This window comes from Mirounga leonina, unplaced genomic scaffold (genome assembly GCF_011800145.1).
Source record: "Mirounga leonina isolate KUSES-001 unplaced genomic scaffold, KU_Mleo_1.0 Mir_53, whole genome shotgun sequence".
NCBI lineage: Eukaryota > Metazoa > Chordata > Mammalia > Carnivora > Phocidae > Mirounga > Mirounga leonina.
Window position 1 is genome coordinate 13111165 of NW_023270807.1, and position 144179 is coordinate 13255343.

At 43.6% G+C, this 144179-nt stretch overlaps 2 protein-coding genes and 1 long non-coding RNA gene across 12 annotated transcripts; 2 read left to right on the forward strand and 1 right to left on the reverse strand.

Moving 5' to 3' along the window:
• The first annotated feature begins 458 nt into the window (after nucleotides 1-458).
• On the forward strand, nucleotides 459-35571 carry MEP1A (meprin A subunit alpha). The gene is made up of 14 exons (XM_034990737.1): nucleotides 459-527; nucleotides 614-638; nucleotides 730-780; nucleotides 5178-5218; nucleotides 5764-5839; nucleotides 13469-13586; nucleotides 17564-17739; nucleotides 22560-22781; nucleotides 23516-23665; nucleotides 26648-26863; nucleotides 29909-30382; nucleotides 31103-31276; nucleotides 31787-32087; nucleotides 35418-35571. The coding sequence occupies exons 1-14, from the start codon at nucleotides 459-461 to the stop codon at nucleotides 35569-35571; spliced, it is 2247 nt and encodes a 748-aa protein (XP_034846628.1).
• A 7534-nt stretch (nucleotides 35572-43105) lies between these two features.
• LOC118001101 lies at nucleotides 43106-45555 on the forward strand. Its single transcript, XR_004676624.1, has 3 exons — nucleotides 43106-43211; nucleotides 44566-44675; nucleotides 45049-45555. It is a non-coding gene; the product is annotated as an uncharacterized LOC118001101 (long non-coding RNA).
• A 4779-nt stretch (nucleotides 45556-50334) lies between these two features.
• Nucleotides 50335-121090, reverse strand: ADGRF5 (adhesion G protein-coupled receptor F5). Of its 10 annotated transcripts, XM_034991221.1 has the most exons (23): nucleotides 117510-118060; nucleotides 102012-102137; nucleotides 94968-95022; nucleotides 86231-86401; nucleotides 84151-84327; nucleotides 83910-84019; nucleotides 82570-82628; nucleotides 81359-81501; nucleotides 77877-78098; nucleotides 76465-76668; nucleotides 70786-70956; nucleotides 68822-68941; nucleotides 68459-68668; nucleotides 65857-66069; nucleotides 63742-63897; nucleotides 61665-61873; nucleotides 59341-59520; nucleotides 56162-57556; nucleotides 54867-54908; nucleotides 54717-54776; nucleotides 54032-54116; nucleotides 52535-52601; nucleotides 50335-51896 (listed from the first exon to the last, which is right to left on the reverse strand). In XM_034991221.1, exons 2-22 carry the CDS (start codon nucleotides 102111-102113, stop codon nucleotides 52537-52539), a joined length of 4149 nt encoding a protein of 1382 aa, XP_034847112.1. In that variant the 5' UTR covers nucleotides 102114-102137; nucleotides 117510-118060; the 3' UTR covers nucleotides 50335-51896; nucleotides 52535-52536. The 10 variants fall into 10 exon arrangements, with proteins under 10 accessions (XP_034847112.1, XP_034847109.1, XP_034847111.1 ...); XM_034991218.1 differs by lacking the exons at nucleotides 52535-52601; nucleotides 117510-118060 and adding an exon at nucleotides 120489-121090; XM_034991220.1 differs by lacking the exon at nucleotides 52535-52601 and having other exon boundaries at nucleotides 86231-86398.
• Nucleotides 121091-144179: the final 23089 nt, after the last annotated feature.

A 144179-nucleotide genomic window follows, 5' to 3' on the forward strand; every position in this document is an offset into this window, starting at 1 on the left:
TTTATGCCAATCTGAGCTTGAGGTGGCATTTCATTGTTATTTGAACTGATACATTTTTTTCTTTTTTATGTCCTTTGATAATTGCCTTAAAATATTTCCATAAAATGTTTATTCATTCATTGTTAGATTTAAGTACTTTATGGTTATTTTATAGATTATTTTTATTTCTATTGTGAAACAGATGAGGAATGCTATGGCTGGTGTATAGAAATGTTACTGATTTTTATATGCTCATGTCAGTATTAACCTTTTCAAACATTTCCCAGATCTGGGGAGCTTGAGATTTTATGTTAAACTTGGTATCTGCCCTTAAAAGTGTTAATGACATTTTCTTTGGTTACTTTTTTTTAATGCCATGGTACATATGTGAGGGTCAAAGTTTCTAAGATGACAGCCAGGGCAAGGTCCAAAAAGTATTTATCACAATGTGTCTTTGGTGAGTCTGTTCACTCGCAACAATGGTTTGGACGAAATCCACTTGTGTTCTCTCTTTCACCTTGTTTTTTGCCCACATAGCAGCTGTATCAGTAAGTAGAGTTCTGCTCTTCTGGATATTTAGAAATATTAATTCTAGTATGTGTTATGTATTTTCTGTATGTTTATTTTCTTTCAGATTAAGCATCTCTCTAAAGGAAATGGTAAGAATCAATTGAAATGCACAGAGTGTTTCTGAACTTTCTTTCTTTTGTTCAGCAAGATCAGTAACAATTTTTTTCCTACTTTTAACAGTACATGATGAAGAGTTTCATGAACAGAAGGATATTTCAGAAATCAACTTAGGTGGGTTCAATTTCTGCCTTATTAATGCTTTGAAATAATTTTAAATCTTATGCTCCAATTGCTGTAAAGCTCTTGCTTTCATGATAGGGTACTGGGTAACTTTAGGGGAGAAATATCTATTGGTGCTTCATTAGAATTTACAGAGTTTCTGAAAACTGGAAATATGGAAAGAGAATGATGGTTATACCAAATTTTCTAGAGGAACTAGTGAGTGCTCCATGGATCTAGAAGTACATCACATGATTTTTGTTTATAAAAATGTCAGTTTTCCTGTTTCTATTTTGAAATGAGTGAAAAAAAAGTGGATGATTATTCCACTTGCTACATATACACATGTATATGTATGTATGTATACATGTGTAGTATATGCCTAAGGTTACATTTAGTGGGGGGAAAACCCTAGCCCTTCTACTCGTGCATCATATAAATTAACACCTGTTTGCTCAGGACTTAGGGAAGAGTGTAAAGATGTTTCCATTTCAATGTCTTGTCTACGAACATTTTTCTTGAGGAACTCCATCAATCTGGTCCATTACTGAGAGGAGAGAGAAGCTGGGTTATCATCTCTTTTCTCTCTCTTATCCTGCTTCTAAGATGAGGGAGAAGCCTTTACATTCTGGGTATCTTTGGTTAGGATTGGCAAGCAGCAGAGATATTCATGATCTTAAACAGCTTACGGTCTACAAAAGCTTTACTATCAATTGCATGTTTATTTGTCAAATACTGCAGTAGAGTAAGGACTGTTATCATTTTGCAGGAAGGGACAGGAATTTCCTTGTTGTTCAGGTGACCTGCCCAGATCGCTGAGCTCAGTGCTATTTGAAGCCTACACAACTGAAAAGACCCATACCTAAGGGTTGAACTTCTGTGGCTTTTTCTCATTTACAGGGAAGGCAGGCTCATTGATACATAATTGGAAAATCTTGAAATGGTTTTATAGAAATAGTTTGGTAAGGTAAATGGGTGAATGGGTCCCAAGACTTCAGAGCCAGGCATAAAATTATCTCTGTTTAGTGTCAGGCAATCAAGGTATATGGACTTGAGAGAATCTGCTGTAGTTTAAAGCAGGGCTGGGACTAGAATGAGATTTACGATCTCATCCTAATTTGTCTAGACCAAAGAATTCTTTTACCTTAGAATCATTGTTTATGCTTCTTCTCCACCAATCCCTCTGAGCTGTGACTCTGATGAAGAAATTTTACCATGTGGGTTTTTTTCTCTTTTTTAGGTCATCCCAACCCAGCTACCAGGATTGTTAGGGTTGGCCACAGAGCCAGATCCTATATCACAAAAACTATTCAGGAAAAATCACAGAGAGGGAATTGTCACCTTTTCCCTGTCTTCTCTCCATGCCTCACAATTTAACCTTCTACCCCAAGATTTGTTGCTTTCAGTCTTTTCATTTCAGTAAAAGCAATTTCCCCCTTCTAGATCTGAAGGATCAGAACCTCTGAGTCTTATCTTTCTCTCAAGGTACACACCGTCTATCAGCAAATACTGTTAGATCTACCATCAAATTGTATCATGGGTTGCGACTTCTCAACACTTTCTCTTTTCCTATTCCTCTCTAAGCCATCTGGCCTGGTCAGGTTCTTTCAGCCTCGTAACTGCTCTTGCCTTTCTGCCCTCACCCCACACAGGCTATTCCTCGGAGGGGACGGAACTCTCCTTCTGATAGGATTCAGGCCATGTCACTTCTCTTATCCAGTCTTCGTCATTCAACACTGGCCAGTACTGATTGACATCTCGTCCAACACAGAACAAAAGCCCTAGAACCTTGATTCCCAAGGTGTGTTCCATAGGCCAGTATCACCTATACCACCTAAGAGTTTTCTAGAAATGCAGCATCTTCAGTCTCATCTCAGACCTACAGAATCAGCACCTCCATGTTGACTGACCCCTGCTGATTCCCTGCACATGAAAGTTTGAGATGAGCTGACCCTGGCCAGCCATCTAATCTCACTTCTTACTGCTCTTTCCCCTACTTTCTTGGGTTCTCCAGCCACCCTGACCTCCTAGCTATTCCTCTACAGAGGTGAGTCTCAACGTGTGGTCTCCCCACCAGCAACATCAGCATCAGCCGAGAACTTGTTAGAAGTGAAAATTCTCGAACCTTGCCCCAGACTTGCTGACTGAGAAATCCTGGGGGTGGGGCTCAGCTGTCTGGGTTTAACAAGCCATCAGGAGATTCTCTTGCTAAAGTTTGGAAAGCTGCTCTAAGACATCAAGGCTTTCCTGCCTCTTTTTTTTTTTTCTTTTTTCAGGATTTTATTTATTTATTTGTCAGAGAGGATGGGAGAGAGAAGAGAGAAGCAGGCTCCAGGCTTAGCGGGGACCATGGGATCATGATCTGAGCTGAAAGCAGATGCTTAACCTGCTGAGCCACACAGGCACCCCTTGCCTCATTTCTATTTGCTGTTGCCTTTGCCCTCCATACTCTTCCTTTATTCCCCACGCCATCAGATTTCTGCTTCAATGCCACCTCCTCAGGGAGGCCTTCCCTGACCGCCCTTTATAAAATATCAAACTCCCTACCCCTCACCACTTTTCTCCCCTACTGTTCTTTTATTATTATTATTGCTTGTTATACCATCTGCTACTCAACATTTATGTGTTTGTCTCTCCTCCCTCCCCAGTCAAGAATGTCACCTCCCTGAGGGCTTTGTTTTATTCTCTGCTATATCCCTTGCATGTAGAACGAAGTCTAGCACACATTAAGTGCTTAATAAGTATATGCTGCCTGAGCAAATTGGTTAGAGAATCTCCTGAGGCTTATTTTTTTTTAAATTTTTATTCTTTAGAGAGAGTGTGCGTATGTACTCTTCCACGTGAATGGGGGCGGGGGGGGCGGTGGGCAGAGGGAGAGAGAGAGAGGGAGAGAGAAGGAGAGAGAGAATCATAAGCGGGCTCCTTGGATAGGGGGATCGATCCCACAATCCTGAGATCATGACCTGAGCTGAAATCAAGAGTCAGATGCCCAACCAATTGGGCTACCCAGGCACCCTTCCTGAGGCTTATTTTTAATGGATATATGCTTCTTTGGGAAGTGTCCCCCCCCAACCCACTGCTGCACTCTCTTACCCTCCATGAGCCCATCTACACTGACCAACCTGGGGGCCAAGGTCTGAATGAGCTTGTTCATATCACTCTAGAAGAGCCCAGCTCTCACCTCTATCCCGAATCCAGGCCAGTGTCAGAAAATGCATGTGTTTGTTCATGATAAGCCTGAGCCAGAGTGTGGATAGACGGGCACATATTACCCCTACTGAAAAAGCAATTCAATACCTGGCTCCTACTGCCCGTGGGGCAGTCATATCAATGTTATTTGTCTTTGTTTAATTGTGCCACTATCATATTCATAGGTTAGGTTTATGGAAGTTAAGAAATATGGGCATGGGGAAAGGGATCGCGATGCCTTAGTTAGTCATTAGCAAGTGAAACCACGACTTCTCCCAATACCTAAACCCCCAGTGGGGTCATTTACCGTGAATGAGCCCTCAGCTTTGCCAAATGAGACCTCTGTTACCATGTGAGGCTGTGGTGATAACTCTCTAGCTTGATTTCCCAGCTGTAAATCAGGTGCTATTCTCAGAATGAAGTATGATCCACTGACCCTGTTTGAAGTATTTTGTGATTTACAGGGAAGGCTGTTTGTCAAACATGAAGATTGTCATAAGAAGAGACATTCTTTTAAATGTTCATAAATTTTTCCCACAAGGATCTTCCCTTTTAAGAACTCTATTTGCAAAAACACTATGTGGCCAGAATCAAGGAATACCATAAGGGAGGAAAGTTTATTATGCTAAGCTCCTGATAACAGATATTTGGAGATACAGTTTTTGAGTGGATCTATCCATATTTGCCTGGTCTTTATTGCAAGGGCGTTATCTTGAGCTTGGCTTCGGAGGGTACCAGTGTTTTTTCATGGGACAGAGCAAAACCAACCCATTTACCTAGAGTCACAAAGAAGGATGGAATAATAGCAGAAAGGGCCCTGGATAGGAAGTCAGGAGTTCTTAAGCCCACTCAACTGCTGACCACCTCGCGTGCATTACTTCCTGTCTCAAGACTCCCTTGTGCCCCCTTAAAGCATGAGAGGTTTGGAGTCAATGATCCAAAAGATCTCTTCCAACTCATTTCTTACTTTTAAGATTCTTGGACAAGGTTTCTTATTCCAAAATGAAGACAGAGGATGTGATAATACGTGATATTGATGGGCTATTTACATTTACTCAATTAGAGAGAATTTTGCATTGTTTCAAAAAGACTTCAACCAAAGATTAACAAGGCAAGATTTACAATGGAAAATATTAATTTTATTATGAGAAATGCCTTTTAGTAATGCTCATTCAAATATTTCTTTCTTCCTTTTTTTTTTTTTTTTAATCTATGTCTAGCTGCGGGCTTGGACCTCTTTCAAGGAGACATCCTCCTGCGAGTGAGTACCTGCCAAGGACACAGTAACATTCCTCAGAACTGGCTGTTTTTTATGACTGGGAGGCTCTGTTTGTCCAGCCCTGTGCTAGGCACTGTGGAGGACATGAAAGAATCTAATCTATCATCTGTACCCACAAGGGCTTCCACTGTGGTTGATGATGACAAAAACAGATGAAAAATTAGCACACAGGACAAAAGAATCTATAATTATCACATTACTTGTTCACCCAATTTTCCTAGTAAGTGAAGAATGAGAGAAGGAAATGCACCAGTATGTTTAAAGTGGCTATCTCAGTTTTTGGAAATTTCAGATCTTTTAAGTTTTGTTCTTAATAATTTCTCTGAAGTTTCCAAATTGTCTGTAATGAACTTGTTTTGCTTTTGTAATCAGAATACAAATGCTATTGTTTGAATTGTATGATAGGTTGTTTGTGGTGTTAAAGTTTAGTGAAGGAGGAGGTCAGGGGGCCTGGAGGACTCACCTTCCATTGTTTTTGATGTAGTGATCCACAATTCATTGTTTTCGTCTTTGCCTTGTTTTCACAGAACTCCAGAAATGGCCTGAGAGACCCTAACACCAGGTGGAAGTTCCCCATTCCTTACATTCTGGCTGACAATCTGGGTAATATTAATTGTTTTAATTAGGAGTTTTAGATTTTACTCTTCTACTGACCCCCACTCCTGTTCATTGGCTTCAGATTGGGAGTAACACCAATGCATATGGGGGTTTCCAAGCCCTGATAATTCTTTATCCCATGGAATGAAAGTCATAACATTATATTGACCCAATGCTGCTTAACGAGTCTGAGATACAGTGCATCGAATAGTAATTTTAAAAATTACAGAGTATCAAATAATAATTTTTAAAAGTACAGACCACATTAACATGTTAATAAAACCAAAAACACCATAAAGAACAAAAATAGAATGAAACATTATTTGGTTTCACAACCACGAAAAAATTATGCTTTAAATAATAGTTTTGTTTAAGTGAAACTAAATATATTTTCAGCATACTGATTGCTTCCCCTTTTGTTATGAGACAAACATTCCACACTTTTGAGAAATAGAAAAGTCTATATTTCACATGCTCAGGGTCCTTGTTCCTCAGTATTAATAATTTCAGTTCTTTTCTCTCTCAAGATAGAAGACTGGTTAAGTTATAGTTCAGTAATTGTTGGAAATAATACTTGGGGGAAATAAATAAATATTCAAAGCCACGTGTGGACACTGGCTGACCCCAAGCAGGTGACTGACAGCTGAGCAGCCGTGATGATGCAAAGCCTTCGAGGCCCATCCCACACGGATGGGGGAAGATCAGAGGAGAGGGGAAATGGGGACAAGCTTGCTCAATCTTAATGCGCTGTTAGGCTGCTCCCACTCGCAGGAGATAGAGTTTATGTTTCAATATTTTCCATCACTGTTATCAGTGCTGATCCCTTTTCTAGAGGAGAGCTAGTTATAAACAAATGCTGTTGTTCTCAGTGATTTTTTTTGAAATTTGAGGTTTTATTTATTTATTTTTTAATTTTATTATTATTATGTTATGTTAGTCACCATACAGTACATCATTAGTTTTTGATGTAGTGATCCACGATTCATTGTTTTCGTATAACATCCAGTGCTCCATAAAATACGTGCCCTCCTTAATACCCATCACTGAGCTAACCTATCCCCCCACCCCCTCCCCTCTAAAACCCTCAGTTTGTTTCTCAGAGTCCATAGTCTCTCATGGTTCGTCTCTCCCTCCGATTTCCGCCCCCCTTCATTTTTCCCTTCCTTCTCCTAATGTCCTCCATGCTATTCCTTATGTTCCACAAATAAGTGAAACCATATGATAATTGACTTTCTCTGCTTGACTTATTTCACTTAGCATAATCTCCTCCAGTCCCATTCATGTTGATGTAAAAGTTGGGTATTCATCCTTTCTGATGGCTGAGTAATATTCCATTGTATATATGGACCACATCTTCTTTATCCATTCGTCTGTTTAAGGGCATCTTGGCTCTTTCCACAGTTCGGCTATTGCGGACATTGCTGCTACGAACATTGGGGTGCATATGGCCCTTCTTTTCATTACATCTGTGTCTTTGGGGTAAATACCCAGTAGTGCAATTGCTGGGTCATAGGGTAGCTCTATTTTTAATTTTTTGAGGCACCGCCACACTGTTTTCCAAAGTGGCTGTTCCAACTTGCATTCCCATCAACAGTGTAAGAGGGTTCCCCTTTCTCCACAACCTCTCCAATATTTATTGTTTCTTGCCTTGTCAATTTCTGCCATTCTAACTGGTGTAAAGTGGTATCTCAGCGTGGTTTTGATTTGAATTTCCCTGATGGCTAATGATGATGAACATTTTTTCATGTGTCAGTTAGCCGTTTGTAGGTCTTCTTTGGAGAAGTGTCTGTTCATGTCTTCTGCCCATTTTTTGACTTGATTATTTGTTTTTTGGTTGTTGAGTTTGAGAAGAGATTTTATTCCCCCACCCCCACCCCGCCCCATTGTTGCCCGCACACTTGCAAATTTACAGAGCACCCATATTTATTGGAATGTGATTTAAGAAACAACAACTTTTGAGAGCATATTTTTCCCCATTAAAATTTTTCGTCTTGTCTGTGCACCTGCACTATTCCCCATTCCATCAAGACATAGGCACGCTTTACTGCATTACCAATTTATTCCAGACACTGTGCCTTCACCTAATATTTGGTTTAAGCTTCACCATGCCTCTGTGAGGCGTTAAATCAGTGCCTCTCAGACTTTTATGTGCATAAGGATCCCCTGAGGATCTTGTGAAATCCGGGGTGGGGTCTCAGATTCTGCACAATCCCCCAGGGGATGCTGACGTTTTTGGTCTGCTGGCCACAGCTTGAGTAGCAAGGTCTCTTTAGCTGTAAGTTGGTGACAGATCAAGAAAGCAAGATAGAAGACAGGTGGCCTGAAATAAGGTAGCAGCAGTGAGGACGCAGTGGTGGTTCTCAAGTAGCACCAAATGAGAATCACCGTTAGTGTTAAAAAAAGGTTCAGATGCCTGGGCCCATACCATTGCAAAAAGCAAACATCCTAGAGTTTCATATTTGTATACAGTTCTTTTTTTAAAGTTAAATCTACACAGAGTAAAATATACAAATCATTGTAAAAGTCAATGGCTTTGATATATACATAAACTTATGTAACCCAATATCCCGTAACTCCAGAAATTGCCCGTGTGCTTGTTTCCAGCCAATCCCTACACCCCTCTCCAAGACACTACCATTCTAATTTTTTTCCCCTATAGATTAGTTTTTTTTTTTTAAAGATTTTATTTATTTATTTGAGAGAGAGAGAGAGCACATGAGAGGGGGGAGGGTCAGAGGGAGAAGCAGACTCCCTGCTGAGCAGGGAGCCCGATGCGGGACTCGATCCCAGGACTCTAGGATCATGACCCGAGCCGAAGGCAGTCGCTTAACCAACTGAGCCACCCAGGCGCCCCCCTCTATAGATTAGTTTTACCTGATTTATAGATAAATGGAATCATTCAGTATGTACTCCTTTGTATCTGGCTTATTTTGCTTAACATGTTTTTGAAGTTTTTCCATATTGTGGCAGACCAGTAGTTAATTCTTTTTATTACTACTTAGTAATATTCCTCAGGAATATGGCAATTATTTATCCATTTTTCAGTTGATGGACATTGGTTTGTATCAAGTTTGGGTTTTTATAATGAATAAAGCTGCTATGATCATTCTTGTACAAGTCTGCATGAGATAGATACATATATATGTATATTTATATATATATTTTCTTGAGCAAATGTCTAGAAATAGAATTGCTTGATCATATGGCAGATATATATTTACCTTTAGTAAAAAAATGTCAAGCAGTTTTCCAAAGTGGCTATACCATTTTCCCTTCTCACTAGCAATGCAGCAATGTCCCATTTGCTCCACATTTTCAGTAACATTGGCGGTATTAATCTTTTTTAAATGTAGCCATTCTGGTGGTTTTAAATGGAATCTCACTGTGGTTTTAATTCGCATTTTCCTAATGACTAATGATATTTCCCACATTTTCATGTGCTATTGGCCATTTGAGTATATTCTTTTATGAAATGTCTGTTCAACTCTCATCATGCTTTTTTTTTATCGTGTTTGTCTTTTTGTTATTTGTAGAAGAACTTCATATATTATGGATGAAGTCTTTTGTCAGAGATAGATAGATAGATAGATAGATAGATAGATAGATAGATATCTTGAATATTTTCTCCCAGTCTGTGACTTTCCTTTTTTGTTTGTTTTGTTTCGTTTTTGTTTTTTAAGCAGTGTATTGATTTATTATTCTTTTCAAAGAAGTAAATTTTGACTTGTTAATTTTCTTTCTTCCCTGCCTTCTATTTTGTTGTTTTTTGCTTGTCTTTAGTATTTCCTTTCTTCTACTGAATTCCAGTTTAATATGCTCTTCTTTTTTTATATTAAAGGTGGAAATTTATATCATTGATTTTAAACCTTCATTTTTCTAATAAGATAATGTTATAATATGGCATTTAAAGCTATAAATTTTATTTGAAGCTCTGCTTTTACTGTTTTCCACAAATTTTGATATGGTTGTATCTTTATTAAAGTTTAGATATGTTCTAATTTCTGTTGCAATTTTTTAAAATCCATGGGTCAATTAGAAGTGTGTTTTTAAATTTACAAATGTCGATAGTGCTTCTAGATATTTTATCTGTTACTGAGAGAGAGGTGTTAAACTCTTTAACTATTCACATTTAATGTAATTATTGATATAGTTTGATTTAGAACTATCAGTTATTGTCTTCTATTTTTTCTTTTATTTATTCTTTTCCTGCCTTCTTTTGGTTAAATCCAATAATTTAATATTTCATTTGGTTCGTGTGGTGGCTTTTAGCTCAATCTCTTTGTATTATTTTGTGAGGCTTTGCTGTAGGGATTACCGTTTGTAGCCTTAACATGTGCAGTATACTTAGACTTAATATGGTGCCCTTTTGCATAAAATGTAAGCATTTTACAACACTATAATTCCATTTATACCCCTTTATTTTGTGCTATTATTGGCTTATACTTTTCAACTATATACTTTATAAACCTCATAATATAGTGTTATCATTTTTCTTTTTGCTCTAATCAGTTTTCTTTTAAAATTAATGAAGAAAAGTAGTCTTTATATTTACTTTTATACTTGCAGTTTCTGGTGCTGTTCATTCTTCCTGGAGATCTGAGTTCCTATGTGGTGTCATTTCTCTTCAGCCTAAAGAACTTCCTTTAGCAATTTTTTTTTTTTTTTTTTTAAGTAGGCTCCATAACCAGCATGGAGCCCAACATGGGGTTTGAACTCACAACACTGAGATCAAGACCTGAGCTAGATCAAGAGCTGGATGCTTAACTGACTGAGCCACCCAGGTGCCCCTTTTTTTAGCATTTCTTGTAGAACAAAACTGTTGGTAACAAATTCTCTTCTCTCTCCAAAGTAACTTCTTTATTGCCTTCATTTTGAAGGACATTTTTTACTGGGAATAGAATTTAACAGGTTTTTTTCTTCTTTAAAGCTGTAATTATGGGGGCGCCTGGGTGGCTCAGTTGGTTAAGCGACTGCCTTCGGCTCAGGTCATGATCCTGGAGTCCCTGGATCGAGTCCCACATCGGGCTCCTTGCTCAGCAAGGAGCCTGCTTCTCCCTCTGACCTTCCCCCCTCTCATGTGCTCTCTCTCTCTCATTCTCTCTGTCTCAAATAAAAAAAAAAAAAAAAAATCTAAAGCTGTAATTATGGTCTTTTTCTTTTCCACATTTTATTATGAAAAATTTTAAATATGTAAAAAGCTAAAAGAATTGTGCAGTGAACACTCGTATACTCATTACCTACATTATACAAACAGCATTCTGCTACTTTTGCTTTATCTTATCTATCCAACCTGCCCATCTTTCTATCCTTCTATCAATACATTCTATTTCTGATACATTTCAAAGTAAATTTCATGGACCAGTATGCTTTACCCCAATTACTGCAGCATGTGTACCTTTACCTAAAGTTTAATGTTTGTTTATGATTCTTTTTTATGTAAAATGTACATAGAGTAAAATGCATGGAGTCTTAAGTGTACAGTTCAATGAGTTTTAAAATATTTATATACCTTGTAATTTATACATTACACTTATACAATGTAAAAATATTCATACAACTCCTATTAAGATACGGAGCACTTTTATTATCCCAGAAAGTTCTCCCATGTTCTTTCATAGTACTCTCGCCCTTCCAGAAATAACTTTTTTGTTGTTTTAATCATAGATGAGTTTTGCCTGTCCTAGAGTTTCATACAAATGGAATCATATTTTATGCTTTTTTTGATTACTCAGTAAAATGTTTTTGAGATTCACCAATGTTGTTGTGTGTATCAGTAATTTGTTCCCTCTTATTATTGAGTGGCATTCCATTGCATGAATACAGTATATCACGGCTTGTTCAACCGATCTCCTGTTGATAGACACCTGGGTTGAGTCTATGCTTGAGTTATTATGAATAAAGCTAGTACGAACATTCTTGTACATGTCTGTTTTGAATATAAGTTTTTCTAATGTCTCTGATATAAACATCTAAAGTGAAATTGCTGGGTTATAATATAGACATAGGTTTAGTGTTGGATCTCATTCAAAGTGCTTCTATCATTTTACAAACTTGCATTAACAATGAATGAAAGTTCATTTACTCTACATCCTTGCCAATATTCGTTGTTGTTGTTCTTTTTAATTTTAGCCATACTGGTGGACATGTAGTGGCATTTAATTGTTGTTTTAGTTTACTTATTGTTGTTTCACTTTCTTTTTTGTTTACTTATTGGTCATTTGTATGTCTCCCTTTGTGAAATACCTGTTTAAATAGTTTGCTCACTTAAAAAATTAGTATTTATCTATTCTCCCTTGAGTTGTAGGAGTTCTTTATATGTTCTAGATACAAGTCTTTTGTCAGATATGTATTTTGCAAATATTTTGCCCCAGTTACATTATCTCTGGTCTTTTTTCTTAAACTTTTGTGACAACTAAGCTGTCTTGGGTACAAATATTCATATTATAGATGCCACTAAGAATAGGTAAAATTTCATGAAAGTCCTTCAGTGGGCCTAATGCATACTCTTGTTCTTGTTATCTGTGTTGTTTCCACAAGTAATTTACTGATGATTCCGTTGATTATTTATTTAATGATCTTAATATAATCTTATGACATCTGAAACTGTGGAATCTCCAACTTGGTGGTTTATTAAATGAAATAAGGGCCAGGAAAACATAAGGTAAGTACTTGGTAAACTGTCAAGAATTATGAACTCTTTGAGAGAATGCACAAAATCAAATATACAACCAATATAATTTAACTTTGTATAACCAGTTTAATTTTTAACTTAGAGCTCTACCTTCAGTCAGTTGATGGGAGGAAAAAAAAATGCATACGAAGTAAAACGTAATCTATGTTCCTCTAGAGTATCTTTCCTCCCCACCGCATGCTTGTCTCATGCAATGCCAGGCAATGTGCACGTTAGGCGAAAGTAAAGACATTTGATCTTTGGTCACTGGTCCTAACTTACAGGTTACTAAGCATCTACCATTCTGGCCTCTTCGGGTCCATTAGGCTTCTGCTGCTTTGGGTCCAAGTTTGAGTTATAACAATCTTTTCCAAGGTTGTTTCCAGTGCTCCCTGTGTAGTCTTGCCATCTCTCCAGGGGTCTTGCAGGGAAGCAGGGTAACATATCATATGTGTTCCTTATGCTTCCAGAACCCATAAACCTCTCTAAACTCTGCTCTCTTCCTCCAACAAGAGGGGGTATTTTTTTAGACTGGTGCAAACACCATTCTCACTGCTTCTTTCCAGGTGCTTTATTCACACAGAAGACAGAAATGGCTTGCAGTCACTTCTGTCTCCTGCTCTGCAGCGTGACTCTCCTGAGGTACTGCACTCAGGATCTCCACTTGAATAAGGAAGAGGAAGGGAGGAAATGAGGAAGTTAGTTTATAATTTTGTTCAGCTACACACACATGAGTGTATTCTTATTTTGTAGGTATATTTACATTATGTATTTAAAGTTTACACTTAATGTTTATATACATGACTACTTTTATAGTTTTAGTTTCCAAGGAATCTGCTTACTACCAAAAAATATATCATGGACCTCTGTGGATTTCATGTGGGGGCAAGATTTTCTCCAACTATGTTATGTATATTATCTAAGATCTAAGTAATGCTCATTGATATTTTTACTGATTTCTGCAGGACTGAATGCCAAAGGAGCCATTCTTTATGCCTTTGAAATGTTCCGCCTCAAGTCCTGTGTGGATTTCAAGCCCTATGAAGGAGAAAGCTCATATATCATATTTCAGAAGTTTGATGGGTAAGGATGAAATTTTACAGAGTGTGTAATCATGCACCCTTTTGTTTATAAAAGTGATACATGTCTTTCAAAAGAAGAAACTGGAAAGAAACTAAAAGCAAAATCAAATCTTTCTCTGTGAGTTTAAAGTCTGTAACATTTTTAATGATCTAGATGGAGAACGAGTTGTTTGGATACTTATGCGCCCCATGAGATTTATTTCAATTTTTTTTCCTGGGTTTAGGTCATGTTTTAAATAACAGTACTTTATTTTTTAAGTCAGGTGTATTAAAGTATAAATTATACACCCTTTTTTACAGTACTAGTTTAAATTATGGCGCTTTGCTGGCTGGACCTCTTTGAAAAGTTCTAGATGTAGTTTTTTGTTATTTATTTCCTAGGAGAAATAAAGGGTATATCAAGAAATAAGCTCTTTTTTTCAGTGGTATTTATGTCAACCAACCTGGGCTAGATGAGGTTGGGAAGCAAAGCAACCATCTGCTGTGACTGCCTGTGTGTGTCCTTAGGGCCCACCTGGACATATTTCCTCCTGCTGCAGTTCTCCACACTGCCTCTAGGTGTTGCCTGGATTTTGTTGTCTAGTTCTGTCCGTGTTTTTCCTCATCATGGATGGATAACAGAGATGAGGAAGGAAGTTAGCACATGATTTAGCTTCTTAAGAAAAAAAAATGCAAAAAACAGCAGTAAAAAAATAATTGTGATGACCACTTAGATACAAGTAAAGTACCTTTCTTACTTGAGTAGTTGCTTTCTTGGCTCAGACTTTTATTAAAAATGAAATTTATGTTCACCTACTATGTGCCAGGAAGTGTGCCAGTCTCTAGATACAAAGAAGCCTGAGACATGGTCTTAGATCTCACAAAGTTTACAGTTGGCAGTTGGGGGTAGTGGAGAAAAAACAAGTAAATAGTTATATATGGTAAGGGGAGTGCCATGGGCCATAAGAGGACACAGAGGCAGAGGAGAGGGAAGGACAAAATGGGGGATGGGAAGAGAGGGAGAGCAAGAGAGAAAGGGGAAGGAAGAAGAAGGAAGAGGAAGAGAGAGAGAGAGAGAGAAGTAAAAAGCAAACATAAACATGAATCTGGCTTACTTGGAGAATTCATTCAGTTCTGAGTGTCTGAAGCTTCGCATGTAAGGGGCAGAGTGGTGAGCCATGAAGCCAGGACGATAAACAGGAACCTGGTAACAGATAAACCATGTGTGAGGGAATCCACCGTTTAGGGCATGATTCATTATATGTTCAGTTTTCCATTTTAGAAAGATTACTCTAGCAACAGTGGATAAAGAATTGATGTGTGGGCAAGACTGGTGACAGGAGACCAATGAAAGAATTGTCCCAATTGTCCAGGACAGAAAGACTAAGGGAGGGGCACCTGGGTGGCTCAGTCGGTTAAGTGTATGCCTTCGGCTCAGGTCATGATCCCAGGGTCCTGGGATGGAGCCCCGCATCGGGCTCCCTGCTCGGCGGGAAGCCTGCTTCCCCCTCTCCCACTCCCCCTGCTTGTGTTCCCTCTCTCGCTGTCTCTCTCTCTCTGTCAAATAAATAAATAAAATCTTTTAAAAATAAATAAAGTATTTATTTTCAAAAAAAAAAAAAGGAAAGAAAGAATAAGGGACCCACAGTAAAGAAGAGGCAGTTGAAATGAAGAAGAGGGAATAGATTTTAGAACTATGAGAACACGGAGACTTCTCAAAAGCTGGTTGTCAGTTGATGTGAGGGGTTCAGAAGAAAGAGGAATAAAGGATGTCTCTATGCTTTTTGATTCATTGACTGGTGAGTGGTAACTTTATTCACTGAGCTTGGGAATATTGCCACTTTAGTAGTAAGATAGTGAATGTGTTTCTGGACATGTCCTGAGGTTCTTGTGGGTCACAGAAGTGGCGATAACCGGTAGCATTTGCACAGTTTCTTTTTACGTGAAGGAAAAACATGTAATGTATACCCTGGGCCTCGCCAAGAACACAGATTTTAGAGGTTCTCTGTTTTTGACCTTTTCATCTTGTCCCTTGGCAACATTTGTGCTTCAAGAAAGTACCAAAGCCTTTAATTATTTATTGAGGATTTCAGGGGAAAAAAAGAAGTTCATTTTCTTAACCCTTTTATTTCCATTTTTAGCTACCACTTTTTCTTTCCTTTTTTTTTTTCCTCTTAAAAATAGAACGAAGCTAATGTGATCACTTTCCCAAAGTTCTCTTTTTCCTAGTAAAATTCTCGGGGCTTCTTTTCAGTTTGTAACTCCATCCCCAAGTACTTGAGGAAGAGGTAGGTCAGCTTTGAGGGACGTTGGCTGTAAAACCTGAGTCTGGCAGATTCTTATTGCCTTTGGCCAGGAGGTGTCTCTCTTACATTTAAGTTAGGGGAGAGAAAGGGGAGGAAAGAAGATGGTCTGGGGAAATAAATTGCAGTAAAGTGCCCCAAACCCTTCAGGGTTCTGGTCCCGCTGAAGTGGGACATTAACTGGGCTCTTTTAGAAAGACAAGGGAAAAGATTCAGAGCTGCAGAGTTGTGGCATTTTTGCAACTTACACGTTTCCATTGGAGGAGGGATTTATTTTTATTTTTATTTTTTTGAATTTTTTAAAAGATTTTATTTATTTATTTGACAGAGAGAGACACAGTGAGAGAGAGGGAACACAAGCAGGGGGAGTGGGAGAGGGAGAAGCAGGCTTCCCGCTGAGCAGGGAGCCCGATGCGGGGCTCGATCCCAGGACCCTGGGATCATGACCTGAGCTGAAGGCAGACGCTTAACAACTGAGCCACCCAGGCGCCCCTGGAGGAGGGATTTAAAAAAAAAAAAAAAAGATAAATAGTAAGTGCTCCTCTGGATTTTGGATATTTCACAGTCAACCAATTTGGTAATGAAATGCCACTGTCAGAGGGGCAAATTGATCACGGTGATGTTTGCATAGCTCAGTGAAGTTACAAAAGATCATTGATTGTATTCTTAAAATTGGTGAATTTCATGGTATGTAAATTATACCTTAAAATATTATTAGAACATAATTAAGATCTGCCTTTGACTATAAATCAAGTCCATGAGCATTTGAAGGCATATGATATTAGCAGTCTCCGGGGGGAAAAACAATGGCAGGTAAGACAATGTGATTATCACCAAAGAACTTGGAATGCATCAGTCACATTTAAAAGTATGAGCAAATCTCTGATTCTGCTGAGCACTGGTTAGAGTATAGATTCTCTTCCCCACCTTCAAGCAGATAAGGAAACAATTCGTGGAAAGCTCCGGATTTGCTTACTAGACGTGGAAAGCTGGATTTATGAAGAAAGACAAAAAAGAGTTGGGAAATAAAGGGGGCAAGAGGCTGCACCATGAGGAATTTGGAGAATCGGCCAGCAGTTCCTGAGTCCACTGTTTTCTGTGGGAAGTTGTGGGTCCTTCTCGCCCGGAGCCCTTCAGAAACGGTAGGCAGCCAGCTCTGTGCTTTCGTAATGCTGCACGTCGGCTGACAGCCAAAGAAATGGACTTGCTTCTTTAATGAGGTTCTTTTTCACGATTATAAAACTGACACCTGCTCATTATAAGAATTGTGGAAATTCATTTCAGTATAAAGGAGAAAATTTAAATCAACCACAGCCACCACCCAGAGACAACTTAATATTGTGATACAAAAGCGATAGTGTTATTCTGTGGAATGCCCTTTGGGTTTGTGAAGGTGAGAAAGAGTGCTGATTTTTATGTCTTTCTACTTGGTGCATTCTTAGGATTGATTTGCCTCTGAGTCTATTATTACTTCAATAATGGACCACCAGTTCTAAAACCTACTTATTATTCCCTCCAGGAAATATTGCTCATTTAACCAGTCTCCTATTTTGAACTATTAGCTTATGAGAATGCTATTGATAATTTCTTTTTTTAATCAAACCTAACTTCCTTCAAGTTTGTGTTCTGGAACCCTATGAATTACAGCCACTTGAGAGTTCTTCAGGAGAAGATTTCCCTCTTCTCTTCTTTAAAGGTGCTGGTCTGAGGTTGGCGATCAACATGTGGGACAGAACCTTTCTGTTGGCCTGGGATGTGACTATAAGGCCATCATTGAACATGAGATCCTCCATGCTTTGGGACTTTACCATGAGCAGTCAAGAACTGACCGAGATGACTATGTGAACATCTGGTGGGATGAAATTCTTCCAGGTGTGTAGAAACCCAAGGTACTTGGGTAGGATTTGCTGTTATCTTTATCACTTGCTGGGACCAACCCTGGGATGTCCGGGCCACATCTGTGTGTGGACAGAAGCTTCAGCTGGGAACACAGAATAGGAAATGGGTATGATTTGTTGGCCTTTGCTGTGGGCTGTGCTCATCTGATCATAACTGACCCCAGAAAAGGGCCTTAGGGAATGGAATATGTTGGCTAACTCAATGTTAACTGAAAGTTAATCAGAAACTTTTGCTTTGTTTCAGTATTTTTGTTGAAAATCTATCTAAAATGCTATCTAATTTTCCTGCCACAGTCAACTGACATCCTCTGAGGATGTCATAGTCATTTTTCTGGATGTGAGATCACATGTAGGTCTAGGAGTCTGCATGAAGTTTAGTTGAATGTACGATGACCCTAATATATACTCAAGAACCTTTTTGGTGCTTTACCAAATCAATGATAGGTGTTTAAAAACAAAACAAAACAACAACAAAAATGAATTATTTTATCTGAAATTGTCGCCCCAATTGTGTTAATTCTGGCTGATAGTCTGAGTTCTAGTTAATAAAAATTTACTGACTGGCCTTTCTTCCCACTGTCTTCCTCCTTCCTCCTTTCTAAGTACCTCTCTCCTGCCTCGAGCAAATGTATGCAGAAGGATAATACAGTCTTATTTCACTTATTGTTATGCAGGTGTGTTATTCTAACAATTTCTATGTTTCTTTAGACTTCTTTGGACATCACCTTTCCTAGTTGCTTCAGACAACTAAGTAGAGTGCTTTTGAGTATACTAAAACACTTCTTTTTGAAAGATTTTATTTATTTATTTGAGAGAGAGAGAGCAAGAGCAGGGGGAGGGGCAGAGGGAGAAGCAGGCTCCCCACTTCTGAGCAGGGAGCCCAATGCCTTGGGGCTGATCCCAGGACCCTGAGATTATGACCTGAGCTGAAGGGAGACATTTAACCAACTGAGCCACCTAGGGGCTCCCATCCCCCCCTTTTTTAAGATTTTATTTAATTATTTGGGGGGGAGTAAAACACTTTTATTGAACAGTTAAAAAGTCAATACTATATTTCTGAAAATACCTAGTTTTTAACTAGGAATTAGTTCAGGAAGTAGAAAAACATTATTTTTGGCAGCAATAGATTAATAAAACCTTAATGTATTAAAATGCCTTGACTATTACCATACATGGCTTTCACGAAGCAAATAATTGCCTTGGAATTATCTGCTTTATTTAGATTCCAGTTTCATATATGGGTTCATATATAGAGTGCATCTCTAATAATTTTACCTTTAGGGAATTATAAGATCTTGTCATACGATAAAATTAAATACAAATCCCCAAAAGACTTCTGCCAGAACTAGCTCATTTTGAAGTACGGTGGATCAATGGTTCTCATATGAGGTAGAGTTAGGGATGGCTAATCATATCAAAATCATCTAAGGGGTTTCTCGATCTGGGTCCCTCCCACTACCTCATATTCTGATATGTCTATGAATGTGAAGTGGTGGGGAAAGGAGGAAAACTATGTGGTTTGTAAAAACCTAATACAACCAGGATTGAACCCCCCCCACACACACACCTCCACCTATCCTACCACCCAACCACTGAGCTAGATGCCAAGTAATATTCTTCTTTGCCTCCCAGTCCAATCTAGAAAAGTATTAGCAAGTGTTCACCCAGACATAAAATAGCAGATCAAATTTAATGTATTTGTCTCCTGGATGTAATTCTGTTATAACTGGGTCTGTGTAGGAGGGGAAGGAGAGTGGGGTCATTGGTCAAAGGACCTAATCTCCACTTATAAGACTCAGGGCACTATTAGACTTTGTCTGTATTTGCCTAGAGACTTGGATTTCTTACCTTCCTGTACATAAACTTGGTTCTGCTGAGCATTAAATAAGGATATAGAGAACATTCACATGTTTAAGTCTTGAAGAACACAATGATTAGTGCTTTTAAAATGATTTTCAGCCAAATGAGGTTCCTTTTCTCAGAGGGAGCCAACGCTTTTGCCCAGGTAATTTTCAGACTTGCTCAGTTCTTGGTTGAGCATGAGTTACTCAACATATGTTGCTTATCTCCTACCTATATTTTCATCAGGTATAATTCCATATATCTAAATTGCCCGCTGTCACTGGAGAACTGTTCTCAAATGAGATGTCAAATCAATAAGATGGTAAGCAAGGGCAGTATTACTGCTCAGGGTAACTTATAACGTTTATTGCGTCTTGTCTTCAATTGATGACAAGCTTACCCTGCAACCTAAGAAGATACAGCACTGAAAATATAGTTCTCTCCCCAAATACATCTCCATCTCTTAAGCCAGAATGCTGTTTTCTGGATCTGTTCTCTTTAACCAAGGAAAGACCTCAATTTCTGGGGTCTAGCATGAGTCTGCAAACTACAGCCTGTGGGCCATATTCACTTGCATTTGTAAATAAAGTTTCATGGGGGGGGCGCCTGGGTGGCTCAGTTGGTTAAGCAACTGCCTTCGGCTCAGGTCATGATCCTGGAGTCCTGGGATTGAGTCCCACATCGGGTTCCCTGCTCGGCAGGGAGTCTGCTTCTCCCTCTGACCCTCCTCCCTCTCATGCTCTCTGTCTCTCATTCTCTCCGTCTCAAATAAATAAATAAAATCTTAAAAAAAAAAAAGTTTCATGGGAACAGGGCCATGCCCATTTATTTGCATATTTTCTATGGCTGCTTTTGTGTTACAGTGACAGAGTTGAGTATTGTGGGAGACCACATGACTTGCAAAGCCAAAAGTATTTTCTATCTGATCCTTTACACAAAAGATTTGACCTCTGGTTTACAATATCACTTCCTTTTCAAGGCTCTCAGCTTCGAGTTCCCTGAATGCAGGACCTTGCCTGTCCTATTCTCTTCCAGGGGCCACCACCAATGGGCACAGCTCCCAGTATGTAGACAGTAGGCGCAGCAAAAATGCGTTGCATAAAATTTTTAAAAATTATTCAAAACATGTATTTGGTAAAGCCTTCTGATAAAAATCCCTGAATAATAAAGAATAAAATGATCTATTCTAACCTGATGATTTTAGTGAAAGTTAGGGAAAACCTATGCAGTGAATTTGGATGTGCTGTTCTTAAGATTGCACCAGGAGTCACCAGGAGAGCCCAGGCCAAGCCCTAGTCCTCACACTGGCCGGGTATGCTTTATTGTTCTACCCTTAGGGTAGGACAACCTAGGACCAAATGCTCTGGAAGGAGTTACTTTTCCCTTCCCTGTTTGGGTCATTTATTTATACAGTCCTGTGCCACCTTTGAATATGCTTTGATCCCTTTGAAGTTCAATCTCCATGAAATCCCGTGATTTGGGAAGATGAAGCATTGGTATTCTCATTTTACAGTTAAAACAAAGTTTTGATCAACAGGATTCTTTGGCTTTTCCAAAAGCATTTAGAGACTCCCTCCAGTACCTACTGGCGCACGTAGTGTGGCTCATCTTCAGTCCTAAATGCACCTGCGTTGATGTCTTCACAAGGTGGTTACATGTTCTTCTCTCTAATTGTTAAAAACAACTGGATGGGGGGGGGGCGCCTGGGTGGCTCAGTTGGTTAAGAGACTGCCTTCGACTCAGGTCACGATCCCGGAGTCCCAGGATCGAATCCCGCATCGGGCTCCCTGCTCAGCAGGGGGTCTGCTTCTCCCTCTGACCCTCCTCCCTCTCATGCTCTCTGTCTCTCATTCTCTCTCTCGCAAATAAATAAAATCTTAAAAAAAAAAAATTAAAAAAACCCCCAAAACCAAAAAACAACAACAACTGGATGGGAAGCTAGAAAAGAAGAACATGAAGATGGGAAGTCATGATTAGGGAGTCATGAGCATTCTCATCCAGTTTTCCTGTCACTCCCTAAGAAGGAAATTAAAAATCTGTGAACTTCTCATTATTGCAACTGAAACAGTAAATTCCTGATGGCTAGTGGATTAAAAAAACATCTGTTTAGTTTCTTATTTAAGCATTCCACATTGCAGCACATATAATCTTGTGCTAATCTCATCAAAATATTTTCCTTTTCTATTTTGAAAGGAAAGTCGATTTTCTTCTTCCTATTTTATTTTTCTCTCCATGAGGCTATTTCTGAAAAGAGGTGTGAGTCTTGATTGACAAGTTACCCCTTTCCGGGCAGCTGTTTACCTTTCCCTCTGCCCCTTGGATTTCCTTTTTCTAACCCATGGAAGACCTGGCCAGGTACAGCTTTTGGTGGATGAGGTACTTGCCTATTAGCAAGATGTATCAACCTGAATATTTTCCTGAATTCAAAAATTCTTTTTCCTGCCATTTGGAATACCTACCTCCACTTTGATATTTTATCTTGTTTTCCTTAAAAACTTATACATGTACATACACACACATTTATTTATTTATTCATTTATTTGTAAAACAAATTTTTGATTTAAACATATACATATATTTAATAATTTGTAGGTAAAATTTATATATTAATTATAGCATGTCTTTTTGTATTTATTTTTAAATGTATTTTTAATTTTTAGAAGTGTATATACTGTTATATAATTAATATCATAATATTATTTGTTACTATTAATTAATAATATGTGTTAATTTTATGTACATCATGCTAATTACAAAACATGTTTAATATGTATATATATTTAAATCAACTGTTCGTTCTTTTTCTTTTCTTTTCTTTTCTTTTCTTTTCTTTCTTTTCTTTTCTTTTCTTTTCTCTTGGTTTCTGGGTCTCTGCTTAAGTATCTAGTCAAAAAGGGCAGGACAGAGGAAATCATATAACTGAATGGGACCTGTGGATTCTCTTTCTGATAGGTTTCAAACACAACTTTGACACCTATGATGACACTGTCATCACAGACCTCAACATGCCCTATGACTATGAGTCTTTGATGCACTATGAGCCTTTCTCATTTAACAAGAATGACACTGCTCCTACCATCACGGCCAAGATCCCTGAGTTTAACACCATCATTGGGCAGCGTCTGGATTTCAGTGTCACTGATTTGGAGAAGCTGAACCGAATGTACAATTGCAGTGAGTACTGCTGGGTCTGAGAAGTAGGTAAACAAACCTCAACAGGGTTTTCCCCAGCCCTTCAGTTTCCCCTACATTTCCCTGCACTATTCCGTCCTGTTCTAGTTAAGGAAACCGGACAAACCACAGAACCTTAGTTTATCTCCAGAGTAACAAAAATTGTTACAGGATGGTTATGAAAATTAATTAGGTGGTTGTGTTTTACAAAGTAAAAGTATTGGACCGATGATGTAAGGAGCTGTAATTGTCCAACTTCTTCAGCTTCCTTTTGAAGTGTGCGTCCTTATGTAAAGCTCAGGAGAGGGAAAGTGTCTTTTATCCTGCAAAGTTCCTTACCCAGGTTAGTTGTTCCAGAGTCATCTAGTGTTCAGGGACAGGATGTTTTCTAAAATGACCCTATTAGTCTTCAGGGACACACTTTTAAATTCTGTTCAGTATGTATGTACAGAAGATCTACTAACTACAAAGATCTACTAGGCACCTCCTTCTCGACCTGAAGGGTTCCTTGGTGGACATTTATAGCACCTTTTTATCATTTGACTCTGTGAGGTGGGTAGGGCTGCATCTATGTTGGATGTTCTAAGATGTAACGGGTGGCAGCAGGATTTGCATTAGAGAAAAGTCAAGCAAATGTGCTCTAGCTAAACAATGAGGTCTTTTTTAGCTTAAGACATTAAGTATGTGAAATAAGATGACTTAAATTTTTAACCAGGGGACAAAAATATCATTTGCAGCCAAAACTCACACACTTTTGGACCACTGTGCTTTTGAGAAGGCAAACATCTGTGGGATGATTCAGGGTACCAGGGATGATGCTGACTGGGTCCATGAGGACAGCACTCAGTCTGGACAAGTGGATCACACGTTGGTGGGACGATGCACGGGTGAGTGAAGGCAGAAAGTAAGCACACTGAGGTGGTTCAGCAGGTTCAATTAGGGAATGGCAGCCTGCATGTTTTGCCTCAATTGTAATGTTGGTTATCAAACACTGGAAAGCCAAACAAACACAAAGAGCACTTCTCATATCTTAATTATTAACTCAGTAAAAAGTATGCAGGTTCTGGGAATGCAAAAGAAAGATGCATTTAAGTGATGACAAAACTAATACAGACATATAGTTGATAAGACGTGATTTTGTAAATAAAGGTAACATCTCTAGAGTGGTGCCCTCCAATAGAACCATAAGGCAAGCCACAGACGTAATGTGAAATTTTCTAGAAGCCACATAAAAAAGAAACAAGATGCTTTTTAGCAATACATTTTATTTAACCCAGTATATTCAAAATGTTAGCATTTTGACATGTAATTAATAGTAAAGTTATTAATCAGCTACTCCACACTTTTTATACTTGGTATTTGAAAGCTGGTGTATAGTTTGCCCTTATAGCCCATCTCAGTTTGGACTGGCCACCATGCAGGTGCTTAGTAGTCATGTATGTTGGGTAGAACCATATTGAATGGCACGGCTTCAGATAGTTCTTATGCGTGGTTTGCATAGTGAAAAAGCCATAAAATCAGACAGACCTGTATTTGAAATCTGGCTCCACCACTTGCTGATTCTAACCACAGATAGCTGTTTTTGTTGGTGTCTTTTTTTAAGTCTTTACTTTTGTAAGCCTCTCTGACTGGTCCAAGGTGTTGATACTTACCAGTGAGGATGGAAGGAGCTAAGCAGGGAGACCCTCTAGCTGCAGACCGGCAACCTCCCTCTCCATTTCTTTCCCATCTTCCCTTTCTGTCTAGAGGTTCCATTTTTTTTTTAAATTTCTATTTTAGCATCCTTTTATGTTGTGCTTGTCTCAGAAATAATCTCAACCCTATAGATTATCATCAGTTTTTAAAGACTAGACTGTTACAAAGTCCCTCAGTCCCTACCTGTGTGAATTGGTTGGATTCCCTTCATAGAAGGGACCCAGCTTGTCACCCAGATGTCAGGCCACTGCGGTCAGAGGTCACAAACGATTGCAGCTCTTCCTCCGGCCTTGGCAAAAGGTGAAAGTCTCTGTCACCCATCATATTATCAAACACATAATCTCATGTGTCCAAAGGGTGATCTAAGTCTGAAGTTCCCTCTAGACTTCCTTTACAGTATCTCATCAAATCTCTCCTGGGGGCTTGCTGCTAGGCTACTATACAATTTCCAGCTGAACAGAAGAGTGACCGTCTTAGGAGGGAAACATGTTAGAACAGCGTTCCAGCACCTTAATAGGAAAGGAAAAGGCCATACCCCAGAAGAAATATCTAGAAAATTTTTACCAGGTTAACTTGAGCAGCCATTATGCTTCTTCCACAGGAGACATTTAATGGTGGTGCTTTCCCTCTGCTAGAGAGCAGCAGTGGTGTTGAGGTAGATGTTTAGACTCAAAGAGCACAAAGGATCCCTCGGGATAGAAGCCACCTCCCATCTGAAACCAGGAGAGAATGAATGGACACCTTCGAATTAGTAGCAGCGCCTGGGCAAGAATTCAGGTCTCCCGACTCCCAAGCCTGGGTTACGAGACTTTCATTTTCTACCCGTGAGGACACCTGGGTGGAATTCCTCAGCAAGGATCATAGCCGTGTGAGCTCTTGTTTTATTTAACCCAAGCACTCAGTAATTCACAATGCCGAGAGCTCAAGCTAGTAAGTTCAAGTACTGAGAATAACATGCAAGAAAATATCATTTTCCTGATATAATATTAAAGCCATTAGATATTTTTAAAGCTTTGTAGAAAGCCTATTCAAACACTATGCTTGCTGCCATCGTGGAAGGTACAATGCCCCACATATGAGGCAGGATGAAGCAGAGAGCCATATTGCCAATGTACCTAGAACTGCACTAGATGCTCATTTCGTTTCTACTTTGTGAGATATTTTGAGTGGATACTTTGGTAAGAAGTTGAATTCTGGAGGACAGTTTAAAGGACTTCTTTATATGCGAGAATTGTTCTTTGTGCTTCACTGTGATGTGCTGATTTTCCAAATGACATATTCCTTTAGCTGCCTGCTAATTTGCGGGGAGAGAGTTCTGAGATACAGGAGTTGAGCAAACCTCAGCTTGGTTACAAACCTAGACATTTTTCACCCTCCTTTTCAGTGGTCTTTTTTTCTTTTTCTTTCTTTCTTTCTTTCTTTCTTTCTTTCTTTCTTTCTTTCTTTCTTTCTTTCTTTCTTTCTTTCTTTCTTTCTTCTTTCTTTCTTTTTAGATTTTATTTACTTATTTGATAGAGAGAGAGACAGCGAGAGAGGGAACACAAGCAGGGGGAGTGGGAGAGGGAGAAGCAGGCTTCCGGCTGAGCAGGGAGCCCGATGCGGGGCTCGATCCCAGGACCCTGGGATCATGACCTGAGCCAAAGGCAGACGCTTAACGACTGAGCCACCCAGGCTCCCCTTGAATGCCCCTTCTTATGACACAGTAAAGATGATTCTTCACCACCAATAATACATCCAATAACAGGCTAGGAACGGGTGAGACCGAACCCTTATCATTGTGAATATTTAAATTCTAGTCCCTAAACATTGGAATCCCATAGTCTGTTCTACAACCAGGAGATGAGCTCTTTTCCTTGGAATGGGTCTCGAAACAAGAAAGCCAATGAGGAAAATAGTATTCATCTCAAGGACACTAAATTTCATCAAACTTTGCTTGAAGCCCGTGTCTCCTTAAGTCAGAGGAAGACATTTCACTAACTTAGGGACAAAGGCAGTGGAGAGCTGGGGCTTTCGCCAGGGAGTCTGTCCATGGAAACTGAAAGAAGACACACCACCTTCTTTTCATTTTTCCCGGGAGAGTTCTGGCTTTTGTTGCCTGGGTAACTTTGCGGGAGCACGGGACACACCAGGGTATGGACCGGTGGAGATGGATCATTGGGCTGCTCTCCCCACAGGAGCCGGCTACTTCATGCACTTCAGCACCAGCTCGGGGATGGCAAAAGAGGCAGCCCTGCTGGAGTCTCGGATTCTCTACCCAAAGAGGAAGCAGCAGTGCCTGCAGTTTTTCTATAAAATGACAGGAAGCCCTTCAGATCAACTGGTCATCTGGGTCAAGAGGGATGACGGCACTGGCAATGTTCGCAAGCTGGTCAAGGTGCAGACCTTCCAAGGTACCTAGAGACACTCGTGCAGGGCCTGATTTTGGCTTAAGTCTGGGATCTTGCTCCGTCTTCTCCTTCCCTTTCCCCTTCCTTTGCTCGCTTCCTCCCCTCTCTTTGTTTCTTCTTCTCCTCTTCCTCCTCCTCTCCCTCTTCTTCCTTGCTTTTCCTCCACCCCCTTCCTCCTCTTCTAAGAGCCCAGCATAACATCTGGTACATTTTAACCCCTCCATGAATATTTTAAGCCCTCAGAAATCAGAAACTGCATCGAGAATTTAGGCTGAAATATACTTGTGTAAGAGGCAATCAGAACATAGAAATCCAAATTTCAATACAGCTCTGGAGACAGCCAGGGCAGAGAAAATGGGTGATTTGAGGGTAGAGCTGGAAATAAAAGGGAAGCGGGAGCTGGTGCTGCTAGAGAGAATGGTTCAGTAGTTGACAAGCGTTTCTTCACCTGTTTCAAAAAACCGAGTGAATACATTTATTTATTTATTTATTTATTATTATATTCAATTAGCCAAACTATAGTACCATTATTTAATACACTGAACTAACATGAAGCCTACTTGTAAAGTTGGAGGTAATTAGGACGTGTGTATGTATTAACTTCATTATCATCATTTACATATTCCTAAGGGTTATTTTATGTATTTCTATAAGAGGGTCAGCATGAAAACCTTAAAATACTAAGGGAGGTACTTGGATTTGAGGGTAATCTAGGTGTAGGTCGAGATCAGGGTTATAAAGCTAAGTTTTTACATTCTTTTGTGGTGGTGATGGTTCATTCATAACCAGAAAAGGAGAGACACACATTCCTCTTTTTCAATTCAACAAAGAATTTCTCAGTTAAGACGAGTCTTGATAGAAGAAGCATCATTTGAGTACTTTTAGGAGAACCTGCTGCTCTTGAAGTGTGGAGGCTTCCTTAGAGGTCACTCCTTAGAACAGGTGTCTGAATCACCTCTACCCAGGCCTCCATGGGCTGCCTGGGAATACTACAGATAATGGTTTTGAGGGGTTCACTTTTCTGGCTGAAATGTACGGAGCATCTTTATCAAATGGAGGGATTGATAAGGGAAATCTGTGTCCTAAGATGGCCGACTGAGCCAGTGAGAGAGTCCCAGTCCTTGCCCTGGGGATCATCCGCGTTCTTCTCCCTGACCTGCTTCGCGCATGCACCAAAAGTGCCAAGTATGTGGAAGTAAGAGTGTATAAATTACCCCCTTTGTTTGTGCTCAGGCCTCACACCTTTGGAGACCACTCTCCTCTGAGCCCGCCGGCATTAAATAAACCTCCTATCCTCCAAGATCTCCAAGCGCTGCTTGGTTCTTCCGTTGGGTGATCCAGCCCAGGCTCTGTAACAGGATGACAGCTAGGTGCCCTCTAAGAGTCTCTGCCTACATGGTAATGGACCTCGGGTCTTCCTTCCAGTACCATGTTCCCACATTTCAATCTCAAGGTGACAATCCATATGAAGATGGTTTAGCCCTGTTGAGTAAATTAGTAAAAATCTTGTGTGTCTGTCCCTATTCCAGACATCCTGACACCCGTTACATCTCAGATCCATGTGTCCTCCACATGACTGCAGTCCCGTCCCCAGGAGACAGTACTTACATCAGTTCATAGGTTATAGATGTGGTCGATGTGCTCTCCTCACCCTTCTCCCCTATGTGTAGGTAACCTAACCTCATGGCCTGAGCTCTGCTCTCCCAAGACTGAAGAGTGCCTTGATCTCTCTTTGTTCTCAGTCATTCTCTTTAAGGACAACTTTGAGGGACAGATCTAACAATGTTCTGTTTTCTGGAGTGGAACTCTGTATGTAGATTTCTGGTTATAACACACAGAAAGAGGAAAAATACTTCTGAAGCCCTCTGGCCAATTGCATTTCAGACTAAACTTCAGTAACACTCATCTGTTTGAATTCATTTTAGCCAACAGGATCCCCACTTGGAATGTAGCATTTTTCTTTTCCTTTCTGAGCCCAGTGCTAAGATACACCCTGTCAGAATATGAAAGTAGGGGCAGATCTCTAAGGAATTATGAGTTGCTCTGGCCTGGAGGCTTCCTGCTCTAGACCCTCAAGCTCCTTTCTGGTTTCTTATGCTGTGAAGCACTGGACCCCATGTTTGAGAACATCTTTCTCAACTTCTTATCTCAGCTCTTTAGCCAAAATTCTCACTTCCAGCTCAGTCTCGGGAAAAAAAAACAAGTAAACCTAATTTTCACTAGAATGTGAATATCTGGATAGTGGTAACTCTTTTTGTATTATTATTATTTTAAAGGATGGATTCCCTACTTGTTGGGACTTCAGATAATATGAAGAGAAAATATTGGATGTTAGTGGGTGAGTCAGTATTGCATAGGGGAGATCCAACTAGTCCTGTATGTGAACACTCACTCTAGAGCACACCATATATCTCTCTGGCATCAAGTCATGGCTTGGACCATATGAAATCACCATTATTTGACTTTGAGTTTACAAAATGACTATTTTTATGGTTCAGCCTATTACTTGGGTATTCAGTGCAAACATTAGGGAATGGGGTGCATTTATACCATGAAACCCGGGGGAAACACAGAACCTATGGAATTGAATAATAATGGAAAACAAATTCTGATTAAGATTTGAATATGAATATTAAAATAAATCATAGTATATCTTTCTATAGCTATTTTCCCTCTGTAGTATGTGACTGTGGAAAAGTTCCTTAACCAGTTTATAACAGTACCTATCTCATAGGGATATTGTGAGGGTTAAATTAGATAATTCATATAAAGCACTTGGCATGCAGGGCGCCTGGGTGGTTCAGTCGGTTAAGCGTCCAACTCTTGATTTCAGCCCAGGGCATGATCTCAGGGTCTTACTCAGTACAGAGGGTGCTTGTCCTTCTCCTTCTGCTTCTCCTCCCACTCTCTCTCTCTCTCTTTCTCTCTCAAATAAATAAATAAGTAAACAAATAAAATCTTTAAAGCACTTGGCATGCTACCAGGCTCATAGGTCATGCTTAATACATGTTGGCCGCAATTGTCACCAACCTTCTTCTCTGTCCTCAGGAGATTTGGACCAAAATTGGAAAATTGCCCATGTGATGCTCAGAGAAGAAAAGAAGTTTCGCTACATGTTCCAGGGCACAAAAGGTGACCCCCAGAACTCAAATGGGGGAATTTACCTGGATGATATCACTCTGACGGAAACCCCATGCCCTGCAGGCGTTTGGACCATACGGAATTTCTCCCAGGTCCTTCAGAACACGGTTCCAGGGAATAAGCTCCTGAGCCCTCGATTCTACAATTCAGAGGGATATGGTTTTGGGTTGACCTTATACCCAAATGGCAGATTCAGCTCCAGTAGCTCTGGCTACTTGGGACTTGCTTTTCACCTGTGCAGTGGGGAGAATGATGCTATCCTGGAGTGGCCAGTGGAAAACAGACAGGTGATAATGACCATCCTCGACCAGGAACCTGATGCCAGGAATAGAATGTCCTCAAGCATGGTGTTCACTACCTCCAAGTCTCAGACATCTTCAGGTAGGTGCTCTAAAATCTGCTGCTCACCCCGAAAGGGCCGGTGGATATGATTCCCATCTGTATACAAGACATTAATCTTCCTCTCACATTTCCTCCTTGGGTAAATCAGGAACATGGTCATGTTGGAATATTAAGTCACATTTTCAATGTCATCTTTTCTCCCTTCTCTTTTCCAAATTCACTTATCCAGCATTTATTAAGGGCTTTCACTGTGCCAAACTCAGTGACAGGTACCTAGAATATAAGCCAGCCAGGCAGTTCCTGCTTCACTGAACGCAGTCTAAATGAGAAGACAGATACTGACCATCATTTATCAAATACTCAGAATTTGCTAGCCTCTGTGCCGAACTAACGCGCTAACTCCTAAAATATCAGTGACTGTCAGTATGTTAATGAAATAAACTCGTATCAAAAAGAAATGGGCAGACTTTTTTATTTTTCACATGAAAAGCCTTAAGCCTTAAAAGGAAGAGGCTCTCACTGTCCCTTCATCTTCACTGAGGAAGTGACTCAGTAATGGACAATTTGATCATTTAGAGCTCTGGTTCCTGCCCCTCCCCCTTCCCAATTCTGAGTTTTAAATCTCCTAGAAAGCATAAATAATCTGATTTTTTCCAACATATTTTTTTTTCTAACAAAGCTCTATATACTCATTAAAGACTGGTTGGAGAGTGAAGTATAGAGAGGTAATGTGATGTTATGTTACCTATTACTTTGTAGCAATAAATGACTCCGTCATCTGGGACAGGCCATCCATCATGGGATCCTATGATAAGGACTGTGATTGTTTTAGAAGCATTGACTGGGGCTGGAGTAGTGTCATCTCCCACCAAATGCTAAGAAGGAAGAGCTTCCTTAAAAATGACGACCTTATACTTTTTGTGGACTTTGAAGGTATGTTTGCAGATCTTCCTGAATAACTAATCCTATGCTCTGGGGCTTCTGCTGATTTTGCACTGATTTTTGAGCATCTCATGGAGGATGGGATTTTTTTTTTTTTTTTTTGAGGACCAGGTTAAAAAAAAATAAAAAAAGATATGCTCTAGGAGAGCTATTGCTCAAGGACTCACATCTTTATTTTAACTGGTCTTGGGAGAAACTAAAACTTTGGTGTCATCTTTTTTGATAATTTATCAGATATGACCATTTGCTAACTTCAGTTTAGTTTTGATCAGTCTATCCATGCTAGCTTTTTGCTTCTTTTTTTAAGTTATAATAAATAAAAATGTGATTGGATTACTCTGAAAATAAAAATAGCTAACATGAGAATCAGCTGGATTCAAACCACCTTTCCATGTCACTAAACGTGGAGTCCACCAGGGAACTTTCTCCAGAAGTGGAAGTTAAGTGTAGTCAGATGTTAATTGCAGATCTTCCTCACTGCCCTTTGTCTATTTCCTCAAGATATCACCTACCTTAACCACACTGAAGTTCCAACTCAAAACACAAGGCTGATTCCCCAAGGCCTTGTTCTCCAGGACCAGGAGCAGCAGGCCTCAGAAGAAGGTTCGGGAAAGGTCTTGTTAGAGAAAGCGCTCCCCAGCAGCCTGGACCAGGGGCAGCCCAGCCGACAGAAGCGGTCAGTAGAGAACACAGGCCCTCTGGAAGACCACAACTGGCCACAGTACTTCAGAGATCCGTGTGACCCGAATCCTTGCCAAAATGAAGGCATCTGTGTGAACGTGAAGGGGATGGCGAGCTGCAGGTAGGCTCTGTGGCTGGGGGGAGGCAGGGGGCAGGTCAGCAGGGGTGAGCTAAACATTTGCTTAACCTGGTAAAAGACACCGCTCTCAGGTTAGGGTGATGACTACTTCAGAGGGCCACCTGGACACGGCTGTCCTTGATTCCACAAAGCTGTGCTCTGAATCAGCTGGCTTATGCTGTCAGGACATAGCTGGGGTCCTGCCGGGGCAGAGGGGCCCCAAATCTCCCAAATCTTGACTTTCATCCCTTGCCCACCTCTGGGACGTGGTCAACAACATCTTGAACGTTGTTGGGATTTTGAACTCCACTGCAGCGCTCACAAATATTCCAGAGCTGTTAGCCCAGGAAATGCATGACCTGCCTCAGTGGGACTGGGGACCAAGCTTAAATCTTTACTGACTGCCAGTGGTATTGTTAATTATCAATTATTATTACTATCATCTATTTGTTCTGTTGTACTATGATTATAGTTATGTTTTCAGTAATAGTAATAAGAATATCTGATAGTTTTTGAGTGCTTACTATGTATCATGTGCTCTCCTGAGCAGTATACATGCATGATCTAAATTATTCCTGACAGCCACCCTGTGACATAGGACCCTCCTTCTCCCCATTTGGTGCATAAGGAAGTTGAAGCTTAGAGAGGCTAAATAATTTGTCTAACATTTCTCCGACGGCAAATACCGGAGCTGAGACTTGCATCCAAGTCTGCCTGTCTTGCACAGTTTGCTAGATTTAATATTTCTTTTTATAATGTTTGTTGTTTGCATAAAATATTTCATAAAAGAATATACGTGATGACAGAAAACATCAGTTTCATTTGGCAGAATAATGGCAGAGGTAGGGACTAGCCTGCTTGGCTCAAAAGACCTACATTTCTTCTGAGTCCTTTTCAATCTCCACTTTGTTTCTTCTTTTTTAAGCTTTTATGTTGAAATGATTTTAGATTTACAGGTACATTTGCAAAAATACTGCAGAGCTTCTCATTCCTGAATGTTAACATCTTACACAACCATATCACAATTAGCAAAGCCAAGAAATGAACATTAATGCAACTGAATGCAATTAACAATAGCATTCGCTAAACTACAGATCTCATTCAGATCTCTCCATTTTTTTCACCAATGTCCTTTTTTTGTTCCGGGATCTAATTCAGGGCCCTTCATTATACTCAGTTTCACGTCTCCTTAGCCTCCTTCACGCTGGGACAACCCCTCAGTGTTCCCTCCTCTTTCACTACCTTGACACTTTTGAGGAGTCCTGCTCAGTTATTTTGTAAATTGTTCCTCCATTTGGGTGTGTCTCATGTTTTCTCATGGTTATGCTGAGATCGTACATTTTTGGCAAGAAGGGCAAAGATGAGGCACGCCCCTCTTGGAGGGTCATTCAAGGGGCACGTGATGTCCGAGGAGTTAAGACTGGTGATAGTAACCTTGATCACTGGGTCACGGGGTGTCCATTCCTCACTCTGCAGTTAATACATGTCTTGGGAGAGACATTCAGAGGCCATGCAGGCATCCTGCTTTTTCTCGAATCCTCACCCACTATGTCATCATCCTTTGGTGGACTTGTTGCCACAGTTGCCCTGAAATATTCCAGTGGTGATTTTCCATCTCCCCCACTCCCTCCGTGTTCAGTAAGTGAAATTCTCATGTAAAGAATAATGGTCCACTCCTCCCGATTCATGGATTCATGCATGTCTTTATATCATGAAGGGCACATAAACATTTACCTTCTTCTCTGGGCCATAGTTGCATAATGTCAGTCTTGCCTTTGTAGCTCATGGCATCCTGGCCTTGGCCTTTGAGAGCTCTCCCAGATTGGCTGCTGTACCCTTTCAGCACCCACTCACTGTTTCATGAACACGGTCTTACTCTCTGGCACCACAGGATACTCCCAGCTTATCTTTTACTTCCCCCATCCCAGCCCTGGAATAAAGCACTTTTCCAAGGAGCGCTGGTTCCTTCTATCTGAGAATGACCTCCTTGTTTCTTGAGGGCTCCACAGCCATTGGTCTGCACCTCTCAGCCGATGGGGCCTTGGATGCCAGATTTCCATATGTGCCCCAACAAGCCTCACCCTCAGAGTCAGGACGACCAGTGGTTCCCACTTGTGTATCACCCTCTGCTCGACCAAAGCATCCCTCTTCCACAAACCTGCAGTTTGTGGGATAAGCTCCTCTAAGGGAATCCTCGAGAATATCATTAAACTGTATTTGGAGGGGACTAGGCCAGGGAAAAATTGAACGAACTTGCTCTTATGCACTGATTTTTATAAAAATTTTATTTATTTATTTGACAGAAAAAGAGAGAGAGCACATGCACAAGCAGGGGGAGAACCAGAGGGAGAGGGAGAAGCAGACTCCCGGCTGAGCAGGGAGCCTGATGCGGGGCTCGATCCCAGGACCCTGGGATCATGACCTGAGCCGAAGGCAGGCGCTCAACTGACTGAGCCACCCAAGCGCCCCTATTACACACTGATTTTTAAGAAGCCAATGTCTAGGCTAGTGATGAGGAAGGTAAAATAGTTCCAGAATGAGTAAAAAGAGTCCGTGACTTCTGATTGTCACATTCGGCTCTGTGGTTAGACTTTGCGATGAGAATGTTGTTTGAAAGGAAGGCTGGAATTGCTACCCTAGAAGCGAGGAAACATCACTCCCCATGCCTTGGGTCTGAGATTAGTTGATCTCCCCACCAGATGACATTAAAACACAAACAAGCAAACCCGAGGTGTGGCGGCCCCTGTGTGACTGTGTCCCAAACAAGGCAGTAAGAAGTGTGCTCATGATCTCGCAGATTTCGGGGCGGCCTGGGACACAGCTGGTAGGATCCTCACCTTACAGCAACATTGTAATGGATACCGTCTGGAAGTTCTCGAGCCCCAGCTAATGGTTGGGGTCAGACTCTATCTGAAGAATTTCCCTCGTAACTTGCAGTCTGAACCCTCATGGGCCACACATTCTTTAAATGCCCCAAACCTTCCTTCCTGAGCCTCGCACGGGATGGGGCCAAGGGCACCTGGTCTGGAGACAGGCCTCCAGGGATTAGACTTCAAGTGTGAAACACTGACTAACCGTGTGACCTTGAGCCCATGATTTAACCTCTCTGGATATAAATAAAGGATTGCAAAATGAGGTTATGAGAATAGTAATAACCACCCCCTCCTGGGGCTGTTAGGAGATTGAATGGACTCATATAAAGCCCTTGGAACGGGGTCAGGCATGTGGGCCACTCAGTCAGGGTCCCCTGCCCCTGTGGCTGTCGGTGCTGGTAGTACAAAGCAATGGAGGCTCGGGTGCCTCCCACACCCCTCCTCTGTCCCGCCCCCCCAGGTGTGTCTCCAGTCATGCTTTCTTCTACACGGGGGAGCATTGTCAGGCCATGCAAGTGCACGGCAGCATCCTGGGCCTGCTGATCGGAGGCACGGCCGGCGTGATCTTCTTGACCTTCAGCATCATCTCCATCCTTTCTCAAAAGCCAAAGTAGTGACCTGACATCAGCCAGATCACAGAAGCACCTTCTCTACTCAGACCTTCCTTTCTGGACCTCCGCGCAATTTGGGGGTGGTTTTTATCAGCCTTGCTTTGAACAGGTCTCCAAGGACTGCAGCCTCCAGCCTCCTGTGTGACCATTCTGGTTTTTTCTGCCCCCCCCTTCCCTCCCCCCGTCCCCACATGGTCCTGTTACCCTGCTCTGAATGTAGCTCGTGTGTTCTGTGACAGTACCCATTACACTTCATTTCAATTCCTTGTTTAATCGACTGTCTTTCCCATCGACTGTAAGCTCCTGGTGGGCAGGCCTGCGTTTCCCATGTTCGCTTCGAGGCGTGCCTGGCTGGCCCATCGTGGGAACTCAATAAATGTGAATGAATGAACTGATAATGAATGAAGAACTAAGTTATAGAAACTCTCATTTCTACTGCAAATAAAATATGTGATGAAACCCACATGTCATTTATATTAAAATCAAAAACTTGTTTTTCATCAGACACAATAATACTCTTTAAGGGCTTGTGTGTTAGAGGAAAGATTCCTTCTTACAGCAGGACTTTGCGGCATTTGCTTTCCTTCTCCTCTGATTGTAAAAACAGATCTTTATAAATTCAATAAATATTTAGTCAGTACCTTCTGTGTGTCCAGCTTTGTGTTTGTGTGTGTGTGTGTGTGTAGAAGAGTTGTCCAAAGCTCTTCCTCAGATCTTTTTAAATCTAAAGCATATTTTATATACTATTCCAGTATAAAATTATGATGTTAACAAACTGACAGGAGCTAGTAGAAGAAAGTTTTAAAGCAGTTAGACACACTTTCTTTCCACGGTTCCTAAGGAGATGAAACTATCTGGGGCAAGGAAGTTCCAAGACAGATCAAGTCAAAGGAAATCTAGGATTCCCATCCCCAGTTGGTTCAGGCTCCACAAAGAGCTGGCTCTGGATGTTTAATAACAGAGTATGTTTCAAGGAGCCTGAGTGGTCCCCAGCTTTAAGGGTACCAGCTTCCTAAGTACACACTTTCTGGCCATTCTGGAAATAACAGGATGGGTTAAGAAGAATCCATTGCATGTGAAGGTGTGAGGAGAGTTTGTAGCAGGTGGAAACAACACCCCTTGGGGACTGACTCTCCAGCCTGAGGTCATCAGTACCTGCTGGAGGGCTGGTTTATGGGCACCACCTGCTCCGATGGAAAATGGGTCTGGAAGTCAGGTATGCCAGCCAGGTGCATCTAACCAGCTGAGCAATTTTAGTAAAATCACATAAGCTCTTGGTCTTAGTTCCCGAATCTGTCAAAGGGAAGTAGCAGTTAACCACCTCCTCACACCCCACTTTAACATGTCCAGGGTGGCAGGGTAATAAAATGGGATAATGGGTAAGAACATATTTTAGAGCCAAATGCACACAAATGTTACTGTTTAATTTTCAGATTAGATGAGACACTATCCAGCCCCCAGCCTACACTCCTGTCTCCCAAGACCAAATTGAAAATAGACAGCTTTTTCTCCATGGGTTTCACAGCCTGCAAACCCACACTGCCTTCCCAGCTAGGCCTGGAGAAGGTCATGCCCTCCACAGTTTCTCAGTGTTTCACTTTAGAAGGGAGCTCCAGGCTCCAGACTCCAAATACTATCGTTGTTTTCTTTCATTTTATTAGAAAGAAATGTGCTCTGGGCCATGCCTGGCTTAGACGTGGTCTAGTTCAGAGGGAGAGGCCCCATTCCTAACCAAGGACAACATTGTTTGTACATGTGAATTCCCTCTGGAAGTAGCAGAAGCTCAAGTATCAAGAGTAACCTAAGTTTTTGATCTGGTAAATTATAAATTAAATATAGTCAAACAATGGTCAGAAGGTCCCAGACTGAGGGTCAAATATTTTGCTATTTCTCTGTAGGTTCTCAGATCCAGCAGCACACCTACTACCTAGGAACATCTCTGTTGATGGCTGATTGTCATTTCTGTTGATTGATTGATTAAGAATCCGGCACATCGTGGATGGGACATCACATTTAGCTTTTCTTTGAGCCTGAAGTTCTCAATCATTTCAGGAGGAGTACTTTATTCTTTTGAGGTGTTGGGGTGGTGATGGAAAAGTAGGCATTCATGTTGGGAGAGAGACAGAGAAATACCCATTTCATCATCTCTAGGCATTGTGGGATTTGGGATTTAGATGAGCGACATGAAAAAGCAGGAAATTTTCTCTGTATCTGGGTGCTTGGTCAACAGAGTGGGAAGGAGTCAGAGTAGTTTGAAAGTCTGAAAATGTCTCACATTTCCCCCCTACACCCTATCCCTTATCCTTCTCCCTTTCCTCTTCTGGCTCGTTTCCTTCTGAACTGGCCTGAGCCAATCTGGCCATTCTCGAATGTCACATTCTTTAGTACTATCTGGAGCCTGTGATAGTAGAAGTGGGTGGGACTCATATCCCCCTACCTCAAAAGTCACAATGAACATTAACATATTTCTTATCTATCAAGCCCCACAAAAGTCACCTAACCTATTTTGTAAATGTAATAAAGTCTCTGCTCTGTGATTTTGCTTTCCAACAAACATCTTGGATTAAAGGTTCACCCAAGGCATGTGCAAACAAATAATCTGAAGGCCAGGAACACAACCTGGGCACTCTCTCAACCTGGGCACTACTGACATTTTGAACTAGATATTCCTTGTCGTGGGTGTTGTGCTGTGTCCTATAGGATGTTAGCAGCATCCTGGCCTCTGCCTCACTAGACACCAGCAGAGCCACCTCCCTGGTTACAAAAACTAAAAATGTCTCTAGATGTTGCCAAATGTCCCTCGGGGGCCAAAGTCATCCTGGTTGAGAACCACCGGCCCAACCGGATCAACCAATGGAATATTCTAGCAAGTGAGGGAGATCAGAACCAAACTGAATTGTAATCTAAGCTTTCTCCTCCAATGTTAGCTCACTGGGCCTGCCAGTGTTTTGTACCTATAGCTGTTTGATAATTCCAGTTTACTAATGCAAAGATGACTTCTAGCATCCTGTAAACTAATGAAAACCCTCTGGTGTGGTTTGGGATAGCAATATTGAAAAGTTTTTGCTTTGGATATTTCTGCAGCACAGACTTTTGCTTAGAGTCCCTCAGTGCTAATGACTGTGGGAATGTTGCAGAGTACTTTGACAAGCATCTAACCTCCTCTAGCTCTGGATTATAGTGGACCTGAATACTGTGTCCATTGTAATATGATATTGATGTATCTCTGCAAGTAAATTATAGCCAAACACCTTCTCTTCTCGAGCTCCTCCTTTCTGATGAATTATGTCTTCCATTTTTATGGCTTGAGGGAAATCTAGGGATCCTGAGGTTCTACTCAGATATTTGAGTAAAGTGAGATTCTAGAGAGAATGAATGCTGCAGCCAGGTCAAAGGTCCATTTAACCAACTGAGCCACCCAGGCGCCCCAAAGGTCCATTTAATAGGAGACTCTATTGTCCCCTTTTGGCTACCAGGGAAGCTTAATAAGACCAGTGAGTGGCCTGGGGGGTGGGAGGGATATGCAGTGTAAGCTAATCAACATCTAACATGATGTGAAGATCTTTTTTGCTTGGTTTTCTTTATTACAAATATCATTTGATGTCTAATTAGTCACCAACTCACATTTCCGTGTATTTACAACTATGGCTAAAAGAGCTTTCCTATGTTAGTTATATAAACATAATATATTTTTCCAAAATCTTCAAGCAAAATTAATTTTCAAAGATAGGTATTGTGTTTAGCTATGAGTACTGTTTAGTGAACTATCACAAACCCTAATGGGTAGGGGATGGGAGACAGTGGGGTGGGATGGTAGCAATCTCTAATGAATACTGATATGGAAGAAATGACAGAAGACAAGGAAATACAGATCAGAACCACAATGAGACACCACCTCACACCGGTTAGAATGGTGAAAATCAACAAGTCAGGAAACGACAGATGTTGGTGAGGATGTGGAGAAAGGGGAACCCTCCTACACTGTTGGTGGGAAGGCAAGCTGGTGCAGCCACTCTGGAAGACAGTATGGAGGTTTCTCAAAAAGTTAAAATTAGAACTACCCTACCATCCAGAAATTGTACTGTTAGGTATTTATCCAAAAGATACATAGTGATTCGAAGGGTCATGTGCACCCCAATGTTATAGCAGCAATGTCCACAATGGTCGAACTATGGAAAGAGCCCAGATGTCCATCGACAGATGAATGGATAAAGAAGATGTGGTATATACACATGACGGAATATTACTCAGTCATCAAAAAGAATGAAATCTTACCATTTGCAATGATGTGGATGAACTAGAGGGTATTATGCTAAGTGAAATAAGTCAGTCAGAGAAAGAGAGATCTCATATGATTTCATTCATATATGGAATTGAAGAAACAAAACAGGTGAACATAGGGGAAGGGAAGGAAAAATAAAATAAGATGAAATCAGAGAGGGAGGCAAACCATAAGATTCTTAATCATAGGAAACAAACTGAGGGTTGCTGGAGGGGAGGGGGCCATGGGAGGGGTAACTGGGTGATGGGCATTAAGGAGGGCATGTGGTGTAATGAGCACTGGGTGTTATATGCAACTGATGAATCACTGACCTCTACATCTGAAACTCATGATACACTGTATGTTAATTGATTTTTAATAAAAATAAAGATAAAAAAAGAAATGAAAGAAGAGATTTGACATGGGTAAAGCAGCCCAACAGGGTTCCTGTGCGTGTGTGTATGTGTGTGTGTGGGGGGGCTCGCACACGTACATGCACATTAGTGTATGTAGGAGACAGATCAAAAGGTCAGGTGGGACAAGATAGTGAAGACAAGACCCATCTCTCTCCACCTTTCACAATTTGGCCTGGAGCTGGTTCTGCAACCCCAGCACGGACTGAGACGTGGCTCTGCGTGGCACAGAGTCCCTCAGGCCTAGACAGATTTACGACAGTTTTACCCAAGTGTGATGCAACAGCTCAATGGAAATCATCAGTAACATGTTAAAGATTTCTGTCTGGTCAAGAGAGTAAAAGGAGAGTAGAAAAGTGGGATCACCCCTCTTTGCTCCCTAAACTGGCTGTCAATCAGTGTTGAAGACAGCGCGATGCTCTCACCCATGCAGAATGAAGCAGAGCATCCAGATAATTCACTTAGCAGATCAGCTGCTGCATCAGGCTGCACGTCACCAGGGCAATCACCACGGAGCCAAGCGTAGTAGGACGAATGTTCCAGTTCTTCACTTGTGTTTAAACACCACGTTAGGGGCGCCTGGGTGGCTCAGTTGGTTAAGCGACTGCCTTCAGCTCAGGTCATGATCTCAGGGTCCTGGGATCGAGCCCCGCATCGGGCTCCCTGCTCGGCGGGAAGCCTGCTTCTCCCTCTCCCACTCCGCCTGCTTGTGTTCCCTCTCTCGCTGTCTCTCTCTCTGTCAAATAAATAAATAAAATCTTAAAAAATAAATAAATAAAATAAACACCACGTTAGACATGTACTTTGTTGCGGAGAAATCCTACTTTTCTCGTGTGTGTTTAAATGACATCCAACACTCTGAGAACGCTTGATAGACCTCCGGCAAGTGGAAGAGTAATACCACTGGCGATGGGGACCTCGTGGAAACTCATTTGAATGAAGAGGAAAGATTAAAATGGCAGGTGCACTCAGGCTGCTCCATTTGGGGATCAAGTAGGGGGCTAATGTGAGGTCTACTTTCACTAAAGCAACACAGTGGGAGTCCTTTCATGCTCCATCAGATATGGAAGAGGGAAGTGGACCAACCCCCAAGAATGCCCAGACCACCGGCCATTGTGTTCTGGACTGCCCCTATGTGAAATCATAAAGTGACACTGAGATGCTTTACCTTCTCCACTCTTCCCATCACTGTGTCTCCCTCGCTCAATCTGTGTACTCAGAACTGCCCCCCCCATCAGACGATACGTGCATCAGACTGCATGAAGGAGCAACAGAGTGAGGTGTGGACATGCACACATGCCAGGTGAGACCGTCTGCTTTCAGCACCTGGCTCTACCATTCCTGAGCTGTGTGACCCTCAGCAAGTTATTAACTTCTCTGTGCTTAGTTTACTCATCTGTAAAATAAAAAAGAACATCTACTTAACCCGGGGTTGCTGTAAGGCTTAAATGAGATTATATGCATGAAGAGCTTAGGACAGGCACCAAACACATGGTAAAGAGCTCAGTTAATGTTGGCCTAGTTACATTGTTATCAGCCATTTTCACTGGAGGGTAAATTTTATTTCATTTGCTGTGCACCTCTCTCCCAGAAGTTTTTGCACAGTAAACCTCCTCTCTCCTTGAGATTTGGTTTTCTGTTAGAATGGATGTCCAATATAAGGGAGAAGGTGACAGAGCTATTCTTTGGGAGGGGAGGGGAGGGGAGGAGTGGTATCCCAAAGCATATGATATTCTCACACGTTCAGAAGCTGTCTGCCCATGACATAAGGCAGGTCAGCATGTCCCTCTGCCCCAAGGATCAGCCTTTCTTGGCTGTGGGTACTGTTTACTTCTACTGGGTCTTCTTGGATCACATTTTGGCTAGCAAAGCCAGCAGCCTCCTCTTGAGTGCGTATCCAGAGCCTCGACTAGAAACTTCCCAGCTGACCTCAGGGTGGGCTGGTGTGTCAGACAGCCCTGGGACAGCTGCGGGTTCAGCGTGGATTGAAAATGAAAACCCAGCTTGGCAGTAATAGTTTCCCATCCTAAGGAAGGGGTCCATCCTAGTTCATCCTTTGGAAGGTGCATTGATGGAGAAAGTGTTTAAGGCCCTATGACACACGGAAGGCACCCATTTTGCTTCCTCAAACTACCTTCCAGACTCCCGTCTGGAATGGGGAAACCTGGTGATTTGGGGCCAGGGGTGGGGGGGCTGCCTTTAGCTTTGCCTCTGGATCTGTAAATAAGATTCGGTCAGTAAGAGAGGAAAGAAACAGAAGGAGGGAGCTATCCTGGCAAGTATATCTCAGAAGTGTACACCTGCCTGCAAATCCATCATGCACACTTGAACCGTGTGGCTAAAATGTCCGCTCTCCCCATACCTCCTCAAAGCTTTCTGGCTTTTCAGGCTGCACGTCACCAGGGCAATTACCACGTAGCCAAGCGTAGTAGGACGAATGTTCCAGTTCTTCACTTGTGTTTAAACACCACGTTAGACACGTACTTCGTTGCGGAGAAATCCTACTTTTCTAGTGTGTGTTTAAATGACAACCAACACTCTGAGAACACTTGATAGACCTCCGGTAAGTGGAAGAGCAATACCACTGGCCCTGCAAGGACCATAGCGTAAAAAGTGTCAGGAGGCAGGGAGTGAGGGTGATTCTTGCATTCCTGGTCTCTGTCATCTAGTAGGCCTCGAGCCCACCTTCGCACCAAATTACTTCCCTGCACCTCGCCCACCAGGCACATCAGCGGCCTGAGTGCTGGGCCGCCTTGGACGTGGGACCCAGAGGCGGCGCTCCCTCCGATGACCACAAGGTGGCGATCGAGCCTCAGGAGAAGCCGGCGGGCCCGGCGAGGGAAGCCCCGCGCCCCCGCTAGCTGTCACTCAGTGGCCCAGCTGGAGACTCCTGTCGCTTCCGCTTTGACTGGGACAGCTGTGAGAGAGCTCCTCGGGGCCTGGGAACCGCTCGCTGTTCCAGAAAAACAGTGAGTGGATGTGCGATTCTTCCCCGGTGAATCCAAATCAGACACCTCGTCCCACTGCAGCCCGGGGGCGGAGGCTGGGGGGCAGGAGGGAGGACGCAGGATGGTACCAATTACAGTGGCTTCCAAGAAGGCAGGGCCCGCAGAGGCTCCTGGATCGTGCTGCCGAGCGAGGGAAGTGGGCTCTAACAGCCGTCTTCCCATGACTTGCCCAAATAGTTCCTGTTGCTTTTCATGCTGAGAAAACGCCCTTTCCCCCCCTGGGCTCCTGGGTTGGTTCTGTTTCGTTTGTAGCGGTCGCCGGCAAACCTCGTTGGGACTTGGCTCTGCATGAAAGAAGGGAGACCGCGGGCCTTGCACGGTCGCACGTCTCCCCGACCCGCTGCCCTTTTGTGCAGAGGGAACGCGGGGGGCCTTGTGACTCCTCGTCTCAAAGTTTAAAGGGAAAAGGTTAAGAATGGGTGTCTGGAAAACAGGAAGATGACTTTAGCTGAATCGTGGGCCCCACAGGAAAATGGTATTCGGAGAGAAAGAACGGGGGGTCTGGCACAGGGCAGGCTTCTGGGATTGTGCCCCTCATGTCTCCCCTCTTGTTCTGTCTGCTTATAGTCACTGAGCGCAGAAAACTTAGGAGAATTGGTTTCCTCTCTAGAATGTGCTAGAGGATAAACTTAGGTATCCATCTATGCAAGACGTAAGGAAAGATGGTGGGGGGGGGGGCAGGGGGTCGAGTGGATAGAACCCTAACCCCTGAGGTTGGTAAATGGGAACTTACAGGTGCTTTCTGACTGCCCCACCCTGCAGAATCACTGATGGGAACAGAGAGAAGGGGTGGATACCTCACAGGCCTGGCCCAGGGAGCCGGTTCCATTCTCTCAAAGCCCACTGCTTGGCACCTGCCGCTATGAGTGTCCACAGGGGCAGAGCTGTATTCGGACGCTGCTGCTGGCTGCCTGCCCTGGAAGAAAGGGGCACCTGGCACTCTGCCACGTGGACCCATTTGATGCCAGGAAAGCCTTCCTCAGAGCAGGCCTCCCCCGGGAACCCTTTAATCACACTTGCAAAACTTTCCTGCTTCCCAAATTGTCATCCTCCAGGACCATCTGATCTCCAGGCTGGGGCTCAAAGGGCCCAGAAGTCATTGCAGCTGGAAGTTGATCCGCAGGGGCACCCCCATCCTGGAGGGCTTCTGAATAGCCCCTGGGGTTGTGGGACAGGCCTGGGCCTCTGTCAGTCCTCCCTATACTCATGGGACAGCGGGGGTCCCCTATGCCCCCTCTGGGCTGTGTGTGCAAGGGGCTGAGTCCTGACCTGTGACCCAGATTCTGAGGCAAAGAAAACGGTTGGACTCTTGCAGGAAGTGCAGCGGGTCTGTGTGGAGGCATGTCTGCAGATGGGCTTTGGGGTCCTGTAAGAAAAGTCATGTTGTTACACACAAGATGGGCTTGAAGGAAATCTGCAGAGTCGGTAAGTTGTTTAGGACTGCCTCATTTCCTCATAGGTGCCTGACGAACTGTGTCCTCCCCTTCCTGATCCAGTGTCCTCCTGATGACCCCCTCGATGCCCAGGAATCCCACTGGGGTCACCAGAGCTTAATGCCCCTGACGGCTTTCTGTGGTCAGCATCTATCTGCCTTTCAAAGAGATATTGGAAATAATCTTTTGTTTGCATAATACTTGACAGTTTACAAAACCCGTTTGTGTAAACTGTGCTTTTTGAGCCTGACAACAGCCTTGAGTGGGAATTTGAATGATCTCTATTTTTTAGGTGAGCAAAGCAAAGACCAGAGAGGTGTGGGGAAAGGCTCAGGTGAGTGAGGGAAAGTATCTTTCTGTTCCAGGCAGGAGCCATGTTCTTTCCGCCATACCGCACTGCTGAGACCGCAAGCTCATTCTCCAAGAAAGAAGGCTGATGGTGATTCCAGACACTTCCTCCTTCCTGGGGAAGATGTGGAACTGTGATCTGCGGGGGCAAATGCCCCATGCTTGTCAGAAATCTCAGAGGAGAATTTTGAACACTGTGGCTTTCAAGCCTGCTTAGGGTGGCAGGAGTCATATGGAAGAGAGGTATTTGTGGCCTTATGGATTTCTACCCCTGCCCCCCTGCCCCCCAGTATATGTAGGGTCTCTGCACAGACCAGCGAGGATGATGTGGTACAGACCTTGTTTTAAATTCATTCTCCTACCCTGCTGTCAGTATACAGAAGGCAGAATGGCAGAAAGCATTTGTCACTGGTTGATACTCTAAATCTCTGTTGTGCAGGGGCGCCTGGGGGGCTCACTCGTTAAGCGTCTACCTTCGGCTCAGGTCATGATCCCAGGGTCCTGGGATCGAGCCCCACATCGGGCTCCCTGCTCAGTGGGAAGCCTGCTTCTCCCTCTGCCACTCCCCCTGCTTGTGTTCCCTCTCTCGCTCTGTCTCTCTCTGTCAAATAAATAAATAAAATCTCTAGATACGTGTGGCTATTGAACACTTGAAATGTGGCTGGACAACGGAGGTGTTTGGTTAGCATAAAATACACACAGGAATTCCAACACTTAGGACAAAGAAAAAGGAAAGGAGTGTACGATGTCTCATTAATAAGTTTACATTAATTACATCTGGAAATGTTAATATTTTGGATAAACTTGGTTACATAGAAGTGTTACTGCAATTAGTTTTACTGATTTACTTTTTTTCTAATGTGGCTACCTCAAAATTTAAAAGCACGGGACTCACATTCTCATTCCTCTAGACCATGCAGCTTACACAGCGTTACCAAATAGTTCAAAGAAAGCTGCCTTCGTGTTCACATAAAGTGTTCATGGGAAGCACTCTTTTCTTCCTGTTTATATGAAGAAAGTATAAACTTCATAAAGCCAGGAGGGAATGTCTTCAAAATACAAAAATAAACCTCTTCCTTCTGAATGATGTATGTGTTATCTTACAAAGGGGGGGAAAAAATCGGTGCAAAAGAGCAGAAAAGTCCAGACAGGCTCCTGTGACCCAGGCGAGCATTCGAAGGGTGTGTGGGTCTGTCGAGGAGGAGCTGTTCCCAGCCCCGGGCGTGACCTGCGGGCTGCAGGCTGCAGACTGCAACATTTCACGGGAACGCTTAAAGGATGAGAAGTGCCCAGCATAGGAGGAGCATATTGACTTTATTTTTAAGGACCCGACGGTCAGGGGTACAAACGTGTGGAAGACTGGCTGGCACCTGTCTGCTTAGGTCTCTGATCCGTTGGCCCAAGCGTCAAGGGAACATCAGCTCCTGGACTCCCTCTACCCGCACCCCAGACACTCACCACGCTGGGGAAGGTTGTGGGCCCTGGCGTTGGTGAGCCTCTTTTCATCTGGACACATCAGGCCTTGCCAAATAGCACCCTTTCCCCGAAGCCCCACAGAGCTGGAAGCCATCCCCTCGGGAAAGGTGACTTCTTTCACATTTGCATAGTCACTAGACAGAGGTAACGCTACATTAGTTGCACCATGCGAGCTTTATCCGTGGTACTGCCGGAGAGCCCCTTTTCAGTGTGATTAGTGCTGTGGATAAAGAAATGTTTACAGGCCACAAAGCCACAGCGAATGCCTCAGACACAATCTACAGAGCAGCGCTGCGTCCTTAATGTTGTTTGTTTAAACAATCTGATGCAATAGCCTGTATAATCCTCTCCCATTAACTGTGGGCAGGATCTGTAAATACATCACTGCCGGGAGTAGAATATATTATATGGTCAAGGTCTTCACCTTACATCACAATCTGCTGATGTAATCAAGGCCCCTAATCACCTGGCTTCGAGTTCATCACAAGGGTGATTATCCTGGATGGGCCTGACCTAATCAGGTGAGTCCTTTACAAGAGGGTCTAGGATCAGAAACTGAAGAAGTCAGAGATTCAAAGCAGCACGGAATTTCTCCTGCTGACTTTAAAAAAGCAAAGGACCACATTGTAGAAAAGGTCACACGGCAGGGGATGGCAGGACACCTCTAGGTAATGAGGGCCTCTGTCCTATACCTACAAAGAATAGAATTCTGCCCGACAACCAATAAGCACGGAGGGGGAGCTCAGCTTTCAGATGAATCCACAGCTGCTAGCTTGAGTTCCACCTGGCCAGACCCTGAGCAGAGGACCCAGTGAAGCCATGCCCAGATTTCTGACCCCAGAAACCATGCGCTCATAAGTGGGTGCAGTGTTAAGCCTCTAAGTTTGTGGTAACATGTTACTCAGCTATAGAATATGAACACAGGAAATATGGGCCCACGTTGCAGAAATAATCTGTTGCTAACAGAACTCACAGGGCTCTGTTTTCAGCCGTCCGTGAAAATTCCAACCAAGCCACACACAAATGTTAGAAAAGATACTTGTTTATTTGTTTCCCAGACAGTTAGGTCCTGAAAGCATTGCTTCAAGGTCCCTCGTTTCAACCCTCTGTAAGCTTCCAGGCTTCACATGCTGCATGGGAGTGTGGATGGTGCGAGGAAAGGCATCAGTGCCCTCAGCCAACTGAGCCGGGAGCTTCTGGTACCCCTGCCCCCCACCACACCTGGAGAACAGAAGCCACCATTCGCTGTGAGGGGAAGGACATTAAATGCTGGTTGGATTTCGGGTCAGGAAGCCTAAAAGAGCAGCGCTGGCCTATCTACAAAAGAGCAGACAATTTGGGGCGCCTGGGTGGCTCAGTTGGTTGGGCGACTGCCTTCGGCTCAGGTCATGATCCTGGAGTCCCGGGATCGAGTCCCGCATCGGGCTCCCCCTGCTCGGCGGGGAGTCTGCTTCTCCCTCTGACCCTCCACCCTCTCATGCTCTCTGTCTCTCATTCTCTCTGTCTCAAATAAATAAATAAAATCTTAAAAAAAAAAAAGAATTAAAAAAAAGAGCAGACAATTTATATAAAGAAAGCTTCATGAGATCTCGCTAGATATTTTATTGTTATAAGCATGGACAGGACGCAGAGCTGTATGCTGGCGTACTCTTGCGACATGATTTAATATCCCAAGTCATACTGTTAGAAACCTATAGCATCTCATTCCAAAGCTAACGTCTTTCAAATGATGAGACACTATTTTCATTGACTTTTTAAAAAACACCTAAGAGGGCACCTGGGTGGCTCAGATGGTTAAGCGTCTGCCTTCGGCTCAGGTCATGATCCCGGGGTCCTGGGATCGAGTCCCACATCGGGCTCCCTGCTAAGCGGGGAGCCTGCTTCTCCCTCTTCCTCTGCCTCTGCCTCTCTCTCTCTCTTACTCTCTGACTCTCATGAATAAAAAAAATAAAAATTAAAAAATAAAAAAAAAATTAAAAAATACCTAAGAAAGATAACATCCACTGTAAGCCCCTCCTTTATTTTGGACACTCAAGGAATCAGACTTCCATTGGCCTGGGTCACGGCTCCCTTTGGGATTCTGTCTGACTTCCCCTTCACGTGCCACAAATCAAATGCATTCCATCTACACTGGATTTCTGGGACCATACTTGTTTCCTTTTGTCTTCCCCAGTGGTTGTGACTTTCTGGTCCTCTCACCCCAGATAACTCCCTCCCCTGCGTCTGCACTTCCTGGTCGCTATGATCTTTCTCATCCCCATGTCACTTTTTTTTTTTTTTTTTGACCTTCCAACACTGATCTCTCTGAAGTTCTCTAAACAAACTACAAAAGGCTAGGATTTCCTAGTGTTTCTTAATTTCTGGCCTTAGCAGCTTGTATCCTGAAAACCCCGTAGGTCTTTATTTACCTCTTTCTCCATATATAAGAAATGGGGAGGAGGGTGGCAGACGCAACTCCTTCAGGACATGGTGTGTTACACTGGACCTAACAGTATTCCCAGAGAATATTTCTGTAGCTTAGATTAATTGCTCCTTTGTGAATGCTCTCACCTCACAAGCTCTGAAGCATTAGCACAGATCCCTTTGCAAGAAACTGACTTAATAGAAGTCTTTTAATGCAAGTTAAGTTTTGGCCCATGGAACTGACTTTACCCACTGAGAGGTCAGGCACATGGGGAAGCCCTGGGCACTTTGCAAGCAGGGCAGACCACACATGTCACTTTGTACCAACATCAGAGCTGACATTCCTTCCTCCTTTTCCTCAGAAGGGGGATTGCCTTGCAATCATTGTTGATTGAGAACTAGTGAACACAGGACCAGGCAGGGTTCCTGCTTTCACGGAGTTCACAGATTCACGGACCACTCTCTTTTACAATATTGAATGCTATTTTTTATTTTAAGATATTCTTGGCCAACAGCAGTGGTTGAACTATGTACCTTGCAGTTGAGCAGAACACCAGCAAGTATGTCTCTAAGTTTTTGTTTTCATAGGCTTTCTGGAATTTGGATCTGGTGTTGTGGCTTGAAAGCTAGAAAGCACGTGCACACATATGTGTGCATGTGTGTGTGCTGGGGGTAAGGGAACGTGCCTTAGTTAATGCACGAGGGCAAAGGGCCAAATCCACATCCTATGAATGCTGCGAAGGTTCCTGCCATTAGAGAGGTTGCCTTCACAGCACAATGATTCCCAAAGGACCCCTACTGTTGTGGCTGGAAGTTCAGTGTTCCTTGTCCCATTGTTGGTTTGGAGCCCCTGCTGGGTGCTATGCTTTCTTTGGCCCATCATGTCACCCTGGCCAGGCTCACACATTGTACTGTGTAACCTCGCCTCTGTTGTCCCTGAGATTATTCCAGGAATCAGATTTGTCAAAGCTGTTCTCTCTCGAACCTCTAATTCTCATCCCATTTATCCTCCAACCTAGCCTCTGGCTCTGTCTCCTCGGTACTGAGTTCTGCCCAAAGCTGACCATCCTTGGAGAATTTTATAGCTTAATCATTTCCTTTGTGACAATTTCCTGGCAAGCGTGGGAGTAGATGTCTACGTTGTCTGTGAACGGGTAGAAACGAAGAGCGCATTTACTTGAAACACTACTAGGACTTCTATCTGCCCCACCCGTTTCTCCCCCTGAAGAAAAGAGAGGCAGGAGTAGAATTTGAAATTAAAAATGAAAAAAAGAGAGGTTAAAGAGTTAAAATAGTGAAAGAAAACTCTTTCGAAACTCAATAAATAAAAGGTTGCTACATCGCAGCCTCGTCTGTCCCACCTTCCTGATGGTTGGATCCTTGCTGGTTCTCAGTCCTTACGAAGACCCCACGGCCCACATTCCTCAAGTAGCCCCACATTTTTATTCCGTTTCACTGTGTCTCTGGGATCAGACTTCAATTTGGAATGTATGGTTGCTGTGGCTACAGCACATGCTTAACTTTAATATGGATGCAATTTTAATAAATATTTGTATTTTTATGAAATGCACACACACACATATGCACATAATTCACAGAGAACCAAATCCTCGGGGAAAGCTCCACCATCTGCTCATCAAGGTCAAGTGTTATTGGGAGCATAGAGTAGCCAACTGTAACATTTCATTTCAGAGGATTTCCGAGTGGTTGGAATAAACACAAATTAGACAATACAAAACTCTTACCGTATATTGGTCTTGGAACTTAGGGACTGAAAGAGCTAATACATAGGGAGCTAGACCACACACCAAGGGCCACTAAATCCACAGTAGCAACAACAGTGATAAACAACGCCATAAGATTATGAAAATCTATTCTATGATGCACAGGGAAGTACCTGGTTAAAGCTGTTAAATATAATACACGACAGTCGGGATCTGTTTCCAGTACAATATATCACATTCATATCACCTTATGTCACATTTGGCAAGTGGTGCATATAAAAAAATATATTTTTTTTGCCTTCAAAAAGTGGAACATACCAAAAGATAAGGCTTTTCTGATAAACGGTAAAAAATGTAACTAGCAGTTGGATCTGCTTAGATCTGATAAAGCACGGCTATCCCATTTCCTCTGCCTGCTCCCTCCCCTGAGCTCAAAACTTCACGTGCACCAGCATGTGTGTGTGTGTTTAGCATCAGGAGAATTATATCTCCTTCCATGAATTTCTTGTAAATATTATTATCCACTTGAAAGCATCCTGATGTTACAATTTCCTCCCAATCTCTTCCCACTGCCTTTCTAAAAAAATGTTCTCTTGTAGCTAAGAAAATACCAAGAAAATACCAAACTTTCTCCATGATTTATTTCAGTTTCTGTTTTTGAGCCATTTTTATATTCTCCATGTTGCAGTATCAGAATAATTATGTTAACATGGAAATTTTTAAAATGTGGTTCTTAATTGTTTTTCTCTATATTTTTTTTTCCTGTGTCCTTCCTTCTGAGAGTTCACTGAAGTATTTCCTGGGTACTAGCCTTGTGCTTATTATGTTAATCAAAGCTTATTTTTGTGCCCAACGTGTGAAAAGTAAAAATGTCTCTTTGAAATTCTATTTTACAATGTAGACAGGGAAGTTGGGCCTCCGGGTACTTGAGTCTCACTTAAATACTGTACACATTTAGTATCACACAAGAGGTGGGGGCTGGGACAGCAAATAAACTTAACAATTACGTTTAGTCTGTCTTTATGAAAGAAAGCTTCTTTTCCCTAATGAAAGAGGCTCTTCAGCATCTGCTCCAGGAAGCCTGCAGAGAAAACATTTTACCCACGGCTTTGAAAGGATTTTTTTTTTTCCGAGCATATCCACTGTCCTTTAAAGAAGTCACATAGGTCGTTTTTCCTGTTCTTAGTTCAGCAAGGAGTAAGCACTGGATGTGTTTTCCAGGGATGAGCTGGTTGCTTCTGGGGTGGAAACATTGTACGTTCCTGAAAAACAGAACAGCAGCTCAGGCTTACGTGCAAGACCTCACGATCACTGTGGCGTGCCCCTCTCGTGATGTGGCCCCGAGGGGGGCTCTCCCTTGAGAGCCAGGTAAGCTCGGCCACTCCTGGAAACAAACCCATGCCTGCCCCGCTCCCAAGACCCAGAAGGGCCAGAGAACAAACAAAGCCGTTGTTCTCAAGCATGCGTGGCAGCCGACAAGACAAGCACTAACTACTTCCCATCAAACCAGCAGCCGGATTTCTACATAGGACAGGGAGAACGTGAACACGGGCAGCCACCACATGCACGGGCCTGGGGACGTCGGCGTGAGGGAAGCTCCCTGGTCCCCTTGGATGGGCGTGACTTGGGGGAAGCTCCTGGGAGGGGCCCAGAGGCTGAGCTGGAAGGTGAGGGGAGGAAAGGGGGAAAAGGAAAGAAAGGAGTACAATACAAGGGAAGAAAAGGCAGGACCGGGAAAGAAGCAGAGGTCAAGGGATGCCAACAAAGGTGCAGCGGGGTGGGGGGGGGTGGGCAGCCACGGTGCAACCCCAGGGGTCGGCGTCAGCAGGAGGCAGGGACTGAGCATGGGGCAAGTGGGGGCGGAGTGCTGGGCAAGGAAAGGACACAGTGCCCACCCTACCATCAGATTGGTGAGCTGCCACTGCTAACAAGGTTTCCATCACTGCCTGGGGGGCCCTTTGGGGCTGCTGACAACATAAACCAAAGTTACAGTGATTATGGGACCTCAAGCAGGCCAACACGGAGCCTCATTAACAACCCTCGAGAGGCTGTCAAATGGCAGTGACTGGAAATCTCAGGCCTTGGGACCTCAGGAGCAGAGCCCTAACTCCATCTTCAACTGGACTGACTCTGAAGCAAAGAACCCATTTTATTGCCCTTAGATTTCATAATTCTGATTCCGTAGACTCATTTTGTAGAGTTTTCACTTGGATGCAAATGGTCAGCACATTCTAGGTTGGATCATTTCACAGCAGGCCCAAGCAGGGACGTTCCAAGGCAAAAGGATAGACCCTCCACTTTCATGAGTAATGCATCAAATCAAAGCCCCAGACACCAAGCCCTCTGGAGTTTTAACAACTGATAGGCATTCTCCGAATTTGATTTTATAGGAAAAGCCTTATTCTGGAATATTGACACATTTCTAGATTCTGCCTTTGTGAGATTTGTTCATTGTCAAGAAGATGGAAGCAGTTCTGGTGCTTATTTTCCTGGGTGTGGAGGGATGGTGGGAATAGGTTTCAACTTGCCAGGTTAGCTGAGACCTGTTGCCCAAAATCATTAACATTATTTATTTTATACCTCCAAGGTAGCGACTTAGCTGTGCATGTTCCTAATAGAATGGATAACTTCTGTGATTCCTCCTATATATATGCACAGTTTTATAAATATCAATGTGCACCACAAGCACACTCAAAAAAAAAAAGAAAAAGGAAAGAAAAAAAAGGGAGGGAACCCATAGCATGTGATCTTATAGTAGAGCTTTCTAAATCTATTTTTTGCTACACCTTAACCCATAAACATGACTTTCCTATTCCTATTTAACTTGAATAGCAAAGAGGGCGCCTGGGTGGCTCAGTTGGTTAAGCGTCTGCCTTCGACTCAGGTCATGATCTCAGGGTCCTGGGATCGAGTCCTGCAGCGGGGAGCCTGCTTCTCCCTCTGCCTGCTGCTCCCTCCCTGCTTGTATACTCTCTCTCTGTCTCTCTCAAAAGTAAATAAATAAAATCTAAAAAAAAAAAAACAAACAAAAAAACAAACATGAATAGCAGAGAACTCTGTGTTTGACAAAGCCAGCAATTTACAGTTCTCATTTTTGTAGTTGATACAGTTTTGATAGACAGCTCTCTGCAGGCTTGTCTAGATTCTCCAAATCTTATCCTTAAGTTATTATTAGTTGCCCACCAAAGGCAGTTGCCCTCTGTACCAGCCTCCTGGTGGCTTGAGAAAATGTAAGCAAGCTCCTGTATTTGACCTCTGACCCAAATGAGGCTATTGCTGATAAATGCCTTAAAGGGGGGAGTGGGAAGGTAGGGGTGTGAGATCCCCCATCAGGGCAAATCTGTTTGAGTCAACCCAAGGTAAGTGCACTAGGAGGGACCTAGAAGTCACTACGTACCTGTTTTACCAAACAAATTGTTAAATCTTCTTGATATTGGAGAACTCATAGAAAATACAGGTGTTGATGAACCTAGGGATGTTGACTAAAAAAGAGAAGAAAGTTACAAAGCAAATGTTAAACCAAAGTCCTGTTTTTTGTAGGATGACACATTTGCTGCCCTCTACTCAGTGCCTGCATCTCTCAGTCCACTTGAAAGTGAGAGCCTGGTGGAGCGTGAATTTCTACTTCAAACAAATCAAGTAGGAGAGTCACTTTGAAACACTGGACTCACATCGGATTTAGGAAAATAACTTTCAAATACATGTTTTACTGTCCAATAGGGTTTGGTATCTTCTGACATGTGACGACAGTCAAATACGTTTGAGTGCAATAGTTATTTTCCAAAATGAACTACAGAAAATCTATTCATCATTATTCCTCACATTGTATTCTCTAGTGCCTTAAATTTCCCCAGAAGATTTCTTTTTTCCCCTTGAATTTTGGTTTTTGGCCTCCAATTGGTATTATCTGTGCTATCTGATCCCTATTTAAAGATGTGGGACAGCATCTTAATGGAAGTTCTGTGGCTGACTTTAATAGGCAGAATCGGGTACAAAGCAAAAACAGTGGAATAATAATCTATGCTGAACGTGGGTGTGGAGAGAGAGGGGTTTTCAAAAATCTCTACAAAAGGAACACTGACCTTTGAGTGCTGCGAAGACCATCTTGACAGTGAAAACTTCTTTAGCAACGCTTCCTGGACCTACAATTGTTTAAAAGAAGCCATCGTAAGTTCAATATGCTGCAATCACTGTCGACTTTTCTAGAAGCATGAAACTGTCATTGTTCTTACCTTCTGATCCCAGAGGCAGCCAAAGAGTAAAATGAATAATCCCTGAAAAAAAGAATTGGGAAGAAGGACATTTTATTCATATTCTATTGCCCAGCAAACCAAGAAATATCGTCAACCAGGCATTGAATTTGTACTACCTCTCCCATATCTGTATTTATGGAATGAGTCCAGGGGATAATAATGTTAAAAGGAATGCAGTAGGTCCACACCAGGGGACCTTAAATGTTATCATGTGAGAAGGATATTATTCTATTTCCTTCTCCTTGCCTCCTCGTGGACTGGAGGGCCTGCTGGTTGAGCTGTCGAATGCACCTTTTCTGTCTACAGTAGTGCTCACGTCATTGTGATGAGAACCTGGGGCCTGGGGTGAAATAATCAGTCCCTTGTAGTCAAGTCATGCTATACACTTCATTAGGCATGAGCCTTATAGTTTGAAGCCATGGACCCAGTAGCAGAAGTTAGGATTTGTGTGGCCTTGGCATGAGCATCTGGGACCGTGTCTCAATTTCTCCTCCTTGCCAGTTCATGGGAGCCCATGCTTACCACCCACCTGCTGGCTGAATCAGAATTAAGCATTCCCTTCCTTGCTGCCTGTACCTCTGCTAAAGCTCTTCTAACAATGTGGCTTGTATTATAGTTCGTTATGTGCTACAAGAGAACAATGAGTGTGTCTTTTTCATTTTAGTAAAATAGAGCAGAATGTCTACCTTACGTAGGGCATTCTTTCTCTCATTCTTCAGCAAATGTTCCTAGAGAACATACTATGTGGTTCATGGCATTCATTTTATTTACCAGACGGTTATCGAGCACCTACTCTGTGCCAAAGTCTTTTTTAGGTACTATTAGGGATAGAGTGGTAAAGAAGACAAATGCTATCCCTGAATTCACAAAGATAGAGCTCATTTAATGCTTGTGGAAATTAAGTGGAGAAATGATGTGGTTTAATAGTGGTATTTTCATTTAGGAGATAATAAGTGGCATCATGATAATGTTGGGTAAATAGCAAAATCCTGTGTAGAGAAGGGACTTTCCTCTTACTTGTATTATCAGGGCCTTTCGAAGTGACTCATGCATGCAGCTAAATTATAATGCAGGTGATAAGAGGTATGAGGTTCCATGGGAGCAGAGGAATGTGTCCCTTCTATCTCACTGAGTTCTTGTAATTCCCCCTCTTTAGGGCTAGGGCCTCCTCTGAACTAAAATCCTTCCCCATTCCTACCCCTGTTTGTGTTTCTATCATTAATTTTTCCCACCAGTTCAGATACTTCCTGAGAACCCTGCCCTGCAGAACTTACCTGAAAGGCATTGAGTAGTGTAAATATAATATGGAACACAGCATTGCTTCCTTGGAACACAGTGGCAAGGCCAAAGCCCCAGGTGAGCCCCAAGAGTGGCGTGAGGACCCCAATGCTCTTGCTGATCTGAAACAGGCTACTCTTCTCCTGCTTGCTTGGCTTGTCTCCAATGGAAGGTCTCAGGATCTTGGAGATGACCACAACTGTGATGGTCATGTTCACTACCACGATGATCAGCGCTGGGATGACGAAGGCCAGCAGGGCCTTAGTATCCTCCCAGTTGAGCCAGCAGGCATTCTTCCTGGTGTAGACTTCTTGGGGCTGGGTGGCCCCTACTGTGATGACTGAGATGACAAGAGGGCAGCCATAGCCAAGAGAAAATGCAATAGTCTTCTGAATGGACTTGCTTGTGTCATGCAGGATGAAAACCAGGCGGTAGAAGAGCATGAGGCCCAGAGTCAGCATCCAGAAAAAGACGCTGAGGTAGAAGAAGTGGATGAAGAAGGTGGCGGCCACACAGGCTGTCTCGTTGAGAGGGTAAAAATGGTCGTGGATGGCAGCGGCCACAATGAACCAGATGTCAGCCACCAGAAGGGAGGCGGCAATGTTCACTATGCAGATGTGGCGCATATAGGAAGTCCGATTCTTGGTTACTGATTTCCACACCACGGCTTCCACCACTAGACAGGCTGCTAAGCTCAAGATGGAAAAGCACAACCCAATGTAGGAAATGATATCCAGTAGTATTTCCAGGAGGGAACCAGGGTATGGAGAGTCAGGGGACATGAGGATGGAGAACGATGTGAGGTGGTCACAGATGCAGGAGACACTGTCCCCATCGACTCTGTTCACATAACACCCACTACTATCCCACCCCCCTGTGTAGTTGGCAAGGTTGAAATTCCAGAAGACACACTGTGGTACTCCACCTGAAGGGTTGATGTTCTTAAAAGTCATCGAAATCCGGAATGGCAGGGTTATATTGTGGCTGACAGTAGTCGTCATCACTAAGCTGTTTGCAACGTTCTTTTCTTGCCCATCCTGAGTGAGGATGGTTTTGAGAGTTGGGAAAGCGACAGTGACAACAGACGAACCCCACTGCAGGCTTCCCAGCTCGCACTTGTCAATGGCCACATTGCCCCAGAGGTCCAAGTCCGAGAAAACAAAGTTCTGTTTGTAGGTTTTTGGAGGGCCAGGTTTTATTACCATGCTCCTCATCTGCACATTCGTTTGGTTGATAGACAAAAAAGTGCTATCTTCAGACTGTAATGCTCGGGAAAATCTTTCTACTGAATCCAGGAGCTGTGAGCTCTGGTTGGTCTGTTGCTGTTGGAACACCTTCCAGGTACTCAACATGGGCTTGCTGAGGATGGTGTTAACCGTAGAGAGAACGTTCTGTAATTGACATGGCATGGGGTCAAACCAACCAAATTCTTTCAATCATAAAAGAGAGAAAAAGTAACATCTCCATGGAAACTGGTTGCATGGGTAAGAGGAAAAGAGAAGAGAAAAATGAGGCATCACAGGCTATGGGGATCTGTGTCCCTCCTTCTTACGGCAGGGAGTTAGCAGAGGATGCATCCCCAAGGCTACGAGACCTCATCAAACATTGACCAAGTACTGCGCCCCGCCCCCCCCACCGCCAAGGCCAATTCAGCAGGCTGGGAGAGATATGTACTCACTGTTTTATTTTATTTTAAATCTCAAGCCTGTAAAGAGTGATACTTCACCAGCAAGGGTGAAGTTGTTTCAAAAGACCCTCTCTAATGCTGAACACCAAATTGCTGGCAAAGGCATCATTCCTTTTTTTTCTTTTTGCTAAACATTTTGATTTTCTCTCCCATAAACTTGGGCTTCTCATTTTCCATTTGGACTTTCTCTCATTGTAATTTCTTTGCCCTCCTTTGCCTTGTTTTGTTCAATCTGAAACTATGAGCCTTGTAGTTTCTTGAATGGTGGTCCCCAAAAGAACATGTCCTAATACCCAGACCCTGTGAATGTGACCTTATTTTGAGAAAAGGTCTTTGTAGTTGTAATTAAGTTAAGGATCTTGAGAGGAAATCATCCCAGATTACCTAGGTGGGCCCTAAATCCAATGTCAAGTATCCTTATGAAGGACAGAAGAGGAGAAGATAAATGGAGAGGAGGAGACCTCGTGAAGACAAAGGCAGAGGGTGTCCTGAGGCAGCCACAAGCCAAAGAGTGCTGGAACTACATGGAGCTGGACGAGGCAGAGAAAGTCTCCCCTGGAGACTTGGGAAGGAACGTGGTCTGGCAGACACCTTGATTTCAGACTTCTAGCTTTGAGAACCATGAGAGAATAAGTTCCTGTCATGGTAAGCCACCCACAGTATGGGAATCTGTTACACTTGCCATAGGAGGTCCACATAACCTCCTTGGACCCTTGTTCCCCAAGCTGCTTGCCAGGAGCCTCTGCCTGTGTTTGGCCACTGGGAAGCACTGGCAGGAGATGAGAGGGTAGGAGGAGAAAGAAGTTGAAATATATTTTCCTATGACCCACCACAGTCATCCCCTCACCCCCTATACCCAGATACCATCTTCAGCACATCTTTGGTGATAGTTCTGTTGCTCCTGCTAGCAATCCCTCCTCCAAGGTTTCATTCTCCCTCTGCTATAGGTACATTCTTTCCTCTCCTTTCCCCTTTAGTCCTCAGGGTAGTACTGGCTTCTATTTTTTTTTTTTCTTTTTTATCCCTGGCTTGACCTCTGTAAATATCCTTTCATTAAAGTCTCATCATTTGAACTCTTCATTTGAATTCTGGGTGACTCCTCTCAGAACGCTGAGTGCCTCAGAGTTCATGGTTAGTGCTAGACCACTGAGAATCCCACCTTATACATAATATTCTGAAAACCTTTCATTCCTGGTTTTCTTAGAAAGCAGGTAAGAATACATTCTACTTTAATGAAGAAACTAAGACGGAGATTCACTAAATAAATCTTTTTAAGATCCCCAAATGAATATTAGAAACACCCCCTGTGACCTTAAAAGCCATAGCTAACAAAGCACAAAGCATGCTATGTGACCCTAAAATCCAGAGTATTGCTCTAGAGAAGACAAAGAAGGAGCTGCAATGGGGACGAGTTGCGTTTTTTGACTACAAGTCCCAACGGGTGAAAAGAGGAGACCCAAAGCTCCTGTAAGGTCTAAACCAACTCACCGTCATCATTTCTGAATTCACTTGGGTTGGAACTGTTGAGAGCAAATCTAGGATGTTAATGATGGCTCCCAGGCTCCCAGGAAATGAGCTGACTTCATGTTTCACCTTGCCTGTGCTGACAGAAAGATCCTTCAGGTATGTGGGGAGCTTCGTATCCTGACAGGGGCTCTTGATCAAATCCTAGGAAAACAAAAGCCAACACAAACAGACAAACAAAAAACTTGCCAGTCAGTATGTCATCAAATCCTGTTGATCTACCCATGAGGAAAATTTCTTACATCTGTGGTTTCTTTTTTTTCTCCACTCCTATAAATATATCCTATAAGATAACTTATCTCTTCGTTTAATCTGTGTGCTATTCAGAATAGAATAAGACCTCACAGGTAGAAGGGGAATAGTAAAACACATATCAATCTGATGGCTAAAGGAAAAGGAAAGGAGATGTGATTCCTAGAGAACTAGATTAAAATTGAGTAAAATTATCCCTTGATGGTCTGTATGGAAGCACATTTGCTACTCTGCTTTTTCTCATCACTTACTTTGCTGACCGTTAGAAGGGTGACTCTCCATCCCAATCTTCCTGGGACAGTTCTGCTTTATATCTGCTGGCCCAATGTCATTATTACTAGCACCCTCTTTTATTTTCAAAATGTGTCCCGGTTCGGATGGCAAATTATATGGTCACCCTATCTATAATGATCCCACTTCTGTTTCCTAATTATCTAATCCCCACTTAAAATTAGAGAATGAACTCCAATTCGACCTCCTCCATAAAGAACTTTGATGAGTATTCCAACACATCGGAGTTTCTTCCTCTGACTGCCTAAATGTTTGTTATTTTTTTTTAATAAGATTTACTTATTTATTTTAGAGAGAGAGAGAGAGAGCACGAGCTGGAGGGGCAAAGGGAGAGAGAGAATCTCAAGCAGCCTCGTGCTCAGTGTGGAGCCCAATGTGGGGCTCAGTCTTACGACCCTGAGATCAGGGCCAGAGCCAAAACCAAGAGTCAGATGCTTAATGGACTGCGCCACCCAGACGCCCCTGTAAGTGTTTGTTATTTAACATACTTCACATTCATGACATTTCTACCAATGTCAGCTTGTGTTTTAATTTCAATATCTCTCCGATTAAATTATAAGCTCCTTAGCAATTTGAAACATGTTATATTCCATCTGATATAGTATAATGCCTAACATAGTATAAGTCATAAATTGGCACATAGTAGGTATTCAATAAATATATGTTGAATGGATAAATCTGATAGACCAACAGGCCCCGTTTCCACTGAAAATGTATCTAGGTATCTAGAGTTGGGACCAGGGCCCAACATTGAGTTCAAATTATAGTATTTCTATCTTTCTCAATTAGGAAAATTCATATCACTGATGCATCCTCATCAAGGTCCAACTCAGAGGCCAAGTTTTTCAAGCAGAGCTTCCTGATTATCCTAAGCAAAATCAATGTGTATAGAACTACCCAACTGGATTATGTCCTCTAGCAACTACAATAATGCTTTGCACCTAGTAGGTATCTTAATGAATTTAGTGTAAGACAAGAGGAGAGACAGAAGATAATTAGATGAGACACAAATCAATATCACTCCTTTTCCTTAATTCTTCTTCCAAGGGTGAGAGTATTTGGAACCACTTGTCTAACAATGTCATTAACTATAAGTCTACCAGTTGCCTCTTCAGTATTTATTTATTATAACTCATGGCATTTTAGGAGTCCCTACTCTCGACAACTTAAGTATGAGGTAACATTTATTTATTTTCCCACGAAGAAAAGAAAGGAATTCTCCCCTAGTACGTGGCAGGAACCTCTCTTCTAGGTAAGAGAGGCAGGCTAGTACCATCATTCATAACTAAAGGTTCCCTCTAAAGATGGAAGAAATCTCAGACCTATAGAAGCATAAAGCCCAAGCATATATTTTTTTTTTTTTTTGCACTGGTGAACCGTATTTTTTATGTATCTCCTCCTTGTGAAAAGATTAGAGCTACTTGCTTGATACCCAGATTATTCAAAGGAGAGTGGTAAGAGAAGATAATTCCACCTGCACCTTGGAGGTAATAGGAACAAGGCACTGAGAAGTCAAGGTCAAGGTATACAGCTGGTCCCAGAGTAGAATACATATTTTGTTGTCTCCACATTTGTACTTAAGTAAAATGTAAAGCATTTCTAGGATTGCGTCTTCTTTGGAAATAAATAAATAAAAGTAGCTTTGGGAGCAACACAAACCAGCCCGAGGCCCATTTGCTGAAAAATATGGATAAGCTAGACCCACCTCCCCACCAAGAGCTCGGAGTCAAAGATTTAAGGATCACCTTGGCCAGCTGGAGCAGACTATTTATTGGGGCAGAGATGCAGTCATTTTTCTTCACCTCCCAGTGGGAGCCTACACATTTGTAAGTCATGATCCCGCCAGTGGGACCTCCAGGGCCGCTGGGTACGTTTGAGAACTGGCATAGTTTCTGGATGACTTTCCCAGGCTCCCCAACACCTATTGTGGGATCTCGGCACATGATCTTCTCTCCTGCATTGGAAACACGGAAATAAAAGGGACAATTTGAAAGGAGGAGAAAAGATAGTCAAAATAGGGTCTGGCCTAGCTGTTTGTTGCTGTTTGAATTTATTTTTCTCTTTAGTTTCTGTGACCTTTTCAGAGTTACCCACTTTCTTTATTTCACACCTGATTTTCCAAAGCCCCTTTTAGTGCTTTTGACACAAATCTGACTTTCACCTGCACTTGCTTTTCCTAACAGAATTTATTTCCTCTATGCCTCATCCCCACCTCTAATCCCTGAGAATATTCTCTCTGCTGCTGCCTGTAAAATCTAACCCACAGAAAAAATCACGAGAGTTTAATGTGTGCTCAGCCAGATAAGAGATAATCAGGTTACCAGGAATCTCAGGGACAAAATGCCTTAATCCAAGGGAGTCTCAACTCCAGCATATTTGAATCACCTGGGGAGCTCAGAAAATACCAATGTCCTGGTTTACTCCAGCCCAAACAAATAAGAACCCCTCGGGGCTGGGATTTAGGCATTGGCTGTGTTTTTAACTTTCCCCGGTGATTCCAGCATGCAGCCAAGGTTGAGAAGCACTGCCTTAATTCACACATATAATTAATAATGGGAATTCCAGGTACCCATGACCTGAATATTCTAAGCAATATTTGTAAATGTTTGTTCCTTCTGGCTTCCCTTAGAGGTGACTCTATTTCATGTCTATTCAAGACCAGATCTGAATGGGAAAATGACATTTGTTGCAGAATCTCTGATCTTCCGGGGACCTTGATTCTCTGGTGATAAGATCCCTTTCTCACCAACTTACAAATTTAACATTAATTGAGTTCTCAATCATTGTATAAAATCTTGAAGTACGTAAGTAATTTCTTACTAGGAAAAGGAAGAGGAATCAGACCTCGTATGAGGAAAGAGAAGAACAAAGATAAATGGGTGAAGATGGCGGCGTGAGGGACAGTGAAGAAGTGGTCTTGGCTGCCTCCAGAAGAGGTGTTCTTTGTAGGGTCAGGGGACAGTAACTCAGAGAGACAAGGAACTCTAAATTGCTTCCTACCTTGGTGTCCAGGGCTCAGTTACCAACACATATTCTCATATACCACAAATCATTCAGTAAACCCAAACATGAGTTGTGATAGAGCCATGAATCCTTCGGATATCAGAGGTCCTATTACAGACAAGATTTCTGGAGGAGGGGTTTGCTTCTGGTGGAAGCCCAGGACCACCCTTTATTCACTTGCCTCTCTGCTGCTCCTGAGGAGAGCTCTTGGTCCTGGGCTATTACAGAAAGGGCCATAAACCATGACCTCCTACCTTGAAAATATTATGCGGGGGGATATTGGCTCAGTCATGACAAAGGATGGGAAAGATGGTTGCCTTACTTTTTAGATTAATTCTTTTCATGTAGCCCTGTCTAGTGGGGACACCCTTCCTTGGCTGAAACCTCAAAGGGGTCTCAGCCTCATAAAGACACTATGCACTGCCCAGTCCAGTGCTTTGCCTCTCCGACTCCTCAGAAATAGGGCTTCATCCGCAAGACTTTCTTGATTACTTCCTCCGCACTATCACCAGCAGAGTGAAACCCGGCAGCCTCTTCTGCCTGCCCACACGGTCTCCAGTTCAGCCCTTACCACATTAGATGTGATCACATTTTTTATCACACCCATCTTTCCCCTACACCTGAGGCTAATCCCCATGGCTTAGCTGTTGTTGTTGTTGTTGTTATTGTTGTTTTCCAGACCCTCTACCCTTAGCCCAAGGCTTGCCACATGAAGGTGCTCAACATCTATTTATTGAAGGGATGCATGAGGGAGTGAATGAATAAATGAATCCCTGCTCATGACTATCACATTTAAAAAAAAAATTCAAATGCTCTTACCAGGAACCAGGTTAAGCTTCATAGATGAGCTCCGGACTGAATTATTAGCAGCATTGGTAAAGTGACAAAATATGTCCAGCTTTTTTGGACACCTGGAAACTGAGCTTGCCATGAAATTGTATTTGTAACACACTTGCTTTCCTTTAACTTCTTTTTCTGAGATAGAATTATTAAAAGAATCAAGTCACAAGATGAGTCTCCAAAGCACACATTTTGTTAAACTGATCCACTATGGATAATGTGTCCAAACTTTTCCAAGGCATGTGCCACATTCATTTCTGATGTGGTTTTAAAAATGCCCCAGCCAAGAAGTAAGTCAGCCCACACTTACCCGGTGCTCGCCTAACATTTACCTCCACCATTCATGACTCCAAATCTGTTCCCCGTACAGTTTGGACAATCCGAATGCCTTTCATCATCCCTCTCCTCCCTCTGCCTATCCAAATCCCATCATGCCCTGTGCATTTTTCCTGTCCTGCCTTCACCTCATTGGTTTAGCATCACCTTTTTATGGGTCTGTCTCCTCCATTAGACCATAAAGTCTTAGAGAGAAGGTACCTGGTCCTATTTATCATTGTATCTCCCAATGCCTAGCTCAGTATTTGGCACATACAGAGCACTGAATGCATGCATGTTAAACATGGAATGTTGAAATGCTTAAATACTCCAGTACTGGGATGGATTCTATATCCTCCTATCACCCAGCCTTCTCTAAATCCTCATCTCTACTGGCTCCTGCTTTTCTGAACTTCCAGTGATCTTTTGATCTGCATTGCTCATTTTGGAAACTTAACATTACATGAATCATCCTTTATGACATGAGCCCTTCCAGCTAGATAGTAATACATGTGCCCCAACTCTTGTGTCCCCTTTTCATTGCCTACTATGGTGTTTTGCATTGAGTGTGTCCCCACAAATGGTTGTTCAAAGAATGAATAAGCTTGTAAATCCCTCATGAAGGTGTCTCTGTGTTGAGATTTGGAGTTGTGAGCTCATATTAGGTTCACCTTAATCTGTAGGAATCCTGAGGTATCTGGATTGAGGTACATTCTACCTTAGAGGATTCAAATTTTTTTTTTTTTTTTTTTTTTTTTTTTGGCCAGGTACCATTGGGTGTTACTCATGGACCACTTTACGTTAGTTACTCCTCAGCTTGGAGTCCCGGGCCATGGAGGCAATATAAATTCAAACCCAAACCTGAGTGAGGGCAGGACAGTTGTAATTCTCTGGGGAAATTTTTGTCCACCTGGAGATGAGGCCAAGCTCTTAACTCTGGCAGACAAATTTTGTTTTTCTACTTATCCTCTTCCTGAGTGAGCATGTCACCCTTTGAGGGTCCTGACATTGTGCTGGTGACATGGGGTGCCTTAATCACTGCATAGGGAACAAGGCCTTTCTTTCATGCCCTTCAGAGCCTTAAAACCCAAGGTTCTGGGACGCCTGGTGGCTCAGTGAGGTAAGCATCTGACTTTGGCTCAGGTCATGATCCCGGGGTCCTGGGCGCAAATCCCACGTCAGGCTCCCTGCTCAGCCGGGAGTCTGCTTCTCCCTCTTCCTCTGCCCCTCCCCCTGCTTGTGCTGTCTCTCTAGCTCTCTCTCAAATAAATGAATAAAATCTTTAGTAAAAAAACCCCAAGGTTCTGGGTTTCTCATACTGGTCGATGCCCTCAGAAAAGCCCCAGCAGTAGCTAAAGCATTTCTATTTTTCTTTTTCTTTATGTTTTTGGCCCTTGGGTATTTCTCTCACTTTCTTGGATGCTCAGCTGTGCATTTAAAAGGATTTCTGTGGTGTTTTTATAGCATGCTGATTCATAGCACGGAGGGAGGGACCACCAGAATACCTGATACACTGAGGAAGCAGAAGGCCTGTGGAGATGTCTTAACACTGTCTTCGACAGCTTCCACTAAAACCCATGGGCTCCACCCTCACAGACCCTCAAATTCTGCCACAAACCCACAAGCCACGGCCACATAACAAAACAGAAGATAATAAAAGTTCATGAGGTTCCCTCTGTTACATTCTCTCTCTGATGCAATCCTCATGTCTGTTTACCGCTGTTTTAAGACTCCACATGAATGAAATATGTCCTCACAATACAGCAATTAGTGTCTTACCGGCAAGAAAGGATAAGGAATCCATTTGGAAAGTTACTTTGTAGTCTTCATCCTCCTCAATGCAGCACCTGAAGTGATGGGAACCTTTGCATGCAACTGTAGCCTCCAGAGGATCCACCATGATGTCTGGCTCTAGGGGCAGTGGGTGAACGGTCACATCTTTCGTCGCAACACTGTACGAATTCTTATATCTAAATATGCAATGATAGGTTCCTGTGTGGAAGGAAATAAAAATGAGATAGAATGTGATCACTGCTCCAAAAAGCATTGGCTAGGAAGTTTAAGAAGAGGCTTACTTTTCCCTGTCAAGCATGGGCAAGGGCACATCACACCTTCTTGGACACTGGACGAGAACATGTTTGATCAACTCTCCTTCCGGGTTATCTATGTATCTGAAGGACTAACCCATTGCCTAAATATTCACTTACTTTTAAGTAAAATTAAGTGGCTTATCTAAAGTTACACAGCCTGTTAGGTGTGGAATTGTGTTTCTTTCCTTTTTTTTTTTTTAAATATTTATTTATTTATTTAAATAATCTCTACACCCTATGTGGGGCTTGAACTCCAGACCCCAAGATCAAGAGTTGCATGCTCTACCAGCTGAGCCAGCCAGGCATCCCAGGAATTGCATTTCAAACCAGGTTCCCAACACTTACTCCAAGGCTCTTTCATTAACCCAGGGGGGAAAATGGGACTTTTGGTGTGTGCTGGGCTGAGGAGTTCTTCGAAGACAGTTGCCAGCCAGCTGGAGCTCTGTGGTGGTGGGAGGTTCCCTCACTCCATCTGTAAGTGAGTAGACATTCCGGTTCCCGGGCACCATCACACCATCAAAGCATGTGGAAGGGGTAGGCTGAAATCCTTGAGAGAGCTTCCCCTGTGGACCCCAGAGTTGGATGTCTAATGTCTGACTCCCATTTAGTAAAGTCTAAAGATGAGAGGCTGACTGGCCTTTCTGGAGGACAGAGGAAAGGCTTCAGCAAGAGTAGCCTGTGCACCCATGCTTGGTGAGGCAGAGTAGGCTGAGCGCGGTCTTTGGGTCAAGCTTCTAGAGAGGACCTTATCCCAGTGGTCTTTATGCAAGGGTCCATCAGAGGATGAGCCACCACCTGAACAGCTGCCATGGGGACAGTACAGGAAGATTATAACGGCACCTACAGTTGAGTAAGACCCTTTGACTTTCTCTACATTCCTTCTCTTTGCCCCAGCTCTGGAGGAACCAGAGCAGCAACTTAGCCAGAGGGAAAACAGGTAGAACAAGGACAGAGAACAAACCTCCTTCTCTTTCTGTTGGGAGGAATGGAAATGTAGCTTCAATATAAATAAAAGTGTAGTTAATTTAGATGAGAACGGATTTTTCTTAGTGCCCGAGTATGGGACTGTTAAAGAGTTTATGCTCCTGGAAACGTTACGGCTCCTCCTCAGTTATGGCTCCTCAGGAGGAAAGAGCAATTGGACAGAGTATGTGTAAGCCCAGCACGGGAGAAAAATACTTCATCTTCTGACTGTATGCTACCAAGTGAGGTGGTTTTAAAAATGCCCCCAGCCAAGGCCAGCCACAGAGTGACTAGTTATTTCTATAATGTTGCCTAGGCCTTATATGAACAAATAAAGACCTAGGACTCGTAGGACCTGGACTGATTTAACTTATAGTTAATGAAAGCCTTCAGAGTGAAGTGGTCAAGGGTTGGCCAGACAGTCTCCATTTCACCCTGGCTCTGCCATTTACCAGGTGTATAACCTCAGATATTTTACTTACCCTCACTGGGCCTCAGTTTCTTCACCTGTAAAATGGGGACACTAATAACCCCCACTGTCCTCTAGGTTTATTGTTTTAAATGAACTAACCCACTCAAACACTTAGCATGATGCCTATCACATATGAAGGGCTCAATACATGTCAGTTATTATTGCAGCAATTCTATCAAATCCTTTTTTTCCCTCCAAATTTCTTTCCAACATGAATAACGTATAGAGATAAATACAAAATACAAGTGTTCCTTTCTTTGGAAGCAGGCATATAAATCCTTTACCTAGATTTTTTTAATATCACAACTGGGTGAAAAAGTCCTAAAAGTCTGGTAAAACTACTTTTAAAAATGACCCTCTTGGGGTGCCTGGGTGGCTTAGTTAGGCAAGTGTCCGACTCTTGGTGTCCCACTCTAGGTCGTGAGATCAAACCCGGCGTGGGGCTCCGCACTCAGTGGGGAGTCTGCTTGGGATTCTCGCTCCCATTCCCTGCCCCTCCCGCTTGTGCTCTCTCTCTCTCTCTAAAATAAATAAATACATCTTTAAAAATAAACAGCAAAACAATCCTCTTAACTTCATGGCAAGAGCACAGGTTCCTGAATCGGAGAACCCAGTTCCAGTCCTGACTCTGCACCTTGAGATGCAGGAGCCTGGGAGCATTTGTTATTCTCTCTGAGCCTCTATTTCCACATCTGTACAATGGAGATTGCGACACCTTCCCCTAAAGAGCCTTGCATGAAGTGTGGTGGCGCAGGCACATCCCGGGGCAGCCCCTGCAGAGATGGTCCCTCTTACAGGGTGTTCCCAGGGGCCCCGGGGCAGCATGGCAGCAGAGGGTCTGGGGTCTCGCACCTACCGTTCCATTCCCGGGTCGCGATCTTCACTCTCAGCACCGACTCTGCTCCAGCAGCAGACCTCCTCGTGGTATAAAACTTTTGGTGTATTTTAATTCCAGCAGAAGTGTTCCAGTAAACCTCATCATAGTTACTCACATCGCTGATGCACTTTATGGAAAAGTTTTGTCCCTCAGAAACAGAAATTGGGTCCGGGGTTATTGTTAGGTTGGCTGAAAGAACGCACACAGAACGGACAAAAGAAAAACCAACAACAAGCACAAGGTTTAGTCGTTCTGGTGACATCGACACAGGAGTGAAATTTAAGACAGAGGCAGAGAGCATGGGCCGTCCTGACTCCACTGGTGTCAATGTGGGATGGGTACCTTGCGGCTCCTGGGCTTTCTTTGTTTCTACGCTGTTCCCGGTGGTGCTCTCAACTGTACTCATTTCCATCTCCTGCCTTGGGAACTCGTGCACTTCCCCTTTGTGGCTGGGATTATCTCCTGATGATTGGCAGGGCAGAAGGTTGCAAACTTAGGGCTGTTGACTTAACCCAAGCTCCCCTCCAACCTTTTCCGTGCCAAATGGCTCTGTTCTTGTAACAATGCCATTCTCTACTCTTTTAAAACACGTTTTAAATAATACCACGTTGTATTTTAATTTCTCTCTTTCTATATCTCTTCTTCATAAACATGTGAACCCCTCAAGAGCAGGACTCTCTTTTCTGTGTCTTTGCATTCCCCAGGACTTAGCACAGTACACAGTCAATACTTACTAAGCCAAAGAGTGATTTCTGGAACAACATTTGAAGTACAGGAATGGTAGAATGTATTGCCCAAATAATTATACCAGGACTGTCTCAGGCAGACTGGGAGGGATAGGCACCTTAACTCTAAGTCTCTCTACATTTACTCCTCCTTATGAGAATGTCCTCATACGTTCATGAGGAATTATTCATCAAAAATGTTAACAAGACCCTTACAAAGGTAAGAGCTTATAGGAACAGTTCACTTTTTCTGGCCTCTGCTTCTATCTTTCTACCCCTCTTTGAGCATGTCATTGATTTTTCAAAATGCCATTCCCTTTTATCTCCTAGGGGTGAACAGTTTCATGCCTTGAGCCCACTGACATCAGCCTGCTCTTCCCAACAGTGTCAAATCTTGCCCTTCGTCACAACCAATAGAAATCAGGCCTTTCCATAGTGCCCCTTAGAAGCTGGGATCCCAATGTCCAGATACAGTCCCCCGGTCGCATAAGCATGGATTGCTGTGCCCCTCCCATGGGCCTCACTGGCTGTAGGGATCTGGTGTAGAGATGCCTTTCTAAGGTTGGGTGGTTTCTGAGAGTGGAAAGGGAGAGGCTCATGGAACCCTGAATCTGCTCCTCTTGATTCTCAGACGAGGTCCAAACTACCGGACCAGTGGTTTTCAGTGAAGGCTAAACACGTTTCTATGACAACCAAAAGCCCACCTAATCAATACAACTCTGAGTCGAAACCTGAAGTGTACAACTGCTCTCACTACAGAAAGTTGCAAATTGCTCGAAAGACCCACTAGCTCGTCTATGGTGATAATGTTTTCAGGTAAGCATCATCTTGATCTTTGTAAAAACGCTAAGTCATGAGAGTAGCAAGTGTGAACAAGAGTCATCGGTAGCGTTGATATGAGCCTTTCTCCAAATTGTTCAAGGGCGTCGGATGATTGACCTGAGTAGTTCATTTTTTTGTAAGATGGGGAGAAAAACAACACGTGTGAGTGTCCCATTTTTGCAGACGGGGTGAAGTCAGAATGTTTTATTACATGAGGAGAAGAAATGACACTTTTGAAAAGAGGCCTAACTCATTCGAAAGCTTTTAGTCAAAAAGATTAAAAAACACTCAAGGCAACTGTAAAATGACCACAAAGTATCTGATTATTAAAGCTTCCTGCAGCGTTCTCTCTAGAAGAGGTGGAGTGGGAGGGGAGGAGGGCAGAGCGGGTCTTCGCCGGCTGGTGGTGGGCCGTGCGCCAGGCTACTGGCGTGCAAGGGAGGATGGGATCACGGGAGGAAAGGGGAAAATTTGGGGCATCACCCTCGACATAAATTCAATGCTTAAACAGAACTAATCCGAGAGTGCCTTCTCAGTGCCAGGAGGACCTTCCCTTCCCTGCAGCCCTGGGTCCCCAGCCCTATCCTTCTTTCTTCTAAAGGCTTCCTCTGAATTCAAATGGGCAAGAGGGACATCCCCCTCTGTTGCCCACTTGTGATTGACCCCAGCCACGCTCCCGCTAGCTCAGAGATATTCCCAGGGGATTGACAGCCCTGGCTTGAGGTGCAAGGCTAAAGATCGTAGTGAAGGAGTCCTTACCCACAGAGGTGAATGTCACTTCTATGTTCTTGCTGCCTCTGGCCCCGTGGCTGCTGACGAACTCGCACGCATAGACAACCGTTGTTCCAGCCGACCCGCTGGGACACTGAGTCCCGTCCGCCCTGAGTGTGTACCTGCTGCAGCCGGACTCTAGGTCAGTTTCAGGGTTGCCTGCAATGACATAAGTAGTTCTTTTACTGTCACATTTGGCTGACTATTCGATTTAGGGGCAAAGAGGTCCCATCAGTGAAAAGGAGTCATTATTTAAATCCGATTTCTTCTCTTTGGAGAGGGAGGATTGTACGGTGGTTAGGTCTGCAGACTTGGGAGCCAGGTGGCCTCGCTGCAGATCCCAAACTACCACTTACTAGCGGGGTAGGGTTGGAAAAGTCACTCAACTGCTCTGTGCTTCAGTTTCTCCACATGGAAAATGGGGACGACTAATCATAGCTATAACCCCGGATCGTAGTCAGGTCAAAGGAGTTAAGATACAGGGACACTTAGAACAGCACCTGGTTGGGCCGGCCCCTCACACAGACCATTAGTGATGGTTGCTGGGGCAGGAAAAATAAAAAATTTTAAAAAAAAGAGAGAGAGAGAAGTAAGGTATTTGGATATGATTTCAACTGCAAGGAAAAAAGATGTCAGATTATTTAAACCATTATTATTGAAAGGAGAAAGAAGCCTTCTTCCTTCTTCTTCCCGTTGATGCTTACTTATCTTTTGAGGCCCAGCTTTACCGTCAAACTGATGTGCAAGACAATGAGTTTTCAGAATGAATAATATAGAGAGACGTACAGAAGAAATGATAATGCATAGTAGAGAGGAAACCTCTAAGCCACTAAATACAGTATGGAGGGTGAAGGAGGGGAGTTTTCTTTGAGAGACTAGGGAAGACTTCAGAGAGGAACAGAGGTTTGCTCTAGGTCTTGAAAGACAGAAATGGTGGCTGGAGTGTTCTGGGGTGCGGTTGTATGTGTGAATCAGTACCCCTTGGAGGATGTGGTGTTCCAGTAGCCTGCTTCGGGAGCTGGAGTTGGGTGGGGAGGGGGAGGGTAAAAAGCCCCTAATCCCATTCACAACTCAAGTGGCTCCACTATGGCCTGCTTTGCATATCAGACTTTGGTTCTTGACCAGAGTGGTTTTGCCCTCCTGGGGGATATTTGGCATTCTTCAGAGACAGTACTGATTGTTACAAGTGGGGGTTCTACTGGTATCTAGTGAACAGAGGCCAAGGATGCCGATAAACATCCTACAATGCCCAGAACAGCTCCCCTCAGCAAAGAATTATCCAGCCCCAAATGTCACTAGTGCTGAAGCTGAGGTTTTGCTTGAAAAAAGATTTGTACAGTGAAGTCAGAAAACCACTGGTTCAAACAAAAGCACAGAATCTGTGGCTTGCTGTTCAGGAGACAAACAGTGGGGGTGGGGGGAATGGGGGGGCTACATTGTTCTGTGAGGCTGACACTTGTAGGTCCAGAAAGCCTCCAAAGAGATGGTAAACTCAGAAAACAAAAGCAAGATCTCTGATTGGCAGCATTCACATTGCACTTCATCTAGTACCCCAGCACCCCAGCACCCCGGGGCTCTGCCCCTCGGGGTCCTGCTCTAGAAGGTACTGAATGCAGCTAGTAAATTGGTGTTGGGCTTTCTGGAGAAGAGATGACATGTAATCACAAGTTTGCTTCTCAAGGCTAGATACTCTCCACAGAAGATTTGCCACCACACTGAGGAAAAGTGAGGGGATGGGTTTTAAAGGTATCATCATTATCAGAAAACAGTTCTTGTGGCAGACTCAGTGTATTCAACTCTGTCTTAAATGTTTACATTTATCATCATGGTTTTTTTTGTCCCCACAAAAGCTTTGCAAAAATGGGTACCATTATCACTATTTAACAGACAAAAGTGGGATCAGTGAGGTGACCCAGCTGGGCATGCCCGTGGCAGAGCCGTGATGTGGCTTTTCAGGACTAAGTATTGTCTTCCTGGAGAGCACTTGGCTCACGTTCTTTTTTTTTCTTCTGTGGGCATTCCCACAAGTAGAGGAATCACTATTTAAAATCGGATTTAGCCGTGGCTCATTAGGAACACGCAGAGAAACACCCAGGAGGAGAAAGAGCAAGGCTGGGGCGGGGCACCCCTAGCTCCTGTCAGGGAGATCCTGGGCCATGCACAGAAAGCCTCAGTGTCTCATGTGTACAATGAAGAGCTGGACTAAATGCATGGTCCTCACGCCCCTCTGCCCAATAAAATCTGCTGTGAAATTTAAGAAAATACGCCACCGCCTGTGATGTGGAGAACAAAGGCAAAAGAAATGCAGATAATGTTAGATTTCCATATAACCTGCAGCCCATGGACAAATACTTGAGGCAGGCAGAGTATACCCTTCCTCCAGGAAGTCCCAATCTTAATGTTAATGCCTTGCTAGAGGACAAAAACCACCTTAGCTTGACAATAGTCAGGGCTCCAGGATCCTGTAAGTCTTCTCTAACATATGAAAATACTTTTGGAAACTTCCTTTGTCTTTACTTCCCCCAACTCCAGAGTATATAATCAAGTGCTCCTCACCACCACAGTGCAGCAATTCCTGCGCAGGGGTCCTGTCCCCGTGCTTCAATAAAACCGCATTTTAGCACCAAAAACGACTCAAGAATTCTTTCTTGGCGGTTGGCTCACGGACCGCACTTGAAACTACATCACCTGGAGCCCTAACGCAGAGATCCTGGCGCGGTTGCTCGAGGGTAGAGCCCTGAGAGCTGGTCTGTTTAATAAACCCCGGGGGTGACCCTCACGTGTAGCCAGGATGGAGACCAGCCTTCAGGATGCTATGGACCACTTCCAGCTGCTTCTCTACTTAGGGCTCACCTCAGACCCTGAAGCCTGCCTACCTCTAGGGGCACTTCATCAAGGGACTCCAAAGCCACAGGCTGATTTCTACTCAGTAAAGAAAAACAGCCGGTCTCCCTTTATATCTGACTGATGCCCTGTTTGGCTGCAAAAAAAACCCCAAACCAAACCCAACCAAAACAAAAGCATTTGGGACAGGACGCAGGCACACACGGTGACGTATGCTTAAGCATTTCAGTGGGGTGATCAGGAAGAAAAGACACAAGTAAGGGGACCGCGGAGTTTGAAGGTGTTCCCTCTCCTGTCACCCAAAGTCACAGCCAAGAGGGAACTGGCCCCCTCTTGTAGAGATTCAGTTGTTTTATGAATACTCCGCGTGATCATGGGCCACTGGAGTGTGGTAGGCAGGGCCACGAAGAAGTTTCTGAACTCATTTGGGAACTGCTCTAACCTGTGGGCAAGGAGGGAATTAAGGCTCCATTAGTTTTTATCATCACACCACATAACGGCTACAGTGAGACTATAAACTCTGCTGCTGTTAGTTTCCCCCAGTTTGTCGATGCATTTCCGTGCAGGCGAAGCTAGCTAGTCCTACACCAGGCCGGGCAGATGCTGCACTAATAATAGTAACTATTACCACCTCTACCATTACTACTACTGATACTATTATTTCAGACCATTGCCATCTATGTCATTAGCTGCTGCCCCGAAGAGTTGAAACACTCCAGGAAGCCCCTCCCTATTCGAAAAAGACCACCCTCTTCACGCTAGAAATCCTACCACTGCTGGTTACCTTCTCTCTGTCTTCTCCCTTGTGTTTTGAAAACGAAATGGGTCTGTTTCTGAGAGGAGGTGGTCCATTCAGTTCCTCATGCTTTGGAGTGAATTATTTTGCTCGATTGTCTCCTACTGATATGGAACAATGGGTGCTAAAGGAATCGTGGAATTTGAGAGAGAGAGAGAGAGAGAGAGAGAGAGAGATTCAGAGCGGGGACTGCAAGGGGAGGAGGAAGGCAAGGTGCCGAGGGCAGAGGCTAAGTTCATCAGAGAATGAACGGACGGTGCGGGTCCCCAGGCAGCGAGCCCTGTGGCAGGAAATCCATTGTTCTGTAGCCGGGTCACCTGCACTGGGCATTAGGAATGTCTGAAGCCGTGGTGGCCACAGAGAGGTCCCTGAGCATCTGTACTGCAGACTTCCTGGTTCCTCTGCCAGAGGGCTAGGCTTTCAGCTCTCGGAGCTCAAAGTACATTAAATCAGTACCAAGGGAAATTTGCAAGGTCTTTCTCCCATCTGGCAGCTTCTCCAGTGTGCCTACACCTCCTCGTCCTGAAAAATCAAGGCAGTGACTAAATGTATCAGGTGTCAACATTTTCAACAGTTACCAGATGCTTCTCCCATTCTTTGGAGTATTTAAAGTAAAATACAGATGCAGCAGGTGAAATGTACCTTGCAAATAGACGGGCTCAGGACAAGTGGCACGTAAATTAATCATTATTTTATTTTTTTTATAACCTAATATAGTCTGATAGCAAAGACTGAACCATAAAGCTTTGCCGCACCGATGTACCCACATTTTACTTTATTTTTTTAGTGTAAAGATGAACACATGACGCTGTCATTTCTTTTTTTTTTTTAATTTTTTTTTTTAAGATTTTATTTATTTATTTGAGACAGAGAGAATGAGAGACAGAGAGCATGAGAGGGAGGAGGGTCAGAGGGAGAAGCAGACTCCCTGCCGAGCAGGGAGCCCGATGCGGGACTCGATCCTGGGACTCCAGGATCATGACCTGAGCCGAAGGCAGTCGCTTAACCAACTGAGCCACCCAGGCGCCCCAACGCTGCCATTTCTTAAGGGAAGGACTGGATCTTGTTATGTGAAGTTTCTAGACAAAAAAGTCTCCCGCTCCAGAACAAACTTTTCCAGATCAGCCCGCACCAGCACGGTTCCTTAGGCATGGCTAACAGAGTTTTGCCAAGGCAAACACTGGCCTTGCATAATCAGAGTCTCTCTTTTTCTTTCTTTTCCTTTTTGACAACCTCAGATAAGTCAGTTTAGACCTCAATTTCCTTATTTGCAAATTGGAGGAAAGAAATTCCAGCTTCAAACTTGCGATCAGGGTTAAATGTGATCAAGAGTGATAACATATTTTTAAAACATTGGTTAATCATACACTGTTACACAAAAATGAATCAGTATTGCTCTTTTAATTTATTATTATTATCATTCATCAGTATAAATGGGGGGCTGGAGAATTTCCAGTAATATCTCAGATCTAAAAGGAAGCTAAGCAAGATCAGAAATTGACGCGGAACGATTAAGAGACAAACGGTTCTACACTGAGAAATAAAAAAGCAAAACAAAACAAAAACCCCAAAGACACAGAATTAGGTAATACAGAAGGATATAGGACAGAGGCAGAGACGTGAGAATGACAGACACCAAAAGAAGAGACACAGAAAGAGAAGTTCCGAGTCAGACTCCAAAGCAAAGCCAATGACCTCATCCTTAGCTCTTTGTCGAAGATGATGAGAGAAGGAAGGTGGGGGGCCAGGTTTTCTACAGGCAGGAGATACTGTGGGCCTCAGTCATCAGGTCATCCCAGCCAGGATCTTGTCTACAACCCAAGCATGACATCTGTATGCATATATTTTTGGAATGTTGTTCTAGAATAGCTAAGTTGGAGCTGACATCAAGCCTAGTTATGTTTTTATAGTCTGAAGTTTGGGAAAAAACAGCCATCTGACATTTCCTCTCCCACCCAGTGCATCTCCCATTTTTACTTGGCCAAAAGGCAAAAACGTATATGCAAAAGGGCATCTGACATTCTTACCTGGAATGTTTATTTTCCCCTCCTGCTTCCATTCTATCGCGCTCCAATTAACATTAATCTCACTGCAGCAGTTCAAAGATACAGGATTGTTGTCGCACGTCACCTTCATTTCTTCAGTTGCCAAAATTCGGATGGGCATGACATCTATTTTTTTTCTGGACTCATATTCAAAAATATCTAATGTCAGCTTGCAAATATATTCACCTGCATAGAATACACAAATATATTTTTTAAAAAAAGATTTATTTGTTTATTTGAGAGAGAGAGAGCGCGCGTTCAAACGAGCCGGGCGGGGGTGGGGGCAGAGGGAGAGGGAAACAGAGAATCTCCAGCAGACTCCTCGCTGAGCACAGAGCCTGACACAGGGCTCCATCTCAAGACCCCGAGATCACGACCGGAGTCAAAACCAAGAGTCGGATGCTCAACCGACTGCACCACCCAGGTGTCCCTACAATTGCATTTTTTCTTGTTACATATATGGAATTCCTTAGAAGAATGATAGCCTCATCTCATGTGTCGTGACAGTACTTCCCGAAGCATCGTTTTCAAAAGCATCCAAGACCTGCTCTAAACAAACCTAAAGAGACATTCAGGAAGTGCAGAAGGTCAACGCAGGTCATTTCTGATGCCACAAGTTAATGAGTAGAGAGATGTTCTAAGGAAGGAGCAGAAATCTCAGTCTTTGCTGTTAAGAAAAAAGGTGTGGTGATGAAAGGGGTAGAAAGGAAAAATTGGAAAGCCTTGGAGAATTAGAAGGTCATGAATGATTTTGGGATTCTATTTAACTCTGCGGCCAAATCAGAATCCACAAAGATGTAACAGGACCCATGTGTCTGCAACCCAACTTCTCCGTCAGGGAAAAAGAGATGCCCCTTGCTGACATCTGGGTTACAATGGGGTTATTAGATTCTAGAGTGTCAGGTGTAAAACTTCTGCTTCTGTGGGTGTTGGGAGGGAGAGTGGGAGGTGGGAGAGATTACAAGGGAATCCGAGAAACCTGCACGTGGAGGGTGATGGAAACGATATGTTCACTCTCCCGAGGAGGGTGGAAGTTTCACAAGTGCACACATATGTCAAAACTTACTAAACGGCACCCTTTAAATATGTACAGCTTATTATATGTCAATTCTATCTCAACAAAGCTGTTTAAAATTTTTTAAAGATTAAAAACAAAAGACGGATTTTTGTCTCCATTTCCAACTCAAAAGCCCTTGGTAAATGTGGAAATCTGTTTTTGTCTCCAAGGATATATTTGCTTACTCATATGCCATGGGATTCACTTTTAATTTCGAAAAGTTGAGGCCAGTGACTTCTTTTCAAAGAGGAAAACACTATGTATATATATTCCAAGGCTTGCTTCTTTATGAGCTCTCTGTTCCTTTCCCCGCACCTGTTCTTGGATGGAAACCCACCTGCATCGCCCGGAGTGATGTTGTAAATCGTGAGGCTCGATATTGAGGTCACGTTGTTGAGCACGGTGCTGTAGACCGAGAATCTGCTGCTGTTCTGCAAGTCAGAGCGCCTTTCGACATGGTGCCAGGACACGTTAGAGGACAAAACTTCATTTTCACACACCAGATTTACCGTGTCCCCTTCAAAAATGATTTCTGGTATGATGGTGAACTTCGTTTCATCTGGAAACCCAAAGGAAAGGTATTAAGATCCCAGAGCAAAGGAATGGAATTAAGACTACCCAGCGGGCACCCCCCACCACACGGGGCTGTAGTGCTTCTAGAAGGAGGCAACGCGTCCTCCTCCTTCCATCCCCAGACAGCTGGTGTCTGAGGCCCAAAGAGCTGCCACCTGCCAGATACCGGGGACAAGGCTTTCAGTTTGGAGTCTGTGCACGCTTAATTGGTCTCATTGGTAGTGATGTGGATTCCAAAGCTATTTTCAGTATTTCACATAGTCTGGTAGAAAAACGCTCACTTGTTTATAAAAAAGTCACACCAACTCATTTAAACCTCAAGTTTCTTTGCTAATGACTCAATAATATCAACCGCCTCTTGACAATAACGGGTATTTTGTACCACTGAAAGCTCTGTTGTATGTTTTTGGTGAATTATAAATGGGAAAAATAATTTCTTGTAATAAAGTCTGTTAAGAATTAAGAATTTTTTTTAAAGACTTCATATCCATGGGCCCTTAGGAAGGAGAACGTTATAGACACACAGGTCCAGATTTGAATCCTGGTTCTGTGCCACACACAGCTGTGTGGCCCTAGGGAATTTACTTAGCCTCTCTGAGCCTCAGCTCATTGTCTGGAAAACAGGAGCAGTGAGAGCTACGGAGAGGTGATTTGGGGGAATAACAGCTATTATTGTTTTCATGGTACAAATCTGGAGAACCATGGCATTAAGTCATTTCACAGATAGAAATAAAACACAACATTTGCTTTTTGTGTTTATGGTTGTCCTTTGTTTACACAACGTGCGTTTTTCCCCTTTAAGCTGTGTTTCTTATTGTACATCCTTCATGAATTCCACACATTGAGGAAATCAGAGGTGCTGGATAAGGGAAGCTCTATGAGAGTTGTTTTGCATGAGCTCCATGCTCAGGCCAGACTCTCCCCATATTGTCAACGTGGGATCACAATACCGTAAAATTAATTTCAGGAGCTCTGATGTTCTAGTCAAAGTACCAAGGGATCTAAATATTTCTTATCACTTTTTTTAGGCTCCTGAATTAAAGACGATTTTAAAATATCATACCCAACTGTTAAGAAACAAGACCTCCTGGGAATATTTAATGTAGCGAACTGACTCAGAAGTCATACAGACTTATGTTGCTTACTATGTGTTCTTGAGCAAATTATTTACCCTCCCTCCGCTTCTAATTCCTTCCCTATAAAATGCAGATAACAGTACCCATCTCACAGGATACGTGAGGACACAATTTGTGTAACACGCTGGGCTTAACACAGAAAAGATACAATAACAATGTGTCTCTCTTCATCATCACTGTGGCTAACAATAATGATTAGTAAGACCACGGGTATCATGTGGTTATATGGAATTGACCATGAATTTATGGGCAGTGATGAGAGAAAGGGACATTCTGGTTAAGCGCCCCTGCTAATTAATCAAACATTAATTATTTTGAGGATAAATACACAACCAAATAAATGGAAATATTCTGAACATTGATTGCCCTGTGCCCTTGGTATTTCATAAAGATTTAAAATAACTTTCTGCTACCAATTCATTCATTCAGCTTTTTTTCTTTCTTGTTCTCTTCCTCTTCTCTGCCCCCAGTAGGATTATAATTAAAGCAAAACAAAACCCAATCTCTTGACCTTTTGGGTATTTATACTCTAGGTAAATAGCAGTGACGCTATGGAGAGCAGGATGATGGGGGAGCTACGTTCCTGTTTATTGCTTGGAAGCTGTGCATATCACAGGATCATTCTGGTCTTCCAAGGAGATGGTTGCAGAGATGGATGCAGATGCTCTGCAGAAATGGTGTTGAGCTCCATTCACAGTGACTTCATTGCTCTTTGGAAGAAGAAGTCACAAACTCCAAAGCACTTTTGGGAACCTTACTGTCAGCAGCATGTTTCTGGACTGACAGCCGCTGATCAGTAACACTGCTAGATACTGACTCCTTTAAATGGTTGACTATCCTCAACACAACTGAAATTTGGGGGGAGGAGTAATCACAACCGAAGCTTACCTAGACTGGAGCCTGATGTTCACCTACACCGTCAGAACCATAAACATAAGGAATTTTTCGGGGTAAAACATGTGTTGCTTGGGGGTGGTGTTGGGGGTCAGGAGGGAGTAGCATTGCTGGGTGCCTTCCATGGGAGCCCACACTTTTAGGCCACTTACTCCCCTTCCTTTAATTTTCCAGTTTTCACCTGTGTTGCTGTCTTAATGTATTCTGAATTTTTATTTTGCTTTTTCTCTTGCTTATGTTGTAGCACCTTCTTATAATTATGTATGTACCTTTCAATATTTTGTTTTTAAAAATGATCTGGTGTCTAACAATACCAGAGAATGTAAAGACAAAACTTATAAACCTATTGTAAGGATGGCTTAACCCTTGAGAAGGGGTGCCCTTTCTCCCAGGTATGCCTCAAACAGTCCTTTCAGAGCCCTCCCTGCTGGGGGACAGTGTCCCTCCAAGGAGGAATCACCTTGAGTCTGGAACCATGGACTGGAGTTAGCTAGAACATCCACCAGCCAAATCTCTGCCCAGCTGGCTATTTCCCAAGTAATAATAGGTCCACCGACCTAATGACACAACAGAACACAACTCTGTACCCATTTGTAAAATGGGGGAGAACATCTAACACCCCAGGATTTTATCACTGCTCTATGTGATCCCAAGCAGGGGTTCTCAAACTTTCCCGTGCATCAGAACCACCTGGAGGGCTTGTCGAAACACCGATCGCCCTGGGGCGATGGGTCTGGGGTGGCCCTAAGAATCTATCTTTCTAACAAGTTTCCAGGTGGAGCTGATGCCGTTGGTCTGGGGGCCACACTTCGAGAACTACTGCTCTAAAATAACATTATCAATTGTTTAATATCAATGCATTTCATGAATATCCCAACCCCCACCACAATGGTAGTTTTTGGGTGTTTGGGGCCTTCTAATTTTTTATTAAGAATCCATAAACCCAGATGGCTCTGTGACCCTCTGGTCAAATCTCTCTCCCCTGCAACGCCCCCTCCCAACTGCAGTGACATTAGCCTGGTTGGGAGGTTCTGCACCAGCACCTCCGATGGGGAGGGGGCGGTGGGCACATAAGTCTCTGTGTCGGGAACAATACAGTCTCTGTCCATGGAGGACATTGTAATGGAATTTCCTAGTTTTAAGCATAATGATAAATACCATTATTTTATCTAAATAAAATCCACGTACAGGAAAAATGAGCAGATGTCCTACTTACTGCTAGTAACTGCTTGAAAGGAGCTGTAGTCCATTTTGTAGGTCTGATTAAGGTTCTGCATTACTTGCTCGTTTGCTTTATGCATTAATTCGGGTGATGGTGTTGTCGTCTTGACCTCATATGTCACAACCACACTTCCGGGCCTGGATGGAGACCACTCTGTTCAGTAAGGCAGTGACTGACCTGGAAGAGTCTAGATCCTTATGGTGTATTTGCACGGGAGAAACAAAATGGCAGGAACAGCCTGGGCAGTTCTATCTTCAACGGTTCACTCTAATCAACCTGTTATTAAGCTCTAGTTGAAAGCCCGAGGCAGGGCTCACACACTCAAACGGCTGCAGACAGGCGACATAAATGAACAAAACAGCCAGACAGGAATGAGTGGAGTGAATCACAGAAGCTGGTCATAGGGTGGCAGGCACAACACAGAGACTATTGTCACACGGCCATGCTGGCCCAGGGTTACCAGATACGCTGAATGTCAAGGGTAGCCAAAAGCCTGAATGTTTCTCTGAACATTCTTTATTCGTAAAATTGGCAACTAACTTTTTGAAACCCTGTGCTAACCCGCTCATGGCCGCCACGGTGCCCAACTCCAGGGGGAGCCGTCCACACAGCAGCGTGTACTTGTGGCTGGCGGACGACTTTGCTTGAATAAAGGCATCATGCATGACATTATTTCATTTTTGTATCTCAGAACTCGCCAGACTGCAAACTTACCCCGTATCTGTTTGCAAAATTCTTGCATGCACAGAATAAACACAAGGCTTTTGCTCACTTTCCATCTAAGTAGGTACATCTCTAGGGAACAAGTTTCTTTTCTCAGCATTGTCTCCCTCTTTAAGCCCCAGCAACCTGGTATTGTCTTCACTTCTACCAGAGTGTTCCTGCTGTGTGCCCACATGATGCCCCCCTAATGGGCTTTTTCTCCTTCTCTAACGTATTGTTCTCTGCCATTGGGTAGAAATGACCCGATTACAGCTTCTTTTTCTTTTTTTTTTTTTTTCAAAATTTTATTTATTTATTTGGGTGAGAGAGAGCGAGAGCACAAGCAGGGGGAGTGGAAGAAGGAGAGGGAGAAGCTGGCTTCCTGCAGAGCAGGGAGCCCAATGCGGGGCTTGATCCCAGGACCCTGGGATCATGACCTGAGCCGAAGGCAGATGCTTAACCAACTGAGCCACCCAGGCACCCCCCCGATTACAGCTTCTTACCTGAACCCTGTCACAGTCACCAATTTGAAGCCTGGTAAAATACTGTAACCTTTCCAGAACTGGAAAACAAAGTAAGACAAGTGTCATCGTATCAAGGTCCAGTGAGAGATAAGTCAAAAGATTTAAAGCCAAGTAAAAAGCACATATTCTTTATGACCCCAGCCAAACCCTTCTCCTATATATTTTAATAGTGCTGGCCCAGGCAGATCTTTGAAGAAGTAATTCCCGTCTGCCTATTGCAGGCTGGGTTCTCCAAGAAGCAAACACCAGATTACATGTGCAAAAAATGTTACTCAAGGAGATGCCTAGCAAAGAAAATGGGGAGGTTTCTCTGAAAACCGAGCCACAGGAGACTTATTTTGATTCAAGTCACATCTGCAGGCAGATGTTATATGCAAAGCACTGTGGGTGCAGAGCACTGTGCCAGGTACGTGGATGGGTGGGATCCAGAGATTAATAGGCCATTCTCTCTTTCCTCCAAGGTATATAATGGAGTGTGCTGTGTGTGTGTGTGTGTGTGTGTGTCTGGTAGCTTCTCGTGCTGTGCAGAACTATTACATGCCAGATATGGAAATCAGATGTCCAAGAGCTCTTCAGCATTTCAGCATGGCACCCATGGAAATGAAAATGATTTCTGTAGTATAGAAGGGTAAGTGGAGGCGCTCCTGGCCTGAGGCAGGGGCTTGGCCGCCCAGAAAACTAAGGGAAGTCATCATTTCAACCCACCTGTAATAATTTGTAGCACCAATTGGGAAGCTCTACTCCAAATGAGCTAATTTGAGCAAAGCATTTAGGCTCAGATGAATTAATCCAATGTAAAGCACTTAGAATAGTGTCTGGCACACAATTAACACCCAGGGGATATTCTTTATTTTTATATGAGTCAATTTAAATCTGTCGTAATTGAGAATGCGTCGGTACCTTTAACATAGAATGGTTTGAAACCCTCAGTACCAGCCTTAGGCTGATCTGCCCAGAAGATGTTAGGGGCTTCATCCAGGCGGTTTGTGAAAACAAATAGAAATGCACCATCAGGCACTTCTAGACCAGGTTCTTGGACCTTTGAATAGGATTCAGTGAGTTGATGCCACCAAATCTTCTCTGAATCAACTCTATCCTGGGAAGAAGTTCCTCCTATAGGTCAAGATGATGTCAAATCATCCCCCGAACACTGCTTGATTTGAGTACTTCTTAATTCATCATCCCAGAGGTATAGGAATAATTTTGATGTCCACATTCATAAATTCTGACAAATCCAAGCAATTTATCCACTGTAAATGCAACAGATTCAGTTCAGCCCAAAGCTTGTTGGTTAAGAGGTTCCCGGGGCCAAAACCTACCGCTATTTCCAAGTCAGTCTTGTAGGACCTATAGAGAGCAGAGGAAGTGTTCTTGAGGTCTTCTTGAAAGCCCACATTGAGTCTGACTGACATTCTTAGGGTAACATCTGCTGAAAAAACGCAGGGCAACATTTTAAAATCTCATGTTAGCAAGTGAATACACACAGGACGGAGAAACATTTGCTTGAGTTGATATCAAATAGCCACTCAACAAAGAAACATTTAATGAACAGTTATTTACCTCCTTGGAGCTGGCAGAAAGGTCCCTTGGGAGGTAGTCCTTTAAGGCAACCACAGTGATGCCCTGCAGGGACACTGTCATGCTCTTGACAAGTGAGATTTGGGAGGCACTTTTCCTGAGGCCACCTGTAGCCTGTCTCACAGGAGCACCAGATTTCATTCCCAGTAGGTCTGCAGACTAGCATTAACCAGAACAGCAAGGAGAGAGAAGGTGGTCACCATCTTTACATTTATAGACTGTAAGTATTTACACTTGCAGAAAATCCTAGCTTGACTCCATATCGCCCTCTGGGAAGTTCAACAGTATTACATGAGATTCACGTGATTCCCATTACGCCTCACCATGCTATCAGGCACGGCCACCTAAAGGATGATGGCTTTGACTATCTTAGGGGATGCCTACAATGATACCATGATGAACAGATTCCTGGACATGAAGTGTACGGTAGCCAGTTTCCAGGATGGCCCCTGTCCACCCCTGGTTCTGAGTATTGACACCCTTTTGTAACTCCCTCTCATACTGTACTAGGCTTAGTCTGTGCGACCAACAGAATATGGCAGAAGTGATGATATATCATCTCTGAGATTAGGATATAAAAGACACTGGCTTTCCTCTGTGATCTCTCTTTCTCTCTCTCTCTCTTCTTCTCTTTCATCATTTGCTATGGGGGCAGCCAGCTGCCCCTGCATAAGGACATGTCATGGAGAGACTGACATAGTGAGGAACAAAAGTCTCCACCGAACAGCTACTAAGGAGCTGAGTCCTGCCAACAACCACATGAATGGGCTTCAAAGTGGATTTTCCAGCCCCAGTCGAGCCTTTAGAGGATTGCCACTCTGGCTGACAGCTTGGCTACAACCTCATATAACCTGAGCCTGAGCCACCCAGATAAGCTCCTCCTGAATTTCTGGCCTTCAGAAACTATATGATACAATAAATGTTTATTGTTTTAAGATGCTAAGTTTTGGGCTACTTTGTTAAGCAGCAAAAGATAACAAATACAGAGTACAAATACGACTCTGCCTTTTACATTTCTAGTCAAAGGTGAACAACCAAAATAGTCACTAATCCCACTGGGGACATTGGAAAATGCTCTGAAAACAGAGTGTTTTGAATTTATTCCTAAAATTCAATCAAAGTCATAACACTGGGACCTGTCTATTCTAAGAATCAGCTCCTAGGCAAAGGCCCACAGAATGACTACCCAAAGGAAAGCCATCAGATCACTGTTCCCAAAATAGGAGGGACACCCAAGCTCTACTGAATCCATGAACACTGATGCAGTTCTGTTCTTCAGCATTGGCGGGAAGTGGCACCCAAAAGGAGCTATGAAGCAACCATTTCAGGTTCTGCTAGTGTATATTAAGAATAAAAAATTGGAATGCATAGATGATATTGATGACTATTTGAAATTTGAGAATTCAAAAAAATTTTTGAAAAACAAGAATTTTATGCTTGCCTCCATTTTAGAATCATAAAATCCAACATCTGTTAGTGCCTGCAAGACAATAACTTTGTTTAGGACAAGGGGGAAGTCCCCTATTATAGCTTTCCAGGTGATGGTGTATGAGAAGTAGGACACCTAGCATAACCTCAAAAGGGAGGCAGTGACCAGGAAGTCCAATCCCATAGCCTGGGGGTTTCTATATTATGTCTTGCTTCCAATCCAGGCATGTACCTGGTTCCTATTTCTTGACCTATGATGCCAGAATGAAGGGAACTTGCCACTTATTAATACCTGAACCAGTCCTTGCTGTACCCACTGATTACCCAGAGGAATGGAACCCCATAGTTGGTCATGAAGGACCTGGCAGTATCTTGGGACATATTTTGTGACAACCAATACACAAACCACCAAGCAAACATTTGGCCACCATTTGAAATAAGGAAACTGGCTGCAGAGTTTGCCAATAGGGGCTTCATTCTGGAATGCTATGAAGTCATAAAATCATACCTCAGGCCTTTTTGGGTCATTTCACTTGCCGACTAAGTACAATCTGCTCTAATAGTAAGGAGTGCAGACAGCCTTTCTCCTGATATACCCCACCCTCTGTTCTGAAGCAATGGGTCTTTGACTCACCTGTTGTCACCTCAATGTTTAAAATGTTGGTGGCTTGGTCAGTGCTATTCCCTTGAATTGGGAAACTGAGGCTGTGCAAGTAAGCTTTGATAGGCTCCAGGAAGGAGGCATTTTCAAAACTGATCTCCACATCAACGATGTACTCTTCAGCTGCTGGGCTACTTGAGGCTACTGAAAGGAAAGCACAGGAAGCTGTGAGAACTCACTGTGGGTGGCAGAGAGGGACCATGGTGGACAGTTCAACATTTAAAGGCAGTAATGGGACTATATGAATGCTGGACATGTCAACCTTAAGGGATTTCTAATGAACCTTTTTAGAGAAAAAGAAGCTTGTCAGTTTATACCACCAAACATCCCCTTCATGGTGTTCCCTCTCTATGACTTTACTATTTATTTATTTATTTATTTACTTTTAAAGATTTATTTATTTATTTGAGAGAGAGAGAGAGAGAGAAAGTGGGGGTGAGGGGCATAGAGAAAGCGAGAGAGAGAGAGAGAAAAATCTTAAACAGACTCCGAGTTGAGTGCAGAGCCCGATACGGGGCTCGATCTCATGACCCTGATCTCAGGACCCTGATCTCAGGATCTGAGCCGAGACCAAGAGTTGGATGCTTAACCAACTGCGCCACCCAGGTGCCCCATAACTTTACCATTTAATGGAGGAAGGCAACCGATTTGTCTGGTCTCAGTGTAGTGGTCTCTGGCCATTTGAGAGATTCACAGGCTAAGTTCAAGACTTGTCCTTCCTCTCCGTTCTCTCACCCTCCTTGGTGTCCAAGGTCAAGGATTGCTGTGTTGAAACTGGACCGGAAGGGGCAAGAATAGAAGCAGGGAGACCTAGCAGGGGGACCTTGGCAACAGTCTAAACAATAAAGCCATGGTCCTGACTCAGAGGAATGAGTCAGTGTGTTTCCAACACCATTCACTTGACATGCGTGCATTTTGAGATCTGTACTATGCATGGCTTGAAGACCTCCAGGAAAAGTCATCCAGTTAATTCCCTTTTGCTCTTCGCCTACGCACACAGCATGGGCTCTTAGTTCTTACTGGGTATCTCTGGTGTCCAGAACATGATAGGTACTCAATGAAAGCAAAATTCACAAATCCCCAGCTCTTCATTGCCTTTCCAAATTGTCTCCAGGCTGATTGACTGTCTGGCATCCTAGATGCATTTGATGTCCAACACATACCCACCACAGGCAAGCCAGACAATATACAGTATATACCAGAATATTCTTTCATAGTTTTCTGTATTACATCATGTCTGGTTCACTAGTTGCAAGCTTCTCAAGGGCAGGAACTATTTCTTTCAGTTCTCATGGCTTTACTCCATCTGGCATGGAGCTCACCACATAATAAATGTGTGCCCAGTCAGTTCTTTTTAAAATTGTGACCCTCCTGAGGGGGCTACACATTCACCTTTCTGTCACTGCCAGAATCTTCGGCTCATTCTTGGCTGAAATACATAACAGGAGCAGAAGCCAAGGGCTAGTTTCATAGCTCATGATGAACCTTCAAAGACTAGGAGAATTTTTTACACAGATGAATTGAGAAGACAAGTTGTGGCTTATTCTATCTTGTCAGTCAAATAAGGAAAAGGTTAGTGAATACTTACAAAACTATTATTTTAAAATTTAAGAGAGAAAATTTAAGTCAAATCTGGAAGTATGATGTATATTTTGCCATAAATTAAAATTCTAGGTCTGTTTTCTAAAAGGGCAAAGAATTTTCCCACAATATTGCCAGATTTGTTTAAAATTTCCCAAGGAATATTGATGAGAAGCACTAAAATAGAGTAAGTTTGTGATGGGAAATGCCAATGAATAAATTTTTGTTGTAGAAAGCTGTAATATCTGTTTACTTATAGTGATAAACTATGTCTTAGAAGGTTGGTTTTATTCATCAATCTTCCTGAGAATTATTTCATTCTGACATGCATCATTCAACTTGCTGCAATTAACTCAAACTGTGAAAAAAAAGTCTTTGCCAATTTCTTAAAATTAAGAATATATCTTAAGGTATATTTCCTGCTTATAAAAATGTAATTATAAGTAGAACAAAGTGACTTTTAAAACCCAGTGCAGAAGCACAGTCTGTCATGATACCATGGCAATGCCTCAAATTTCCTGTTTTCTTTCTGATTCTCCAATGATTCTGTGATGAAAACAAGCTTCCTGGAAGAACTGTTAATCTTAATTTATGTGATCCTAACTCTAGACACAGTATGGGGCCTGCTGGGAATATCTGTGAGGAGGGTGGCTGCATGATATTTACAAGGAATGTCTGCCTTGGAGTGCATTCTTTTTCCTGAAAATTAATGCAGCCATACTTATACCCTCCAGTGGATTCTCTTTGCCGTAGGCAGTCTATCTCCTCCCATGAATGTAAACAGGATATCCTAGACGGTAGGGCTTTTTAGAAGAGTGAAGTCAATAACAATCCCACGTCCCCCACTTCATCATCTGCACTGTTGCATCCCAGGTTCTGACCCCAGCGTGGCATCCGCCCCTGCCTGAGCGCCATTCCTACTGCTCATCTCTGAGCCCACTTCTCTGTGTTCTTTTCAGACATAATTGCAGGACAAACATGTGCCTGGGAAGCACATGGTGATTCACCGATGTCCTCATTCCCCACTGAAACCAAGGCGGTCCTTCCGGTGAGACCTTACAAGGAGCTGAGCCAAAAGCTTAACATACGTAACATCACTTCCTGTGACTTTAACAAATTCTCTTCTAGGGGATTTGTGCAACTGTAATGAAAGTACCAGCCTCCAAGAACCTCTTCCCCTCATCTACCTTTTATGTTTTTCAACTTCTAAAGAAGTTTCAGAATAACCTTCCACCTGAACGACACTTCTCCCTAGAGACCGGTATGGGTGTGGGACCTCCACTAGAGAAGAAAATCCATGGCACTCATGGATTTTGACATTGTCTTGCTAGGTTTATTCACTTGTGCTTTCATTTATTGATTTATTGATTCACAGTAACTTTACTGTTTATTGAGGCATTGTGCCAGGTGCTGGGGACATGGGGTAAATAAAAGAGGCAAAGCTCTACTTCCATGGATCGTCCATCTTCATGCGGGAGGTAAAAGTAAGTTGAAACTTCAGTGTCGGGCAGTTCTGAAGGACATGGAGACAATAAAGCAGGGTAAGAAAACAGAGCTGCAGGCATGTTGAGGGATTTTTTTGTAGAATGGTTAGACAAGACCTTTCTAAAGCAGTAAAAGCTGAGCAAAGATGCAAATGAAATGAGGAGTTGCCCTGTGGATATTCGGGGACTACTCCCCCAGGAAGAGAAAATAAGCACAAAAGCCCTGAGACAGCGGATTTCCACAGCTCGTCGGAGGAACGGCAAGAAGATGCCCCTCCCGATCCGGGTCATTCCTTCTCGTCTCCAGTGTCTCAGCCCCACAGGCAAGACACATGGAGCTGCCACCAGGCCTCCCGTCCCTGTACGGCCGCAGGGCGAGGGTCTGACTTTAAGGAAAGTAGCTCAGCTGCTCAGGTGTCAGTGTGACCCACCTGTGGATGGGACCAGAGGCACACTCCACCCACAGTTTGGGATAAAAAATGCCAAATCCTGCTCGCCTGGCCTCTCCCAAATCCGAGGACTTCAGAGCTGGGGAGAATGATGTTCCTGGTCTTGCTCCAGGCTACAAGGGACTCAGGAGGAACAGAGGGAGGTTTTCGCACCTCTGTGTGAATGTGTCCCCAAGAGGCCCTTCCGTGCTCCTCCTCGGCTGCCTCCGGACCATCTGATTCCAGAGTTTAACGTGTTTGCTTTTTCTCGGGCTCCTGTGGCCTGGTGTTGTTTGCCTGAACTTTTCTGACTCACCGGTGCCCCCAGCACATTCCAGGTGTCATCCGTGTCACGGACGGAGCCTATAGGCAGGCCCAGAGACACAGACCAGCCAGGATTTCCCCTCTCCTTTCCCAGAAATCGCTGCCCGCCACACTGCACTTATCTTAAAGAGACATTTCTGGAAAGTTGGCCACAAACTGAGACAAGTAGTTCTGGGTCTTAAGCACAGCTGTTTAAGCAAACAATTTTATTTTTGCCGGGCCACTCTAATGGGAATTTTGGCTTCTCAGAAGTTGGAGCCTAAATCTATGTGTAAATTAATCTCCCACCTGCAAAAGAACGAAGCCTGCTGACTTCACGCAAGACAAATGAGGTTGATGTGATTTTTCTGTTGCCCCAAAGGGACAAGGCTTCTTTATCACTGAAGATTTGGCTCTGTTGTTCTCACCCTTAGTCCTGTAGCAGGTAAATATTAAAAGATGCCTGTTCTAGGTTGCAAAACTGTCTTAGTTCCTGTTTGCTAATAAACATTTGTATGTGTAAAAAAAAAAAAAAAAAAGATGCCTGTTCTTCCACTTGTTTCTTAGTATGTTCTAGTAGGTAGAAATTTGACAGTAGCACCTGTATCCTATTGTACCATTGTCAGCAGATAGTCAGAGGATCATGTTCAGGCAAGGGGAAAACTACCAGAAGCCCAGGCTGGGGATCACTGGCAGGTGTCAATGGAGGGGAGCATGGGCGGCACAGTGTGTCATGGAACACTGGGCTGTAAAGCCTGGAGAAAGTAATCAATTCTACTAGTTTGTCATATACCCAAGTCATCAAAGTCAGTCCCATATAAAATTCTTTTCCTGCTAAGATGAAGGCAGTGCTCCTTACTCTTTACCCTACAAAGCTGTTCTAATAATCACGGACTGGAATCTCATGGGCAAGAGCCAGAAACACGTGTTGAAAACTAGAACTCTGCACCACGAGCATGGATTCTGGAGCCAGAGTGAGGTGGGGTGGAATACCTTCTTTCCTGGGCAAGCCATTTAACCTTTTGAGCCACACTTTGCCATCTGTAAAACAGCGGTAATATATTTTTTGCAGAACTGATGCTAGGAAGTTGATGTGGAGACCCCTAGCAAATTGTCTAGCTTATAGTAACCAGTCTGAAATAGCAGGTAGAAATAAGAATATGAATTATGATAAATGTGATGGTTATATGACATGCAGATGTCAGCTGGTAGGTCAAGAAAAGCTAATGCTATTCCAATCAGGTCTCACCTTTGAGATGGTTAAACAGACACACCACACTGATCAGAAATTAAAAGCAAGAAGCACTCCCAACACACGGAAGGTCAATCCTAAAACCAAACCCAGACACCAGGCTGAGAGCACCTTGTCATCTTTCTCGGCTACCATCTCCACCTGCTTAGTACACTAAATGCCACATGCTATCATAAGGAAGATTAAGGCCGCAAAAACCCCCAAATCTGTTCCTCAACCTGGAAAATGCACAGTATTTCCTGGACCTGGATGAAAAAGGGCCAGCACATGCTGAGGCTGCCAGTTCTGCAGAAAGATCGAGATCCCCACACTGGCAGCCAACAACCCAATTCTCTCACTAGGTAAGTATGAACATTAAGCGCCTCCAGCACAAGGATAGGACACCCGGATCTCCCTTTCTCGAAAATATGTCTACCAGCCATTCCTTTTGAAGCCAAAGAAGAACCCATGAGGACTTCCGCCCAGGGCCCAAGAACATTCCCAACGAAGCTCGGAAACCTGGCATGGACAACTTCACAAAGTGACCTAGAGAACACATTTGAGTTACTGCTAACCAATAAGAAACTTCTGCTCTCACCCCCCTAGGAAGATTACCCTTAAGACTAAATTTGGAGTTTATTGGCAAACCTCCAAGATAAGATTTCCATTCCAACTCCGGGTTCTACCTCTGGTCTCCACATCCCCCAGACGCCCAGGTCTGTGAGCTCACAGAGTGTCACAAGGATCACTGCTACCCTTCACCCCACGTCAAAGCTGTCTCCAAGTCCTTTTGATCCACTTCTCGTAGTATCTTTCACAAGCGTTCCCCTTTCTCCTTTCCTATTTCCCTCGAGGGGCCTGGGCCAGTGATGGTCCACGCTGCTGAGCCTCCTCGCTGGACTCCCGAGCGCTGACTTCTTCACTCGGCCACTTCAGACGGTTTCCATCAGTTCCTCCTCTGTGCCAGCCTTTCAGATGATCGAGAATCCACCTCCTAGTGTAATCGGGACATAACTGGATGCTCTGTCCCATTCTTATTTCCCTCTGCTCCCCAGAAGCCTCTCTGCTCTAACTGGCAGATCCACCCTGATTCTGGCCTCTGGCTTCTGGGTTTTTGTGCAGACTTCTCTTCCCCAATAGAATTCTGAAATAGTTTTCCAAAAACACTAACTTGCATCTTATGGCATTCCTCCTCCTGCCTTCGGTGGTTATATGGGACTTTCTCTGTACCCGGAATATTTCAGGCTCTTTCAAATGCAATGTTATTTTTATAAATAAATCTGTGTTTCTAATAAAAAAAAAAACCCAAATCAAATAAACCTCTAGATAACCCTAATAACAATTAAATAATATATACATAATGTTATTTAATCTTAACAACCTTGTAAAGTAATAACTCATATATATATTTGTATGCATATGTATGTCTGTGTCTGTGCATGTGATATGTATGTGATATATGTATAATATACATATATGTATGTGTGTGTGTACCAAGGGCCCAGTGAAGCTATATAGCTAACCAAAGTAACTTAGGAAGAAGTCCATAAGTGCTCTGAGCATAAACGAGTGCTGACCCTACTTTTAAAGATGATTCGATCCCAAACCCTAAAGATCTGATCCAGTGCCTCAAAAGGACATTCCTTTTGAGAATCCTCTTTCTCTTGGAAACTTTGTCCCTTTCTGGCATTAAGTCCCCAGAAGGAGGGGATGAATATATATGTGAAAGGAGATATCACCCTGAAAATCAAAGCTTAATCCTATCGCCTCACTTAACTAATACAGTGAGCAGAACACAGACACCTCCGTAAGACATCCGCTGAATGTAACTCTTCTGTTGGTTTCTTTCACGGCTTTCCTGGAGAGTGGCGCTGTCTATTGCAACTTACATCCCAGCTCTGTGTGGTCTAGCGCCTGGCTCTTTCCATGGCCATTTCTTTGGTGATTTTGTAAAAGTACCAAAGCCAATCCATTTTCTGAAGATGATGGCTTGAGTGATTAACACTTCCAAAATGACTCCAGAGGCCAAGAGCACAGAGGACTGTGTATAATAAATGGAAAACAGGTTTTTATGGTAATTTATCATCATTATGATTGTTTTTAATGAAAGCACATCTGGAAAATTTGGGAGCGTCAAATCCTTAGATGTAGAAGTGGTTTCCTTCCCAAAGGCTAACCTCTAACAATGTCACCATGGGTCATAAGCAGCCGGGCCCGGAAGGACAGGAAGACGTTCCTTTTATAACTCTACAGTCACCAACTGTCCCCGAGGAAGCTGGAAGTCTGAGGCCAGCAAGAGCCTGGCAGAAGCCTGGAGTTGGAACTCACCCACAAATAGTCTGATTTTAAAAAGAAAAGTCTTTCAGAATACCGAACAGGGACATCTCCAGCTCTGTTCCTATCACAGCCTGCAAGAGGACTCAGGGACTGGAGTCGATGTCCTGATGCTTGTTTAAAAGCACGGAAAGTGCTGTCTGTGTGCTTTGGATCGCTTCAGGGAAGGAGGGGAGTGGGAGAGCGAGGGTCTGTAAGGATATAAAACAAAGCTAAAGCAGAAAAGAAAGAAAAGAAAGGCAAAAGAAGAAAAAAATGAAAGTACGCCCTTCCAATGAACATTTTGAGACCTCAATAAAATATGATCAAATTGTCATTTCAAGCAATGGGCAAAGTTGGAGCTGGTTGCCCTTCTGGAAGGCTCTAATGGATGGACACGTTTATGCTGGCCTAAGGGAAAGCCCGCTATCTTTGGCAGCTTCTTGACCCTTGTGGACCACAAAACTGAACAGACCAAGCCACGGCATGCTTGGACATGATTCAGTCATAACCCTAAAGGTTAAGAAGTTCTACCTTCTCCAGAGTTGGTACAGACACTAAGGCAGAGGACTTTTCGCGATAGGAACGTATCCTCAACTCACAAAGGGGCAGCTGTGACAGGGACATACACTCTCTTTATTTGTTCACTCATTTACTGAGAAACTGGGCTCGATGCCAGGCTACAGGGATGAAGAGGGCTCGAGAGAACTCCTGTCTCCTGGGGATGACAAACAGGAAGTAAAATAATTATAATGCATTGAGACAAATGTTATGCTCTGGGAATGTAACAAGGGCAGTGGGAACCCAGAGAAGCAACCCCTCCCTGTCTGGGGCATCAATGGAAAGCCTTACATGGCAGGAGTCCAAGTGAATGGAGACTTAGGTTGGAGTCCCCCAGACAACAAAGTGGGGTGGTGGGTGGGGAAGCAACCATGTGAAAGGAAACAGAAGGAGAACAAGTGGGAAGATCATGCAGCATCTGGTAAGACTCGAGCAGGTGATTGGATTTTCTCTTCAAGGCAACTGGGAGCCCGTAAAAGATTTTATGCAAGGAAATAGTGGAATCAGATTGGTGTTTTTGAAGGATTACCATGAGGAAGTAGGGAGCTGAGGAGAGAGCCATTGGGAACAGACTCTTCAGGATCTGCGGAGAGAGGTGAGGGGGGAAGTGAGGGGCTAATGTGTTGCTAAGATCCACCAAATGTTACAAGGTAGAGTAGGGAATGGAGTTCCCTTGTAATTACTTCTAGAAATCAAAACTTGATGCGCCTGGAGACTGAATTACGTGGATCGCAGGCTTTGAAAAGTTACAGCAAATGTCATTTGATCAGACTTGCTAGAAGAAACTGCCAAGCAAAGAGGTTACATACCTGCTCGTTTTTGCCTTAGTAGCTCCTTCCCTGCTGGTTCATGTTCACGGAGAATCTGAAAGAATGTTTTAGGAAACTATCAGCATTAGAGATGCCTTTTCTCCATGGCTTTCTGCTCACATGCCCCGAAATGTCAGAGCTGAGCTGAGGGCTTCGGATCCCAGTGAGCACCATCGTGCCCTGTGGATGGCAGGTACTCTATAATGTGCACTGGTGTTCACGTTTTAGAGACCACTCTCTAGACCCAGGAGCCAAGCCCTAGATCACCATATCTAAGTCTCTGCAAGTTCCTGCAGTTTGAGTCAGGTCAAGAAATACAAATAATTATGGTGTTCTTAACTTGTGCTCTCTGCCTCAGACTGAGTCATTCCAGTGACCTTTTAGACAAGCACTCAGCCTGTCCCCACCCCAATCTTTCTGTGGCATTAGCTGTTTAGATTGTGCATGCTTAGAAATCATTTTCTCCTCCTTTGGTCCTTTTTCTCTTGGATGGTTCTATTGCTGCTTCCTGTGGCAGGGGCTGTGAGAGCTAGCTCTAGAGTTGGACTGCCTGAGTACAAGGCTGGGTACAAGCTATGTGACCTTCAGGAACTTCTCTCTGAGCCTCAGTTCTCTTTTCAGTAAAATAGAATAATATTAGTGGCCCCATAGAACGTTTATGAGAATTAAATGAACTGTCATGTGACACATAGTTAGTCTCTAATAAAGTTGAATTGTATCATACAGGATAATAGTTAAGAGCAAGGACTCTGCAGGCATTGAGTTCATCCTAGCTCTGCTATAAAATGGCTGTGTGACCTGGGGCAAGTTATTTAACCTCTCTGTGCTGCAGCACTCCTCTATAATGTAGGGATAAAAATAGGTTACCTCACGAGGTTGTCAGAAAGATCAAATGATTAACAAATGTAAAGCACTGAGAATATTCTGGTAACATAGTAAGTGCTATTCTGGGACCAAGCATCACACTGTTCTGGGGGCACCATTCACATGGACCGCTTTGTCCAAACACTGCCATTTACTTCGTCTCTATGAAGCTCTTCCCCTGGTATCATGCAACTTCTTTGTTTAAGAACTGACTTTGACTGGCTTTGCTATTAGGATTACTGCCAATTCTGCAGCTGGTAACCAGACCTTGACCTGACCTGGGCTTCCTAGCTCATCTCTGCTAGGATGTGCTTCTCAATGCAAACTCCCTTCAAGGTTCAATAGAAGAGCCAGATATCCCCTACCCTTTGGGGTGTGTCCCTTACCACGAACTCCAAAAATACTTATGAACACCACCTGAGTCTGAGCTCGTTCTACCATCTGTGATGTCTACCATTAGTTTCTAGTTATCTCTCATCATAACAATGATAAAAATAATAATTCTCTTTTTAAGGATTTTATTTATTTATTTATTTATTTGAGAGAAACAGTGTACAAGCAGGGGGTAGTGGCAGAGGGAGAGGGAGAAGCAGGCTCCCTGCTGAGCAGAGACCCCAATGCAGGACTCGATCCCAGGACCCTGGGATCATGACCTGAGCCAAAGGCAGATGCTTAATCGACTGAGCCAACCAGAAGCCCCCAAAATAATAATTCTTGAGAGATATCCAATACCTCTGTGCCAGGCACTGTTAAGTACTTGATGTGTGCTTAGGTATTTAATCCTCATGACTGTCTAAGACATAGACACTATTATTACCCACATTTCACTGATGAGAAAGCACAGTTGCAGGGAAGTTAAATGACTTGTCTAAGCTCACACAGCCTTTAAGGGCAGAACCAGGACTCAGACTCAGTTAGCCTGGCTCCAGAGTCTGCACTTGTCCATACAGGCAAGGAGTGATCTTATCAGGAGATACCCCAGGAAACTGGGTCTGTCTCAGTGCCCCAGTGTCTCTTACCCAGTACCCTTTCTCTTTCTCTGTTGCCTCCTCCTATCCCCTCCTTCCTTTCGATGACAGTTTTTACATCCATAAGAATCTGTAGAGGGGCCGTGTACCTGACAGTTCATAAATGTTCCTGAAGCAAAAAGAGAGGAATGATGCATGACGATTGGAATTTTAGAAGCCCAAATGCTATTTTGTTTGCAGTGGGCTTATTTTAGCCATACTTAAATACACAGGAACCAAGAAGGAGCAAAGTCAATGCATAGGGCTTGTTCCTATCCAGCTTTCCCTGGAGCCTGCTTTGGCTCTGTGCCTAGGCAGAAGGAAAGGGTCTTCCGCTGCATTCCTGCATCCATCCTCCCTGGGGGCCAGGGGCAGGGAGTGGGGGAGCCACCAGGAAGGCTTCTTCATCCACTCTTCACCGCCTTTTGAACATGAGGCCATCTTTCAAGAAATGCTACTTTTTAGCTATTTTCTGCATCCTGATGGTGATTATCTGTCAGTGTCAGGGGACATCTCTGCAAAGTGCACTCCTGCAGCTCTATCACCTAGTGCCCCTGTTGTCCAGTAAGGATGCACATCTTCTTGTGAGAATAACCTATTTGTTTATTTTAAGCCCTGCAACCTTTGGGGAAAATGGAGGAAAAACACTGAAAGCGATCAAGTCTCTGATGAGTTCCCTAGTGGTGGTGGTGATGATGGTGAATACCCTTGGCCCTGCCAGATTTGAGAAGGTACAAAAAGAGGGGCTGCCAGGTCATGGGGCCTGGAGTTCAACAAGGCAAATGCTAGTCTTACCCAGCCCCAAATCCCAGCACCTCCTCTGCTTCGTAGTTGGAAAAGTCATTCACTCACTCTCAGGCTCAATGTCTTACATTATGGAAGGTAATGTCCTGAGGCACACCGGAGGCTTGGACAGTTTCTGGCAGTCGTGTGTGTCCAGCCAGCGTGGGGCTCACCAGAGGCCATCCTTGCCCTTCTGAGTCCTCATGTGACCTCAGTTCAGGGACCTTTGTGACTCTAGCACTTGCCTTTTCTCTTAAACATTGGGTGCTGAGGAGAACTCACAGGGGAGCATAGGTCTTGCCAAATGAAGTATGTACTTCAGACAAGAAAACAGAAACTCCAGGGGGCCTCCCTCTACTTGTCCACGTAGAGGTACCCAGATGAGTAGCTGAGGACAATGGCCACCTCTGTCCAAAGGGGATTTCCTTATGGCCAAGTCTCAGCTGGAAGACCCAAGGTCACCAATTCCAGGAAATGCCCCGCCTTTTGGACATGATGACTTTCTTTTTTTTTAAAGATTTTATTTATTTATTTGAGACAGAGAGAATGAGAGACAGAGAGCATGAGAGGGAGGAGGGTCAGAGGGAGAAGCAGACTCCCCGCCGAGCAGGGAGCCCGATGCGGGACTCGATCCCAGGACTCCAGGATCATGACCTGAGCCGAAGGCAGTCGCTTAACCAACTGAGCCACCCAGGCGCCTCTGGACATGATGACTTTCAAATAATTGTGTATGGGGGGTGGAGAGGGGGCCTGAGGTGGGCATGGACAATCCATCAGGAATGAGAGGTGGCATTTTATGGGTAGAAAACATAATCCCAGGGAACAGGATGACAAGCAAGGTGGTCACGGAAGGCCCCCGGAGGTTGCCAGATCTCACTCCTCCTCACCAAGGCCCTGTCACTCACTCCTCTTTTTCTTGGAATCCCCGATTTACCATCTTTGCCTCCGGTTAGATAATTGTCTCAGCAAAGCTCTCGGCAGGATGTCTCCTCACAAAGGCATACTAACCCAGGTTTATTTGTACTAACACAGTGAAAGTAACTCCCCAAATACGAAGTTCTTGCTCTGTGCTAGTCACTGTGCGTACGTTCGTGTATGAGAACGTCTAACCCTCACGACAAACCAGTGAAGGAGATACTATTTATTCTCACAGTATGTAGAGGAGACAGGGTCAGGGAGATGAAGAAACTTGATGAAGAAATTTCCAAAGCTAACAGAGCCGGGCTTCAGACTCAGCCATGATGCTGAGGTTGAGGGTCCACAGCCTTGCCATCACTGGAGCAAGAACAAGGGCAGCCTGTCAGAAAGGCCACATCTAGGCCCCACCCCAGACTTCCTGAGTTGAAATCTGCATCTTAATATGGTGTGCAGATGGGTTAATGCACACACTGAAGTTTGAGAAGGTACATTGCCACACTTTTAAAGCCCGCCACCCTATATTTGTGCGTGCATGCTCAGAGCTGCATTATTATTCAGAATAGTCTAGAAAGCAGCCCAAGTGTCCATGAATGGATAATGGATAAACAAAACGTGGGATATACGTACAATGGATCATTATTCAGACTTAAGAAAGGAAGGAAATTCTCATGCTTATTACCACATAGGTAAATTTTTAGGACATTATGCTAAGTGAAATCAGTCATGTAAGGGCAAACACTGTATGATTCTACTTATATGAGGGGCTTAAAGTAGTCGAAGTCATAGAGAGAAAGTAGAATAGAGGTTGCCAGGAGTTGGGGGAAGGGAGAAATGAGAAGTTGTTGTTCAATAGGTATTGATTTTCAGGAATTTTTTTAAAGATTTTATTTATTTATTTGTGAGAGAGAAATAGCGACAGGGATAGTGAGAGAGGGAATACAAGCAGGGGGAGAGGGAGAGGGAGAAGCAGGCTCACCGCTGAGCAGGGAGCCCAATGCGGGGCTCGATCCCAGGACCCTGGGATCATGACCTGAGCCAAAGGCAGACGCTAAACCAACTGAGCCACCCAGGTGCCCCTGATTTTCAGTTTTGCAAGGTGAGAAAGTTCTGCAGATGGGTTGTATGGTAATGTGGATCTATTTAAGACTACTGAACTCTATACTTAAAAATGGTTAAGATGGTAAATTGTGTGCATGTTTACCACAAGTTTTTAAAAGCTCATTACCACACGTTGCATTTAAAATGGTGGAAGGTCAGCCTTGGGAACTGAGCAGCAGCTTAGGGCAGGATAAGCTGATGAGGCAGGTTCAAGTTCATCTCTCTAATGAGGGGGTCTTCTGTCTTGGGGTTGTATGAAGATATTGCATCTCAAAGGCAGATCTAGAGAGGAAAAGTGGGGCCCTTTGGGGTTGTGGTGGGAGTTTCCAGGAAGATGGAGTCTGAACTCCACCAGCAGCTTTGGGAAGTCACTGGTTGATCCCTGGACCAGCCTCTGCCCCCAGGCAGATGGAAGGGCTTTGTAAGGGTCACCACAGGGAGGACCACACTGGCATAGCGGGAGGGCACAGTTGCAGCCATGTCTGGAACAGAGGTACAACCGATCCCACCGCTGAGATCATCTCATGCTCAAGCTTTCACCCCACAGGCCTGAGTAACTAGAGCTCTACACTGACCCTGTGGATTCACAGGAAGTGTGTTTCTCTCCTATGTATCTGAGCAAGCTGCCGCATATGGTCACACAAGGTGAAGCCCACACTGGAGTTTGGGAGAAGAGACACACGGTATATAGCTCCCGAGTCATGAGAGAAATAATGAAAAAGACAAAGAAAGCCGAGGTCAAATGAAAGATCCGAAAACAGAAAAGAGGAAGGAAGTGCATGAAGTCATAAAAGAAATTCCTGAAAGTAAGATCAAGCTTCTTATATATGACATTAAATGTGAATACATTTATGCTCCCCTAATCAGTCAGATTTACTCAGGTTTGGTTTAAAAGAAAAAAAAAACTTCAAGCACATGTTGTTTATAAGAAAACCATTAACACAAAGTGCTATATTAAAGCCTAAACAAAAAACAACGAACAAAGATCAGGCAAACACAAATATAAAAACAGAATTGGAGGCGTCTGGGTGGCTCAGTCCATTGAGCGTCGGACTCTTGGTCTCTGCTCAGGTCATGATCTCAGGGTCATGAGATCGAGCCCCGAGTCGGGACTGAGTGCAGTGTCTGCTTGAGATTCTCTCTCCCTCTCCCTTTGTCCCTCCCCCTGCTCGCGCTCTACATAAGTAAATAAATAAATAACTATCTTACCAAAAAAACCAGGATTGATCCTCGGAATAGATGACAAAGAATTGAAATTAAAAAGTACAAAGCAGAGCAAAAAGTGACATTCTATAATGCCAAAAAGTACCAATAAAGCACCAATAATAGTGACAGAATAAAATAGCACTTAGATATCTTTTTTAAAAATTGGTAGCAAAAGATGCCATTACAGTGGGACAAATAAATAATAATAGCAAAAAACTTGTGTGCCAGGCACTATTCTAAGGCGTCTCACAAATATTAACTGATCTAATTCTTCTAGCAATCAGGAAATCAGCACTATTATCATTATTTTGCAAGTGAAGAAACGGAGACACAGGATTCCATCAGTTTCCCAAGATTTCATAACCAGGAACATGCCCTGTCTCTGGTGCCTGGGGTGGCCCCAGGAAAGAATAGGTAATAATTCTTATAAGGAGTAAGGGAGTATTTATCACCCTCTTTCGTTAAGCTAATCTCCTATGAACTTCCCAAAGCCAAAACAAAACCATTTTATAATCTGTCAGCAAAAAGTTTAAATGACATCTATGGCACCTTGAACTCTATCAGTCTGTGATTGTGACACACACACACACACACCTTCTGAAATGTGTTCTAGTCTGATGCTCAAGTTTATTTATTTTTATTTATTTATTTATTTGATAGACAGCGAGAAAGGGAACACAACCAGGGGGAGTGGGAGAGGAAGAAGCCAACTCTCTGCTGAGCAGGGAGCCTGATGCGGGGCTCGATCCCAGGACTCTGGGATCATGACCCGAGCCAAAGGCAGAGGCTTAACCACTGAGCCACCCAGGCGCTCCCTGAAGCTCAAGTTTAAATGAATCCTTTGAGAACGCGCATCCTGCCCAGTCCTCACAATCTGCCTTTTAGTCATTGTTGTCAGCTTCAGAGTGGAGTTTCAGACTTAAAGGTGGCCATTTAGTTAAGGTGGGAGGCTGGGGGATGTTCCCTTGACCACCACTGATGTCAGAGTATGCTAAGTGGTAGCCTGATAGACACACTGATATCCGTATATGTTCACCCCCTCCCCTACATTTGCAACATTTTCTCAAAGGCCCTAAAAAAATTTTTTTAAGCAATTTCTGTCTGTGACATTCCCAGGAAATCAGAAAAATTTGACAAGGAAAAATATAGCAGACATGGGTGTACTCACCAAGGGATGAACAATAGACTCTAAATTCAAGTTCAATGTAGCTTGGGAAAAATAAATCACAATAATCATGAAGCACAATGTGGTTCTCCTTGGGGATTTCATTTCTTTAGGATTGAGTTGCTTTGCCTGAAATGTAAATATGATAGTTTAGAGATAGAATCTGTTTATCAAACATAGAGAGAACTAGCAAACCTCGTTTCGAAGGTCACACAACAAAAAGAGGAGAACGGAAGGAGCATGAAGGTATCAGCTGTAGAGAACAGTCTCTGCTCCAGACCTGGGGCTGAGTAAATGATCAGGTTGGGAAGGATGGCGGTTGGGGATGGCCCTCTACGGAGGACAAAGGTAGCAGATGTTTGGGTACTTTTCCTATATACTTAGAGAAGTAGAGAGGGAACGAAAGAGAAAGGAGAAAGAGGGGAGGGGGCAGAGCAGGAAAAAGAGAAAGACCACTGAGCAAGAAATACTTCAAACATCGTGATCCAGTACACATAATAAATAAGCAGAAGGATTCAGAGGACAATACTTACCTTTGCTACATACATCACATTCTGATTTTTTCAATTCAATCCTATCCTATCTTACCCTATTTTTGTTTCTAATTCTGGTAACAACCCATTAAAATTGACTTTATGATGCATATTAATGGGCTATGACTCATTAGTATGAAAAATCCTGGACTTAGTCATAAAAATATGTTGTATTTTATAGTCTTTTATAGTAATAGAGTGCATAACATGGAATATTCATATAATGTGTCCCATCTTACGCACTGATTTTTGATAGCTACCTCTTTATAATGCTGGGTGATTAAGATGAAGTTTTTTGGTGACTCGATTAATCATTGCTGCTTTTAAATTTTTTTTTTTTTTTAAGATTTTATTTATTTGCGAGAGAGAGAATGAGAGACAGAGAGCATGAGAAGGAGGAAGGTCAGAGGGAGAAGCAGACTCCCCGCCGAGCAGGGAGCCCGATGCGGGACTCGATCCCGGGACTCCAGGATCACGACCTGAGCCGAAGGCAGTCGCTTAACCAACTGAGCCACCCAGGTGCCTCATTGCTGCTTTTAAAAAGTCGAGTATCAGATTGCATCATTCCAACCCACTCGGGTCTGAGGACCCAGACAAACCACTTCGTACAGATTCCTTTCCTCACTGACTTTTTTACGGCCGTGAGTTTTCGTGAAAAGAGTAGTAGATCAAGAGGCAGAAGATACAGATTAAGATCCAAGATCACCATAAACTGTGTATCCTTGGGTAAGTCACACATCTTCGCTGAGCCTGATATTCCCCATCTGAGAAACGGGGATAGTTTTACCTTCTCTTATTTTCTCACAGACTTTCCTGAAGCTCAGATGATTAAAAACCATGAAGAGCCACAGGGGTGCAAGCTGCAGTGTTTCATGCTGGTTGTTAGTGGAATCCAGAGGGCAGCCATCAGGAAGGGCAGGCCTCGGCCCAGGCATTGCAGCGAATGCCAGGGGACCGTGGCCAGGATAACACACAGATGGTAGCCAAGACTTACATGCCAGGGAGAATTGTGTTCCAATCACCAGCTGCTGGCTGCCTTCTTTTTCTCTTCCCCAGTGGAAAAAAGGGAAGCATAAGGCCCTGGAAAACTGACCCAATTTGCAGATCTGGCAATCAAAATACATTTTTAAAATTCTGCAACTCAATGGCTTTTGGAAAATGCTTTGCAATTTGGGTTACGAGAATAGATATCCCAACCAGATGCATCTGCTGTACGGCAATCATAGCAACCGATTCTTTGTTCAAAGGGAACAGGCTTTTGTAGATATTGAGCAGACTGAGCCTGGTGATAACAACTGCTCGTGGGATGAATTGGGTACTTAGGAGAGAATTTAACCTTTTCAGACCCCACCTTAGTGCACTCGACTAGCTGCTTCCAGATAGAGGCAGTTAATCTAGGGGATGAGATGTAGTAACTGAATGGTTAATGAGCCTCCCTTGACCTGTGACAGCCAGGGAGGGACCCAGGTGTTAGAGGGACTAGAGCTAACTCTATATCCTTTCCACCATTTCCCAGTGGTGGCCTTGGGGTCAGAATTAGCAAGAATTATAATGTCCCCAAATGGCCATGTCTGGTCCTTTTGGTATCTAGGCCAATGGCCAATATTGCCCACTGTCTCCATCTTCCTGCAGCTTCCCTAGGGACAGTTCTTGATGAAATTAACACTCTTCTCTCTGTTGACCTGCTTAGTGACAACAAACTCACAAGTCAATAGAGATGTAGCGGGAACCCCACTGTGGGGAAGGGAATGTTCTCTGGATGCAGGAGAATGAGAACAGGGACCCAGTCATTGCTTCCACAGTAAGGGTAAGGGTGGGTTCTCCACTTGAAAGAAGAATGCTACCATGTTGATGGAAAGGTAATATTAAAAATATTTGACAACCAGTTTGTTTTGTCATACCTTTGGCCTGGCCAATCAGAACAGTGACACCAACTGAGATCAGTGCAGCTTTTGGGTTCCTACATTTTGGGAGATACCTGAAGACAAACTGCCTTTACCTATATCAGTAATCTTTCATTAACCCTCAGCTCACAGCTATTCTCATCCATGAGGAGCCAATGGAGGCTGTTTAACTTGGCTAATGGTGAAAAAAAAAAAATCCAAATTCACCCAATTAAAGGCAGGGAGTAGAACCCCAGATTCAAGGCAATATATCTTCAGGAGGGTCCCTTTAATTGTAAATCCCTTTGAAGTTCATATTCACTCTGCATTCCTGGATTAAATGGCAGACAACTGCCAAGAAACACAGAGACAAACAGAGGGGAGAAGAAAGAAAATTATCTGATGTCGTTCTCAATTTCTTTCTTTTGTTAAATTTTAAATCGTGGATATTCTCTACTAAAACTCACCAGCATGAATGAGCCAGCTCTGTCTTAGAAAAAGCTGGGAAATATGATCTCATGCACAGTACAAACCCCGGGGTGATGAGCAACTTCCGGATCTTCTCTGGCTCTATTTTCCTGTCTGTGAAGTTAGAAGACAGGGAGAGGGAAATCAAGCGTCCGGACATCAAATGCCAGGAATAAGTCCTCAGGGTTCCCAGCAGCACTGCATTTGCAGGGTGGGGGTCTGGCTTCCTTGAAGCAATCTTATAATGACAGTCTCCTGCAGAGTGATTATGCGTCAGGACCGCCATCGTGAACCTGGCCTGAAACAGACCAGGGAACTGTTCTCCTGGATCTTAGGTACCACCAGCGCTCCAAATCAACTGCTCTCCTGGAAACCCTCCATCAGGCCTGACCTGCCCAGACTTTATTGGCAAGGTGGGGGGCGGGGCGGGGGCGGGGCTTCGCGGTGAAGAGGAGCAAATGAGCTCGCATGCCTTTGCAAGGTTAGAAGCATATTCACAAAATGGCCACGACTGTGAGGTCTGGTGCCCCAGTGTTATCATCAAGTTGTGATTTCCAGCTCCATCTAAGTAGGGCAATTGTGGGATTCATTCTGGAAATGATTTATTTCCTAAGCTCTACACAGCTCTGCCTTTTCAGGCCCTCTGGTATCCTTAGCCCCTCTCCCCTGGGGACTCTTAGCCTAGATACTTTCCTGGCTCCTCTTGGGGAGGAGGAAGGCGAGGTGACAATGTGAACCCACACTTGCTCAGTCTCCAAGCTGGTGCCTCCTCCTGCCTCCTGCTCAGGGCTCTGCTCCCTACTTTAGCCTAGCACGGGGTCCCTCCCCTTAGCATTGCCTAAAGAAAAAAGTCCCCTGGGGTATTTGTGCATCATCTTCTCCCGGGGTTCTTATCCCTGGCTGCACACCAGAACCATCACCTGGGGAGTTTCTTATTTTTCTTTTTTCCATTTGCTTGTTTATTGTTTTAAAATCAACCTAGAGCAATTAAATTAGAACTTCTCGGGGATGGGAGCCAAAATTCTATATCCACCCAAGCTGTTTCTGATGCATAGGGAAGTCTGAGGTCTGCAGACCTGTATTTTCAGCAATCTATTCCTCCTTCCACATGCCCCTGCACTCTAGTACCTTCCATCACCAGCCTATAGCTCTTTCTACTAAAGAAATCATGTAGAAACAGAAGCTTGAGGGGACGCATTTAGGAAGCAATCAGTCAGCGGTGAATAAATGAATGGATTAATGGAAGTGTGGGCTCCGAGGTGATGTTTGTTTGTTTGCTTTGAGAGAGAGAGAGAGCACACACCCGCGGGAGTGGGGACGGGCAGAGGGAGAAAAAAAGAGTATCTTAAGCAGGCTCCATGCTCAGCATGGAGCCCAATGTGGGGCTCGATCTCAGGACCCTGAGATCATGACCTGAGCCAAAATCAAGACGCTTAAGAGACTGAGCCACCCAGACACCCGCTACTCAAAAGTTTCTGATAAAATCCAATAGCAGAGGCTGTTACTTGAGATTGTATTTCATGCCTCAAATATGTTGCACACTTAGGCGCTGACAAATACAGTGTTTTCTACAGCCCCAAAATTGTGCTCTGCCATCACAAATTGAAATGAGTCATGGTCCTTGCCCCCAAGAAGCTCTCAGTCTCATTGGAAAGGCGCCAAACATAGACTGAAAAACATCAACGTAAAAACCACTATGTATTGAATGTCTACTATATACCAGGCACGGTGCTAAGTGCAGTAAATAGGTTAACTCACTTAGTCTGCCTCTCACAATGGCCCTGTGACGTAGGTATTTTTATCCTAATTCATAGACGAGAAAACAAAGGCCCAGAGAGGTTGTGGAATTCACCCAGGACACACAGCTAGTAAGGAACAGAGCCAGATTCACCCCCAAGTGGGCCTGTCTCCCAAGTGAGCCGCAGTGTGCAGGTGATAAGCATGCCTGGAGCTGAGGATGGGGGGAAAGTGGGGTGAGTTTGGGAGTGACCAGGGTCCGTGGCCAGACTCTAAAGGATGAGCGATGCTTTCATGTGTAATGGTGAAAGAAAAGAGAACCTCAGGAGAAGGAGAACAGCATCAGCAGAGGGAACAAAGGAGCCGAAAGGGTGAGGTTTAGCAGTCCCTTGTGCCCCTCGTGGGAGTTCCCTTGAGCAGCTTGCCCAACCACCGTGACATAGGCTCAGCCATGGTCCCCAGGAGGGCATTGTTCTCCCAAACAATGACTGGCCCCAAAGAAGGCAGAGCTATTTTTGCTGTGACTTGGAAAGAATGTGGTGGCATTAGGGCTCAGGTGATTCCCTCCTTCCTGTAGTAGACTGGAGTGGAAGGAGCATCAGCTTTGAAGCGAAATGGGCTTGTGTTCTGATTCAAGCTTCACCACTAACCATGGTGAGACCCTTTGCGCCAACGAGCCTCTGTCTGCTGATAGGAATGACGAGGATGACAGCACCCGCCCTCTAGCATTGCTACAGACGTTGGAGATCATGCCCACGAAGCACAAAAGGGCCTGGTCATCATTGTAATTTGTTGTGGGCTGAGCTGTGTCCCTCCAAAATTGATACCCTCAGTACCTCAGAATGTGATCTTATTTGAAGATAGGTCTTTACAAAGGTAATTAAGTTAAAATGGGGTCATTACAGGGGGCCCTCATCCCATATGACCAGCAGCCTTATAAGAAGAGGAGACTAGGACACGGACAGACACAGAGGAAGGACCATGGGAAGATCCCAGAGGAAGATGACAATCTACCAGCCCAGGAGAGAGGCCTCTGAAGAAATCACCCCTGCTGATGTATTGATCTCCAATTCTAACCTCCAGGACTGTGAGAGAATAGATTTCTGTTGTTTATACCACCCAGTCTGTGGGACTTTGTTATGGCAGCCCTGGAAAACTAATTAGAATGCAATAAAAATGATACCTCCCTACTTTTTATTTAAAAAGGGTGAGTATGACCCTCTTGTCTACTGCTCAACATCTATTGAGTGCTTATTCTGAGTATGCCTTTATGAAAACTGAATTATTGGTGTATCCGAACAGAGCATAAACACACACTGTCTGAATTGGAAAACAAATTAGAATTCATCTCTAGTTCCAGCACTGCCCCACTCCCCACACCCGCTAGTTTTTCCGATGAGAAAACTGAGGCCTAGCAAGGGCTGTCAGCCTCAAAGTCAGGACTCAGGAGGCCAACTGAGCATTCTTAAAATTCTAGATAATAATGATGTCCTCCAGTCAGGCAAGCCATTTCTGATAAGAATGTGGATAGTAATTGTCATCAAAGATGATGATGACAAGTATAGATTCCTGTAATTTATGAGGTGCTCACTCTGTTCCAGGCATGACGCTAAGCTCTCTCCAAGGATTATGTCATGTAACCCCCTCGATGATCCTGTGGGACCACTCAATTCTCTCCACTTTTCAGCGGCAGAAGTGGAAAGCTAAAAGGAGGAGCAACTCACCAAGACCACACAGCTGACAGGCAGGAGTGGCAAAATTATAAGCTAAGCAGTCTATTCCACTAGGGGTACCCTTTGGGTTACAAGGCCTTCCTGGTGGGATAGCAACATGAATAAATGGAAAACTTTCTCTATATGGACACTGGATTAGGCAACTGGAACTATGAGTTCTAGCCTCACTCTGCCACTAACCAGTTGTGTGATCTGGGGCCAGTCCCTTTATCTTTCAGGGTCTCAACTGTGTTACCAGCAAAGGTAGAGAATTGACTGCACTCAGTATGGGAGCTGGCCTCGGAAGTCCCATTACCGTTCAAAGAGTCTAAAATTTCTCACGTTTATTTCAAAGGCAAGGTAACCTCACTTAGACTTCTGAGCCTAACCATAACTCTCTTTTGTATTTATCCCACCCACCTCTGACTTACGACACGGTTCAGGCCTTCATTGTCCCTCACGTGCACCGTTGTAATGGCTTCCATTCTTTCCCTCCTGCCCCATGGTCTACATGGATGCAGGATTAATCTTCCAGAAGCACCCTTCTAACATGCTATTCCCTGTTCAGCTCCCCATTGCTTTTAGAATAGAAACAATTGCTTTCATTGATACTCAAGGCCTTCCATGACCTGGATTTTATATTCCAGAGCAAGCATATGTAATAAGGATCGAAGAGATTTTCACCACCGAAGGGGGTTGATTATTCATAATTGAAAATAGGGTAAGGGATTTTCCAGTGTTCATGCAAAAGTAAAAATGCAAAAACTAATCTTTGAGAATTAATCCTGGAAGTGGGGAGGGGCAGTTACTATTGTCAAACTATTCTTCAGTGTTTGACAAAACCAAAATAATCCTGCTATTTACTTGGTTTGGTAATCTCCATCTTTCCCTGCCCCTGGGACTCAGGAAAATCACCGCATATTCAAATTCTACCCGTCCTTCAACGACAAGGCAAAATACAGCCTCCTGGCTGGAGGGTCCTTGTTCTGTTCAGCTATAAATAGTCTCTACTTCCTCCGAACACCTGCTCTTAATCTAGGCCCTTAACCTTCCTCCTTGTATTGTATTTATTGTTCTAAGTACATCATGGAGCAATTATATTTATTCCCTTACTCATGTATCCATTTCTCCATTCATTCACTGCATGTTTATTAAGCTCTGCTAAGTGCCAGGCACTCAGCTGCGTGCAGAGGAAGCAACAGAAAACGAGAGAATGATCCCCATCTCCATGGAGCTTAGAGTCTAATGGAAGAGATAAGCAATTGAAGAATCAGTGACACAATTCATTGTTTCACTATGACCGTGAAAGTGTGACCAAGGAGAGTAATCAGAACAGTAATCCGTGGTTGAGCAGTTACTATGTGCCGGGCACCAAGCTGAGCATTGACTGTATTAAATCTTTTAACGTTCACAGAAATTCCAGTGCAAGGGGTTTAGTATGATAGCTAATGAACAGTATGACATGAAATGAACTGAGCCACAGAATGGTTAAATATTTTGCTCCAAATCACACAGGTAGTAAGTGGCAGAGCCAGAATGTGAACCAGAGAAATGTAACTGCAAAGGCCCTTTTAACCACTGTGCTGAACTGTCTAATAAAGCCTATCAAGAGAGGGACATGACCTAGTCCTGGGGATCTGTGGACAGTATCCTGGAGGAAGTATTTAATGGGGCTGAAATCTGAAGTGTGAGTTGGAATTAGCTGAAAACAAAAGAGAGGTCAGATGGAGAGGAGGGTGAGGGTTCCAGGCAGAAGGAAGATCTTGTGCAAAGGCCCTGAGGTAGAAAAAAAATGCATGGCACATTCAATGAGCTGCAAATGGACTGGAGTGGCTGGAATGCCAAAAGGAAGCAGGGGATGGATATGGGAGGGCTACTGAGGTGAGCAGAAGCCAGGGCAGGCACAGTAATTGCAACCACAGGAGTAGTAAGATTGATTAGGAAGCCAGCAGAGTAGAGTGACAGCCTAGGGCTGAGGCCCACAGAATTCCAACAACCAGAGGTCCTGTCAAAGAAGATGATTGAGCCAAGACGTCTGGGAGTGAAAGACCAGAGAGGCAGGAAGGAACAGGGCTAGAAGAGAGTCTGGAACCAGGGAAAGTCAGGTTTCAAGAAGCAGAACGTGGTCAATTATGTCTAGCGGTGCTGAAAGGACCATACGAAGGGGGCTGAGATTGCCCATAGGATTTGGACACATGATGTGTTCTCAGCAAGAGGACTCTCCTTGGAGTGAGTGGGGAGGAAATCACATTGCACTGCACTGGGCAGTTGTCCAGTGAGTGAGAGATGAGAGCATGGAGACAGTGAGTGTATAGAACTTAAGAATTTGGTTGCAAGATGGAAGAGAGAGTGGAGATTTTTCCCAAATGTAACCTGCTGTGCTTTCCCGTCACACTCAGTAGTGATGTTATGTGTGTGACTTTCTTTTTAAGAAAGGAGCTAATTGTGTTGCACGCGAGGACTCTATCAAGGGGAACAATGCCTCCTACTAAAGCTTGGCCTGTGACTGGCTAAGTAAGACAAGCTACTGTCCCCTTTCAAAGAAGCCACTGGCGTGTCTCCCTATTCCCTGCTTTGCACGTTCTGGGTACAGACTACATATTCACGTAACTATTCTTTTAAACATGTACTTCTGATCAAAATAGTAGGCGAGAGACTGAAATTAGATATAAACATGCATCATTCTACAACTGGAGAATAATTCAAAGCAGATTCCTTTTGATGGTAGATACTAAATGGTAATACCAGATTTCAGGAGGGCTCCTATTGCAAATCTTTCTGGGATTAGCACTCTTCGCTCATCTCCGTGAGACACAGGGTGCCATCGGTAACCTCCCTCCCGAATTGTAGAACTACAGATTAAAAATCCTCAGGTATAACTTTAAGAGCCTGCCCTCATAGATCTGTATTTTCAGCTGCAGAGGTGATAAGACTTATCTTTGCTGACATTATTTAATTAGATGATTCATCCCTCGCACATGCAGAACGATAAGCTAAATATTTATTTAACACGAACACGAACCACAATGCCAATTAAAGGACTGCCTTGAAAATTTTTTTTCTATTTAATTTTCCCTTGCCTTGAACTAAGGTCCTGCAACAACATTGTGTCAGGGTGGCTCAGAACTCTCAGATTACAGAGGAACATTTGTTTGTACACAATGGGGTCAAGTTTTCCAAAACACACTGTACATGTGTGCAGCGTTGATAACCTTTTATACTTCTTCCCTTGTTGTAAATCCCTGGAGGGTTTTAACCTTTAAGCAAAAGATTGCCATCTTTATGAAAACATGAAGTTCCTAACTCGGCCCTTATCTCATCTATCTTGCTACTTTCATTTACCATGTGGAGGGGTTTCCCTAAGCCCCGGCAAAACAATGCCAGGGGTGCATTCCAGTTTCGAGGGAGGGTAGCCCTGTAGTTGGCTGTTGTGCTGGATAGAGCATCAGAGGGCTTGGGAATGGGTGCAAGCCTTACAGTTCTGTGGTTCTACCCTCCAGCAAGTGAGAGGCAAAAGAATACTGGAGTATTAACCATAATAATAATGGACCAATTGGAAGAGTCTCTGGTCACTATGCAGAGGCCTGGAGGCTGTCATTCTGGATCGTGAGGGCGTCTGCGGGAGGGTCTGCAGGCCAGGTGGCTGAGGTGGAGGTGGGCGGGGGCCACGCTGGGCACTCCAGGGGCTCAAGGCAGCAATTTACAACATGTTTTAAAATATTCCAACATTTTAAGAATTGGCAGGGCCACCTTAGCCCTCTGTGTCTCCTGCTTTCAGGAGCCCTTACCCCCTCCATCTCCTAAGACAAGGCATTGCTATCTTTGGCCAGTGACTTCATTTCTCTGAAATTTTCATTCCCCCCTCCAGGGATTGTTAGACTTCAAGAATAAGGTGTGCGTGCGACTCAAAATGAAAAGCTATTCTTTTCCCCAAAAATACATATCCTGAGAAGTCATGAACACTCCAAGATTTCTTTAATCTGAACAGTCTGATATTCGTCAATGCTATTCTTCAAGAGTCCTTCTCCTCCCTGGGTTCTTGGTTTCTGAAGTCACTTAGTGCCTCTTCCTTTGTGGCACCCGACCCCCTTCCTCCTGGGTCTCTTATCACTCCAATTTTTACTCCTTTCCCTCCTCCTCCCATGATTTCTCATCCACAACAGCCCCATCATGGGCCTGCCAGAAACTGTCCTGGGTCCTTTGTTCATCCCCCTTGACACCCTCTCTCTTAGGGAGCTTGCCCACATCCATATTTTTCGTTATCAAGTTACGTGAGAATTCCCAAAGCTTTATTTCCACCCTGATCTCTTTGTTACATATCAGGAGCGGCTCCCCAACCATACTATTCTCACCTGGGTCAAAATTCAGCTCACCCAAGACTGATTGTCATTCTTCTGTCCCCTGCTACCTCCTAACCCAGCTCTTCCCAGATTTGCCAACGGCTAGCCTCGCTCTCTGGTTTCACGCCACAGGTAGTAAGCAGGATTGGGAGCAGCAATTCAACCAGCCACTGAGTCCTGTCATTGTCTCTGCTGCCGCCTGCTGTCCCCTGGCCACCACCCTGGTTTGGACATGATCACCCCACACCTGGATGATTGCAGCCATCTCTTGAATGGACTTCCTCACTCCTTCCCCCACCTGCTCAATAACCCAACACACCATCAGCAAATGCATTTGCCTAGAATGCTGTTTTCCATAGATTGCTGTCTACCACATTCAAATTCCTCAAACGTTCTCAAGTGACCGGGGACTATTTGGGCTCCTTCACCTGGCGAGCATGATCGCCACAACCTAAATGTGAACCCAGCCCTGCCACACTTTTCTCCCACTACACTTGGATACAGAGTGGGCTGACCACTCACAAGCCTTCATTGTGCCTTCTTCTGCAAAATGTGTCATAAATATTAACCATAAATATTGGTCGAATGGATTGCTGCCTCTCAGCTCCTTCTCAAACCATTCTTGGCAACTGAAATGTCCTAGTCCTCCTTTCTGAGCTTTACTCATTTCGGGTCTTGCTATTTCCTTAGTAACAGCAACAACTGCTCTCATTTATCAAGCTCTTGCTACAGGCCAGGCATTAGACTAAGCACTCTGCGAGCGCTTGGCTCATTTAATCCTTAAATCCTATATTGGTAGGACTATCAAGGTCCCCATTTTACGGATGAAGAAACTGAGGCATGAGTAAATTAAATAAAACACCCCAGGTCACATGGTAAAATAGTTAAGTCTGTTGCCAAAGTCTGGACTCCTAATCTTTATACCATACTGCCGCTTTTCTTGTCTCCTCCAGAGATGCATCTTTCTCCTGACTACCCTGCTTGTCTCCATCGTGTGCATGTTTCTGCAGTGCCCTTGTGAGTGTACTAGCATAGCATAGTCATTAGGCATGACTCTTAAGCCAGACTGCCAACTATAGTAGTTGCCGGTGTTGTGTGCCTTGGGCAACTTACAACTGTGTGTCCCTTCATCCATAAAACAGCCACCATAATAGCACCCGATGTATAGGTTATTGGAACAACTAACTGAGCTAACAACTTCGGTAAAGCACGGAGCAGCATGGCACGTGATAAACACTCAGCAAATATTACCAGTTATTATTAAGATTCCCAATGCCTGTGTGTTGCCTCCTATTAAGAGTGTAAGCTAACTTGGGCACCTGTGTGGCTCAGTTGTTTAAGCATCTGCCTTTGGCTCGGGTCATGATCCTAGGGTCCTGGGATTGAGCCCTACATCGGGCTCCCTGCTCAGCGGGAAGCCTGCCTCTGCCTCTCCCCCAGCTCATGCTCTCTCTCTCTCTCTCAAATAAATAAATAAAATCTTTAAGGAAAAAAAAAAAAGAGTGCAAGCTAACTAAAGGAAAAGATTCTCTGCCTTGGTAATTCCATAGCACTTAGCAAGTCTACCCAGAACAGATGCTTCCACCAAACTGTGCCTTTGAAGGTTTCACTTGGGGGATGATTTTTAGGAAATAGGCAAGATGTCAGTTATTGAACCTTCAGGACTGGAATCATGCAATATGAGTTGAAATGCCGAGTGCGTAAGTAACTTGTGAATTCATAGCATACCCAAAGCCCATGCAGATGTTTTGGTCATCAAGCCTTCCTGTAGTATCTACTATATGCCGAAACTCATGGGCACCGGGGACATGGAAGTAAGCTGAGAGAGCCCCTCCTAGCACTCTCTATACAGGACACAAGCATGACATGGAGGAGCCACACTAGCTTGAACTATATTGAGAGATGTCAGTGGGGAGGGGAGAGGATTCTAGGGGCACGTTTTATGATTTAAAAACAACCCTGATTTATTGTCTATCCATCCATAGATCAATCCAGAAAGTGGCGGGTCATGCAAAGGATAATTGGTATTTCGGCCTTCCCTTTTTTTCTGGGGATTGGGACACATGTGTTAAAGTGACATGGAATAAAACGGATGGCCCCCCTAATCATTTGGCACTAGAAGAGCACATCCTGTTTACCTAAAACATCTAATCTGGTTTTGAAAATTCGGCAAGGAACAGCAAGCCAGTGTATCTGCAGAGAAGTCAGGGGTGTGGCATTGCCATTGTCGGGGAGCTGGAAAACTCTGCATTCTCACATGCAGGTGTGAGATGGGTCTGCTCCTGTCACAGGCAGCGGAAGCCAGAATCCTAACACACGTTGCTCATGTACTCACAGCTGCTGGCACTCCCGACCCCGACTTCCCAGGCACATGAACAAGGATTGCTTCTGCTTCTCCCATTAGCCACTTCCTCCCTTCCATTTAGGACTCAGTGGTTCGCAACCCTAGCTATATAAAAGAGTCACTTCAGAGAATAAAAAAATATATATATGCCATGCCCAGAGATTCTGATTTAGTTGCTCCAGGGATGTGTCTAGGCATTGTTTTTTGTTGTTGTTGTTGTTGTTAATTTCTGGGGTGATACTAATGGACAGCAAGTGCTGGAATCTGCAAAAAATCTGGTCCGGGCAATAGCTTCATCTATCTATAGAATTCCAGCAAAACTGGGAATCCATGTTGCTACAAAGCTGACAGGATCCAACCAATCACGTTAATTCTCTATTCCTCATGCCTCCTAGCCTCACATTACTGCCCAAAAATGGGGTAGGAAAGCCAGAGACCTGGGTTTTTTTCTTATCTTGGTGCCCCCAAAAGATCCATTGTGTGATGCTGGGCAAACCACTTGATCTCTGAACCTTCCATTTTTTGTGTTCCATAAAATGAGATAAGACATCTGCTTCCCCTGTGATGGGGTGAAAGAAGAGGCAGTCTCTGCCAGGGCTACTGCCATGCAGTACAGTGAAGTGATTAATTGGATTAACCACGACTGGGAGAGGGATCCAGGCAAGCAAATTCAACAGGATGCTCAAAAAGCACTACAGAATATCCAAAATCAGCAGGGCCAAGTGGCCTTCTAGTTTGGGATAGAGAAAACTTGGAAAGGCCAAGGAAATACAACTGAAAGTATTTTGTAATTATTCTTGGATTTGACAGTGCCTGTTTGTAGCTTCCTTCCAAACCGTCTCTCCATGACCTATACCAACTTGTTCATAGTGACTTTTTCTTCTTCATTTGTCTCATAACATTTGTCTCATAACATTCTCAAAAATGAAAGGTCACTCTTTTACAGAAGGTTAAAAGAGGTAGAAAGTGAACTTATCTGTTAAAAAAAATTTATCATCCATGAAATAAAAAAGGAATCTCTCCCACCCTCATCCTATCTTCCCTGGACCAACCACTTAATCTAACTAGCTTCTAGTTAGCTAGCTAGCTATCCATTCATCCATCTATCTAATTCATTTTCCGTTCCTTTCCTTTCCTTTCCTTTTTCTTTCCTTTCCTCTTCTTTCCTCTCCTCTCCTCTCCTCTCATTTCTCTTCTCCTCCCTTCCCCTACCCTCCTCTTCCCTTCCTTTCCTTTCTTTTTCTTCTTTCATTTCCAAAACAAGGCTGCCTTTGATGGCCTTCGAGAGAGGACCAAACCTCCAGTTGGGAAATCTAGAGTTTAATCCGTGGGGAACTATTATTAATATTACTTGCCAAAGCCAAAATCAACATAAAAGTAATAATGATAAAAATGAGTAAAACTCTTTCAGACTTTTCTAAGTGCTAAAAGAGCTGTTCACATCCCCATGTGTCATTTTATCTTTTAGTGCGAGAAGGTGCTGTTAAAGATGGGTAAATGAATCTTACAATGAGAATTTACTGTACTCTGTGCCCTGGCTTATCCTGAGAGCTGAGAAGACAGAAATAATTGATAAGATGCACAGCACACTATTGATGGGATAACTGGGGGGAGGAGAAGAAAAGAGTGGGTACTGGAGAGTGTGAGATATTCTATGACAGTAGGAATATATTCCTGTGCTACTGGTATAATTGAGAAATGAAAGACCAAAAACCTGAACCCTTTATGAAAGGAAAACCTGAGTGCCAGCTAAGTGGCATGGTCTGGCTTCCTAAAAAGCATAAGAAAACATGGCTTAAGCAAGCCACACTTCAGAGAGCCTTTCCTCCTTCTAGAATGCTCAAGACAAGTCTGCCCAGCTCCTAAAGCCAGCACTTTTCTTGACTTGCTTCCTAGCCCTGACCGTAAACCCTTCCTCTCGGTCATGGGTGAGAGGTGACAACTGAACATTTTGGAGATCACCCCTTGCACCGGTGACTGCCTGGGAGCTGAGAGAGTGCGCGGTGTAGCCTCTTGCTTCGTCAACACAACCGCAACATGGCTGCCTGGCCATGGAAACACTCACGGCAGCATTCACGAATCCTCTGGTCTTTATGGTATTTTCTGGCTCAGAGATAGGAAAATTCATTGAGAAAGAAAAGAAAAGAAAAACAAAGAAAAGAAAAGAAAAGAAACAAAAGAAAGAAAGAAAGGAGAAAAAAAGAAAGCTCTCTTTATTATAGAGAAAACCCTTAAAAGATGCCAAGTGGTTGCATGATACTCAGTCTCCCTAAAGACAATCTCATCAGCTTGACCAACAGCCTGCACAATGCTCTTGACCAAATGTACTTTACGCTGGAAACATACATATCGCAGCCACACAAAAGAAAATCAGGCAGAGGATCAAAACTGGGCATTGCCTTAAAAGGAGTATTGAACTGACTGAGGTGCCCCTGAGGTCTTCCTACAGAGGGAGGTGAACCACAGCAGGAGAAGACATGTTACCTGTCCAGCACCGCAGTCCCCAGGCTGCCTTCTGCTCTGATCAGATGCCTAAAACCATCCAGGTTTCCACTAGGAGGCCATTTGCCCCGCGGTCTCCAAGAAAACCTACACCCGATGAAGACAAAGCCAAGCAGGATTCATTGTGAGGGCTCAGGCAGGACTGGCAGTTCCGTGCCAAGCTCAGCCTCACCCCTGTCCCACGCCTCCCCTGCTGTGGTCCTCCGAGCCTCACAGCGCCAACCGTGAGAGGCTTGCTTCTGTTTGAAAAACAAGAAGTGATTTCCTGCTCCTCTTCCCCGGATGGCGTGTGCGATTTCCCTTACGCCCATGGGAAGTCCTTCAGATCCTCCTTATCTAGAAACCTCTCCATTGAGTGGCCAGACTTGTTTGGTCAATGCTCCTGGTCCTTGCTTTTCTTTCACCAAAGAAAAAATCAGGAAAATGAAACCAAAGCAAACCCCAAATGGGTTAGAGCTAAGGAGTGGTGTAAGATGCCTTGTTTAAACCTTCAAAAGATCGGGCGCCTGGGTGGCTCAGTTGGTTAAGCGACTGCCTTCGGCTCAGGTCATGATCCTGGAGTCCCGGGATCGAGTCCCGCATCGGGCTCCCTGCTTGGCAGGGAGTCTGCTTCTCCCTCTGATCCTCCTCCCTCTCATGCTCTCTGTTTCTCATTCTCTCTGTCTCAAATAAATAAAATCTTTAAAAAAAAAAAAAACCTTCGAAAGATGTTCGCTAAATTAGATTGTGTTTTCATAGTGGAAGGAAAACAATGATGAGTCCTCATCTCTGGCAGTGTCGAGAAGTCAGAGAATTAAAAAAAAAAAAATTCCCCCAAGTATGAGAAGACCTAAAGCTGTCATTAGTCCTTGCCCTGGGCTTTAGAGAGAGCTGCACTTCAAATCTGCCACATGAAGGGGACAGCTGGTTCTCTCAGATTTCTAGGAAAACTCTATGGATATTTATGCCTCAAATGCTGTGATGCTTAAAATATCATCTTGATAACAACACTAATAATATTTAAAGATAAGAAGATACATGGAAAAGGGCCAGTTGGCAAGCTGCAGTCAGGTTGCTGGGTTTAAAGATGAATTATAATCAGAGTTTTTGAGCTGGAAGTGACCTACCTACCCATTCTCGTTTTACAAGTCAGGAAACTGGGACCCAAGGAGAAACAGTGACTTGCCCAAGGTCAGAACACAGATGAGAAGGAATAGATTATCATTCACTGGTTCTTACATGTTAGTGTGGGCAATGATCAGTTTCCTACTCTGGACCTCGTCCCCACAGAGAGGTTAATGAATGAGGCCTGGAGCCCAGGAATCTGCACTGTGAGTAAGTGCTCCAGGTGAGTCTGATGCAGGCAATCCCCAGACCGTATTTAGAGAAACCCTTATAATATCAGAGCAAGGACTCCAGCGTCAGACTGTAGGGATTCAAACTGTAGTCCCACGGGGTTTTTATTTATGTAGCCTTTTACACATTACAACGCTTCCCTGAGACTTGGTTTTACTATGTGTGAAAGTGGATTACAGTCCTGCTGAGTTTACAGGTTCCAGTGTGAGCGTGCATAGAGAAGGAGCTCAAGAACTGTTTGTGACTCTGGGGACCTGGGCTCTAATCCTACAAGCTCATACTCTTGTCCTTTTCCACACCAACTCTCCTTTTCGCCCACCTTCCCATCCGGTCAAAGCTATCACCCTTAGGCATGTTGACAACTGCCAGTGGTACTCAGGCTTGTGACAGAAGTTAAGAATTTTGACAAAAAAGAGGGTGAAACTTTACAATATCATTCTAACTTCTCGGTGCTGATTCTCAACTGTACTCTCTAGTCCATTCCATGCCGTGGTTAGGACTTGGTTGGACAGTTAGGCAGTCAGGGCCAGGGTCCCCAACAAGAAAATATGGAATCAGGACAGCTAAAATAAAACAGCACTGACATCCTGTTTTGCAGCTTAGACAGGACCACACTAGCATTCTGTTCTGCAGCCTTTGCAGAAATGACTTCTGCAAAACGGCCTAAAATAAGACTGTTAACCACAAGGCATTTATCAATATCACGGGCCAGGGGCAGTTAAGACCTAAGCCCCCCAGATGTCAGCAAAAAAAGGCCATCAGCACGTGGACATGAACCTAAGAGGTAGACAGATACATGGCCAAAGCCCTGATTGGCATGACTCAGCACACCCTGATTGCTTAAGATAGTTCTGCAAAAGAGCTCATAAAAACTCCTAAACTAAAAACTCCAGGGGCAATCCTCTTGGGCCCCCCTCCTTCTCCGGGAGCTTTATACTCTTGCTCAATAGACTCTGCTTTGCTGCCCACCACTCTTCGTCTGGTCTACCTCTTCATTCTTCAAAGCGGTGTGACCAAGACCCATGGGCACCGAAGGCAGAGAAATCCTGCAACATCATCACTGGGAGATGTGGTATTTGCCCACCCAGCTGACTCTCCACTTCTCCTTGCCACCAGCCCGAGTCTGGCTGGGGAACTCAGGGAAGGCAACTTGCTCCCTAGGGCCTGAGCTAATCGTGATTGGTCTAAAGCACGCTAATCTCATTCTCCCTGCTGGGCGGCAGGGCGTGCTTGGACGTGAGGCTGGTTGTGGATGCACATTACCTCTGGATTTACCATTAGAGGCACAGTAAAAGTCCTTATTATGTAAACCAGTTCCAGTTGGGGTTTCTGTTATTTGTAGCTAAAAGCTAAAAATAGTAACGTGGTGAATCACCATGAAGAATAAATCTTTTGAGTCTATATAAAATACTACTCTTGGCCTAAAAAAGTATCAGGCAGAGCATTAAAACACATACACACAGAGCCAGATGGCTTAAATCATATTCTAAAATATTCCAAAATAATTTCCCATGCTAGATATTTGAGGTATTAAGTTTTTCTATAGGAAATGGACAAAGATATCCCAGATTCTCTCTTACATTAAGAATCTATAATATGAAATATAAGTAGTGGAAAAGCACCTACGTCTCGAAAACCCTGAGGAGCCTGGGGTTGAGAGTATGGACTCCAGATCTGCCCACCAGTAGCTCCGTGGAACTTGAACAGGTTATTTCATCTTTCTGTGCCTCAGTTTCCTCATCTGTAAAATCAGAGTAATAATAGTACCTACCTCAGTGTTGCCGTGAAGATTAAAATGCTTGTAACAGTGCCTGGCATATAGGGAGCAGGTCTAAGTGTTGGCTATTGTTAACTCTGTGGAAAGAAAATTTTTGTGGTAATAATACAGCTGCCTGTGTGGATTTGGCAGTGTCTTCGCCTTTGCTTTCTGCCAGGTCTGCCTCTAGTTCAGCCGAGATTGGCCCTTTGAAGATGCCTTTGAAATATATCTTGTCTTTGTCATGAGATTGGTTCTTTTGGGAGTAACTTGAGTGGATTAGGATAAACGTAGATAAATGACACCAGCTGTGTTGGGGAGGAATGAAGAAAAACCAGGAGGACACCGGACATTAATGTGGTGGTAAAAGACACTAAAAGAATTTTGCCGGCTGACCGCTTTGGAAAGTAATTGTAGGATAGAACTAAATGCCAGGGGGCCAGTTAGCTCACTCCAGGATAAAGGGAAATTTGCAGACCTTGGTACTTACAAAAAGAGTAACAATGGCTGGGAGCTGGACTTGGATATTTACAAAAATAACAATGGCGGGGAGCTTGATATCCAAGTCTTTTTGTTACTCTTTTTGTAAATACCAAGGTCTTACCTGAAGAAACACCCCGTGGTCAGAGTGAGCTCCGGGAGTAAATGCTTCTTTTAAAATGCTCTGCTCTAAGATTTCCTGCTTGGGTTGGGTTGTGGGTGGGCTGTGGGCGCAGTTGGCTCTCTGACACGGAACGGGGCATTGTCAAGGTGGCTGTCCCTTCGCTTCCCTGAAGAGCAATTCCTCTCTCACCCACAGTCCTGTTTGTTGCTAGGAACACTCTGTGCTTGTCCCACTCACTTTACAATGAAAACAAAGACAAATAAAAAATGGAACCACCATATGGTCTCGGCTGCAAACCAGAATTAGCTGCTGATGGGGAGACTTTGCCCTATCGTGGCTAAGGCTTCCAGTGGCTATGACAGAGGCCCTTCTCCTGGATTCTAAGATGTTGGAGTCGGTGGCAGGTCAAACCCAAGCTTCTCCAAACAGACTGCGGTGGTGCATTCAGAGTAACTAATTCACCAGTCATGTTATATGTGTTTACAGGCACGACGTGTCTCTTAGGACTTGAGGGTATCACCTCATTCCGTACAGAGCTGTTTTCTCAGGCAGAAATGTTGGCACCAAATTAACACATATTTCCAGCATGCTCCAGGCTGTTTCACTGCCCAGCCCTTCCCTCTTGCTCACCTAGGTAACTTTTAGTCTCCTTCTAAGTTATAGGTGTTATTTCATCCAAGGACCCTCCTATCCCTCCCAGCCTGGGACAAGTTCCTTCTCCCTGGACCCATAATTCCAGGTCTATGTCTTTTTGCAGTTACCACACTGCATCCAAATGATTATCTTAATGAATTCAGGGTAAGCAGCTTGAGGGCAGGAACTAGTCTTATTTATTATATGCTAGCAACTAGTACAATGCTGGCATATAGAAGGTGATCAATAAAAGCAAAAAGAAAATGAAACTGCTCCATCTCATCCATTGCTGGTTCCCCCTCTTAACACTGGCGTGGTCCAACTCTTCTTTGTTGATACTAATTTCTCAGGTGAGCTCCAGCCTGGTTTCAATCTTTGTGAGGATAACTTCCAAATGCACTCCTCTATCATGGACCTCTCTCCTGAATTCCTGACCTGTATACCAGCTGCCTACTTGACATTTCCACTTGGATATTCAGTAGGATGTCAAACTGAATGTAACCAAAACTAAAATCATGATCTGCCCTCCCAAACTAGCTCTTCCAACCATCTCTCCCATCTTTGTAAAGGGCATGGCCATCCTTCCAGGTTGCCCAGACCACAACTCAAAGAGTCATCCTTGAGCTCTCCCTCGCACACTCTATAATTTGTCATCAAATCCTATCATCTCTACCTTCCAAATGTATGCATGATTGGGCATTTCTTACGCCTGCCACTACTATTATTCTCATCAAGCCATCATTATCTCTTGGCTGCATTATTATCGTGGCCTCTAACTGGTCTCTGTGCAAGACTACAGTTAGAATGGTCCTCATAAAAAGTACGCTGTGATGTCCACCTATACTCAGCCCTCCTGTGCTCCCACCTCACACAGTCAAAGTTCAAGGGCCTTCAGTGTTCTGCAACGCCTACACCCCTACACCTCTGCTCCTCCCACTGTTTCTTCCTTCGATTCCTCTTCTACTTCTCTCCCGCTTTGCTCACATTGCTCCAGCCATGCTGGCCTCCTTGCAAGCCAGGCACAATTCCATCTCAGAGTCTTTGCACTGCCTGGAATACTCTTTGCCCAGATATCCTTGTGCCTCCCTCCCTCACCTCATTCCCAACTTTGTCCAAACAATGCTTTCTTAGTGAGGCCTTTGCTGACTGCCATATTTCACATTTCCCAATTTGCCATCCCTGACTCTTTTTCTCCCATATCACATATGATCTCTCATGCACAATAATGTACTTATTTGTTTTGTTTATTGTCTGTTTCCACCTCCCATCCCTCTCACCTAGCATGTAAGCTCCTTGAGGACAGGGATGCCTAGTTTGTTCACTAAAGAAGAGTATTTGGAAGTGTGACACACAAAGTTGTGAAAGCCACAGCATTCGTATATACACGGCCAAAGTATGTACAAAAGTGCATAACGGCTCAACTTGCAAAACCCTCCCACCTTCACGTCTTGGCAGGGTCAGCCCTGGTTTTTTTAATCTACAACCAGATGTTAGTAACCCTTTTGACCCCCTGTGGCCCAGAGTCAGCTCTCTTTTGGTGTTTCTATATCAAGGCCAGGAAAATTCCCCTCTGGCACTGACCTGTCCTTATGCAAGGAAGGAACCAACAAATAATTGGGCAGTTTTATAGTATACAAATGGTCTTATTCTTATCTTTTGTGTGTATATCTTGGCAGCGTCTCTGCTAATTGGAGTTGATTATATTTACACTCGGCTGGGGCCTCTCAGGTTTAATCTGCACTTGCTGTTACTGGGCCCATTCCACCAATAGATAAACAGAGTTATTACACCTTCTCTGTGTATATATCCTCCAGAGAGTTATATTACTTTGCTATGGAAGATCCCAAAGCTTCCATCTTTCGCACCAGTTAGATACAGTTGACAGCCTCATTGTACTCGCCTTTTTATGCTCCCAGAGATGGCTCTGGCTTCTGTCAGAAATCCAAAGCACACCCCATATGGAACCTTGTTTTGGACTCCATACCCAGGATTACCTCCCCTACATTTTCCCAGAAGAGGGAAAGACAGCACATGGGGGAAATGGAGGCAGATTTAGGACATGGCTCCATAGAGGTGTCATTAACAGCCCTCTTTTGACCTTTATTGACCTTTCCTTGGGGAGGGTTGACCATCAATGGCCTGTGAGTCATCCCCAGCCTTCAGGTTCCACCTTCAGTTCTCACAGGAGACATGCTATTCATATAACAGGAAGTGCTTGCTGATGCCCACAGTATGACATATGTCATCCACATGCTGCAGCTCTGATGGACATGACGTCAGTCACTGATTGACCAAATTTGTCATTGACTCCTCCTCCTTCAGTCCTTCCCCCCACACTTCTGTCAGCATCATGGGGAAGAGCAGGTTATTTGAGGACATGTGTATTCCTTCTTATCTTGGTCTTGGCAGGAATCTATTTAGAAGGAAGCTGCATTTCCTCTAAAGTGCACATCTTCTGTCCATGCATACTGGGTGGCCACTCCTGTTCCAATCTCTGCTCCTTTGTTGTGCATCTGATCTGCATCAGCAGATATCGGACATCTCAGGTAACAGAGAGCGTCTTCTACAAACATGTGGCGGCCCCGAGTTTGGGCTTGCAAAACCCTGTCCCCATAAGGGCAATTCCCATCTATATTCCATTGCTCTCTACTGTTTTCAGGGCTGCAGCACTTCTGACCCCGAAAGAAAATATCCCCCATGTTTGCCTCTGATTACAGAGGTATTTTCTCCCTCGCATTTTATCAAGTTGATTAGTGAACAGCCATGATGCCAAAACCACTAAATAAATATGAGTTTGAGGAGTCATTCATGCCAGGATAAAAGTAAGAATCAAAGAGTGTTATACTATGGGGGCCCAGTGATCATTCATTCTAGCTCTCTAGTGGCAGAGGGACACTGGGAGGCAACCAAGGTCACAGCACCATCAGTGTCGGAGCCAGAATTGGAATTTAGACCTTTTGTCTTCCCATGCAGGACTTTCAACATTGTGCCCTGGTGCCTGTCCCCACCCCGCCCCCACAGGATACTGTGCAGCTATATCTCTCCTCTTACCTCTAAATTGAGACAACTGCCCAGTACAGTTAGGGTGCTTATCCCTGTACCTAATGGCAGGATGGAGTGGTGATTTCTGAGTAGAGAAAGAGGCGATATTAAATTTGTGTTAAACCTGTAGACGTTTCTTTAGGATGTTCGGTTCACAACTTAACTAGTGCCTGAAATGATGCCCTAAATCATAAAGTAGCCCAATGTTTCCAGCGCCTATATTCCTTCATGGAAGAAAGTTACATAATTCTAACATGTTGGAATGTAGCTAAACTGTAAGTGTAGCGAATGGCATCATGATGGTCTGAAAAATATGGGGCCAGGTGACATCGGTAGGATAGGCTGTCACCTTTGTGGCAGGATTTGAGAAAGAACGGAAAAACCTACATCCATTTGCCCCTAATGCCTAAAATTACACTTTTGGAGACAAATCGCTTTAAGTGAAGGCACAGCCCTATTCTGACTCAAAAGCCTCTGAAAAGGTGACATATTGTCTATTTCCAATGAGTTATATAGAAGCACGAATTAGTTTAAGTCCTCAAAGAAGCTTTTATATGGAAGAGAGTCAAGATAACAGGAGGGCAATGAGGCTAGAGAAAAGTGGGGAATATGGGGAGAGTATGTCAAAGGGCAGTTCTTATCGTGTCTGGGAGCAGACCTACAGCTCACAGACAACATCCTGCTAATTGTTGGTGGAATTGCTACAGTCACATAGCCTGACAATCCCATTATTTTTTTTTAATTTTTTTTTTTTAAGATTTTATTTATTTGCGCGCGAGAGAATGAGAGACAGAGAGCATGAGAGGGAGGCGGGTCAGAGGGAGAAGCAGACTCCCTGCTGAGCAGGGAGCCTGACGTGGGACTCGATCCCGGGACTCCGGGATCATGACCTGAGCCGAAGGCAGTCGCTTAACCAGCTGAGCCACCCAGGCGCCCCTGACAGTCCCATTATTTATGTTACTTTTTTCACTCCTCAGAATGACCATTTCATACCTTCTCTTCTCTCCTCATTCTTTGCAGTAGCCTTGCCTCATACTTCACTGAGAAAACAGAATCAATCAAATGGGAACGCTCATCCTCCTACACACAAACTTTCAACCCCCTCTTGCATCTGCACTGCCCTCTTTGGCCCTCCCTTTGGTTTGAGAAGACGTGTCCCTGCTCCTCCTGCTGGCCCACCTCTTCCTCCACTTGGCTCTGGGTCCCATTTCCTCTTACTTCCTCAGCAATGGATCAGTCCCAGCAGCACACAAACATGCTCCAGAAACTCTCTTTACAAGCCTTGCTTTGACATATCTCTCTCTCTCTGTCTCCATTGACTGTAGCGTTTTCCTGCTCCCCATTACAGCAAAACTTGAGCAAAGAGCTGAATACATAGGTTTGTGTTCCATATTCTCACTCTTCTTCTCTGGTCCCTACGTCAGTTAAACCAGTCTTCCTCCACCAGGACAGCTGACCTTTTACAATGTGAAGGTTAGGGGCACTGACCCCCTGCTCAGTTGAAAATCCACAAATAACTTTTGACTCCCCCCAAACTTAATTAGTAGTAGTCTACTCTTGACTAAAAGCCTTACAGATTACATAAATAGCTGATTAACACATATTTTGTATGTTGTATGTATTATATGCTGTATTCTTACAATAAAGTAAGCTAGAGAAAAGAAAATGCTATTAAGAAAATCATATGGAGAAGAAAATAGATTTACAATAACATACTGTATTTCTCAAAAAGCGTCCATGTAAATGGACCCATGCAGTTCAAATCCATGTTGTTCAAGGGTCAACTGTACTGCACAAAGCTCACCATGGTTTCCACGTCACCACGGTCAATGGTCCATTTGCTGTTCTCACCTTCCTTGACCCTGCAGCACCCCTGGACAGAGTTGGCCACTTCCTCCTTGAAATCCCATATTTTTCTGGCTTCTGTGGCACCCAGTCTTATGATGTTCTTCCTACCGCCCTCCACCCCCCATCCCCGGTTCCTCTTCTCCATCTCCTTCATGGCCTTTCTTCCTCTATCTGATCTTTAAAAGTTGGCATGCCCCACATTTGGTGTAGGATCGATCCCACCGTCCTTTCTCACCTGTGTTTTTTTCCAGGGTGACATCATCTGGCACCATATTTGGAAGAACATTCATGGACAAGAGCAAAATAAAGATATTTTTAGACATATAAAGACTGAAAAAGTTTGTATTTCACGGACTCTGGCTGAAAGCACTTGTGAAATAGGGTAAAAATTTTTTTGTGCCATGGACTCCTTTGGCCATCTGGTGAAGACTATCGATCCTTCTCAGAATTACGTTTTTAAATGCATAAAACAAAATACACAGATTACAAAGGAAAATAATGACATTGCAATATAGTTACCAAAGTATCAAAACATAATGGGGCTTAGTAATATATTTACTTCTTTGTTAATGTATTCAATTAAAAGAGTTAATGAGGCAGGTTTAATAACCACACAATTTTAATTTAATAAATTTAATAAACTGGAGTTTGAGGATCTGCAACCTAGTAATGTGATATGAAAGTCCCTGGGATTTCTCTTGGTGACAAAGTCATAGGTACAGCTAATACTGTGGTGGTTTTTTGCCTAAGTTCCTAATTAAAGGAAGTCCTAAATTATAATGGGGGTTAGTGAAAATAAAGGTATTTTCTCATTCAAATTCACGGACTCCCTAATTTTTATTCATATGGCATTCATGAACCTGGGTTAGGGATATATTTAAGAAAGCAGGAAATTGAACACTCAAGAACTGGAAGTTTATGGGGCGCCTGGGTGGCTCAGTCATTAGGCGTCTGCTTTTGGCTCAGGTCGTGATCCCAGGGTCCTGGGATCGAGCCCCTCATCAGGTTCCCTGCTCCGCAGGAAGCCTGCTTCTCCCTCTCCCCCTGCTTGTGTTCCCTCTCTCGCTGTTTATCTCTCTCTGTCAAAATAAGTAAATAAAATCTTTAAAAAAAAAAAAAAAGAACTGAAAGTTTAAAAACTATTTTTAAACTACTAGTTTTAAAAATTATTCACTAGAGTGCCTGGGTAGCTCATTTGATTAAGCATCCCACTCTTGATTTCATCTAAGGTCATGGTCTAAGTGTTGTGGGATGGAGCCCCACATCAGGATTCACACTGAGCATGGAACCTGCTTAAAATTCTCTCTCTCCCCCTGCCCCTTCCCCTACTTACACATTCTCTCTCTCTCTCTCTCTTAAAAAAATTAGTTAAAAATTACTAACTGGGAAATGGGATTATAAAAGATAATATGAACTAAAATACTAGGTAACCGTGAAAAGGAACATAGTAGGTGTTCAATTAATACTTGTTTAATGAATAAATGGATCAAGGGGAGACTGGTTTTATTCTTATCCCTTTTTTAGCTGGCTAGATACACACCATGAGGGGAATCCAGTACTTCCAAAAGCAAGATCACAGCATGGTTTTGCTAATACACCGTGCACACTAATGCCCCCCTGCATGGCGTCCTGCTTGTTAATAGGGTTACAGGAGTCCCCGTACATGGATGGACGGGAAGGAACTCCACCATCTTGGCCAAAGAGTGGAAGTAATTTCGGAAATATAGCTAGAAATCCCTGGCACATAAGAGAGGCTCAATAAAATTGCCAAGACCTGCAATATGGAGGTAACACTAATAGGCCAGTATCAGCTCTGGTCAGCCAGAGAAGGCCACTTTGTGACAACTTGCCCCCCATTTGTCTCCCACACAAGTGTACATCTCACCTCGTCCAGAGTCGCTACTCCTGGCTCCTACATCACATCTAACAATTATGTCCCTGGACTAACACTTCTCTCAATTCTTCAAAAGAAGAATGCATTCTTTTTAAATGTCCTTTCAAGAATACATAATATGTCAGGCACAATGACAGTGTTTGCTTGAGAAAGAAATCAGAAAGACTGGCTGACGCCTATGTCTATGAAGAACAACAAAGGCTCTGAAACTCAGCCCCGTTGAGGAGAAGCATAAAATTGGGGGCAGCAGTGGTGAGAATGGAAAATGAAGCACAAATGAAAATTAATTAAAACTTTTTAAGTTAAAATCCCTAGGGAAAGGAAGAATGTGTCTCTGAAAAGCATAGAGACGTGGAATGCTGAAAAAACAACAGAGCTCATGACTGAGCTTTGGGGAACCCATATACTCCACACTTAGCAATATCTTGTTAGACCAAGAACACCACATTTTAAATTACCTGTAGTGAATAACTTTTTTTAAAAAAAGATTTTATTTATTTATTTGAAAGAGAGAGAGAGAGCATGAGCGAGGGGAGGAGCAGAGAGGAAGGAAGAGTGACAAACAGACAGTGCTGAGCAGGGAGCCCGACACGGGGCTCAATCCCAGAACCCTGAGATCACGACCTGAGCTGAAATCATGAGATGGCCGCTTAATTGACTGAGCCACCCACGCTTCCCTGTAGTAAATTACTTTTAAAGAAAATGTTAAGGGCACATAATTCCCAGATAGTGCCTGTATTACTCAGGAAAATGGCTCCTATTCAAAGCTTTTTTGTTTTAATGTTGGGAAAAGCATTAGTTGTTCACTTTGAGTGGCTTATGTGTAGATTTACTGACTTCTTGTCTCCCCAAATCTAAGCCGCATCGTTTTGGCACCCTGTTTACTCACTGATCTGTTCCCATTTCCCATACCATTATGGCAAACTCAGAGTCTGTCTGAGCTTCTAGTCGGCCTGGTAGTTGAGTTGGTAAACCCAAAAGCAAGGTGCTCTGGATTCTAGACTGTACTTTTTGGGTTTTTCAGAAATAAATGTGTAGGAGATCAGGGGAACGATGTTCATGGTGGTTGCTTCTGCCCTTTGAAATGGCCTACTGTCGGGCACACGGTCATCCTGTTTTGTGTGTTTCATGAAAGTTGCCCATCCCTCCACAGATCCAATAGCCCGTCCCAGGACAACGAGGGATCCAAGTTTCCAAGTTCAAGACCTCTCCTAACTACATTGCCTTCTACAAATTAAAGTCTGCCTCTAGGGACCATTAAACTATTTTTAGACCTGATAACATAGCACACAGAACACAGCTACATATCAACAATTACATGATTATTCCAGGCCCACACCCCTTAAGTTTGCTTCATTTGACCTGGAACATTAACAGAGGGAAAACCACGTATTATTTTTAGTCTTTTCCTGAATTCCTCTAATGCTGTTCAACTTTCCATTTTCGTTAGGGCCATCAAGATCGGGCCTTTGTGCTTTACGTGACTGTGTGTATACACTTCGGTGTACTTTTGTCTGGGACTATTTATTTGAACCTGCTGAGCTCTCACTAAATATGGGCACTCTTATGAATGACCTCTGGCCCTTGGATCACTTACTAGTCAGTTAGAAATGCTCCCATATTGTCTCTTCTCAAGTGCTAGAGTCACCTTCTACATCAGGTACCTGCCCAGGGGTTATTTATATGCACTAACAGGAACAATATTTGAGTATACTTGTATGTTTAAAACGAAATTTTCCAGGAACCAAGAAATGACTGAAAGAGAGAATTGGTTCCCTAAACCCACTAACACACACACACACACACACATACACACACACTCCTACTTCTTTGCATTGCAAAATCAGAATGAAGAAGGTGGCAGTCAGGGCAGGGAATTCTGGACCATGGAGGTGTCTAGCATATTTGACATCTGCACTAGATCTCTTACTAATGCCTCCCTCTTGTATATGAGAACATTATTTTCAGTAATAATCTTTATTTTCTTGATTAAATTATTCAGATTTAAAACAGCTAAAAGAGAAAACATTGCACTTTAAAATATTAAAATTCAGGATGCCTGGATGGCTCCGTCAGTTGGGCGTCTGCCTTCAGTTCCAGTCATGAAGCCAGGGTTCTGGGATCGAGTCCCGCATCGGGCTCCTTGCTCAGCAGGGAGCCTGTTTCTTCCTCTGTCTGCCGCTCTCCCTGCTTGTGCTCGCTCTCTCTCTGACAAATAAATAAATAAAATCCTTAAAAAAATTAAAATTCAATAAAACATTTAAGGGGGAGGTAAATTTTGTGTCTGCCAAATGAAAAGAGTATAATTTGCAGGTCGTACTCTACTTCACTGTTTTAAATTTTATGTATTTATTTATTTTTTAAAAATCTTTTTAAAAATTTATTTATTTATTTATTTGAGAGAGAGAGAGACAGAGAGAGACAGAGAGCACCTGAGTAGGGAGAGGAAGATAATCCCAAGCAGACTGCTCGCTGAGCTCAGAGCCCATTGTAGGGCTCGATTCCAGGACCCTGAGATCATGACCTGAGCTGAAATTGAAAAGTTGGATGCTTAACTAACTGAGCCACCCAGGCAACACCTTCACCGTTTTAAAATTTTAAACATAAATAAAAACTCCATGTGGTCCCATAGCATAACAGAGTTGAAGCAACTCCATTCAGCTTCTTTGTCTGTACAACCACCGTGCTAACCTTGTTTATTTTTAGTCTCTGTTCAAATGTGGGGACATGTCATGCCCAGGAGCTAGAGACACTTCAAACAAGCTCAGACACTTACAAGGAAACAAGCACGTGCAGCTGAGTCCCTTTGCGTCAGGAGTCACGATACGACTGAGAGTTTAGTAAATTAACTTTTATGTAGAATACAATCTTTATTTAAAAATAAGGAATAAAAATATGATCATTAAGAGCTTATATTAATGAAATTCACCAGTGATGGCAGCCCTTGTTTAGAAGTTAGACCAACAAAAGATTATTTTAGGAAGAGTATTTTGTCACTGACAGTGTTTGGAATTGCTACCATGTGGTGATAACTGGTTTTATTATTGATTTTAAATTCTCTACAGATTGTGTACCACCTTATTGCCTGCAACTAGGGGGTGTCTCCACATGCCACCCTCGGGGCCCCCAAGTCCAAAGGGTCTCTTGCAAACTCCTCACCCAAGACTGGGAGACCTTGGTATCTGAGGATTGCTCCTTTTCTCTTCATTCACTAGCCTCATCTGTTTAACCTGGGAGCAGTCCTTTCAGGGATATAGACCCAAAGGGGGTGGAGGAAGCCACTACAAAGAGAAGTAGGGGAGAGCTGGAGAAGGAAGTCCATGTGAATCCCAAGACTCACTAAGGCATTTCCCATCTCCTCCGAGGGAAGCTGACTTCGCCTTTCCCCCTTCCCCGAGGCCCCCACATGCTCCTCACTTCAGCTCCATCTGGAGACTGCTCCCCGGCCAGAGGAAGGAAGGGCCACACACTCCTCTTTCTCAGCACAGCTCTGAGCCCCCCCAGGCCATCTGAAAAAAAAAGAATGTGGTGCGTGGCTCTGACCAGGGGTCAGAAGGGAAACCGGCTTTAGCCTCACTTGACTTGAAGGAAGGAAGCAGGAAGCCCTGCTTGGGGCTGGGGGTGAAGCCATCCTCCGGGGCCAGCTGTCCTATTACCTCCTGACCCCCTCTCTAATCAAGAAGGCTTGGGAATGGCTCCAGCATAGAAAGCAGAGCTTCTGCAGCACCTTCCACTTTCCACTCTCAAGATTAAAGACTATGTCTTGCACAAGAAATGATCCTTCTGGGCACTACTGTTTACACCCTGTCAGGCAGTGGGGGTCAAGCCCTGAGTGAGCCTCCGCAACTCCAAGAAGGAGAAGACATTGTTGTCCCATTTTACAGACAGAAACTCCATCTCATGTGGTATATATACATAAATCTTGCCATTTACATCTACATGAATGGAACTGGAGGGTATTATGCTAAACAAGTCAAGCAGAGAAAGACAATTATCACATGCTTTCACTCATATGTGGAATATAAGAAATAGCACGGAGGACCATAGGGGAAGGGAGGGAAAACTGATGGGAAGCCATCAGAGAGGGAGAGAAATCATGAGAGAGTCCTGACTATAGGAAACAAACTGAGGGTTGCTGGAGGGGAGGAGGTGGGGGGATGGGATAACTGGGTGATGAGCATTAAGGGCGGCACGTGATGTAATGATCACTGGTGTTACATGCAACTGATAAATTATTGAACTCTACATCTGAAACTAATGATGTACTATAAGTTGGCTAATTGAATTTAAATTATAAAAAAGAGAGAGAGAAAGAGAAGAAACTCCGTTTCAGAGCTGATCTGGAGAGGATGGAACCCAGAACTGCCTCGTGTCCGAGGCCCCGTGTCCTTACTGGGGTGGGGTTGTCTGGGGGCCGAAACCTCCCTGGACTCTAGCATCTGTGGATCCCAGAGCACTGCCTTCAGACCGTGGTAGTTGTGCTGCTGGCTTGGACATCACTGGGGGCCATCTATCGTTCGTCAAACCCAGCAGTGCGGTGAGCAAGATTTTAGAAATGTATAAAGTGAACTTCTGGATAACTTACTAGTATAATATGTGTGGGATCAGATGCCAGGTATCCTCTCATTCTTTTCTTCCAGGTCTGCCTGCCCCTCAAAATATCCCTTCCCATGAAGGCATTATGAGCAAGGATGGATTTAAATATGATAATAACAATGGTATGTGGATTTGCCTCATACACTCTATGTTACCCAAATCCTCTTTTCGTATGTTTCTTCTTCTAAATCATGCATCATTCATTCATTCAGCAAATACTGATGAAAACCAGTGCTCCAGACACTATCCTACCCCCTGGAGATAAGCAGTAACTAAAACAACTGTCCCCTAGGAGTTTACATTCTAGTTGGGGTTCTCTCCCCTGCTCTGTGCCCAGGAGGCTGAACCCACATCCTACAGGGCCTTGTCATCTTGGAGGGCGATGAGAAGAATGGGAAGGTGGGAGATGCCAGAAGGAGACTGCAGGATGGAAAGAACAGGGAGCCAGGTATTTGCTTCCTCTCTTCCTTCCAGGCTGCGGTTTGGGTGGTGGCTGTGTTCCTCCACTCTCCCCCCAGTTCTGGGGAACTCCTTCTACCCCAGCAGCAGATCTTGCCAGGCTCCTCTGACACCCCAACATCAACCTTCTTGTCCCTCTGTGCCCTGGGTGAGGCAACCACGGGCTTCTGCATGCCTGCTCGTGCCCTGTTGACTTAACTGCCTACAGTTTTTCAGTTAGTGTTTGACACCGTCATTTCTGCCAGTAATATAGACAATAAGCAAATAAGTTAAATATATATCAGATGAGCAAAAATGCTATGTAGCAACATAAAGCAGAGTAAAGGCATTAAAGTGTGTGTGTGCGTGTGTGTGTGTATATGTGAATCTTTTCTACCTGTAGGGGTGGAAGTTTTGCTTTAATAGGTGTTGACTGGTCAAGCTCCAACTGTCTGGATTGAATGCTTGTAGGGGCTGGAACCGAGGTAGCTCAAAGGTGTGATGGGGACATCAGGAAATGGGAGGGCACTGGCTGCCCCGTGAGCTTGTGGAGGCTCAGAGCAACTGAGTAGCAACCAAATTGATAAATCTGGGGGACTTCAATTAAAATCCCTATGTGGAAATTAAATAAATGAGGGGAAAGAGCAAGTTAATACAAATGTACTGTTTCTTGGGTTCAATGAAAGTCATTTTCTGCTTATTTCCTTTTTATACAATTACTGTTAATTTCAATTATTTTTAGTAACTTCTCTTTGAACTCATCATCTCAAAACTCAAAGGTGACTTTTTTTTAAGATTTTATTTATTTATTTGACAGAGAGAGATATAGAAAGAGAGTGCAAGCACAAGCAGAGGGAGTGGGAGAGGGAGAAGCAAGGCCCCATGGAGCAGGGAGCCTGATGCGGGGCTCGATCCCAGGACCCTGGGATCATGACCAGAGCTGAAGTCAGATGCTTAACGACTGAGGTACCCAGGCACCCCTCAAAGGTGACTTTCATTAAATGTTGAATTTTGTTGTGAGGATATGGAATGCAGAGCTCCACTAATTTATTTCATTGGTAAACTAAGGGGCAAAATTGGATAGTATCGAAAAAATCCTAAAATGTATGTTTAGCCCATTTCTTCTATAACGCAACAGAGACTGTTAATGGAATTGAATCTGCTTTGGATGAATGAGGATGTCCAGATGCTCCCAGATATTCAGAATGGTGTTTCTTTATCTTAACACCATAGATAGAGGAATTTAAGCTACTGGATGGGTCATCAAACCCTCACAGAAACTTGTTTTTTTGTGATTTGAATTTATTTCTGCTCCTGGGAGCCTCACTTTGATCCATCACTCATGTTAATAATTGTTAATTTGGCCAGTTGCTATTTATCACATCAATCTTTTTCTTCTAAATCTTTGCTATGAAAAATTATGTTTATGACCATGACATTTAAAAAGGTAGATTTTTTTTTTTTTTTTGGTAAGCGAAAAGGAACATGAAGCTTCCAGGATCCTTTCTTCTCCAACCATCCTTTCACTCCTCCTTTGTTTGAGGTGACTGCATTTCCCAGCTTCTTCCTGCCTTATCTATCAAGGAGGAAATAACAACCATTGGGATATATGTTGGCCTTAACCAGCTGGCCGCACTCAAAGACACCAATCACCTATTTCCACATTCACAGCCCATTCCGTAAAGACTCAGATTCAAACTGTTTTAAAAGGTAGAGAAAAAAAGAAAAAAAAGCTGAGGCTCTAAAGCCCTCCAAAGGGGCAAACCCTTAACGTAAGTGTTTGCTCTGGACAACAGTGACTTCCTGCTTTGCAAACAGAAGTTTCAAAGGGTTGATTTTTGAAATTCCAATGAAACCTACAAGTCACCATATTTTGACCACTTACAGATCAAAATCAAACAGAATTTCGGGAATATTTGGATTAAATTTTCTTCAACTACAGAAATATTCACAAGTTAAAGGAGCATTAGAGAAAAGAAAGTAAGAGATTTAGTCATTCTTCCTTACAGGAATTTTCAAAATTTAATGCAGCTTAAGAATCCCACAAAACAAGGACGCCTGGGTGGCTCAGTTCGTTAAGTGTCTGCTTTCGCTCAGGTCTTCATCCCAGGGTCCTGGGACCAAGTCCCGCATTGGGCTCCTTGCTCAATGGGGAACCTGCTTCTCCCTCTCCCTCTGCCTGCCGCTCCCCTGCTTGTGTGCGTGCACGTGTGCTCTCTCTCTCTCTGACAAATAAATGAATGACGTCTTTAAAAAAAAAAAAAAACCTTTCCTAAAAAAAAAAAGAATCACACAAAACAAATGAACATAGGGGAAGGGAAGGAAAAATAAAACAAGATGAAAACAGAGAGGGAGGCAAACCATTAAGAGACTCTTAACTATAGGGAAGGAACTGAGGGTTGCTGAAGGGGAAGGGGTGGGGAGATGGGGTAGCGGGTGATAGACATTAAGGAGGGCATGTGATGTGATGAGCACTGGGTGTTATATGCAACTGATGAATCACTAAACTCTACCTCTGAAACTAATAAAACACTATATGTTAACTAAATTGAATTTAAATAAAAAAATTTAAAAAAAGAATCACACAAATAAATAATTTGGTCTAAGTTCTTGGCTATATGATCATAAATTCTGCTCTGCAGGACCACAGACCAGTAGCACAAACACCACCCAGGAATTTGCTAGAAATTCCAATTCTTGAGACCACCCAGACCTCCAGGTTCTAAAGTCCTGGGGGTGGGCCCAGTGATCAGTGTTAAAACAAACTCTCCAGAGGTGATTCTGAGGCACATAAAAGTTTAATAACCACTGAGATAGAGCATGATTTTTTTTTGAGAAAAATACTGTTGCCTGGTCCCCAGGCCTAGGGTCTGTTGAATCAAAAGCTCCACGTATATTTAGAGAAGCATTGACAGGTAGGGGAGCTGCTGGCTTAGTTCATAGAGAGTCTCTCCTGGTCTCAAAATGACACAGTTGCCTTCAGCTAAAAGCCTTAATCGTTAGGGCTTCTGCCTACCTATCCAGCTTCACCTCCCTCTGCCACTTTGTCCTTACCTTCCTCTCTCCCTTTGAGCCCCCTCAGTGCCCTGCAAGCACTGTGTTCTCCAGCCTCTGCCCAGAACAGCCTCCTTCCTCCATTTTCACTTGTCTAATTCCCATTGTCCTTCAAGGTCCAAGTCAGGGTCATTCTCTGCAAGAGGCCACCTCTGACTCCCTCTAGTTGTGTGTACACCTCTGCCCCTCACTGCCCTCTGTCAAAGCCCTTACTGAACTGCGCTGGAATGGTCTATTTGTGATCCCCTTTTCCCCACTCTCACCCCCAAAGCAGGACTCCATCTGTCTACTGTGGAGTGCTTGGCACCTAGCACAGTGTTGGGCACAGAGTAGGCTTGTGCTCAATGTTTGTTACGAATGAATCATCGAGATGGCACAGGATCGGAGGTGCTATAAGAGGTTAAGAGCATGGGCTCTGGCACCAGAGTACCTGGGTTCAAGTCCAAGTTCTACCACTTACTACCTATGTAAATTTGGGCAAATTATTTAATCTCTCTGTTCCTCAGTTGCTAGTGTCGATGATATTTTTTGTTGTTATTATTAATTGCTGTCTCTGGGGGAGAACCAACTCTGCCACAGGGTCTAGGCTGAGTGCTCTTTAAGAAATTGTTCATGCACAGTGTCATTTAATTTTCACAACAATCTATGAACTACTTAGTTATTCCCATCTGAGAGAGGGAGGCTTAGAACAGCCCATCAATTTGCCTAGCCTCGTTTAAAAACTATACAGATTGGAGGGCAAACAAATTGAAGAATTTGAGGCAGAATCTGAACCCCGAACCCAGCTCCTGTCACTGCACTCTACTGTGCTCTAAGACAAGATGCCCAGACATAAACCCACCAAGAGTTAAACACATGATGGTGTGAGCGATGGTACAAAGCTGTGTAGGATTCTCCTCCAAATGTGTGGCTCAGAGAAGGGTTACAACTTTGGCAGGAAGACGGTCCCTGCAAAGATGAGTCCAGATAGCAAAACTATTAACCTACCCAGAGGAATGCAGGGAGGGGCCCCTTACTCCACCAGTGTAAACACTTTTCTCAACACAAGCTGGCAGATATTTTCTAAATATTGTGACTTACGCACAGCTCAGTGTGCATCAGACCTTGGAAGCACCATCTCATGTGCTGTTTGAAAAGCCCGTACTCTACAGACTGGCCCCTTCCCTACCCCATTCCTACCTGTCTGCACACACAGGTGGGAATGGGTCCAGGTGGAGCCTGGCAATCAGCATTTTGATCAGTGCTCCAGTCCGTTTGTCTGCAGGCAGTGGCTAGTTCTCCTATACTAATATTTTACACACGTTATCACAAAAACCCAACATAGAGATTTTAAAGGGATGAGATTCTTCAAAATAAAGAGCAGTTCACCCATTCTCTCTTCCTGACCTCAGGGAGGATGCAGAGCTGGGTGAGCCTCAGGCTCTGTCTTCGAAGCGCTGTCCTGCCCTGCACGCCCCTGGAAGACAGCAGGTCAGCTGGATTCTGCACTGACTCAGGGCTCAGGCTCCTTCTGCTGTGGCCTCCACAGTCCTCCTGCAGACACCTTTGCAAGCCAAACTCTGGCTTCCAGTGATCTGCAGGTGCAGTTTATGTAACGCCAGCTTCCTAGTGAAGCGGCGACCTTGACAAACTATCAGTCCTGCGCCAACACGGCCACCCCATTTCAGGTGCATGAAAATACACTGTTATTCATGACACATTCAGAAATTCTCCCTGAGGGGAAATTTAAATTCAACGTGAAGTCCAAGTTGTCACTTAAACAGGGATTAAAAACTCAAATAGGAAGTGTTAAGAACTGTGATTTCAATTTTTGGAAAAAGTGAAGTATTGTTAGTATTCTAAATGTGCACAGCTTAACTTTAAAAATTATATTAAAATCAGGGGCGCCTGGGTGGCTCAGTCGATTGAGTGTCTGACTCTTGATTTCAGCTCAGGTCATGATCTCGGGGTCCTGGGATTGAGACCTGCGTTGTGCTCCACACTCAAAGAAGAGTTTGCTGGAGATTCTCTCTCTCCCTCTTCCTCTGCCCCTCCCATCCTCTCTCTCTCAAATAAGTAAATAAATATTTTTAAAAATTATATTGAAATCAAAGCTTCCTAAGACATCCATTGCAAAATAGTACAATTGTTATTCAAGCTCAGGGATAAGCTTACCAAAATGTCTGTGAAAGGACACTTTTACATTCCCAATTTTTTATCAAACATTGATTGAAAACCTGCTGTGCCAGGTACCATGCCAGGGGCTAGGAATACAAAGATGAATAAGATGGCATCCGTGCCTCCAGGGAGAACGTACATGTGAGCAATTGCTGTGAATACAAATACACAAGGCCTCTAACAGAGGCTTGGGGAAGTGCTGTGAGAACCGCCAGAAGAGAGGTGAGTTCTGCACATGGATGGGGGGCCCTCAAAAGGAAGTCATTGGGTGACATTTAAAATTGGCTCTGCTCAAGAAACAAGAAAGGTCTCAAATACACAACCTAACCTACACCTAAAGGAGCTGGAGAAAGAACAGCAAATAAAGCCTAAACCCAGGAGGAGAAGAGAAATAATAAAGATCAGAGCAGAAATCAGTGAAATAGAAACCAATAGAACAGTAGAACAGATCAATGAAACTAGGAGCTTGTTCTTTGAAAGAATGAATGAGATTGATAAACCCCTGGCAAGACTTATCATAAAGAAAAGAGAAAGGACCCAAATAAATAAAATCATGAGTGAAAGAGGAGAGATCATAACCAACACCAAAGAAATACAACAATTATAAGAACATATTATGAGCAACTATATGCCAGCAAATTAGATAATCTAGAAGAAAAGGATGCATTCCTATAGACATATAAACTACCAAAACTGAATCAGGAAGAAATAGAAAACCTGAACAGACCCATAACCAGTAAGGAAATTGAAGCAGTAATTTAAAATCTCCCAACAAACAAGAGCCCAGGGCCAGAGGGCTTCCCAGGGGAATTCTACCAAACATTCAAAGAAGAATTAATACCTATTCTTCTGAAACTGTTCCAAAAAGTAGAAATGGAAGGAAAACTTCCAAACTCATTTTATGAGGCCAGCATCACCTTGATCCCAAAACCAGATAAAGACCCCATCAAGAAGGAGAATTACCAATTACCAGGGACCAATATCCTTGATGAACACGGATGCAAAAATTCTCACCAAAATACTAGCCAATAGGAGCCAACAGTACATTAAAAGGATTATTCACCATGACCAAGTGGGATTTATTCCTGGGCTGCAAGTTTGGCTCAACATCTGCAAATCAATCAATGTGATACAATCTCATTAATAAAAGAAAGAACAAGAACCATATGATCCTCTCAATAGATGCAGAAAAAGCATTTGACAAAGTACAGCATCCTTTCTTGATCAAAACTTTTCAGAGTATAGGGATTGAGGGTACATACCTCAATATCATAAAAGCCATCTATGAAAAACCCACAGCGAATATCATTCTCAATGGGGAAAAACTGAGAGGTTTCCCCCTAAGGTCAGGAACATGGCAGGGATGTCCACTATCACCACTGCTATTCAACATAGTATTAGAAGTCCTAGCCACCACAATCAGACAACAAAAAGAAATCAAAGGCATCCAAATTGGCAAAGAAGAAGTCAAACTCTCACTCTTTGCAGCTGATATGATACTTTATGTGGAAAACCCAAAAGACTCCACCCCAAAACTGCTAGAACTCATACAGGAATTCAGTAAAGTGGCAGGATATAAAATCAATGCACAGAAATCAGTGGCAAGAAAGAATGTCCAATGGAAAAAAGATGGTCTCTTCAACAAATGGTGTTGGGAAGATTGGACAGCCACATGCAGAAGAATGAAACTGTACAAGTTCCTTACACCACACACACAAAAAGATTCAAAATGGATGAATGACCTAAATGTGAGACAGGAATCCATCAAAATCCTTGAGGAGAACACAGGCAGCAACCTCTTCGACCTCAGCCGCAGCAACTTCTTCCTAGAAACATCACCAAAGGCAAGGGAAGCAAGGGCAAAAATGAACCACTGAGACTTCATCAAGATAAAAAGCTTTTGCACAGCAAAGGAAACAGTCAACAAAACCAAAAGACAACCGACAGAATGGGAGAAGATATTTGCAAATGACATATCAGATAAAGGGCTAGTATCCAAAATCTATAAAGAACTCATCAAACTCAACACCCAAAGAACAAAGAATCCAATCAAGAAATGGGCAGAAGACATGAACAGACATTTTTCCAAAGAAGACATCCAAATGGCCAACAGACACATGAAAAAGTGCTCAACATCGCTCGGCATCAGGGAAATCCAAATCAAAACCTCAATGAGATACCACCTCATACCAGTCAGAAGGGCTAAAATTAACAAGTCAGGAAATGACAGATGTTGACGAGGATGTGAAGAAAGGGGAACCCTCCTACACCGTTGGTGGGAATGCTAGCTGGTGCAGCCACTCTGGAAAACAGTATGGAGGTTCCTCAAAAAGTTGAAAATAGAGCTACCGTACGATCCAGCAATTGTACTACTGGGTACTTACTGCAAAGATACAAATGTAGTGATCTGAAGGACCACATGCACCCCGATGTTTATAGCAACAATGTCCACAATAGCCAAACTATGGAAAAAGCCTAGATGTCCATCAACAGATGAATGGATAAAGAAGATGTGGTATATATATATACAATGGAATATTATGCAGCTATCAAAAAAAAAAATGAAATCTTGCCATTTGCAATGACGTGGATGGAACTAGAGGGTATTATGCTAAGCGAAATAAGTCATTCAGAGAAAGACAATTATCATATGATCTCACTGATATGAGGAATATGAGAAACAAGACAGAGAATCATAGGGGAAGGGGGGGCGTGGATGGCGAGGAGAGTTGAGCTCTGGATGTGGGAAAGGTCATCTCTTCAGACAGGAAAGAGGAGGAAGAGATGGTGTTGAAGCTGATCCTTTCATGGAGTTGGTGTGAGAAAGCAAGGGAGTTATTTCCTCTGGGAAGGCAAAGGTCTCTCCTGGGAGTGATGTGTGTGTGTGTGTGTGCAAGATTGCATGTATGTGTGTCTATGTGCATTCATGCACTCAATCATGCTGGTGCTTGGAGATTTGTGGACAGTGCAGACATTGTGAAAATGTCTCTGGGGATATTAGAGTCTCCAGCCGGGTGAGGGTTCATGTATCTCTTCTGATCGGCCCAGACTTAGACTATACAGTTATCTGGCTTCTTTGCATCCTCACTTATAACGCATGAGTGTGTGTCTGTATATATGTGTAAATGTTATATATTCTTGACGTTTCTTGCAGGCAGAACTTCTGTTTCCCCTTGGTGCCCAGTAGAGTTTAGGTATGTAGCATAAGGTCAATAAACCACTGGGTTGATTAGAAGATCTTCAACTCATGGTGCCCCACGTTAAGCAATAAGTGGATCCCAAATGAGAACAGCAACTATCATTCTAGAAGTGTCCTGCCCTGGGGACAGGGAACTAAAACTGGGTCAGCCTTTTTCATAGGAAAGCATATATAGTAAAGAAAGTACAAATTTTTCCTGGTCTAAACCAGGAAAAATTAGGTGCATGTTATGATACTGAATGAAAGCTTTTAAAATGCCATGCTTTATGCTTTATTATCTATTTCTTCCTCACCAACACACACACACACACACACGACACATACATGCACACACACATAAATCTGCAAGTGCACACACCCCGAAATCTCTCTGCTTCTTAACAGGCTGGAAGTGTGATTGTTCTGTGATGTGGGGACACGGGAGTGGTGGACAGGAGAAAGGGTTAAGTCAGGATGTCTAGTAATGCTTCCACTTGTTCTCTGAGGACTAACAAAGAGAGGAAGCAGGGCCTTAGTAGAAGGAAATTCCCAGGCCCTACTTCGGACATTCGCAACCTGCCCTGTGAACCCCTGAGGGGTGTCTGATAATAAACACTTGCAAACAAAACAATCCATAAAGGCGTTTTTAACAACATTCTTGCATTTTCACCAAAGGGCTAGAACACCTTTTCCTGCATCTGCAGACCTGAAGGGGGCTGGACATCCACCTACTAGCAGAGTCCCACAGTCCCAGCTCAGGCCTGCCATGTGTAAGGGCAGTCCCCTGGTCCCTCGGGCCTTTGGTCGTGCAGGGGCCCCAACCCCACACAGGGCTGCTGGAATGCAGGTCGCAGACCCTACACACAGTGGGTAGGGGCCGCCACATGCTGACCTGACACCTACCCCTTCATCTTCCACAGTGACCCCCAGATACAGCCCTGAGTGTTGCAACCTTGAGTACTGATGCAGTAACCTTCCCCAGTGGTAGGGACAGCTTGACAAAGACAAGACAACTCAATGAGCAAATCTGCCAATAAGGTAACAGATTAGGCTTCTTTTTCTGCAGTGGCAGAAAAAAATAATAATAAAAGATCAAACAAATAAAAACAAAAAAGCAACCCCCAAAACAACAACAACAAAAATCCCCAGAGACTTAATGGTGACTATTTTGACAGTAATTTCTTGTAAGGTGCTCAAAGCATATTAGGTCCCAAATGCAAAACTTTTCGCAGAAGTCTAGTTTGAGTCAGTTTATTTGTAATATTGTACCTTATTTCTCCCCAAAACTAATAGGACATGAGGTTTGTCGCACCCATTTCTTATATAAATAAATCAAGGAACAGATACTGACCTAGGATAATAGCAAAGATCCGGGAGATTCAGATAAATGTCTGATACCTGCTCTGTGTGTGTGTGCGCGCGCACGCGTGTGTGTGTGTGTGTATGTGGCTGTATGTACGTCAATGGATGCTTTTATACTACAAAATGCTTGACAACCCCTTTAATAATTGTGGTCAAATACAGGATCTTTGAATGACATCCCTGTTTCTGGGTTAGAACAGAATCCACTTCACGGCGCGGGTGAGGATTAGATCCTTGGCTGTCAATAGAAAGCTGAGCTTTTATTTTTGAAATGCCATCACTGGTCTCCAGGATATTTTTAGATGAAATAATCATACATGTCTACTCATTTGCATCTGCCCAGAGCTGGCGGGCGACCTCCATGTTGACCCCAGCACTCAGAACCATGTAGACTGAGGGAATGACAGGTTCCAGATCTCTCTCTGGGCGGGGTTACCATGAGCCTTCCACTCAGGCCTCCTGCCCTTTGTACTGTAACAATGCACGGAAACACAGCTTTGTTAGAGGAAATTCCCAGGGCCATAGTTTGGACATTAGACAGTTGCTTTGCTATCCTGGCCAAGCTGATGTGCATCTAAAAATAAACACACTGGTCTGCATGGGTTTCTATGATTTTGCCATGCACAGTTGACTATATTTCAAATGGATTTTTTTTAACTTTGTTTTTAAGAGAACAAGCCTAGGTAAGTAAACCTGGAGAATAAAATATATCACAGTTCCGGTTGGCTTTGACAAAATGTAGCATTTGCTGATAC

Bases quoted from the DNA above. Each gene is read 5' to 3' on its own strand.
- MEP1A (XM_034990737.1), top strand. From the start codon at position 459: ATGGTTTGGACGAAATCCACTTGTGTTCTCTCTTTCACCTTGTTTTTT. The intron at 5,219-5,763 runs GTGAGTACCTGC...TTGTTTTCACAG, and splicing joins AAGGAGACATCCTCCTGCGA to AACTCCAGAAATGGCCTGAG. The intron at 22,782-23,515 runs GTGAGTACTGCT...TATCATTTGCAG, and splicing joins GAACCGAATGTACAATTGCA to CCAAAACTCACACACTTTTG.
- ADGRF5 (XM_034991218.1), bottom strand. From the start codon at position 102,113: ATGAAATCCCCAAGGAGAACCACATTGTGCTTCATGATTATTGTGATT. The intron at 82,629-83,909 runs GTAGGTTTTGGC...TTTGTTTTCCAG, and splicing joins AGACTGACTTGGAAATAGCG to TTCTGGAAAGGTTACAGTAT. The intron at 66,070-68,458 runs GTAGGTGCGAGA...CCTTCCACACAG, and splicing joins CGCGACCCGGGAATGGAACG to GAACCTATCATTGCATATTT.